The sequence below is a fragment of the Pecten maximus genome, chromosome 4 (assembly GCF_902652985.1).
Source record: "Pecten maximus chromosome 4, xPecMax1.1, whole genome shotgun sequence".
Lineage (NCBI taxonomy): Eukaryota > Metazoa > Mollusca > Bivalvia > Pectinida > Pectinidae > Pecten > Pecten maximus.
Window position 1 is genome coordinate 14820389 of NC_047018.1, and position 144179 is coordinate 14964567.

At 38.2% G+C, this 144179-nt stretch overlaps 3 protein-coding genes across 3 annotated transcripts; 1 reads left to right on the plus strand and 2 right to left on the minus strand.

Annotated features, from left to right (window-relative positions):
* Positions 1-9907: 9907 nt before the first annotated feature.
* Positions 9908-69253, minus strand: LOC117326399 (glutamate receptor ionotropic, NMDA 3A-like). The gene is made up of 8 exons (XM_033883146.1): positions 68670-69253; positions 44326-45364; positions 30680-30813; positions 20001-20151; positions 18995-19285; positions 18293-18412; positions 16883-16959; positions 9908-11725 (listed from the first exon to the last, which is right to left on the minus strand). Exons 1-8 carry the CDS (start codon positions 69251-69253, stop codon positions 10894-10896), a joined length of 3228 nt encoding a protein of 1075 aa, XP_033739037.1. The 3' UTR covers positions 9908-10893.
* Positions 69254-90549: 21296 nt separating this feature from the next.
* Positions 90550-90921, plus strand: LOC117326400 (variant surface antigen B-like). Its single transcript, XM_033883147.1, has one exon. It carries the CDS (start codon positions 90550-90552, stop codon positions 90919-90921), a length of 372 nt encoding a protein of 123 aa, XP_033739038.1.
* Positions 90922-91345: 424 nt separating this feature from the next.
* Positions 91346-104741, minus strand: LOC117326401. Its single transcript, XM_033883148.1, has 2 exons — positions 103744-104741; positions 91346-91441 (listed from the first exon to the last, which is right to left on the minus strand). Exons 1-2 carry the CDS (start codon positions 104122-104124, stop codon positions 91346-91348), a joined length of 477 nt encoding a protein of 158 aa, XP_033739039.1. The 5' UTR covers positions 104125-104741.
* Between the last annotated feature and the right edge of the window lie 39438 nt (positions 104742-144179).

Here is a 144179-nt window from a genome sequence, read left to right on the forward strand (position 1 = left end):
CCTTGACCTCTGGGTCTGTATCCAGCATTACTGGGCGGCCCCTCCTGAAATTTCTTCTCTAAACTCTTAATAGCTGCAGTGAGCTGATTTACCATTGTCTTCAGACCGGTAGCCTCATCTTCTTGAGCTGGTGCTGAGGTTGCTGATTTTGCTGTGGTTGGCTTGACCTTGACCCCATCTTTACTATGTCGTGATCTTTCTATGGACCTCACAGCAATACAAAGTTCTTCAAAATCTTCTATAGCGTCAGCCTTGTGTCCGGATACTTCCCGCAGATCTTGTCGAAGCCCAGACCAAAACTTGTTGTGAAGCCTCTTATTCCTGTCCACCGACGACAAAGACGGGTCAGCACGCGTCAACAACCCTTCAAGACGACAAGCCCAGTCTGTCACAGACTCCTCTGAAGACTGATGTGCCGAGTAAAAATCTTCCAACAGTGTCTCCTGTAAGTCGACAATACCATACAAACTACGCAGCTTTGCCAATATCTGGGAAGACGTTGCAGATGACCCCAACCTCATAACAGTTTCAGCTGCAGGACCACGCAGAGACCTTCTGATGGACTGACGAATAACCTCATCATTCTTCCTCGCATCTATTAGACACTGGACATCATATCGCCAAAGTTCAAATGATGATTCCCCTTTACCATGCTCACCAGAAAATGTAGGTAATTTATAAAAACGGGTATCCAAAACAGATGAGTTGACCTGTAATGGAACAGCATCTCCAGCATGTGCACTATCCTCTGACTGATCACTGGCCTCTGTCTTAACATCACCACTTGCCTCAGGTAAACCCTTGGTCGCTCTCAAAAAATCTATCATCTGCTTCTGTAGCATCTGTAAGTTCTCACTACCTGCCTTGCCCTCCTTAGTAGATATCCTATGAAACATCTCAGCCATCGCTCTAAATGGATCTTCGGAAACTGGTGCCTCAGGCTGTTGCTTCGGTAAGTTGAGTTTATCTTCCCCCGTTGCCATGGTTAAATGTGATACTGATTATATAATATTTGTATAATAATTCAAAAAATAGTACTGTACATCAGCAAAAATCACCAAATTCAAATAAATTGCAGTGATGAGTATTAAACAATAATATCTGTAAAGAATCACCACAATACAAAGTGTATATCAGATGGTAATACACATGGAAACCTCAAGTTCAATGTATCATATCATGAATACATGTATATGTATACAGATGAATAAATTGCAATTACTGATTAGAATAAGTTGACAAGATTCAAAATAAATACAGTGAAATACTATTTCAAATAGTTTTAAATGTGGTTAATTATCAACAAAATATTCACAGGTTGTATGATGAGATATTATACCACAATCAGCTTAAATGTACCACAATGACTAAAGCAAATATGAAATGTCTCTACACATAGGCTAAGGCTAACATATCATGACACTGGCCCCGTGCCTCAAATGTAAACAAATGTCACTGGACACACAGCATCCATGGCGAGGTAATTCACACGAAATGTGGAACAGACAAGCAAATCGCCAAATATAATCAACACATTGAGAGGCTATACAGTTAAACATAACACAGAATACCTCATGTTCATGTCAGTAGGATTTATCACTGCACTGCAAAGTTCAAGCTACGAAAACACACACCATGTCGTTGAAACATCATCACAGTCTTGTGTAAATAGACTTCCGTTAACATGGACTCCTCCAGCGAAGGGGTGTTGTGTAGAACACACATACATGGGCGCCAAATGTAACCGGTCGTTTTGAGCCGGGTCGGTTATTCAATTGTCTACACCATGACTCCAACGCTTAAGTTCCAATTCATAGTTTATTAGTCCATAAAACACCCTCTTCATTTGACGAAGAGGGCTCGACTCCCGGGGAGACAACCCGTACAATATTACAGCGCATATAAATGAGTGATGTAGATTGGTACAACACGGATGCGCTAAATATATAGACGCGACATATACACGTCCACTCACAACGGTGCCTAGTACGGGAGTGACGCTACCCTAAAAAGCGCGGGTGCGCATTGACCCATGGTCACTCTACTATAAAAATAACTCTGACCTCTGACCTGTTAAACAGGTTTACATATATATATAAATAGCATACGATACAACTGCGTACACATATACATATGATAAATACGGAGCCTGTACATACACAGTAGTACAAAAATGGATATATCTAAATAATACCCAAATGTCATTAAATAATGACACTGTTACATATATATACTTGGCCGTGAGACGGTCAGATGGTTCCACACTAGTGCATTGGTACACGGGGACAATGGTACTGTCCACTATCCCAACCTCAAGTCACAACATCTATTGTTCACTGTCGTAACATCGTAACTGAGCAGGAAAACATAGATAAAGAGAAACTTCATATCCAGCAGGCTATGGGAGTGGAAGATCGGAGACAAAGGGAAAATTCATATCCAGTAGGCTGTTAGAGTGAAAGACTGAGACAAAGAGAAACTTCATATCCAGCAGGCTATGGGAGTGAAAGACGGAGACAAAACGAAAAATAATATCAAGGAGACCCTTAGAGTGGAAGACGGAAACAAAGAGAAACACCATATCCAGCAGGCTGTTAGCGAGAAGACGAAGACAAAGAGAAACATCATATCCGGCAGGCACACCCATGCGACCACACAACACCATAAAACGAGTATTATTATGTACCTTAAGTGACTAATGAGGATTTAACGGCCATGGTCTACTTAATTCCTTGCCACACCTGCAATCACACTTACATCGATAAAACTTAGCAGAGATTTGGAACATGCCTCAAGGAACACCAAAAAGGCGTACATGAAGAAACAATGGGAAACGTACACAATAAACACCGGGAAGACAATAGGAACAATACAACAACTATCACAGAACCACGCATACATAAACAACTTAATCAGGCTGGGACAAAAGTACTGGAGAAGGAGGACAACTGATGGAAGGTGAGAGAATGAAGAGAAACTTTGGAATACCCATTTTAACATCCAGTATGGAATGGAATGGATAAAACATCGTGCCTCCCCAAGACTGACGTTAGTATTAGTGTTATTACGACAAAAGATGCGTCTTCACATTTTGGCAGCTGACTTTACTTATTCGTCTACTCAACTTTTCAAGTTTACATCGCTGTTTGTGTATAACATACACAACTCTCAATCTATCTAGCATAACATTGGATATTACATAAGTAAGTCCATGTCGAAAATGCAAAATAACTGATTTAAAAAAGCGTTCAACATTATAAATAATATAAATAACATTACGTTGATAAGATGATGGTGTTCGTTAGTGGGCGTCTTTGTCGGTTGAACTATTATGACCGCGTATGTGTTAAATGTACGTACTCTATAAGTTATAAACCGGCGCCAATAAAATCTGTATTGTGTATTCATTGTTGTTTTTTGTTTTAGATCAACTGACAAATTGCAACGAAAACATGACTTTTTACTTTTTGCGTTGTTGTAATGATCTTTCTACTGACACGTATATATCAGCGCACTGCAACACTCAGTCTATACCAAAGGGACGAAAGACGTTATGTTTATGGTGAGCTATTTCCTAGGAACACAGAAAACCTTTGATTCCTCGGACATAAATCATAAAGCTGATTACCAACGCAGTGGGAAGAGCCATATTAAAACATAGCATAGTGAGCTAGCTCCATTACATGTTACAAGGCCCCTGGTTAAGCTTATTTAACTCTTCCCTACAAATGGGACAGAGGTTGTATGTTACCATCACAATCACTTAATCAAGCAACAGGCATGCTTATGATAACAAAAACTAATTCGAGGAAATATAAAGACGGGAAGAGGGGAATGAGTTCTGTATTGTAGTCAATATTAATTCTGTAATCGAATGGCTATAGGGAGCCTGAAGTTGGTTCCGAGTTCCGAGTTCCGAGTTCCATGGCTATGAATGTGTATAACAATACCACCGTGTGGGAAGTAAAATACTAACGTACACTCGGACCGAACTGTACACTTCTACTGGGTTATGATTATGTATTTTTCAGCAGCTAAGGTCAGGTATGGCCAACTTATTTATTACACTTTTTTGGACTATCAATACATAGAGGTTACACAACGAGTGGTTGTTGAATATGGAATTTATTTCACACGAGTAAGTTATTTTTTAAAATTTACAAAAGACACGAGCTTTAGCGAGTGTCTTTTGCAACTTTTAAAAAATAACTTACGAGTGTGAAATAAATTCCATATCCAACAATTTCGAGTCGTGTGACCTGTTTCTACCACAATAATATCGGCTTGAATCAAGGGGAAACGTGGCCAAGTATAATTTCGCGTATGCAAATAAAGTGTACCGGTGACGTCCGGGACCCGATGATGTGACGTCATTAGATTATTGATGACGTCAATAACAATTGCAGCTTGGGTCAAAGTTCACCGTGTTAGCCAATCGAAATGCGTACAGAGTTTATACCACGTGTGGTATAAACAGATTGTTAATCAACAGCTGTAATGATTAACTGATGGTCTGAGAGTTGAATAACACGGGGTATTGTGGTAGAACAATGATTAAACCATCTTTATTATGATAGGCTTCCTGACTCTCAGAAAGAAACCTCAACTAAACTGTAATTGAAAAAGCTTTACCGTCACAAACATCTGAACAAATCTTAATGAAAAACGGGCGTGTACATTTATGAAGTTGATATTATATTGTAAGGACGAAGCAATGGGATGGCTGATTTTGACAGTTTTAAATTGTTATAAGGCATACTTTTAAACATATTGTCTTTATAATAATATACCATACATGATATAATACATTCTGTAGGTGGAGCATCTCTAACCGGAGGCGTATTATGATTTTATAGCTAGATCAACAAGTAACGTTACAACTTCACCGTGAGAATGATTCTGCCGAATCTTGTATCATCCTGATTACCTATATATACACATTAATCAGGTATAACTCTATATCCTGCAACTGCCACCGCATTGTCGGAATACACCCACCGTATATATTTTTGCTGTATACGGCAGTGACGGAAAACAGCTGTATTTTGGAATCCTAGCACGTGCGTCAGTTCGACTGACCTACTTCAAAGTGAAACTACGTTTAAAAGGCGAACATATTTCTGTCATTTTTGACACCGTTTCACTTAAAAATGATTATTTTTGATGATTATTTTTATGACTGTTGCAGGATAAATAGAATACATGGTCAGTGTCTTAAAATATAAGCTGTATTTTTGGCTCGGGACAGAAAGACAAAAGTGGCTCGCCAAGGCTCGCCACTTTTGTCTTTCTTTACCCTCGCCAAAATACAGCTTATATTTTAAGACACTGACCATGTATTCTCTATATACCTCTGGCTGGCTATGTGTCCCCATGTCCTAACAATAACATGTTTTTGTAACTGTAATTGTATTAACTCTTTTCATGATACTGTCTAAATCATAACTTCGTGGTTTCAGCAAATGATTCAATTATTCTGCGCATTGTATTTATGTTTAGATTTTACATCTCTATCAACTACAGTGTTTTTACTCGCACAGCTGTTTATCTTTCTTGCAAAGAAAGGTTAGCGAACAATGGCCTCAAAGCAGGAGGGTTGTATGGTACTGTATATAGTATAATGGTGAGGATTCTCCTGTCCTGTAGAACTCTAGGTTATCTAAGATTTATTTTCCACTGCTTTTCGACCATCGTCAGTAACCCATAGTCCTGACGCTCACGCGAAGTTCTCTGAGTAAGGACCATCGTCGGTGACCCACGGTCCTCAAGTTCACGTCTAAGGATAAGGACCATCGTCGGTTACCCACATTCCTGACGTTCTCGTCTTTGGATAAGGGCCATTGACGGTAACCCACAGTCCTGATGCTCACGCCTGGATAAGGACCATCGTCGGTTACCCACAGTCCTCTAGCTCGCGTCTTGGGATAAGGACCATCGTCAGTAACCCACAGTCCTCTAGCTCACGTCTTGGGATAAGGACCATCGTCGGCCACCCACAGTCCTCTAGCTCACGTCTTGGGATAAGGACCATCTTCGGTTACCCACAGTCCTCTAGCTCGCGTCTTGGGATAAGGACCATCGTCAGTAACCCACGGTCCTGACGTTCACGGACAGATATCGTGGGACGAATAATTCTATAGATTTCGTCTTAGTTGATAGTACAAAACATACGAGTAGATGGCCTACCACTCAATCAGTTACTGGGCATACATTTAATATCAACCAAGTGGCTATAAATGTGAAGTACACTGACAAGCCATTACTACAAGTTGTCTAATTATAACAAAACAGCTCAGTACATGTGATATATATATATATATTTATTTCATTCAGATTGTTGGAAAAGATGCAATGACATCTCAGATTATGACATATTAATCACGTATGCACGCGCTTACTCTCGTTCAATGAAGTTAAGAAAATCCGGTCACATCGAAAAATGAGGTGAAGGCTATTCTGTCCATAAGAACTTGCACCGCTTATCGCTTTGATAAAGGTAGAAAACAATGTTAAAAAGAACATCTCTGTACGAACTTGGTCGATTAAAATATTCTCCTGTGATTAAAATAAATTAGTATGATAAAAATGATGAAATATATACATGTATACTCTAATGGATAATGAATGCGATGATAAAATGAAACGATACAAGTTCTTGTGAATCTGATAGGGAGGCAAACAATGAAGATATGCATGCGGCCGGATGCTGCCATTTTTATACCTATATCATTCAGTTACACATGCGCAAAGAGTATGCTATCCATATCCGGTTTGTAAATGTCCATACTTGAAATCTGAGGTTTTAATTGCTAAACATGAGTCCAAGCCTGGTTAGAAGGTTGTAATGTTACAAAATTAAACACATTTCAACACGTTGGTAAAATATATCATGATGTGAATTGTGTGTGATATACGCTTTATGACAGGACATGGCAACATTTTCATATGATACTGCCTACAGACCGCTAGCTTGTCAGAACGAGGGAAGATGTGCGGTCTAACCAATTTTGATTGTAAAATAGATCGTCATAAATATCATAATTAAATCAATATTAAAACCAAGGTTAGGATGTGTTACGATTTACACATAGAAGTACATGCATAACAAGTATAGTGTTTACATGACTACAGGAGCCGATACACATTGCGGTTCATATTCGTTACACTAAGTATGTACAAAACGCAAAGCTATGCCAATGATATTTCTAATTGATAATATATATACAGCATGGTCTCGGGACAACAAGACCTAACCATGTAATGTTACAACATGTAAGATTACATACAACATTACAAAAAAAATTCATTTAAACAGGTTGACAACAAATAACTGTTATGTCATGTTTTAATTCCTTTAAGATAAAAGTGCCATCGTCCAATACTTAATGGGGTAAATGATTTGTATCTTTCGAACAATCACATCCGTGTGATACATTCGTAATAAATATTAACTTGAAAGTTCGAAATTCTGGTTAGAAATACACGGACCCTTTTGTGAGTACTAGATATGTCCCTTGATATCAATTAATGTTTATTTCAAACGAAAATAAACAATTAAATTTCATCGTGATGACATGCGACGAGTATGTCAATGCAAGGCGGATATTTGATTTACTAAAATGACTTAAATGGTTTATTACAAAATGGCTTTACAATTGAATACGAAATGGCTTTCCAATTTCATACAACTCGATTACAGATAATAAACATTAAACTACATGGATCACTAGGTGTCATATCCATGTTAACAAAGAAGTATGTAAGATGTTTCTAGAAGCACACTACAAAGGTCTCTAAACTCTATATTAGGCCACATTCTTCCGACATTTCAAACGACAACATCAAAGAAAATGCATAATTAATCATGTGAAATATACTCGCAGCTAAAGCAAGTGTTGTCCAAAAACTGATTTTGTATAGACAGGGTAACACTCCTTACATATAAATTCTTTCAATTAAGCAATTATTTTAACAAATTGGGATGTGTCTTAAACATCGTAAATATCATCAGATCTATGTTATTTAAGACAGTCTTATTTATATACAAATAGTACACCACTATCTGGATTTGTAATCTTCCATACAAAATGGCGATATAAACGCCGCGAAAATTGACCTTATCGGCAACAAGTATATACACACACACGAACACAAATCTATATACAGTATTTCGTTTCCAATGGACCAACCTTATTTTACTACTTCACACCAATAAGGTAGAGAAGTTAACAATGAATTTACAAGGATGATAATGATTTATACCTATATCTATGTACATGAAAGTATATGGTAATAAAGCTCGTTATGGTATATTTTAAACGAGGTGGACACGTTCCACTTGGTAAAATAGACACACTGGCAAATATCAAATTATTGTAGGATAAAGGTTTACTTTGCAAAATGTAAAGCATTAAGGGGGTTTTCCTGAATTTATAAAAGACAACAACATTCCGATAAGAACAATCTACTTTTACGTTGGTAACACAATGAGTGGTTGCTGCATTTACTCGGACGTCAGCGAGTCAGCAGGTTTACACCATAGTCCGAGAGTCCTATAACATAGCGTGTATAAGATAATTCCTATACTGACAGCTCCATACAGTAAAATACACCACTAACACCTCTAGCAACAAAACACTTACGTCATCAGTTCACTTTATGAAAACTTCTTATGTCAGTGAAATCCCTTGGATTGAATCGATTGCATTAAGATGGAATTAGCTGCATTCTGTAAATCTTATAATTATATACATTCTGTGATTGAAGGAGTGTTTCTGTCGACGTAATGTATCGTAATGTGTATCACGGCCTCTCTCTGTAGTTGTTACACAGTAACGTGTGTATCACAGCCTCTCTCTGTAGCTGTTACACAGTAACGTGTGTATCACAGCCTCTCTCCATAGCTGTAACACAGCAACATGTGTATCACAGCCTCACTTTGTAGCTGTTACACAGTAACATGTGTATCACAGTCTCTCTCTGTAGTTGTTACACAGTAATGTATCACGGCCTCTCTCTGTAGCTGTTACACAGTAACGTGTGTATCACAGCCTCCCTCTGTAGTTGTTACACAGTAACATGTGTATCACGGCCTCTCTCTGTAGTTGTTACACAGTAACGTGTGTATCACAGCCTCTCTCTGTAGTTGTTACACAGTAACATGTGTATCACGGCCTCTCTCTGTAGCTGTTACACAGTAACGTGTGTATCACAGTCTCTCTCTGTAGCTGTAACACAGTAACGTGTGTATCACAGCCTCACTTTGTAGCTGTAACACAGTAACGTGTGTATCACAGTCTCTCTCTGTAGCTGTAACACAGTAACGTGTGTATCACAGTCTCTCTCTGTAGCTGTAACACAGTAACGTGTGTATCACAGCCTCACTTTGTAGCTGTAACACAGTAACGTGTGTATCACAGTCTCTCTCTGTAGCTGTAACACAGTAACATGTGTATCACGGCCTCTCTCTGTAGCTGTAACACAGTAACGTGTGTATCACAGTCTCTCTCTGTAGCTGTAACACAGTAACGTGTGTATCACAGCCTCACTTTGTAGCTGTAACACAGTAACGTGTGTATCACAGCCTCACTTTGTAGCTGTAACACAGTAACGTGTGTATCACAGTCTCTCTCTGTAGCTGTAACACAGTAACGTGTGTATCACAGTCTCTCTCTGTAGCTGTAACACAGTAACGTGTGTATCACAGTCTCTCTCCATAGCTGTAACACAGTAACATGTGTATCACAGCCTCTCTCTGTAGCTGTTACACAGTAACATGTGTATCTATCACAGCCTCCCTCTGTAGTTGTTACACAGTAACATGTGTATCTATCACAGCCTCCCTCTGTAGCTGTTACACAGTAACATGTGTATCACGGCCTCTCCCTGTAGCTGTTACACATGTATCACAGCCTCCCTCTGTAGTTGTTACACAGTAACATGTGTATCACCTCCATACTCATCAAAACTGTGTTAATGATTAAATTTGAAAACGAAAGTAGAATCCAGTCTCAGCGGTAAGTAAATGTTTTGTGTAAATTGTAAAAGTGGAATATTATTTTACAGCACTATGCCTTTTATGCTTGCTATAAAGCGTGCCTTTGGGTCAATGTAGCCATAAAAGGATCATGTATGTACTTTAGTGGTTTTTAGGTTCTATTTATTATGTTCATCAGTTGTTAATTTTGGATAAATATTAACGCCACACCTTATCTTCTAAGTAACTGGAAGAGTGAATTATGAAACATACAGTACGTGAACGTTTGAATCAGGACATCATTACAGTTTAATGCAAAGGTCTTAGGATAGCTTATAGGGATAACAACTGTAGATATTTACCATAGTTTACAATGATATGGTATAACACAGAGATACTTTACATGAATAATAGTGTTTCGACAGGTAGTAACTTTAAGGATGTGGTGTTATTGGAATGCTATTGGTATATAAATATCAATGATAGCAAAACCTCGCCGTTAATAAAACCAGTTTTGTGTACCCATTACAACGAAATGTTACCATACCCTCTGACAACCTATAAAATCACTTATTTTAGCATTTACAACATAAATGTTATCACAAATATTAATTGTCCGAACGTCTACAGATTCAATTTTATGAATTATACATCACAAAAAAATTACGGAAGTTTCAAATTCAATCATTGAGGGAAATCACGGAAAGCGATGATGATATTTTACATAGAGTTATTTATACCTAAAACCATTAACTCCGCGACTAGCATATTTTGACTGTGTTAAGGTGTAGTAAATCGGTAGATGCCACAAACAATGATTTCTGTTGTCAAAATCGCAGGTAGCAACTCTTATGAGTATTCTGACCAGGTGAACGACCAACAAGGCATAGTGGGATGATGAGTGAACAGGATAACCCTCATATCACCGCTTCATGTCTGTCGTCTAGCTCGGCTATTTTCATTTCGAGTTTGTTCTTTTCCCTGAGTGCCCTATCAAGTCTGTCACCAAGGTCTATTTCTGACGCTTTCCACATTAACAATAAATCCTCTTTAGAAATTTCCTCATATTTTACAGGCAACACATCTGATTTCCGTCGGGCATTCAGTTCGTGCCATGTTTTCCGCTTCCTGTGATTTTGCTTTTTGTTTTCATTGAAAGAAGAAGCAGTTCGTTGGCTAAATGGGCGATACTCCCTATTTTCTGAATCAAGAGCCAGTTTGTCTGTTCTTGAGAAATTATCTACGGATTCGTTATCGTCCAATGACAATTTTCTAGGAACATGGCCGTTGGGAATAGGATGATGGTCAAGTTTTACTGGTAAATAGGGATTGGGCATGAGCAACTCAGTTTGTTCCGTTATCGAATCATCACAATCGGAACTTGTGTCTCCTTCCTCTGCAACATCCGGGCTTATTTCCGTCCGGTTAACTTCCGGTATGGAAATACACCGACTGAGGTTCTCAGAACTCTTTTGTTTTTCTAGATCACACGTTTTGTATAGACACAGGTCGTTTGGGTGAGGTGGTGATAAAAACCAATCACTTTCGTCGTTGCGGTTATCGTCACAAGACTCATCTATATCACCGTCATTGCCGCTTTGAACTTCGCTTTCATAGTTTTGACTTTTTAGTGCACTGAAGTCAATTTTTGTGCCGAGTTCTTTGAGGGATATTTCAGTAATACAGGGAGGTGCTGCTACGGGGGAATCTTCATCACCAAACAATTTATCTTCTCGCATCTGTTGCATCCTGTTAACATATTAAATACATAAGTTATACGATAGTATTTATCCCACAGTTAAGTAAGCTAGTAAGAAGAACTCATTTTTTAACTTTTTTCCTGTAAAATCATATAAGTAAGTGCTTAGTATTACAAATAATTTCAATATTGACAGCATAATGATGACATAAAATTAGGTGTTCCAATTTCTATCAGATCATACATACTGGTACGGTATAATTCTTATACGAGACAAAATAATGATTTCCACAGCATAGGATGTATCAGACATCCCTCCTTTGTGCTGTCTAGCTTTTTAGGAATCCCATTTGAAAATATTGATTTACTCTATATTAATGAGCATAACGCAAAACGATGTGTAGACAGTTATCTTCACATGAAGAATTAAAAAATAATAATCAAATTTAAAAAAATTAAGTTTGTCACCTCCATGTGTAAACGATTTCCAACATTGTCATCATTCAACCTAGCATTTGTTTCTATCAGCGATAAAGGTTTATATCTAAATGAGGTAGACATAGCATCTCTAGATCATAGAAGTCTGTCAACTCGTATGTAAATACAAAGTCTCTCGGGCTTGTGACGTTAATTAGGTACTGGTATTGACTAGTATGTTGCATGATAACACGCAGAAACCGTAGGTTACAGCGCTATGAGTTTTAGTCTACCAGTGCTCGCCATTGGCTGATTACATTATAGTTATTCCAACAAAACAAATCATGAACAGTTATCCAACGGGACGCTCTTCAGGACAAAAACGGATATTTTATGAAATAATGACATTTTCTTTAACCTTTAGGAGACACCTGTATTATCAATAATGTATTTCCCTTAATTGAAGAGACAGCTGATGACTAAGCTGAATAAGCCAAACCTGCGGCCAATATATGTATTACATGTACCAAAAATATTAACTTTTCAGAAAAGCAATTCATTACATATTTTAACGGGTCGTCAATCTGAAAGCGAAATGCTAATTTTTCCAATGACTGTTCACATGAAGAATTTGTTTACTTACTCCAAAACTAATAACATAACCGGCTATTAAAAAGTAGGTAGATTAGGCTACGTATACCATGTCTGTCCACATACTGTACATTTGTATCTATTGACATAGCCAGTCAGTAATACAAAAATCGGGTCAAAATAACACAAGAATATTTCCTACTATTTAAAATATATATATATTTAACCTTTAGGTCTGTTTTTTGTTATTTTTTATACATTCACCTTCGCAAGGACAGATTTCAATTTCTTATATATATATAATGATACAGAAGGGGTTGCAACCAAAAATGGCATAACTTTATAAATTGTCTTAACGTGTTTTTGGGATGTATAATAACAATAAGATCTCCATATAAATCATAAATACATGTATACAAATATGTGCATGTTAATCTCTCTTGTGTTAAAGAGAATCATCGTGGTCAGAATGTATATACATGTAAGCGTACATTTTTTTAATTGATAATTATTAGGCAAGTGATTTGTAATTAAAAAAAACGAGCATTATTGTTTTATTTTTCAACATTTACCCAGATAAATCAAAAAATTTATTGCAATGCAAATTAAGAATTCTCAGGAGAATGTCATTGTTCTACATCAAATCATCATCTCTCTCCCGTCGGGAATGAAATTGTTATACAATGTATCATTTAACTTCAGTCGTTAATGACATTGTTATACAACATATGACAATTCCACTTCTATCGGCAATGGTATTGTTTTTATTATATAAATCATCAATCCAATTTCACTGGATTGTCCTGTAGATAAAACATTACATCGTTGCACTTTTGTTAGAGAAGAGAGTGAAACATATTCTGTTTCTCAGTAGAAGACTTTTGTGCTGTACAGTATACTATTACAGCGTTTCTACTGTAAATGTTTACATGTAGACAGTTTGAAGTATTAAACTCTCCGATTTGTTCTAATATGTATCTTATATTGCAATACAAGTTCAAAACTATCGACTCTGGCGACAATAAGAAGTTGTGTTTATTCTGCAATAGACTTCAGTATGAGGGTTCACGACTTGCATCCGCTCGTAATATAGAACGGTCAAATAACGGTAAAGATAGGATGAGCAAATGTTAGTTGTCTGCCCGCCGTAATTGGTCGGTTACAGACAAATACAGCCTCATAAATCCGCGACCAAGGTTACAAATCGACATTTTATTTGCTGGAGCATGCGAAAGAGATTGAATGGCCAAAAACAAAATGACAAACCCTTCCACCATGCTTTGTAATGATCGAAATCGATATAAAATGTAGTTATCAGGTATACTGATCCTTCAGAGGGAAGGGTTTTGTGCACATAAAATTTTGACTTGAGTATCCCCCACTGCTTTGTATAGTGACCTTATCGCATGTTCTCTGTCTGAAGCCTATGGTCAGTGTTTATTATGCCACCGAGAACGACACAATAACGTACAACCAAAACTAATCACAAACCACGCGTCATTACTTACTACAGAGTGAACATAAAACGGTTACGTCATGGTTATATGACTGCAAGGATTGTCCAGTAACAAATTCTTTTATACATTTCGAATAAAATAAATCAGACGAATTCTAGTCAATCTGATGCTGCATGTGCCAAAAGGGGGAAATGGTTTAAAATTGTAGTATCAACAAGTGCATTCCATCCATCCTTCCCCTATAAAGATATGAAGATACTGTTAAGAATTCCATCCCTCCTTCCCCTATAAAGATATGAAGATACTGTTAAGAAATTCAGTTAAGGCATTGTCAACCAGACACTCTCATGGCATCCTTGGTATTTTTTCTATTGAACAACGTGTCCTTCAAACTTCATAGCTATATGTTATCAAAAGATAATGGATACGTCACCTCATTTGAGGGGGGGGGGGGGGGGGGGGGGGGGGGGGAGGGGGGGGGAGATTATTGCAAGAATTGTGGCAAAATCTGCTATGTGCATTTACTGTCATAACTTAAATGTGCACAGATCCAAAAATCTTCTATATGAATCGTTACCGATGTACCTATTCTATTAAACATAATGTCCGTAACACTATCTATTTAATGGCCGTTATAACACTGATATATGTAGGGACCACAGAACCAAATCAAAAATAGATTGTGGGTTTTCCCCGTTTGGGCAGAAGATTTAATAGGAAGGTGAATACTTCGTGGCCTACTAATTGGATATTTAGGTTAGAGAAGTTTCCAAAGTTTTATGTGTGGGCTGGGCAATACATGTAGATGTAAAATATATAGAAAAAAATGTCTAGCCCGGTTTTTGTCAGGGGGAGTTAATTAAATGTGTATTTTGTTGTAAATTTATGTGAAGTTTTGGTGCTGAATTCAATACAAGATGTTGGCCCCATATAAAAAAAAGTTCAAATTGGTTGAATTTTTAATTATCTTATTTACAGGTTTCCGAGATGACATTCTTAAAATTGTGGCTAGTGGACCCGTGTTGTAAAAATCCATTTAAGCAGGACAGTGGTAAACGTTAACATTATCGTCTATGGGAAATAATTTGGTTCCGTGGTTCCTGTAACAGGGTGCATGTAGTTGTGTGAATATCTTACATTGTGTACGGTAAAGTAAGTATAAGGATATACAGATGGTCTCCTCACAATACAGGGAGCTAATGCTATTTAAATATTTTGCTTAAAATATCAATTGCTGAAAATAAAAGATGTATATGCTAATCTCCATTAGTGACAAAATCACCGAAGACTGATCTTGAGTAAGACGACGATTTTCTTAAATTTATCGACAGAAAAACTTTATATATGGGATGGATCGAAAAGATTACTGATAGAAATAGGAGACATCACACTGTACGGACATACACATATATATTTACAATGAAGCAAGTATCTCGGGTGTGTGAATTAGCTGATGTTATTAATGCTCAATTATATTCCCAAGATGTGTACATTAGTTAGTGGTATAAGATAAATGCTCAGGTACATTTACCTGAGGTGAGGAATTTACCTGAACACTACTATCCGTTTTCGTCGGCTGAAAGTTGAGAAATAAAATCTGGATTGTAATTTTCAACACACTACATTAGATGTTTATATTACCGTCCTATCTACTTGCAAGTATTGAGACACTTTTATAATATAACACTATTGTTATGGTGCAGGGTGCATAAACAATACTGGGTGTTTCCCGCTATTGTTACGTTGTCTATAACTGTATAAAGTATTAACGGAGTCAGAAAACTTCCTGTGTAATGTGCTAATGATCTGCCGTAACCTTTGGTGATTTTAACTTAAAGCAGCACCGTTGGAGAATATAGCACATGATTTATTCCTTAATATCATCGCATATACAAAAATATTTTGTTGAATTATGTTTGTTTAAATTAAACAATTTGTACAGTTCCTCTTCATCATTCTAAAGTTCGGTTCTGTCTTTATATATTTAACAAATTAATCTTTTTGATGTCTGCACTTTTGGTCCCAAGCTACCGGACGAAACATTTTCCATCATATTCTCAAGATACGACCTAAAATTATCATAGCAATATGTATAGGTTATAGTGTATAATATATCACAATTGCGTTTATATGGTTATAAATGACACGGATAATCAGTCATAACGTATACAATTCTATATATTATGCAACACACGTCATTAAACAATATATAAGTACACAGATACACAACTGTCGTCAGATCATACATTCTAATGCACATCTAGTAAATACGTATATGATGAAGAGTTTACCTGGCGCCTAATTGTGTTGTCCATTGCTGAAATGTTTTGTAATACACGTGCATTAGATAACGTTGACTTTAGGTACTTTACGACTTATTAGAAAAGGTCATGGCCCTGAGGTTTGTAAACACAACGACGCTGACAACATTTTACATACAGATACACAGAGCCGTGTTCAGAATGGAATGTTTACATTTGTTTCTATTTATTGACAAACTTCTGGTAGAAGGTGCTATGATGTAATATGAAGAAAACCTAGGAAACAGCAGCGTTTCCAAACAGAAGAGGAAAGAAATAATTCTTGGATATCGGTGGATTTGACTCAGAGTTAAGGTAGTATGGTAGGTAATGAAGTGTTTCCTGGTCGCATTTATTTTTACATTGTTCATGTCATATGTTAACATTACTTGAACCATTTAAATAAAATATATTCAGCATAACAATCAATTATAAGACCCACCATTTAGCTTTTTCCACCACATCCAGGAAATTCCGGTTCAACCTTTTAGTCTTCGCCATATCAGCCAGTTTGTTCCGCTGTTTAAAAGACAAATCAATTAATTTCAGCAAGAAAAGATAACAAATCTACAGTGTTGGAGTTTGGTAATCACTTAGAGTGACAATATCAGAATTAATAGTATATCCCCTACCTTTGGGTGTCATAGAGACATTTACAACCTGACGGGTGATATTCTTGGTTGTCATAACCAAGGCTCTGTCGAGGGTTAGACAATCAACATCACCTCAAGGGTTGATATATCTTTGCTACGCCCTCAAGGTAGAAGATGGATATGATGTCCTGTTGTCCCTTAATTTTATTTTCACAGGGCCTAGTTGTTCAAATATTTGGATAGAAATATTGCAATGCAACACAATGTGGCCATGACAGGATTGAATTGTCGACGCGACATCATTCTATCCCATCCGTCAGGAAAAAATCAAAATAATACAGTCACCCAATACTGTCACCCGTAATAACAATATCAGAATAATTATGTCATAATAACAATATCAGGATAATACTGTCATCCATAATGGCGTTATCGGGATAATACTGCCACCAACGGTAACAACATTGGGACAATACTGCCACCCATAATGACAATATCAGGATAATCCTGACACTCATAATGAAAATATCAGAATATAGATGTCACCCATACTGACAATAATCCTAATCACAATGATATCTGTAATACATCACCTGTAGCTTGTATGATCTACAGGCAACGTTAATTTGGATTGATTCAGACAGGATTGTCTTATTTAGGAGACTTAACGATAATCAATGAAACGTCTTAACAACTTTTTCATTGAAACAACTTTGATGTGTCCACATGGACAAGCCCGAACCTGACTTTCATTCAGAGATAATTAACGAAAGGATTTCGAGATCTGTATATTGTGTGTCTTACGTGTAATCCTCTCACAATATCATACAAACCATCATTTACTTATATTAACTATGAATATGGTGAGTTAAATCTCTATATAACAATGTAGATAAGGTCACGTGATACATATTATCACCGTATAAATGTCAACATTTGTCACAGGATGCCTTGTTGTTATCCATTATTCCACCTGCTCTCATGTCCTATGTTTTTATTCGACAAATACACAAGCATTCCGGAAGATTAAGGTGAAGATTTTACAGTTTTCAGAAATTGGATTTTGTTGAAAAAGAGCTGTGCGTGCCTTGGCCACTAATAGTAAAGTGAGGTACGTTCATGCCTATTCATTAAACAATGAGAAATCATATTGCATCGCCGTCGTGTATGGATGATCGATTCATGAACGCGTCACTAGATGAACACTGTATGTTATTCACACTGACACAAAATGACTGTACAACAACAGGTATACTCACTCGAATGGTGCTTTTCATGAAAAGTTTAGAAAACTCTCTATTTTTCACTATCCCAATCATTTCTTTAGCTGATTCGTTAGCGTTCACCAATTCTGCACTCGTCAAAATGCGGTGAAGTCTCTGCAATAAATACATTGGAAAATATCATGTTAGGATGATTGAGAACGAATCTCCTCAGAAAGCTGCTTGCATATTAGCCATCAACAACATGACCTTGATAATGTTATTATACATACGTAACATTAATTGACAATGATAAAACTTATAATTATGGTCATATACAAAGCTCTCCTATCTCCGTAGATTAGTTCATACTTTTCCAAATAAACAGGCTATTTTAGTTCATTGCGACGCCTTTTAATGAGATCCTATGGGACAAAATATCATTTAATTTAAGCTTATATCGCCAGGCTATTTTACACAATGATGTGTTGTTTATTTTAACGAGTTTCACGTCATAAGCATTGAAATAAAACATTCAATAGAATTGATACACAAATATACAATTATATTGCTTTTTACCCGATCGATAACAATGCATTCATTTGTAATTAATTATTATCGCATAAACATAAAATTTTACTACTGTAACCAAAGAGGAAAACAGCATATACCTGACTAGAACAATCCATTTTACTACTATAAACAAAGAGATAAATATATACCTGACTAAAAAACATCAACAAAGAGATAAATATATACCTGACTAAAAAACATCAGATGGGAACTCTTAACGCAACTTTTCGGGGATTTTTTCCTAAAACGAGGAACAAGATATCTGTAGATGGCATGTTCCACAAAACACAGAATGATCCCGAATACAATCCCTACTGACAGCATGACAAACAGCCCAGCATGATGGAGTACTTCTAATCGGGACTCTTCTGATGTTATTCTCTGTTTGTAGCACTCCGCATCAGCAAAATGTACGTCAATCAGATCGTCGATGTAACCAATTTCATGGTACTCCTTTATTTTCTCTGACAAGGGGATCTACATGAAGGAAAAATTGTTTTGTAGAGAGCTGGATACATAGACAACTTACTCCATACGGTTACATAGATAGCTTATATCGGTTTGTAGACAGAATATTGGAATGGAAAGTAGAAGGTGATTGATTATGAGATTGATAACATTCCACTTACAATATTCATATTCTGAAAGAACGGAACAGAAAGCAGACTTATTCGATATATCTATTTTCCACACTGACACGTCTGTAAGGGGAATTATGTTGTCTTATAAAATAAATTCATTCAATATATCCATTTTACACATTGAGTCGTCTGGAGAAGAAATTATGTTTTCTTATCAATTGAATTATTCTACAGAAGGTCTTACAGGAGTTAGAATGAACTTGTTTAACCATTCGTTAATGCTCCCGCGCTGCCATAAAACATAGCGCAAATTCTAACTAACTTTTCGCTTTATTCACATGGGAAATTTCGGCAAAGACTTAATCGATTTTAAAATCTTGGCATGGAGTCATTCCTTCTTGGATTTAGTCTTAAATACGCTTAACAATGTTAAATGTCGAAAACACAGTACAAGACTAGATTAAGTGTAGCAACTACATCACTGCTGGATGTGTGTAATAACCTGTTTTAAATGTAGCTCAGGGTGTGAGTAACGTGAAGTAACATCCGTATTTGACTATCGTTTGCTGTTTGTGTTATATGTTGCATTCCTATAACCACATAGGGTATACCTTTAAAGGCGAATCTTTAGCGATGCCTATCCCGTACCCGTCCTCGCCAAATGTTTGTGACAAGAGTCGGAGCTGACACTTCGGGTCTAAATTTCCTCTAGCATACTCTAATATAGGGTAGTCCCCTAGGTAGGCGTCTAGTTTACCGGCTCTGTAAAACAACAATGTACACAATTATAACACAGACAGACGAGCATGTCATTGTCATCCGTTATTCTTACTACATAGATGAAGTGCAAGTTCATATTCAATACATGTTTTACCTACAGTAAATTATCGACACATTGAAAACATTAAAATCGCTGAAACAAGGAAGGTCTCTAAAAGGAACAAGGAAGGTCTCTAAAAGGAACATGGAAGGTCTCTAAAAGGAACATGGAAGGTCTCTAAAAGGAGAAAGGAAGGTCTCTAAAAGGAGCAAGGAAGGTCTCTAAAAGGGACAAGGAAGGTCTCTAAAAGGGACAAGGAAGGTCTCTAAAAGGAACAAGTAAGGTCTCTAAAAGGGACAAGGAAGGTCTCTAAAAGGGACAAGGAAGGTCTCTAAAAGGAACATGGACGGTCTCTAAAAGGAACAAGGAACGTCTCTAAAAGGAGCAAGGAAGGTCTCTAAAAGGAGCAAGGAAGGCCTCTAAAAATAGCAAGGAAGGTCTCTAAAAGGAGAAAGGAAGGTCTCTAAAAGGAACATGGAAGGTCTCTAAAAGGAGCAAGGAAGGTCTCTAAAAGGAGCAAGGAAGGTCTCTAAAAGGAACAAGAAAGGTCTCTAAAAGGAGAAAGGAATGTCTCTAAAAGGAACATGGAAGGTCTCTAAAAGGAGAAAGGAAGGTCTCTAAAAGGAACATTGAAGGTCTCTAAAAGGAGCAAGGAAGGTCTCTAAAAGGAGCAAGGAAGGTCTCTAAAAGGAGAAAGGAAGGTCTCTAAAAGGAACATGGAAGGTCTCTAAAAGGAGCAAGGAAGGTCTCTAAAAGGAGAAAGGAAGGTATCTAAAAGGAACATGGAAGGTCTCTAAAAGGAGCAAGGAAGGTCTCTAAAACAAACAAGAAAGAAAGGTCTCTAAAAGGAACGAGGAACGTCTCTAAAAGGAGAAAGGAAGGTCTCTAAAAGGAACATGGAAGGTCTCTAAAAGGAGAAAGGAAGGTCTCTAAAACAAATAAGAAAGAAAGGTCTCTAAAAGGAACGAGGAACGTCTCTAAAAGGAACATGGACGGTCTCTAAAAGGAACATGGACGGTCTCTAAAAGGAGCAAGGAAGGTCTCTAAAAGGAGAAAGGAAGGTCTCTAAAAGGAACATGGAAGGTCTCTAAAAGGAGCAAGGAAGGTCTCTAAAACAAACAAGAAAGAAAGGTCTCTAAAAGGAGAAAGGAAGGTCTCTAAAAGGAACATGGAAGGTCTCTAAAAGGAACATTGAAGGTCTCTAAAAGGAGCAAGGAAGGTCTCTAAAAGGAGCAAGGAAGGTCTCTAAAAGGAACATGGAAGGTCTCTAAAAGGAGCAAGGAAGGTCTCTTAAAGGAGCAAGGAAGGTCTCTAAAAGGAGAAAGGAAGGTCTCTAAAAGGAACATGGAAGGTCTCTAAAAGGAGCAAGGAAGGTCTCTAAAACAAACAAGAAAGAAAGGTCTCTAAAAGGAACGAGGAACGTCTCTAAAAGGAGAAAGGAAGGTCTCTAAAAGGAACATGGAAGGTCTCTAAAAGGAGCAAGGAAGGTCTCTAAAACAAACAAGAAAGAAAGGTCTCTAAAAGGAACGAGGAACGTCTCTAAAAGGAACATGGACGGTCTCTAAAAGGAACATGGACGGTCTCTAAAAGGAGCAAGGAAGGTCTCTAAAAGGAACAAGGAAGGTCTCTAAAAGGCCATAAACGACAAGTAGCCACATACAACAGTGTGGTTATATCAACTCTAGGAAACAACAAATGTATCCATATCCGTAAATAAAAATAGCCCAAAGTCATGAAACTGTAACGATATAAACATATTACAATGTACGGGGCGAAATGACGGTTCGTGTTCTTATTGTGCTTAATAATCGTAAAAAAAATCTGTCGTGTATTCAAGTTCCGTGATTTAAAACAATGAGCAAAACAACGCCTTTAACAAACCGATTAACTATGAAAAAACTAATTTATCACCAACGAAACTACCTATTTCGAAAATCGAGGGATTTATCATCATCGTATTATGGCGTTAATGTATTTCTGACTATAATGATGTATTGTATAAGGTTGAGTGTGTCTGCAAACACTATAGGGGTGTTCTCGTGGTGACATTACCATATCCATATTCCGACCCAAAGACATGTGTTTAATCACGCAAACCATCCCTACGTAATGGCCGTTAGTACTCCGTCATCCTAAAGCTATACTGATTGATGGACCTACCATCGCTATGGCAATTGCCATATTACGACCAACATGCACGTGAATCACATATTTGTTACCCATATAACGAACAAGTGCAACTGTACATCATCCCGGAACAATAGTAAAGATCGTTATTTACATAATCATTCCCATGTTAACACTATGTATTCAAACAATCTGTTATTACTGTTGTGATCCTACAGCACTGCATACTCACATGAGAATACCCGTAAACGAATTCAACTCGAAATCGATTAAAAAAGAGTTAACAAAATATACAGGTGCACCGAGACCCTTCCAAAGACCTGTGGCTGATATTTGGTCGTCAAGGTCAATAACCACTTCATCTGTATCACCCATAGGTGGAAGACCTCTACCAGGTTTAAAATATCTAGTCGGATAAATCATAAAGCTTATCCATACTTTACATTAACCACAGGTGCCTGACTCGTTTTATAAAATAATAACATATAGAGTACATATAAATGTGAAAGGTTCTGAACTCCCCCAGGCTTGAAATCTGATGTATTTATTTCTAAGTACCGTAGCTTCGGTTGTTTTGGGTGGATGTTTTCGAAGTAGGACTTAAATTGAAGAGAAATGGTCAATCTTTAAAATAAGCCATAACATGTTGTCGATTTCTCGATATTAGTTTACGAAATCGGGCGTGAAACTTCAAAATCCCCTCGATTTGGTTAGTCGGACAAGTTGACGTATCGGGGTCACCACACTTTGACTCTATTGGACATAGCTTTAAATACGAAGTCCACGGGTTAATCAAGAGGTACGCTTCTTCAGATCACCGAATACAACTATTACATACACTTGCTTTATGTATACGAGCACCCTATCGACGGCCCCGGGACTTTTTATGCATACTGATAGCAGATTTTCCCCTTGAGAAGCCATGTTGTGTCAGCCACGGTAAACTTGAAAAAGCATTCTGATTGGTTATAGAAAATGTGTTTAACCAATCAGAATGCTTGTTCAAATTTACCGCGGCTGACACAACATGGCTACTCAAGGGGAAAATCTGCTATCAGTATGCATAAAAAGTCCCGGGGCCGTCGATAGGGTGCTCGTATACATAAAGTAAGTGTATGTAATAGTTGTATTCGGTGATCTGATGAAGCGTACCTCTTGATTAACCCGTGGACTTCGTATTTAAAGCTATGTCCAATAGAGTCAAAGTGTGGTGACCCCGATACGTCAACTTGTCCGACTAAACAAAATCGAGGGGATTTTAAAGTTTCACGCCCGATTTCGTAAATTAATATCGAGAAATCGACAACATGTTCTGGCTTATTTTAAAGATTGACCATTTCTCTTCAATTTAAGTCCTACTTCGAAAAAATCCACCAATACAACCGAAGCTACGGTACTTAGAAATAAATACATCAGATTTCAAGCCTGGGGGAGTTCAGAACCTTTCTCATTTATATGTACTCTATATGTTATTATTTTATAAAACGAGTCAGGCACCTGTGCATTAACAAGAACCTCAGCATTCTCTTTGACGGAAATCATTACATTGACACATCTTTATATTTACTAATAGGAATTGGGACACTGCAGTCAAGTTTGGTTTTATCTATTTGTTATTAGATGATGTTTCATACTCATGAATGGTTATCAGATAATTTCTCACACTCATGTAGGGTTATTACATAATGTCTCACACTCATGTATGGTTATTACATGATGTCTAACACTAATGTAGGGTTATTACATGATGGCTCACACTCATGTAGGGTTATTACATGATGTCTCACTCTCATGTATGGTTATTACATGATGTATCACACTCATGTAGGGTTATTACATGATGTCTAACACTCATGTAGGGTTATTACATGATGTCTCACACACATGTAGGGTAATTGCCAGGGTAATGGTACGTAGCTGGGCTCATATACAATACAGAACTGCCAGAGAGGCTGGATTTATATATACAAATTGATTCTCTTCCCATTAGGCTGCCGCACATTAATAATTCATTCTTGTAAGGATTACCTATACATATCATATGTGATCTATATAGGTTTAGATGTGTAAAGCAGGACAGGTAATCTACATTTTATGTCAAGTAACTAGGGTTACTGTCTATGACTTTTTTTTTTATTTATGTCCTATTTAGGATCATAACGGATTGATAACCTGTGTAGGAGTATATAAGACTGATAACCGATGTAAGAGTATATAGGACTCATAATATGTGTACGAGTATATAGGACTGATAACTTGTGTAGGTGTATATAGGACTGATAACCTGTGTAGGAGTATATAGGACTGATAACTTGTGTAGGTGTATATAGGACTGATAACCTGTGTAGGAGTATATAGGACTGATAACTTGTGTAGGAGTATATAGGACTCATAATATGTGTAGGAGTATATAGGACTGATAACTTGTGTAGGTGTATATAGGACTGATAACCTGTGTAGGAGTATATAGGACTGATAACTTGTGTAGGTGTATATAGGACTGATAACCTGTGTAGGAGTATATAGGACTGATAACCGGTGTAGGAGTATATAGGACTGATAACTTGTGTAGGAGTATATAGGACTGATAACCTGTGTACGAGTATATAGGACTGATAACCTGTGTAGGAGTATATAGGACTGATAACCTGTGTAGAAGTATATAGGACTGATAACTTGTGTAGGAGTATATAGGACTGATAACTTGTGTAGGAGTATATAGGACTGATAACCTGTGTACGAGTATATAGGACTGATAACCTGTGTAGGTGTATATAGGACTGATAACCTGTGTAGGAGTATATAGGACTGATAACCTGTGTAGGAGTATATAGGACTGATAACCTGTGTAGGAGTATATAGGACTGATAACTTGTGTAGGAGTATATAGGACTGATAACCTGTGTAGAAGTATATAGGACTGATAACCTGTGTAGGAGTATATAGGACTGATAACTTGTGTAGGAGTATATAGGACTGATAACCTGTGTAGGAGTATATAGGACTGATAACCTGTGTAGGAGTATATAGGACTGATAACCTGTGTAGGAGTATATAGGACTGATAACTTGTGTAGGAGTATATAGGACTGATAACCTGTGTAGAAGTATATAGGACTGATAACCTGTGTAGGAGTATATAGGACTGATAACTTGTGTAGGAGTATATAGGACTGATAACTTGTGTAGGAGTATATGGGACTGATAACCTGTGTAGGAGTATATAGGACTGATAAGCTGTGTAGGAGTATATAGGACTGATAACTTGTGTAGGAATATATAGGACTGATAACCTGTGTAGGAGTATATAGGACTGATAACCTGTATAGGAGTATATAGGACTGATAACCTGTGTAGGAGTATATAGGACTGATAAAATTGTAGGTGTATATAGGACTCATGATATGTGTAGGAGTATATAGGACTCATAATTTGTGTAGGTGTACATTTTGTATATAGGATTGCTTATCTATGTAGGAGTATACACATCTAGATGGAGTAAACAATATTACGATGCTGTTTGATCCATTTAACTTCAGTCTACTGTATCTATCTGTGACTCTGAATTGAAATATGCTACAACAACTAGAATAGCTTGTGTATCCTGTACGTTCTTTGTTAGGGACTGTAGTCCCTTAGGTTTGCGCCACTGTTCATGTCACGGTTCTATCCATTCGGATAGTGACACGGTTTATAATGTACGCATGTACTTGACATTTCTTTGAAATACAATATTATATGCTATTGCAACTCCTTATTTATACCTTATATGTCTTTCGGGCTATGTTAGTTATCCCAATCACCTCTAAGATACCAACACTGTCGGCCATTACCATCAAAGGACAGAACAAATGTATGGAGATGATTCATAATGTTATACCATTACAGTAATTGATATTTTTAAATTAAAAGGTGTTATCCGTGATGATAAATCATAAAGCAACTCTTGTGTAGATAATGCTAATTGATAAATTCACAGTATTCAAGGTAAATTTGATATAATTAATAGTATAAATATTATCACGAATGATATTTCATGAATTGAGAATGACAAAACAAAAACAATGATAATTCATAAATCAAAATTACTATTAATAATGATTATTTAAAATATGAAAATACAACTGATAATTCATGAACTAGTGGATCTAAACTAGGTAGAATGATGACATGTCTACAGATCAATCTTTTTGATTCAAGTTACAAAAACTGTATTTATATTCGTGCCAAGGTCGTAGATTGTAAATATGACACCGGAACTTCCGTGAAAGGTGTTTGATTGGGTTATCAGGACAGTAATAAGAATGATGATATATTAAACGATACACAATCATATACATACTCTTTTGTACTACTGTAAAAGTCATTAAGTCTTTATGATTCTATCTTTCCATTACTTAATTGTACACGCAGCTACAATTTGATACCGGTATAGTATTTACAAAGATATAACCCATTCCAGTAAATTATATCCAACTTTTCAATTTAATTCTGGTCGTCAAAATAACAACTGGTATTATATACAGTATAGATAATGTCAGTATTGATTTGAGGAATATACTCTCGCCATATTACTTCCCTTAAAACATATTTGCTCTTCATTTTCAATTGAATCACAAATCATTTCAATCACCGCGTGGGGATGCCCTGGAGCTGCGCGAGCCAAGCTCTTGGATCTGTAATCACTTCCCGCGCTTTGTTGCGGAGGCTGTGTCGGATGCGGAAGCTGCCTGACGACTACGGACGTTTATGACTTCAGAAACGCAATTAAGGATCCGGTGCTTCAGCCCAGCACCCAATTTGCATGCTAGTTATAGGCTTTTGGACAATATTAGTATAAAATGATTTCAATATTTGACGTGTTTCATATCACGCATGATGTTACATATAAATTGTTTTCGTTTTTGTGTTTTTGTTTTTGTTTGGTTTTTTGTTTGTAAAAGAGGTACACGTTTCACTGGCATTGTTTTCTTTTCAATATTATATATATATAAACGAAATTAACCTATCACCGGCATCGTTGTAATATATATATATTTAAATCACTTTACCCTATCACTGGCATTGTTGTTTTTATATACCGTATATATCACGTTAACTTATCATAGGAAATGCTGTTGTTGTTGGGTTTTTTTTTATTTTATTTTATGTTTTTTTTTTTTATTTTATTGTTTTTTTTTTAAATCATGTTCACGTTCATGTTGGTCTATAAAAGCTCAAACAATTATATTGAATTTTATTTTAGGTTGATCTCTAAACATAGACAACTAAATATATCTCAGAAAGTTGCTGTTGCTGTGAATAGAACCGATGCCATAGAAACCTACATATACCCGATTAATCTACGTAGGACCAAAAACGTTAGAAGAATATGCAAAATTCCAAAATAATCTATTTTTGATCACACGTTAGTTTGAAGACATGAGAAACTGGTTTACAAGTCGGTGTATTTTATAATTAACACCACCTCAGATTAATTAGAACAACACCATGCTGTTTTAAAAATATTGGCGATGCTCCAGAATAAAATACAATTTGTATTTGCAGACTAAAAACTAATGATTGGTTTGGTTGTTACTAATGTCATATCAACACATTAGGGTCGCTTAAAGACAGGAAACTAATGAAAACTCTTTGGTTTTGTAATGAATTAAAGGTATGTGTTCCTCAATCATGGAATGCATTTGTTTTACATTTTGCATTATGTTAATTGGATATTCCGCACAAATTAGGGTTTCACTTTTATTTCTTTTATTTCTTTTTTGTTTGTTTGTTTGTTTGTTTTGTTGTTTTTTGTTTGTTCTTTTTTACAAAAAAAATGCATTTAAGGATCTACTTATGTTCTTATGGAAATGTCATGCCTCAATTTACCATACGTATAAATTCTATACAGATCTAGGTATATCGATTAACAAACGTTCGCGCGGTCCCGATTGCGTCACAACAAGTTAGTGCTTTTAAGCCCAACAGTGTATAGGTATGGTTAAAATCGACAAGAAATGCGCTAAATACGCTATATTTAGGTGGTATAATTTTATATTGGGCGGAGGTGTTCCCACCAATTTCCCTACGGATATTTTGATACTGACAATGTCTTTAAAGATTCAAATGTAATCAGAAAAGTTCAACCCAGAATTTGCGGATCATTTAAGTGAAGCATTCACCTGAGACCAAATATCATTTGATAGTAATGTAATATTGTAGCCTGGTAGGTCCAGAAACAGTCATAGTCATATGATGTGCCCTTAAGTACCTTAAATCTTATGACTTGAACATTCGAACAGAAATATTATACTCTCAATTGTTAGGCTATATGTTATTTTCTAGTTGCTGTCAGACAGTTCTGATCCGGTCTTACGCGAAATGGACACGTACTTACATGTATTACAGTAGATAATCTGGAGATAAACGTGATTTCACCTCTATAGCATTACTATTTTACACCTAATTTAAATCCGTAGCAATGCTGCGTTCTCAAATTAACACAAAACTATCGGAAAGTTAACATCTAGACAAAGCCAACTCTCCTCCCTAATGCCAGGCTTCATATTCAATATTTCAAATGAAACGGTACCCGTATTTTTAATTCAAACGTTGTCGTCTTTTTATCTCGGTATAAACGTCTATAACAAATACTGTCTCAATTGTTTCCCATATTCAATATATGTCACGATCCTACAGATGATCTCTTGTGTGGAGGAGAGTTCAACCAATATAGCAGTCGACATGTCACACAAAACAAAATAAATGCTTATCTGTTCATCACCACATAAACATCAAATATTGTCATTAATGTGTCGTTCGCAATAATTTAGTCGTCTGGACAGTGGTAATATATCTTTGATAAGTAGTTTATACGGTGACATGTACTCTCTGTAAAATTTGACAGAAGACTAAAAACATACACGTTATTTGTCAATAGACTTCCGTATACACAACCTGTAGATGTACTTAATGTTTGTGCGTGACATTTGGATGACTTCACTTTGTCACCTTCATCAGACAAATGCTCAGAAAATCTCATATAAATTAAGGTGGGAAAGCGTACAAAATTGTAATCAAATCTACATGAGGTTTTGATGATACTCTTATATGCGATTTGGCTTTATTTAAGATCTAATTAAATATGTGAGGGAGCCTATGTACCCCCTCGTCTAGGTTATAGCCGGTCTACTTCGGCTTATCCAAACGGCTTTCTTCAACTGCCTGAAAAGGTTGCTCTATTTTGGTTGTGCCACATGTTTTGTTATTGCAGTTATATTTCTACCATATACAAGGCGTCGCAGTTCATGAGTCCGATTGTGTATAAACATTGTATGATCTCCTTTTCAGTTGCTATCCTTAGAACGTAGTAGCAATTTTCACAGTCTCCTTCTCTGTTTTTCCGTTTTTCAGTATATTTAATTGTTAGTGAAGGGTACGGAAGAAGCGGATTGATTCAGTTGGTGCACTATCGGTACAATAAGCTTGCATTAGTTATCAGGTAGTAGTTTCTGTAAATATTCTATTGTCAGAGATCAACATGCTGTCTAGTGTACGAAAGTCCTTCTTTTCCTTTTAGCCGGACGCTTTACTCTTGTTAACGTTTACATGACCGATCATATGTATCTATGAAAGTTTCTTGTTGACATTGATACCTTTATATAATGGACACAATATTATATATCTATGAAATTGCAAGATTGACGCTGATACCCTCATATGGGCCTACTTTGAGCTTCAACCATTTACTATAGTCAGGCTGTTCAGTCTAATGTGATAACACATACGTATAAACAACAACTAATCACTGCTGTGCATCAAAACGATGACGCATGCGCAAACGACTCTTGTAGTAATTGTTGTTGACAAGATATTAGGCCTATACCTCGTTGGAAGTGTGATACAATGTATGTCAATTCATCAAATTTTATTTGCAAAGTTGTTATAAGTCAAGTTGAAAGCATAACAGGCAACGCTTATATAAGTTCTCTCCATGAAATGACCAAAGTTATATAAACAGTGAGAAAATATTTTAGACATACATATATTAGAAATGAACAAAATAACACTAAATATAACTCCTATTAGCACAAAAATACGGTAAATATTAAGTAACTTTTGAAAGAAACATCTCACACAAGTGTGTTATTGGTGTTGATACGACATTATACATTTATACTTTGATATGAAAATTCTAATCCGATTCAATCCATTAATAGAAAGTAACATCAATCGTGATATTTATTATGTATGTATTCATGACTAGAAATTACATGGAGGAAACAGTAAGGCGTTATATCGATAACGGAACTGTCTGCAAATCCAATAAAGGAGAGATGAGGAAAACAAAGGTGACACTTACATCAACATTTCTATAGCCTCGTCTGATTTAGGCACATGGTGTCTCTGACTGGTCAGGAACAAACGGTAGTTGATCTTCCTGACGATAGACTCGACAGCACTAGCCTCCAGCACACCCACACGGATATCAAGCATCTGAAATGAGATCCAACAATGTCTTTCTTTATAAAATACACCACTTTATTAATTCCATCGGCTTTATCTACAATAAATCAAGATAAACATGATGTTTGTTGGTATGAATTAGTTGCATGCAATCGTCACCTTGTTATGTGCCACACAAAATTAATCAAGGTAAGATTCGTTTTAAATATAATTTCAGTCTTACTAACGTCCCTAACCTTCACATACACCAGCATACATTGCCAATTAGTTAATACAGAGTAGATTATAAACACATATGACAGCACTGTACCACATTGAACTAAAATAGGTGCCATATTTGCATATGCTACAGTTTTCTCCCTTTATATGATTCTACAGATGGTACAGACATATAGCGACTATAATTTTTACACAGAAATGCTGTCATGACTAATGGTAAAAAATACTGTACTCAACGTGTCACACCACTAACATCAAGTGTTGGCAATTCTGCTATCTTTATTAACTATCTAAATTGATTTGTAACGACCATTTACGATATATATAGCCACGTCTCCTTATTGCATGGTAAATTATTATCAGAGCACGGCATGTACTTAACAAATGATATACAGCTAGGCTATTTCTGCCCGTAAGAAGAGTTGAAAATTGTCCAGAAGGAAGGTCTTATCTCGGGTATCATTATTATGGTTGCTTGCTAACGCTGATTGTCAAACGTTTGTTCTGACAATGGACTGAATAAAAGATAAACAAGATGTTAGCGCCTTAAAAACAAACTCGATACAACAGAGCCAAAATTGAATTAAACTATATCATACAGATATCTCGTTTGTGATGTTGGAGACATCATACAGCTGATCCGTTCTTCTAGTTCTCGTCAGTGATGTTAGAAACATTATACAGTTGTGTCGTACTTTCCCCCCTCAAAAGTGTGCTTCATTATGTTTCGCGATATAGATCACATGTTCAGATACAATGTACTAGTAATAAGGGGCAGAGAAATCTGTAAGCTTATACACGGTCTCCTGAAAGTGACACGCGTCATCTGCAGGAAAATGAGGCTGACAAAAAATAAAAATCATGCAAAAAACGGACTGAAACATTAATGGTTTTGAGACAAGATAAAGCATTAACCAAATATGAAAATGAAACCATTTTACCACACAAAACATTGATATTATAAGAGAATGTTCAAATTGTCTTCTGTTTCAGTTCGTGTTATCTTACTGCCGATATTGTGTAGTTACGTAACATTCCAGATATTTGATAATTACAATTTTAACATCTCAAATCAAAATTCATTCCTAAAATAAATAGATCACAGTTCAATGGTTTCAAATCGAAATCGCTTCTTCGTTTCGTTTGAAAAGTGTTTAATGACCTGGCAAGTAATTCAAAACCATTTTGGTATTAATTCTCGAAGAACTTAACAAAGATTCCAACTTAACTAAATCATCAGATGGCCTTTGTCAATTGTCTTCCTAGGTTGAAAACGTGGATGATCATAAAAGACAGGCCTGCATTGATAAAAAAAAATAAACCGATGGTTGTCTTGTCTTCAGAAAAGAATATAAATTCATAAACGTGTGACGTAACCAATAAAGGAATGCTTTAGATTTGTACAAAATAAGAACCTTTCGCATTAAATGTCATTCAAAGTGGTTATGGTACTGTCAATACAATGTTGCAGGAAGCTACTTTTATTTATACTATATGTCCCGAAATGTCCTGCATGTTAGACTTGTAATCGATAGCATACATTATTTTTGATATTAAAATTAACTTATTTATTATTTATTACGCATGTCAATATTTCCATATTGTTATATACCATTGTTAATGTATAATGTATGCATTCTACATTTAGCATTTGAGATTGAAAACAATTGACAACACAGGGCTTCGATATGACGTTAATGATGAATATGGTGAAGTAAGGGGAAAACATAAGATTAAAATGTTCTTTGTAAGGTACATGTATAAAGTTTGGTTAGGGTTACAGACGATTAGTGTTACAGTAGACTTGTTTCATGCTCATTATGATTTCGAGAGTATCGTTTGGTAAGGATTTAAGTAGAATTGTTCCAGCCTCGTTCTAATTTTGGGAGTATTGTTCGATAAGGGTTATAATAGACTTGTTCAATGCTTGTTCTAATTTTGTGTGTATTGTCCGGTTAGGGTTACAGTAGACTAGTTTCATGCTCATTATGCTTTTTAGAGTATTGTTCGGTAAAGGTTATAGTAGAATTGTTTCAAACTCGTTCTGATTTTGAGAGTATTTTTCGTTTAGGGTAGATTTGTTCCATGTTCGTTCTTATTTTGGAATATTGCACTGCCCGAAAATGACCTGGATTAACACGTTAAATTGCTCTTTTTCACATCAACGGTTCCCATGAGAAGTCGTCTTTTGTTAATATTTTCAGACTCAAAAACAAAACAGTCGATTTCAATGAAATGAAAGTTTTACCATAACTTGTTTTAAACAATAGGCTTGCTGCTTTGGTGATACTCTCCAGCATTCAACTCGTAGGAATGGCATGGATGTGTACTTCTATAAAAGGTGGTCATTATCGTCCTTTCAGTAATCAACATTTGTATTTTGTCGTGCTGAGATGTCCCTTCCCATTCCCACAATTTCGGATATTTAGGAGTACTACACCGCGAATGACTCCTCCATGTATTACACAATACCTTATCTATATTCCAGTGGGATTTCCCCATGTAATCAAGTCTTATTTAGTTCCCGTGCCAACGCGAATCCAAGATAAATGCCATGTTTGACAAATTAGGAGGGAGAAGTAAAGCCTATTCTTTGTCACAGGAACTCTTGTTTTTATGGTTTCTAATTACTAAATGACATGTAAAGTTGACTTAAAAATTTGACGGCTTGCATGACTCGATAACATTTGAGCTACGCTGAGGTTTTATTGAAATAATCGAATATGACCGTTTCTTGATCATTACTTCATGAGCGGAAGAGGTGAGGAGTTGAGTGGCGGTACTTTTAGCTAACGAGGAGGGCATCGACATGCGATTTCTTGGCGTGGTATGGCTGTAATACAAGGAACCAGTGACATTTAACGGGAGCCTATTGAACCCACCATAGCAATGGTATATATCCTTATTATACATGTAAATGGAGATCCTTCTCTTGGGAAATTAAATCCAAGTTCAGGCGTTTTTATCACTTTACATAAACATGCATCTGATTCTTGTCTGACTTCTTGAATTTGATGTTGTTCACGGACACATGCCTTTTGATACGCTGGCTAGGCAATATAGTGTCTCGTTGTTTAATTAAGAAAAAGCACAGCTGTGCATTCGTCATGTAATGTTTGTACGGTCATGTGTGGAACACATCGATGTTATTGCGCGTGATGAGATACAAAGACAACCTTTATACAATATTAAGTATTTACAATAGCCACTGACAGTCGAATAGATACCCATCACGACTATCAATTCAAATGTACAGTTCCAGACGCGCGGTCATTTGGGCAATTTTTTCTGATTCGGAATGCCAATCACAACGCACGTTAGTTTGTCTTGTTAATGCGGACAGACACTGGTACTCGTGAATCTAGATATAACAGTAGATTCTACGATGGTGCGTGACTGTTAACGGCTGTGGTAGGTTTGCAATCCGATATTAAAGTTGATGACCTGAGAATGAAATGCGGAGCTTGTAATCTTTAGATGTGGTGGCATCATTGATTTTTACCATTGGGCTATACAGAACATGTGAAATGGTGTTTAGAAATAATGTCAGCTCTTGCAAAGTTATTTTGACTATCATTGTTGTCTGTACTCGGTTCCAAGTTGCCAGTTTCTCGTTGTGATGAGGCGCTCTTTGACAAATTTGGCACTTGATATGTGGAAATGTATCATATTTCAACTGTTCATCACACTATGTTGACAACCTCACAAATAAGATAAATCTGAGAGTGATCTCTATCGAGCATTCGTGTCATATTAGAAATCAATAACATAATGATCAATATTAATTACGATTAATGATAAAGTATTAAAGTGAAAATATCAATAAAAGATTCTCGCCAACTACAATTATGAAGTAATCTCTTATAAATGATTATTTTCCATTAGGATCAAGGAATACGATTGGGATTATCCGATGGTAACATGTTGAGCTCAGGAAAACGGTTGCATCCTTGTATTAAGGAACATTTTACTTGTACTTCCACGGCTGTTGGAATGGCTGCCACCATTCTAAGGATGAATCATTGTTACGATGATCTGCTTTAACCTTACTGCCTGATGTATACAATGGCTTATTTACCAACCGTGTGTTGTTTTATAGTTATACATGACAAACATATCATCCCATTATTCGAGGCCCAATCAAATTAATGTAAATGCTCTGTACTTATCTAGGAGGTACAATTGTGGCAGTATTTAGGTGATGGGTACTATTAAACAACATGTTGATCTCCTCTTTTATGGGTTCATGTTTGCTCAAAGATTCCGTCCATTGTCGTTTGTTCAAAGTATTAATGAGTTCCCTCGGGAGGTCTCGTGCCTAACCTATGGCCGTATAACTTCCGAATGTGATGGAGACTATAGGGATGTACTTTATATTCTGTAGCGTTCCAATACTCGCTTTAAATTTACGTGGAAAAGAAAACATGCGATAAGTAGCATATTGTGCGTCGTTGTTAAAACAGATATTAATCACGGATTTGTTTTTATTAACAAATGTCGCTGTCATCCTTTAATATCATGATTGTTTATAGGTTGTGGAACTGCGAGGATTTCTTTAACTAAGAACAACACAATCGCATGAACTACCTTTTGAAGAAGGATAAACAATGTTACACCGATTGTTTAACACTAACCCTAAGAATCATAACATTTTAAAGCCAAGCCCATTGCATCTTGTGATATAAAAACCTATGAACAATGACATAATTAACAATAATCCTATGAACAATTACTTACTTAACACTAACCCTATGAATAATGACATAATTAACCAAAACCTGATGAATAATGACATAATTAACCAAAACCTGATGAATAATGACATAGTTAACCGTTACCCTATGAATAATGACAAAATTAACACTAACCTTATGGACAATGAATTAATGATTAACACTTACCCTATGAATAATGACATAATTAACAATAACCCTATGAAAAATGACATTATCAACACTAACCCTATGAACAATAACATAATTAACACTAACCTTATGGACAATGAATTAATAATTAACACTAACCCTATGAATAATGACATAATTAACCCTAACCTGATGAATAATGACAGAGTTAACCGTTACCCTATGCATAATGACATAATAAACACTAACCTGATGAATAATGACATAATTAGCACAAACCCGATGAATAACGACATTTTTTACCCTAAACTTAAAAATATTGAATATCTAACCCCTTCCATACGTATATTGAAACATCTAACTCTATGAAAATTAATTATATAATCCCTACCATTTGAATATTGAGATATCTAGCCCTAATCCTAAGAATAATGACATATTCAATACTAGCCCTGTGATAAATGACATATACCATAACCTTATAATCCTATGAATAATGATATTATTTAACCCTTACTCTAAGAATCGTATGATATACGAAATTCATTATATTATGATCATAAACGACTCGGTTGTATAGATTTTGTTTTTCGATAGTCAAAAATAACAAAGAATACCGACACATTACCGTAATACCGTCATTATATCTCAAAATCGATCAAACGAGAGAGATTACGAACAAAAGAATTACATGGAGTACAATAACAATAAGACCAGGTGTCCCGGAGGGAAAGCGTTTTCTGGCTCTAGGTCAAATCCCTGTCGCGTCACATTCTTAAAACGAATACCAAGATTGTGACAACGGAACCACTAGGTAAAGGCAAAAAAGATGTTTATTTTCAATTTTAGCCGGATAAAAATATGCTCTATTATACTTTTTTTCGAAAATAATACCTTGAAATGAACACCCTTTACATTAGTTGTACGTGTGGTTTTGTTTCTTAAATAACTATGTTATCATGAAATGAAGTCGTATAACCTTTCTTAGAGTGATATCTGATGATTTAAGGGCCATTCCGTCGTTGAAATGAGTTTATACTATAAAAAAAAGATAAGTAAACGGGAATCGGTTTTTTCTCTCTCGTTTTATAAAAGTTATAAACTTAACCGTGATACAACATTCAAAGTCTTAAGATAACCCAAGGTGTTATTTTTCAAATTAAAGTTTTTGGAAATGTGACTTCGACTCGAAGTGCAGAAATTAATCGCCGCCAACGACTTTCAATACCAGCATGCGCAGACAAGTTCATGAACTAAATCAAAAATGACGGACGCGGCTCCTCGAGCCGAGGTAGCGATAAGTTAATGGGTCACTGAAATCGAAATCTACGAAGAAAGAAAAGGACACGACAAAATAGGGTTCGCCATAAAAAGTCGTATGCATATCGGAAACCAAATGGAAAGATGGAAGAGAGCGAAGGAGTCCTGGTCGGTCCAGTCAAAATAAGAATTGGCATGGCTTCTGCAGGATACTCGACTCGACAGCCTGACAGGTTCGTAATGAAGTTTTGCTCTAATAAATTCGTTTTATCTTGGTACGTAATCTGTAGCCATTTCCTTCCTTTACATGTATGCCACACGCTTTGTTTTTATGCGACTCTATGCACGTGTTAGTTTTTGTGTGTAATATTTTTAATGTTTTGATATCCTTTACTTATTTTCTAGCTATGCACATACCATAACATCGGTAATTGAGGGAAAACGAACTATACTTTGGTTTGTTACCGGGTGTCTGTGGTGTAACGTGATATGTAAATGAAGTTGAGGAGGCGTTGAATATTTTATGAAATATGATATTTATTCCATCACAGTTAGTCACACATATGAGTGTAAGCTTCTTTCATTTGTAGATCTTATAAACTTCTGTACAACTCATATCTACCGTTCGAACGAAGGAATGCGCCTTTGATATTACATTATGCTAGAATAAAAACGTGACCTCACTATGTTGTTTTTATTTTTATCGCATGAAGAGAAGTTATCTTTCCTTTATTGTTATTCATTGCTTGGTTGTTTTTCTGGTGTCATTGACCAACGTTGCTCCCGACACAGGTAGATAATACAGAACGCCATGTTTATACAGAAAGCTATATTTATACTGAACGTTATGTTTATACAGAACGCTATGTTTATACAGAAAGCTATGTTTATACAGAACGCTATATTTATACAGAATGCTATATTCATACAGACCGCTATATTTATACAGAATGCTATATTCATACAGAAAGCTATATTAATACAGAATGCTTTATACATTTTAAAAGGTATATTTATACAAAACGCTATATTTATACAGATCGCTTTATACAGTTTAAACTGTGTATTTATAAAACATGGACACTATGATTATACAGAACGCTATGTTTATAAAGCATGAACGTTATAAACGCTATGTCTATACAGCTTGATTAGGCTATTTTAAATGACCTGATCAAGGAGTCAGAAATAACCTATAAGTGAACCATTGTCTTTTATGATGTAGGGTATATTACAATAGACACTTCCTTTGTCCAGTTTGTTACAGCAATGGAAAGTCCGCGATATTAAGCACTGATATTTGATTCGCGACCATCATCTAGGAAGTGGGTTTTGCGACCTTCATCTGTGAAGAGTGATTCGCGACCTTCATCTATGAAGTGGGTTTTGCGACCTTCATCTGTGAAGAGTGAATCGCGACCTTCATCTATGAAGTGGGTTTTGTGACCTTCATCTGTGAAAAGTGAATCGCGACCTTCATCTATGAAGTGGGTTTTGTGACCTTCATCTGTGAAGAGTGATTCGCGACCTTCATCTATGAAGTGGGTTTTGCGACCTTCATCTGTGAAGAGTGAATCGCGACCTTCATCTATGAAGTTGGTTTTGTGACCTTCATCTGTGAAGAGTGAATCGCGACCTTCATCTATGAAGTGGGTTTTGTGACCTTCATCCTTGAAGAGTGATTCGCGGCCATCACATGGATTACTGCCGATATCACTAAAGGCAGCCATTGAAACGTCATCATTTTTACAGCGTACCTGTAATTGTTCCACACTGAGGATTCGAGTAGGTTTCCAGTGTAGAAGGGACAATGCACCCAGTATGTCAAGCTTACTATGTTAGCTTTGTTTTGTAATGAACATGAAATTACATAATAAGGTGTTATAGGCGAGTAAGTTAATATTCATAACCAAGTTATGTTGGAATGTTCCATGTTTAGAAACAATTACCTTTTTTCAATTTTGAGAGGTCTCCTTTTAAACAGCAGGCGTGTTAAATATTTATGTGGATATATACGTATCGACCATACAACATAGGATGCTAGTCACATGAACTTCAATACTCGAAGGCCAAAAGTGTTAGAAGTCAGATATTGGAATCAGCTTTTTATGTAATTATGCTTACTTTATGCCTTTTCTACAGGTTTATTCTACTTTTAGAAAACAGACCAGTTTAGTCCTCACCTTTTCCACTATGCTGTGTATATAGTATATAGTATGGGAGTGGCTCTAGAAAGTGAACGTCATCTGTATGTTCAGTCCGGGAAAGATGTCTCCACACGTGAGACAATTTGGGTTTATAAATATGTTACTGAACTGATCTACCATGTGTATTAGAGGGGTATCTTGTGCTGTGATGGATAAGCATCAATGAACACATGTATGTCAAAACTGTGTTACTTTACATAAGCTCGTCCGATTAATCCTTTCATGATATCAATTTAATGTAGGCATATGTTTACACATTGTATTCGAAGACAGAAAGTGCAAGGTTTGCATGTCTTTTGAACACATCGAGGAGACAAATGTGTTTCGCTTGCAAAAAAAAGAGTCTATTTATGTAATGTTACTTGCTGTGTATGCTGTTAATTCCAGTGCAATTACACAGTCGATATAAATGTATTGCCGGTGTTTTGCAGAGAAGACTAGCAGGGAACACATCTTGTTAACGGTATTCAAGTTGTGAGCGCCTTTCCTTTTCGTATCCTAGCAACGTCTTTGTCTGGTGCCTCTATTTATGGTGTATCACCTCCACAATGCCTGTGAATATTTTGTTAAAACACATTTCTGGTTATGGCTGACATACACTTTATATGTCTCCAGGGGTGTGCCTGTACATTTGACATTTGTAGGGGAATCAGATAGACTGTGGACAAGTCCTCGGGAAAATGTCAACCTCATTGGATTCGACATTGCCACGTATTATGGCAAATCTGTCCCGCAATATACGACTGAGGCGTCATAACGTGATAAAGAGCGCGACACCTAGCTAGTCCCGTCGGCGCTTCCATCCCGATGCCATCTTCCTATGTCACATGTTGAGAGTTTTCCCTGATAAGATAATATGAAGGTTGAGTCAGCAGATGAAAGGGTCAGTCAAAGGTTAGTCTAAAGTGCCATCACACCGTCATTCTGACAGAGACAGCGATTATACAACCGATCACCCCGGGCAGTATAAAATGGTCTGCTCTCACAAACACAGAGTGACTTGGACTATTTTCAGATGTTTTGCAAAATTCTTATAGCCATTTTAATCGGATATAAGTTTTTCACCTTTTTATTTTTATTTCCCTGTACATAAGCTTTAAATTGCAGCCAGATATTGTATAAAACGATAAACACGTACTAGTATTAATTGACATTGGAATCAAAATCAAAATTTATAACTATACGGTTTATTTACGACGGATAAGGTCTGTTATTTGGTGTGGATAACTTTGATACAAAAGTTGCTTGATATTAGATACAACTAACCACGACCTTGCGGCCATATTTTGTACCATGGAACTATTAACCTGTCAAACAAAAGACAACCTACTGCGAAAAATACCTTAAAACAACTAAATCAATTACATCATCGATCATTCTCTATCTGTTTTATATCATTCTGGTTAAATGAAAATGTCAGATGATGACACGAGGCCGCAAAGATACGTATCGATATAGTTGCAGCTAGGAATGGAATCTATCGCTATATTACACAGGAATCGTCGCATTTCCAGCCATGTTAATTGCATTCGTTTATCGAACGCACTGCCGGTTAATCTTGACCCCTCCAAGCCATCCATCACTTCCGGTTAATACTGAATAGTGGCCTGTTGTCTATCCGCCATTATATGACATAACAACAAGAGTGATTTGTCATTAAAAATTACAGTGTCTTGTTTTAATGGCAAATGATAATGACATTACTGTGATGCTTTACTTTTTTTGTTCCATTCCTGTCTTTGATCATCAGTATTGGGCGTAGTATGCTTCGCAACAAGATGGTGTCATTTTGAAGGAGATTCTGAACACTATATTCCACTGTTATCTGTTGTAACCTGGTTGCAACACCGTTGTTGAATTGGTATTTGGTTACACTTAGTGGTGTACGCAGCAAACTTCCCTGCCTGGGGGTTTCTCGTTACCTTGCTGGTGGACAATTATCTAAAGGGTTTCAACGATACCCTGATGGTGAACTATTATCCTGGAGTTATCCGTTACCCTGCCGGGGGATCATTATCGCCGGAGTTGCCCGTTAATCTACTTGTAGACTATAACCCCTAGGGTTTCCCCATACCCTGCTGGTAGACTATCATCCCCCGGGGCTCCCGATACTCTGCTGGTGGACTTTCATCCCCCGGGGCTCCCGACACCCTCTCGGTGAACTATTTTTGCCATTAACATGACATTTATGAATTCTTTCGAACAGTGGTAACATATCTGAATATATGAAGGATGTGCTGTTCTTGTTGAATTTTCTATCGTCACAATTTACCACATTGTTTGAATTATCCTTTGTCCCGATTTACCACATTGATTGAATTATCCTTCATCCCAATTTACCACATTATTTGAATTATCCTTCGTCGAAATATACCACATTCTTTGAATTATCTATCGTCCTGAATTACCACATTGTTTGAAATATAAACTGTCCGTAATTACCTTCTTGGTTGAATTATAAAATCTCCCAAATTACCTTCTTGGTTGAATGATCCATTGTCCAAATTTACCACATTGTCTGAATTATAAACTGTCCCAAATTACCACATTGTCTGAATTATAAACTGTCCCAAATTACCACATTGTCTGAATTATAAACTGTCCCAAATTACCTTCTTGTTTGAATTATAAACTGTCCCAAATAACCTTTTAGGTTGAATTATCCACTTTTACAAATCACCATGTTGATTAAAAAATCGAATAGAATCACCCCCTTTGTATGTTTAAAAAAATGTTTAAAAAAATGTTTATGTCCATTTTGATTCCCCTGATTTCCCTAACGGACTTCCACACTATCGGCCCCTTGCATCACTGGCGTGTCTTGGAGAAACAGCTGTACCCTCTGTAGGAAGGAGTTCATTATTTGGTATTAACTGTAGAGGTATTGTATAATTGTGTGTATCTTGTTCATTTACATGGACTAAAAACCGACAGATTTCACAAACTATCGTTGCGAACTGTCAATCTAAAAAGAAGCAGTGATGATATGGTTTACTGACCAATAATACGATAGCAGATTAAATTGCGTGAGAATATCTTTCTACTCTGAAAAATAGAGTAACATCTATATATCGGTTGTTCTTGATAATAGAGCTACATGGAATTTTCGTTTTTCGTTGTTATGTTTTGTAGATATATTAAGATCTCGTTATTCAAGATAATATATCTATATTAAGATCTCGTTATTCGAGATGATGGAGCTACAGTAAGAGCTCATTTGTATGGCTGTTATTTCAATGTAAAGACCTCTTTACAATGTATGATAGATAGATATTATACCCTCCTAACTCCTGATAAAACTCGTGATGATTATATATTGTTATTCTCTGCACTGCCATGCCAGCCATAATTGAAGATAATAATTATGATTAATAATATATCTAGAGTTCGATGAGGAGAATCATATGAGTATTACCAGTGTCAGATATCGCAATAAAATTGTATGGTATCTCTGATTAACGGACCAGGGAATAGCCAGGCCCTAGATTTGAACTGTTGGTCTGATATACAGGTCGCTGACACTACTAACAATGATATATTGACTAGTCAGTCGTATACCGTTGAGTACATACAACTTTGTGGTAAGGTAGATGTGGGCGCCAATTATGGAAAGTTAGACTTTATCATCTTAACTTAAAACAGAGAATACATAATGAAGAAGTATAAGGAACGTTCGAGCGGATGTTTGGTAGGAACAATGATTTACCCTAGAGCCTTACATATCCTGGTGGCTAACATTCTGGTAATTAATCCTGCTTACTCTCCAATCATGAATATCCTTGTAGTAATGTTACTTACCCTCGAGTCATAAATAACCCGATAGTTAATATTACCTACCCTCGAGTCAAACATATCCTGATAGTTGATGTTACTTACCCTCGAGTCGAAAGGAGCTAAGAAGGCCGCCACCAAGGCAAAGGCCAACCGTGGTACTGACAAGAAAAGGAGGAGGAAGAGGACGGAATCCTACAGCATCTATATCTTCATAATCATCCTGATAGTTAATGTTACTTAGCCTCGAGTCATAAATATCCTGGTAGTTAATGTTACGTACCCTCGAGTCATAAATAACCCGGTAGTTAATGTTACCTACCCTCGACTCAAACATATCCTGGTAGTAATATTACTTACCCTCGAGTCATAAATAACCCGGTAGTTAATGTTACTTACCCTCGAGTCATAACATATCCTGGTAGTTAATGTTACTTACCCTCGAGTCATAAATATCCTGGTAGTTAATATTACCTACCCTCGAGTCATACATATCCTGGTAGGTAATATTACCTACCCTCGAGTCATAAATAACCCGGTCGTTAATGTTACCTACCCTCGAGTCATAAATAACCCGTTAGTTAATATTACTTACCCCCCAGTCATAGATATCCTGATAGTTAATGTTACGTACCCTCCAGTCATAGATATCCAGGTAGTTAATGTTACGTACCCTCCAGTCATACATATCCAGGATAGTTAATGTTACGTACCCTCCAGTCATAGATATCCAGGTAGTTAATATTACTTACCCTCCAGTCATAGATATCCAGGTAGTTAATATTACGTACCCTCCAGTCATAGATATCCAGGTAGTTAATGTTACGTACCCTCCAGTCATAGATATCCAGGTAGTTAATGTTACGTACCCTCCAGTCATAGATATCCAGGTAGTTAATATTACTTACCCTCCAGTCATAGATATCCTGATAGTTAATGTTACGTACCCTCCAGTCATACATATCCTGATAGTTAATGTTACGTACCCTCCAGTCATAAATATCCTGATAGTTAATATTACTTACCCTCCAGTCATAGATATCCTGATAGTTAATGTTACCTACCCTCGAGTCAAACATATCCTGATAGTTAATGTTACCTACCCTCGAGTCAAACATATCCTGGTAGTTAATGTTACCTACCCTCGAGTCATAAATAACCCGATAGTTAATGTTACCTACCCTCCAGTCATAGATATCCTGAAAGTTAATGTTACTTACCCTCGAATCATAGATATCCTGGTAGTTGATCCCCGCGTGTTTACCAGCTATGAAGGCTGCAAGATTGGCTGTATAACTGGCTATCACAAATATACAGGCGAATGCCCAGAAGTTCTGCATAACCTTGCTTGGCCACGATTTTGGAGACTTTGTTCGTACCGTGTGGCCAAATAGCACCGAATACACCATTGTTAATCCGGAAGCTAGTGTATAATTCTGTTTCCGTTTGCGACCCCATGGGTTTAATCCAAAGGGACTATTCCACTCGAAAAGTGCCATGGCACAAGCACCAATGGTAGCGCTTACAAAAATCGCAATCCACACTTCCACTGCAAATGGTTCTAGAAATGCATGCATACGAGTATGACGTTTCCTTTCCGAATAAAGAACTGAAAAACCTGAGAAGAAATAAGGGTGAGTGAAGTCGATGACCTTTAGTCTTCTGCGCGTAATACTGAAGGCAGCAACGGCCATATGAGCTGACCCCACCATCAGATCTTTGACCATTCCGTTCCAACTTCCATTTATCTCTTTCCCATACGTGACGTCACCAACAATATACAAAGTGTAGTCAAAGTCGAGATCTCGCGAGAGTCTGTTAAGCAGGTCTATCGCCAAACCTCGACAACACCGCACCTCGTAGGGATTACTCTTGTTTAATCTACCACTCTCGTAATCGCGAATAACTTTAATTGTCGCTTGCTTTTCCTTTGTGAATATCTTCAAGCAGACGGTATCTTGAGCACATCCATCATAATCTGGATTCGGTTTCTGCTCCATCACAAAAGGTTTCACAGGATTTGTGACAATGCGGTACCGCTTCTTACCATTGAAAATCTGATTGGAAATAGTTTCACTTGGCCATACAATGCCGAAAGGGTTGATGTTGTGGCCTCGAATAAACCCCATGTCCCGCCACACCTTATTACGACCACTTGTTACCAGGTTGCGGATGTCATAGTTAGAGATGTTGATGGAACCGTCCGCTTCAAATTCTAATGTTCCAGTAAGTCCATCGAAATGTGTCTTCGTTATTGCTCTGAAAACACACAAATACATATTTGTGCAGTATAAGTTAAAACATTAAATGCATGTATAAATTATCTATCAGCGAATTGGTATGCTACACTGTGTCAATTATGTAGCCTTTATTGCAAAACATATTAGTCACTATAGTCATAGGTAATTGGTAAATGCCTTTGGATACATCCTTAGACGACAAAGCCCGGATGTTTGTGCAGTGGTTGTGTTGAGATGTCTCTGGTATTATCCCGTAAACCATCTACATACCTTATGCTGTCTCTGGTGAATTTCAAAGGAACGGAAGTCGGATTTGTAATACTACCCTTCATCAAACGTCCGACAATGACGAAATAGTGCTATGCCACTGTACAGCATGATAAACAATACGTATACATTTATTTCTGTTAGGCTGGTGATGCATGTCTAGTTTTCTTGGGTATATTAGCGACGTTAAATGCTTTATATACAAAATATCAGCGGGTTACAGGTGTGGAGAGGGGCTACAGGTGTGGAGGGGGGTTACAGGTGTGGAGATGGGTTACAGGTGTAGAGAGGGGGTACAGGTATGGAGAGGGGGTACAGGTGTGGAGAGGGTTTACATGTGTGGGGAGGAGTTACAGGTATGGAGAGGGTTTACATGTGTGGGGAGGAGTTACAGGTGTGGAGAGGGGTTACAGATGTGGAGGGGGGTTACAGGTGTGGAGAGGGGGGTACAGGTTTGGAGAGGGGTTACAGGTGTGGAGAGGTAAAACAAATAAACATTGTCTAAATATAAACCCATCCATTATGTGACATTTTCTTAGTTGGATCAATACCAATCTGTTGAAGACTGTAAATATCCCTTATCGTTTCTGTGTGCCGGTGAATACCTACTGTATGCCGATGGTTTAGCTCGGTACGGTAAATTAACGACGACATCTTTAAGTGTTTCATCTCAATTTTACAGATAGCAATTTGTTTGAAGAAAAAGTTAGCATTCCTCCTACTTTGCTGTCTAAGCTGTTCTGTATATCTAGTGTATAGTCTGGGGGATCAATAGCCAGACCACCTCCGTACCGTGTATGTAACCCATTACATTCTACAATAGCTGATGGTTTAACAATTGCTGTGCATTTTAATATTCCTCGACCAGTATATTTTTTCAATTTATTTTTCAATTTAATTTAGAAAGCACTTTTAAGTGTTGAGTGATACCACTGTGGGTTGGTTTAATAGCATTGAATTGGTTAGAATGAAATTGAACACTAAAACAAACACCGAAATCATGAAAACATCAATCAGCGTGTTACAACCGATTTCACAAATTCATGTACTCTAGACCACACGCAACATCGCCACACCAAATCTGAGAACGATAGCAAACATTATTAATTCACTAGATCGAGGTGTTCTCACACAGTCAGTCTTTCTTCCATCCTGAGTGTACAATTACTACTCAACGAAAAATGAAGATTAGAAATAATTCAGTAACGATACGAGAGGCTCGATCCCGTTAATCGCACTTCCTTATTGCCATGTACATCCGCGATCCCACACAAAGACAATATTGTATTTGTCACAGATGGTAAAAACTCACAATCCTTTATAAAAAAAAATTTGTTTTTGTTTTTATCGTATTGCATGCTACATTTACAAAATTTAGATGTAATAAGTAAAACAAAACTGTTCGCATGCTGGTGCGTCAGAAAGAATATCGTTAAGAATACTTGTTTAGTGAAAATATGTGATTGTTTACAAGCAAATACAATACATGACATATACATTGCGAACATTAATTATAAAAATACAAAACTTAACAGAACATCACCTACCATTATATGATTATACGTCAAACTACTGTTTACAATGACATGGTAGGACCTTAGGACGTCAAACTACTATTTACAATGACAGGACATACCTTAGGACGCCTAACTACTATTTACAATGACCGGACAGGACCTTAGGACGCCAAATTACTATTTACAATGACATGACAGACCTTAGGACGTCAAACTACTATTTACAATGACATGACAGACCTTAGGACGCCAAACTACTATTTACAATGACATGACAGACCTTAGGACCCCAAACTACTATTTACAATGACATGACAGACCTTAGGACGCCAAACTACTATTTACAATGACATGACAGACCTTAGGACGCCAAACTACTATTTACAATGACATGGTAGGACCTTAGGACGTCAAACTACTATTTACAATGACATGACAGACCTTAGGACGCCAAACTACTATTTACAATGACATGGTAGGACCTTAGGACGCCGACCTACTATTTACAATGACATGACAGAACCTTAGGACGTCAAACTACTATTTACAATGACCGGACAGGACCTTAGGACGCCAAACTACTATTTACAATGACATGACAGAACCTTAGGACGTCAAACTACTATTTACAATGACATGGTAGGACCTTAGGACGTCAAACTACTATTTACAATGACCGGACAGAACCTTAGGACGTCAAACTACTATTTACAATGACATGGTAGGACCTTAGGACGCCGAACTACTATTTACAATGACATGACAGACCTTAGGACGCCTAACTTCTATTTACAATGACATGGTAGACCTTAGGACGCCAAACTATTATTTACAATGACATGGTAGGACCTTAGGACGTTGAACTGCTATTTACAATGACATGACAGAACCTTAGGACGTCAAACTACTATTTACAATGACATGGTAGGACCTTAGGACGTTGAACTGCTATTTACAATGACATGGTAGGACCTTTGGACGTCAAACTACTATTTACAATGACATGACAGAACCTTAGGACGCCAAACTACTATTTACAATGACCGGATAGGACCTTAGGACGTTAAACTACTATTTATAATGACATGAGATATACAGTACACACATGGACGTTTGTTTTCTTTTAATATTCTTACGGACATTTCACGTGGTATTAAATCATGAATCAGACACTTCCATAGCTATAACACTTAATAGAATCGTCTCGTGGCCATTTGCTTCCATGTTTATATCCCCGCTCCCAGATTTAACATGCGAAGCTGTATTGAAATCCCGTGTTGTACAAAAGTCGGTGTTCAGCCTCTTCGGTCCATTAATCAACGAGAATATATTCAATTCCAATGCATCTTTTTGTATGCAGTTGTCAGCACACCGCTTGTAATGCGCAATACATTTAAACTTTCCAATTAAACACAGAATAATCTTTTCCCTGGAAGTATCACGAACAACGTCTTTTTTTCTACCTTTTGAAATCTCAAAGCAATACGCATTATAACGTTCTTTATATTGATATTCATACTGGAATCCCGCCGTCCAATGCGGTTACCAATCTGCATCACATTGCGTACTAAATGCAATTCAACTTTTCTGTTGTTTTTTTAGTTTTGAATCTATCAGTCAAATATCAGTTTTCGGTAATATGTGGGAAAGGTTCCTCTGTGGCTTTGGTGTCTTCATTGACTTGTTACTGAGAAAGACGGATTGAGATATACTAGGTCAATCACCGATAGAGCCAACATTTACATAGTATATCAGAACAGACGCTATAATTGGTTTTGAACGACACCAGGGACCGATGCATTGTTTTAAGAATTGACACTCAATGTTGATTTAAATGAAAACGGGTTATATCTCTGTTGTGCTACACCAGGATTTGTTTACTCAGTATGTTCGACATCAATCATTAGTCATTAGAAAAAGTACATCTATAGAGATCGTGTTAGTTCGGCAATAACAAGGACAGGATTCTGGGACTATATTCCGACAGATAACAGAAGCTAATAGCTTTGGCCACGCCAAGATATTCTATTTTATGGAAACAGACATCAACGCCGACCGTTAATACATCTACACTGGGGTCATTTCCTGGTGGCAAATGCCAATGTATTTGTAAATTTGTTTTACCAGAGGGAAAAGCATGTCAATATGTATTGATCATAAATGGTGGTCACTGGTCAGATGTGGCCTGTTTACAGTGGCGACGAGATATATGTTTTGTAAATACGCATAACAAATTGGGGGAATTGCTTTTTAGCACATAATCAGTTGGAAATACTTAAAGCAAATAGAAACACTAACTGTCCTATAGGAATATGTCTAGAGAAAATATTTTATCAATATTCATTTACTGTATAATGACCGCCATCATCTCCCGTACCTTTCGTAGTACGAACACAATGGCTGGGTAATTATCTTGCATTGTTCTTTCCGATAGGCTAGGTAGGGGTGTTTCAAACGGTGTAATTGTCACAATTTGTCTTTAACATATTTGAAAATAACAAACACATATGCACTGTGTGATAGTAAGTTGGGGTAACATTTGTTGAGATGGACAATACACAAATACAGTTCAAAACTCATTCATTTGGCAGTCGCACAGTAATTGATGGGAGCCCATGCCCTGTGGGACTACATTTCAGATGCTCTACGTCACTAGAAGACGGATTATAAACAGAAATATCAAGAATGACATTAGAATGCGGACATCTTCTGTTAGTCAGACTAAGCCTTCTGTACGTGTTCAGGATTTTGATCAAATAATAATGAAGCTTTGTTAAACTGAGCATGGTAATAGCCCACCACTGCACCATGCTAACATAACGGAGTCAGAATGCCGCGCATGTCCTCACAGATTGTGTCGCGGAAGTATCATGATTGTTTTAACAAGGCCAGTAATCAAATAAAGTATTTTATTTCAAAACAATTTGTCAGAATTTTGTTTTTATCTGCTGCGATTAGCTATTGCCCTGAACGGTTCCGCGATTCCCATTACTGCGAGGAAAGGGTATGGGCAATACTTAATGTTCCCATCCGAAGGTTGTTTTCCTGTAGTTTATTCACAATAACAATAATCCAACCGGAATTGTAGTAGCATTAATAACATGCAAAATAACTATGGAATATTTGAATTTTACTGGTATTTCTTACATTACTATGAAAGTCACAGGTTGATGAATCTTGACATTGACTGATTGGTTCTTGCTGCTTTTTATCCGCGGCTAACATTAATAAAGCCTTTATGAATGGAAGATAGATTGTTTAACGTGCATGTTCAAATTGATTGCGACACGATTACGAAATCTGTCAATATCTTTATAGTCTTCAATGGTGAGTTTAAAACTTGGCGATTCCAATGTGAATTTTATGTCAAAGAAAGATGGAAACGACTTCCCTGATAGACCGGAATTGACTCAAATAATTGAGGGGTTTTTTTTTTGCGTTTTATTTGTAGCACTTAACGAAGCTACTTACATTCTAGTTAATTATATCTTTGTAATTCGTAAAGCATAAGGCAGTTGTCATATATGTACGTCATGCTCCATCTTAACATACAAACATATAGCGAGTATCTATGCTGACCGAAATGTTGTTTTAATTTTGGTTTTTGTCTTTATTTAGATACAATAACATAGTGTTCAAATGATTGGGTAAGTTACTGCAAATAATTCTTATGTAAGGGTGCTTTAATAAATTCTACGAATAACAAACCGTAAAATGACTCTCAACTCTGAAAATTTAATACACAATGGAGAACTATTTTATTGTCTTAGTTATCATTAAAAAGCATCACGGACATATATGGATACTACATTCTGATATTTTTAAATGACGCACAGGCAGCTGAACAATTAAGAGAGAGATTATTGTTCAGTGACACGTGCGTTTGTCACCGATATGGTAAATAATTTATGTTCTCATTCACATATTTAATTCTTACCTTACAATGATGTAAAACTTAAGCTTACACTTATACACATCTAACAATACAATGATGTAAATCTTACCATAAAATGATGCTAATCTTACCTTACCATGATGTAAATCATACCTTAAAATTGTGTTAACCCTTCTTGTAATGATGTGAATCTTACCATAAAATGATGTAAATCTTATCATACAATGATGTAAATCATACCTTAAAATAATATAAACCATTTCTTGTAATGATGTGAATCTTACCATAAAATGATGTTAATCTATTCTTACAATGATGTAAATCATACCTTAAAATGATGTAAACCTTATCTTGCAAAAATGTAGATCTTATAAAATATTGTCAATCTTTTCTTATAATGATGTGAATATAACCTTACAATGATTTTAATCTTATCTTACAATGATGTTGATCTTATCTTACAATGATGTGAATCTTACCTTCTATTGATTCATAATGTGAATATTATCTTACATTGATATGTATCGTATCTTACAATAATGTAAATCTTACCTTACTTTGATGTAAATCTTACCTTACTTTGATGTAAATCTTACCTTACTTTGATGTAAATCTTATCTTACAATGATGTAGATCTTATCTGACAACCATATAAATCTTATCTTACCTTACAATGATGTATGGTGTAAATCGTATCTTATAATGAGAATGTGTTAATTGGTTCATATCGGAATTAATGTCACAAGTGGAAACGGTAACAAATCGCATGTATTCAAGTATAAATTAAAGAGGAAGAAAAACAACAAATAGCTACAAACAAAAAATGCACACATAAACAGCACACCAAAGAAAATACTTTTATTATAAAGTTTTGGATTCGAATTCATTACACTGTACTCACACTACCATTTAGCCGTCACGAATATCGACTCGTCGCCAATCTAAGGCCAACATGACAGATCAATCTGAAGAGATTATGATCTTAGGTGTTATACAATATCATTACCAGGACAATATTTTCATTTGTTTTTGTTTATTTTACAGCTTGTATGCCGTAAGTACACTTTTGTGCACTTTTATGCATTTTTGTGACTGGCAGTGTATAGGCTGTCGGCACTGTAGCATCTTCAAAGATTTTATCATAAAGAAAACAATTAAGGATTTCATGAAATTATGCTTTTGTATGGGTAAATATTCATTAAGGATTAATGTAAATAGTCAGTTGTTGTTTTAATTGCTATTTACAGTATACGGTACTTTGCAGTAAACAATTTTTCGTCGGTCAAAATTGCTGACATCAATACCGTTGCCACATATTTTGCTTTACTGACAACAGCTGCGCACATAAACAATATATAGTTTTAAAAACAAACCACCAGATGTGACAATAATATTCAACTCTGTATAGTAACTGTATACCTATGATAGCAGTCCTCTTAGATAAAACATGTATTTGCCTACCAAATGTCGATTCATATGCAGATTGTTTTTTTGTTTTTTTTTCTATCAAATGCGGCAATCCTTGAATTCCCTTATATAATAAATTTGAAATAAAACAAATCCTGCTCTATGTACGCTTAATAATGGATTCGCCGGATCAACTATATCGTACAGATCAAACAATTCCTCATTTTGAATCAAAGGAATGTTCCGGGGATCTGATTATTTCAACCCGAGTTTAAAAGTAAGTCTGGTCATCACGTGGCTTGCCGAGTAGTACCAAGCCAAAATCTTTTACGAGTAATTCTTACATAATGATTATATCGATGTTCACGGAACTAGCCAGTGTTTGGTTAATTTTTTCGTATACTTCAAAACAGTAACAAATCGTAAGTGGTTGTGAAACCTAACCTATTTCATAAGAAGGAATGTGATTGGAAGAAAGTTCGTAAGAAACAATGTGATTGGAATGTAGTCCGTTAAAAACAATGTGATTGGAATGTAGTCCGTAAGAAACAATGTGATTGGAATGTAGTCCGTAAGAAACAATGTGATTGTAATGTAGTCCGTAAGAAACAATGTTATTGGAATGTAGTCCGTTAGAAACAATGTGATTGGAATGTAGTCCGTTAGAAACAATGTGATTGGAATGTAGTCCGTTAGAAACAATGTGATTGTAATGTAGTCCGTAAGAAACAATGTGATTGGAATGTAGTCCGTTAGAAACAATGTGATTGGAATGTTGTCCGAAAGAAACAATGTGATTGGAATGTTGTCCGAAAGAAACAATGTGATTGTAATGTAGTCCGTTAGAAACAATGTGATTGGAATGTTGTCCGAAAGAAACAATGTGATTGGAATGTTGTCCGAAAGAAACAATGTGATTGGAATGTTGTCCGAAAGAAACAATGTGATTGGAATGTTGTCCGAAAGAAACAATGTGATTGGAATGTAGTCCGTTAGAAACAATGTGATTGGAATGTTGTCCGAAAGAAACAATGTGATTGGAATGTTGTCCGAAAGAAACAATGTGATTGGAATGTTGTCCGAAAGAAACAATGTGATTGGAATGTTGTCCGAAAGAAACAATGTGATTGGAATGTAGTCCGTTAGAAACAATGTGATTGGAATGTTGTCCGAAAGAAACAATGTGATTGTAATGTTGTCCGAAAGAAACAATGTGATTGTAATGTAGTCCGTTAGAAACAATGTGATTGGAATGTAGTCCGTTAGAAACAATGTGATTGGAATGTTGTCCGAAAGAAACAATGTGATTGGAATGTTGTCCGAAAGAAACAATGTGATTGTAATGTAGTCCGTTAGAAACAATGTGATTGGAATGTTGTCCGAAAGAAACAATGTGATTGGAATGTTGTCCGAAAGAAACAATGTGATTGGAATGTTGTCCGAAAGAAACAATGTGATTGGAATGTTGTCCGAAAGAAACAATGTGATTGGAATGTAGTCCGTTAGAAACAATGTGATTGGAATGTAGTCCGTTAGAAACAATGTGATTGTAATGTAGTCCGTAAGAAACAATGTGATTGGAATGTAGTCCGTTAGAAACAATGTGATTGGAATGTTGTCCGAAAGAAACAATGTGATTGTAATGAAGTCCGTAAGAAACAATGTGATTGGAATCTAGTCCGTAACAAATAATGTAATTTAAAATAGTTTCCATAAAAAGTGAAGAAGTAATCTAATTTGAATCCAGTCCGCAACAAGCTTTGTGATCGGATGTAGTCCGCAGAAACAATCGTGAATATATCATAATGTAAGATATTATATACCAACGGAGCTTTTCATTGTATAATTCATTGGGGTTTTTGTTATGAATAATTTTGCTTACTGCTTCATCCTTGAATAATATTTGCTGTGATATCTCCACTCAAGGAATGCCCATGTCAATAGCATACCAGGCGAGCTAAAGTCTCGTTTATTTGACATTATCCTATCTCCCATTGGGTCTATATCAATGGAACTATGTCATTGCTACGTATGCATGCGTGTTGCTTCCACAACAGATATCCTGATTGACAAATGGACAGGATATATTTTATTCATCGTAGAAAATGTCATCAAAATATTTTTTTTTCCTAAAATAACTGCCACAACAATAAAAAAAAATGTACTGTTATCTAATGAGGGAGGGGTATTAGCTCAGGATGTTCAGAATACACCAAAACAAATTATTTGGCATGAACTGGATCTACAAATATATTCTACCCTTTTACATGTTGTTCAGACATTTAAAAAAGGGTAATATCACAATGTCAAAAAAAACAAAACAAGGAAATTGTAGGATATTCGTTGATGGTGTTGCCTTGAGAGAATTAGGCACGACCGTTATTATATTTTGTTTCCTTGAGATATTTTGGTACGACTGTTACATTTTGTTTCCTTGAGAGAATTAGGCACGACCGTTATTATATTTTGTTTCCTTGAGATATTTTGGTACGACTGTTACATTTTATTGCCTCGAGATATTTAGGTACGACTGTGTTTTTTTTATATTTTATTGCCTTGGGAGATTTAGCTACGATTGTTGTAATATTTTGTTGCCTTGAGAGATTTAGCCAAGACTGTTACATATTGTTGCCTTGAGTGATTTAGCTTCGACTGTTGTTATATTTTGTTGCCTTGAGTGATTTAGCTACGACTGTTGTTATATTTTGTTTACTTTGAGTGATTTAACTACGTCTGTTGTTATATTTTGTTGCCTTGAGATATTTAGCTACGTCTGTTGTTATATTTTGTTGCCTTGAGTGATTTAGCTACGACTGTTGTTATATTTTGTTGCATTGAGAGATTTAGCTACGATTGTTGTTATATTTTGTTTCCTTTGAGTGATTTAGCTACGACTGTTGTTACATATTGTGGCCTTGCGTGATTTAACTACATCTGTTGTTATATTTTGTTTCCTTGAGAGATTTAGCTACGACTGTTGTTATATTTTGTTGCCTTGAGTGATTTAACTACGACTGTTGCTATATTTTGTTGCCGTGAGAGATTTAGCTACGATTGTTGTTATATTTTGTTGCCTTGAGTGATTTAACTACGTCTGTTGTTATATTTTGTTTCCTTGAGAGATTTAGCTACGATTGTTGTTATATTTTGTTGCCTTGCGTGATTTAACTACGTCTGTTGTTATATTTTGTTTCCTTGAGAGATTTAGCTACGACTGTTGTTATATTTTGTTGCCTTGAGTGATTTAACTACGACTGTTGCTATATTTTGTTGCCTTGAGAGATTTAGCTACGATTGTTGTTATATTTTGTTGCCTTGAGAGATTTAGCTACGACTGTTGTTATATTTTGTTGCCTTGAGAGATTTAGCTACGTCTGTTGTTATTTTTTGTTGCCTTGAGGGATTTAGCCACGTCTGTTCTTATATTTTGTTGCCTTGAGAGATTTAGCTACGTCTGTTGTTATATTTTGTTGCCTTGAGGGCTTTAGCCACGTCTGTTGTTATATTTTGTTGCCTTGAGAGATTTAGCTACGATTGTTGTTATATTTTGTTGCCTTGAGGGATTTAGCCACGTCTGTTGTTATATTGTGTTGCCTTGAGAGATTTAGCTACGTCTGTTGTTATATTTTGTTGCCTTGAGAGATTTAGCTACGACTGTTGTTATATTTTGCTGCCTTGAGAGATTTAGCTACGACTGTTGTTTTATTTTGTTGCCTTGAGTGATTTAGCTACGACTGTTGTTTTATTTTGTTGCCTTGAGTGATTTAGCTACGACTTTTGTTATATTTTGTTGCCTTGAGAGATTTAACTACGTCTGTTGTTATATTTTGTTTCCTTGAGAGATTTAGCTACGACTGTTGTTATATTTTGTTGCCTTGAGTGATTTAGCCACGTCTGTTGTTATATTTTGTTGCCTTGAGGGATTTAGCGACGTCTGTTACATATTGTTGCCTTGATTGATTTAGCTTCGACTGTTGTTACATATTGTTGCCTTGATTGATTTAGCTTCGACTGTTGTTATATTTTGTTGCCTTAGGAGATTTAGCGACGTCTGTTACATATTGTTGCCTTGAGTGATTTAGCTTCGACTGTTGTTATATTTTGTTGCCTTGAGTGATTTAACTACGACTGTTGTTATATTTTGTTGCCTTGAGTGATTTAACTACGTCTGTTGTTATATTTTGTTGCCTTGAGAGATTTAGCTACGACTGTTGTTATATGTTGTTGCCTTGAGTGATTTAACTACGACTGTTGCTATATTTTGTTGCCTTGAGAGATTTAGCTACGATTGTTGTTCTATTTTGTTGCCTTGAGAGATTTAGGTACGACTGTTGTTATATTTTGTTGCCTTGAGTGATTTAACTACGACTGTTGCTATATTTTGTTGCCTTGAGAGATTTAGCTACGATTGTTGTTATATTTTTTCGCCTTGAGAGATTTAGCTACGACTGTTGTTATATTTTGTTGCCTTGAGAGATTTAGCCACGACTGTTGTTATATTTTGTTGCCTTGAGAGATTTAGCTACGTTTGTTGTTATATTTTGTTGCCTTGAGGGATTTAGCCACGTCTGTTCTTATATTTTGTTGCCTTGAGAGATTTAGCTACGATTGTTGTTTTATTTCGTTGCCTTGAGTGATTTAGCTACGACTGTTGTTATATTTTGTTGCCTTGAGGGATTTAGCCACGTCTGTTGTTATATTTTGTTGCCTTGAGAGATTTAGCTACGATTGTTGTTATATTTTTTTGCCTTGAGAGATTTAGCTACGACTGTTGTTTTATTTTGTTGTCTTGAGTGATTTAGCTACGATTGTTGTTATATTTTGTTGCCTTGAGGGATTAAGCCACGTCTGTTGTTATATTGTGTTGCCTTGAGAGATTTAGCTACGTCTGTTGTTATATTTTGTTGCCTTGAGAGATTTAGCTACGACTGTTGTTTTATTTTGTTGCCTTGAGTGATTTAGCTACGACTGTTGTTTTATTTTGTTGCCTTGAGTGATTTAGCTACGACTGTTGTTATATTTTGTTGCCTTGAGAGATTTAGCTACGACTGTTGTTATATTTTGTTGCCTTGAGTGATTTAACTACGTCTGTTGTAATATTTTGTTGCCTTGAGATATTTAGCTACCACTGTTATTATATTTTGTTGCCTTGAGAGATTTAGGTACGACTGTTGTTATATTTTGTTGCCTTGAGAGATTTAGCTACGACTGTTGTTATATTTTGTTGCCTTGAGTGATTAAGCTACGTCTGTTGTTATATTTTGTTTCCTTTGAGTGATTTAGCTACGACTGTTGTTATATTTTGTTGCCTTGCGTGATTAAACTACGTCTGTTGTTATATTTTGTTTCCTTGAGCGATTTAGCTACGACTGTTGTTATATTTTGTTGCCTTGAGTGATTTAGCTACGACTGATGTTATATTTTGTTGCCTTGAGGGATTTAGCGACGTCTGTTACATATTGTTGCCTTGATTGATTTAGCTTCGACTGTTGTTATATTTTGTTGCCTTGGGAGATTTAGCGACGTCTATTACATATTGTTGCCTTGAGTGATTTAGCTTCGACTGTTGTTATATTTTGTTGCCTTGAGAGATTTAGCTACGACTGTTGTTATATTTTGTTGCCTTGAGTGATTTAACTACGACTGTTGTTATATTTTGTTGCCTTGAGTGATTTAACTACGATTGTTGTTCTATTTTGTTGCCTTGAGTGATTTAACTACGACTGTTGCTATATTTTGTTGCATTGAGAGATTTAGCTACGATTGTTGTTCTATTTTGTTGCCTTGAGAGATTTAGGTACGACTGTTGTTATATTTTGTTGCCTTGAGTGATTTAACTACGACTGTTGCTATATTTTGTTGCCTTGAGAGATTTAGCTACGATTGTTGTTATATTTTTTTGCCTTGAGAGATTTAGCTACGACTGTTGTTATATTTTGTTGCCTTGAGAGATTTAGCTACGACTGTTGTTATATTTTGCTGCCTTGAGTGATTTAGCTACGTCTGTTGTTATATTTTGTTGCCTTGAGGGATTTAGCCACGTCTGTTGTTATATTTTGTTGCCTTGAGAGATTTAGCTACGACTGTTGTTATATTTTGTTGCCTTGAGTGATTTAACTACGTCTGTTGTTATATTTTGTTGCCTTGAGAGATTTAGCTACGACTGTTGTTATATGTTGTTGCCTTGAGTGATTTAACTACGACTGTTGCTATATTTTGTTGCCTTGAGAGATTTAGCTACGATTGTTGTTCTATTTTGTTGCCTTGAGTGATTTAACTACGACTGTTGCTATATTTTGTTGCCTTGAGAGATTTAGCTACGATTGTTGTTATATTTTTTCGCCTTGAGAGATTTAGCTACGACTGTTGTTATATTTTGTTGCCTTGAGAGATTTAGCCACGACTGTTGTTATATTTTGTTGCCTTGAGAGATTTAGCTACGTCTGTTGTTATATTTTGTTGCCTTGAGGGATTTAGCCACGTCTGTTCTTATATTTTGTTGCCTTGAGAGATTTAGCTACGATTGTTGTTTTATTTCGTTGCCTTGAGTGATTTGGCTACGACTGTTGTTATATTTTGTTGCCTTGAGGGATTTAGCCACGTCTGTTGTTATATTTTGTTGCCTTGAGAGATTTAGCTACGATTGTTGTTATATTTTTTTTCCTTGAGAGATTTAGCTACGACTGTTGTTTTATTTTGTTGCCTTGAGTGATTTAGCTACGATTGTTGTTATATTTTGTTGCCTTGAGGGATTAAGCCACGTCTGTTGTTATATTGTGTTGCCTTGAGAGATTTAGCTACGTCTGTTGTTATATTTTGTTGCCTTGAGAGATTTAGCTACGACTGTTGTTTTATTTTGTTGCCTTGAGTGATTTAGCTACGACTGTTGTTTTATTTTGTTGCCTTGAGTGATTTAGCTACGACTGTTGTTATATTTTGTTGCCTTGAGAGATTTAGCTACGACTGTTGTTATATTTTGTTGCCTTGAGTGATTTAACTACGTCTGTTGTTATATTTTGTTGCCTTGAGATATTTAGCTACCACTGTTATTATATTTTGTTGCCTTGAGAGATTTAGGTACGACTGTTGTTATATTTTGTTGCCTTGAGAGATTTAGCTACGACTGTTGTTATATTTTGTTGCCTTGAGTGATTAAGCTACGTCTGTTGTTATATTTTGTTTCCTTTGAGTGATTTAGCTACGACTGTTGTTATATTTTGTTGCCTTGCGTGATTAAACTACGTCTGTTGTTATATTTTGTTTCCTTGAGCGATTTAGCTACGACTGTTGTTATATTTTGTTGCCTTGAGTGATTTAGCTACGACTGATGTTATATTTTGTTGCCTTGAGGGATTTAGCGACGTCTGTTACATATTGTTGCCTTGATTGATTTAGCTTCGACTGTTGTTATATTTTGTTGCCTTGGGAGATTTAGCGACGTCTGTTACATATTGTTGCCTTGAGTGATTTAGCTTCGACTGTTGTTATATTTTGTTGCCTTGAGAGATTTAGCTACGACTGTTGTTATATTTTGTTGCCTTGAGTGATTTAACTACGACTGTTGTTATATGTTGTTGCCTTGAGTGATTTAACTACGATTGGTGTTCTATTTCGTTGCCTTGAGTGATTTAACTACGACTGTTGCTATATTTTGTTACCTTGAGAGATTTAGCTACGATTGTTGTTATATTTTTTTGCCTTGAGAGATTTAGCTACGACTGTTGTTATATTTTGTTGCCTTGAGAGATTTAGCTACGACTGTTGTTATATTTTGCTGCCTTGAGTGATTTAGCTACGTCTGTTGTTATATTTTGTTGCCTTGAGGGATTTAGCCACGTCTGTTGTTATATTTTGTTGCCTTGAGAGATTTAGCTACGACTGTTGTTATATTTTGTTGCCTTGAGTGATTTAACTACGTCTGTTGTTATATTTTGTTGCCTTTAGATATTTAGCTACGACTGTTGTTATATTTTGTTGCCTTGAGAGATTTAGGTACGACTGTTGTTATATTTTGTTGCCTTGATTGATTTAGCTACGACCGTTGTTATATTTTGTTGCCTTGAGTGATTTAGCTTCGATTTTTTTTTTTTTCAAACTTGATCCTCCTCGGATCGGGTCCCTTTACTACCAAGTGTTAGTGTGACACGTCAGGGACATTTGGACATATATATAACTATTCAGCGATTTAATTGTAGTTTAGTATAAAGCTGAGAAGGAATATATTATATTCACTCGAAAGTTTCTTCATTGTCTTACTGAAGTAAAAAAAACATTGAAGGAACTCAGAACTAAGCATTAAAAGATTTAAACGATATAAGGTAAAACACACTTTAACAGCTAGTATGAGAATGTGAAATGGGAGAGCTTGAGCTTACGTTGTAGAATGATTCATAATGGTAACTAATAGATAGATACCCGTCTGGGTTGTTTAAATGATAATGCCTTTGTTGTGATAATTTGTAATGTATATAATGTTCATGGTTTTGTTTTATTTTTGTTTCTATGGTTGTTGTTGTGAATCATGTTTTGCTCACGTTTTTTTTTTTTTTTTTGTTTAAGTCTTATTTTTTAATCTGTTTTATTAATACACATATATGTTTTGCACTTTTATTTTCTTTCAAATATAATTTGATATGTAAATACGCGGGATTTAATTATTGTTAATGTTATATATATACATAGTTATCTGTTCATGTTAAATGAAGTTTGCTCATATAGTTATATGAAGTATATGAAATTGTCTGTTCCTTATTGTAAACACTAAAACAACATAGCAATAATGCACAACCTCGCAGCTTATACAATTACCGAGAAATAAAATGGCAATGACTCCGGTAGCTACAGTTACAACGAAAGTGATCCTGGGACGCCATCATACCATATAAGTCTTTCAGACATTAATGACAGCACACCAGATCAGCCGGGCCATCCGTGCAACACTATATATATATATGGCATTTAGTACGATTGTCATTACTTATGTGTTGGTATTATATCGTACGGATTACTCCCCTCTGTGACCATGTGACTACTGTGTCGTCAGTAACATTGTTATTTCCTACGTCACACGTGCCTCTCAGAAGGCCGGATTTCCCCCGCTAGTTCCTAATTAGAACAAGACGCATGGTTACTTATGGGATAATATAGACATTCCCTTCCACAAGAGACTTCGGTAAGGTATTTGATGTTCTTCAGAATACAGCAATCTTGACAGGAAAGATTTTTTTTTTTTCAAATTTAATTTGTCTATTTCCGGTTGGCGTGTTGCGATGGAGAGGGTATCCATTTTATCCACGTGAAGAACTTATTAGATTAAGGCCACTCAAATGGGTCTGTGTTGGCAATTATAGCGGAATCGATACCCGAGTACAGTCTCCTCTGAATGGGGAGGTCGTGGGATGTGAGAGTTCTGACGATCTCTGACAGGATTAGAGGGGAAGTGACCCGTACACTGAATCATTTAAAATGGTATAACGGGGTAGACATCTGATATTTATTGTTCTGTGGTGTCGTATGCTTCATCCACGCAACATAACTCCCTTTTCTTTGTAGAAATAAAGCTATGGAAGATACAGAGGGTAACGAGTTATTAATGCCTCAGTCAATGTTTGAATTCCAGATTGAAATACTTTAATTTGCATTTGAAAATTGGGCACAGGTAATAATTTTATATTGTTTATGGACAGAAATATCTAGTAATACTTTACAAATTGCAGGTATTTGGTTCTTTCTGTCCGTATTTATAAGAAATGCTTAGCATATAGAGTATTTGTTTGTCTGTCAGCCGAGGTACTATATACCTACACGACCAAGTTCAATGAATACCAATCGGATTTCAAGTCCAACAAGTTTACATGAATTTGTTATCATTTTTTATGAACTGTTCCTATAACTTACATGCGTATAGATATTTTAATACGGTGAAATGTATATCAACACAGTGCTATATTAGCCTTTGATAAATCTGAATGGTCAGCTGTGCTGTTTGGCGTCAAATGCCGTTATCATCCATGTCCGTTCCTATGAATAGTGACGGAATATACAAACATTTCCACCACAACACTCTATGTTATTCCACTCTCAGGCCATTGTATAAATGTGCAAACTGTTGGATATATATATATATATCACATTCGACTAGTGGAATATAACCTTCCGCTATTTTAATTGGTCAATAATTCGAACTTTGACCCGAACTGTAATGGTTATCAACGGCATGCATTAATAATCAAATGACGTCACATCACCCTGTCTCGACCGCCATTTGTACACCTTATGTACATACGCAAATTTAGACTTGACCACGTTCCCTTATGATTTAAGCCGATATCATTGTGGTAGAAACGTGTCACAAGACTCGTGATTTATGCATATGGAATTTATTCACACTCGTTAGTTATTTTTCAAAAGTTACAAAAGACACTTGCTAAAGCCCGTATCTTTGGTAACTTTAAAAAAAAAACGCGTGTGAATTAAATTCCATATCCAACAACCACTCGTTGTGTAACCTCTATATATCCCGTATCTGTACAACAAATAGATAAAGTTGATGGGTTATATCTCCCCTCATTTTATACATCAACGTTTTTGTAGGGTCTTGATTTTCCCCAACAGCTATACGGTACAGTTTAACTCTCAACTTGAGATATGTTAATCACCTTTTTATGGACTGTGTGTCTGTGAGAATGAAACTGTTGCGACAGTGTCATTTTAATTTGTCACTGAATTTCATGTCGAAGGCACATTTTCATGCCATCTCTTTAGATCCATTTTACTGACACCGGAGTATGTCAGAAACCAAGTCCACTGTCGAGCGTGGAACATCAACCGTCTTTTAATGTCTTTTATATATCCTTGTCTGGGTTCAGACCAATAATAGTTCTCCTCACTTGGAGGAAAGCACAACTCATATTTTAAATGTAAGTTAGTGTCAAGAGAGACATTTGGATGAACACATTTATTTAGTAAGACAAAAATGTCTGAAATTGAGTGTTTTACAACTCATACAAAGGGGACAGTATGAACAATTCCAACTCCCCACACGGACAGCTAAATATAGAATCATTTGATCAACACAGGTTTAACCAATGCATTATAAGCAAACATTGGGTGATCGACTCCGGATGAATGGGATATCAGGGGATGTCGTAATGTAGCAATACTTCGTGGTAATTAATATACCTTGTCAGTTAGAGAACGCTAACCTAGAATATCTCACACTCTCTCACTTCGAATTTCATATCTTGATCTCATGATCGATTCTACACCTTACTCTAGTTGTGCGTTTTCCAGGATCTCCATTTTGATATAGATTTGTCTTCATATTGCTACCTCGTTTAATTGACTTTTAGTTACAATTCTAATTTTGTTATGATGGCGGTGTTCTGAGTTGTTTTGTTACACGAATATGCACTATAGCTTATGGAGTAATGTCAGCTATTGATTATCATTGATATAAAGAGTTATATTTGCCCGAAGGATGACTATATCAGTGTTTATATTTGGTTGAATAAAGTAGATCGTCAAGATTTGATATTTTAAAGAGGAGTGGCAATAAGATACGAATCCATTCGCTTGGCTCTAGGTGACATATTAAGGGACCATGTATGCAACCCATGTATAAGGCCTGTTGAATACAGTTAATTGGTATTTTCGGGAACTATCATAAAACTACATTGATTAAATTGAACCGATTCTGATGCATTTTAAATATCTGGTTTTTTTTGGATTTTATTAACAAATATATGTACTGCATTATCATTTAGGATTTTAAGCAACCATCGAAAGGACGCTGTAGCTAATAAAATACAAACAAAATGGCAAACACCGAAAGGAACTGTACCGAAGGACATACCGATATACCGCATACACCATATAACGTATATAGCAGTGTACCAAATATATAACGATATAACACACACGGGGGAGTATACCAAATATACAACGATATAACACACACAGGGGAGTACATCAAATATATAACGATATAACACACAAAGGAGAGTACACCAAATATATAACGATATCACACACACAGGGGAGTACACCAAATATACAACGATATAACACACACAGGGGAGTAAAACAAATATATAACGATATAACACACACAGGAGAGTACACCAAATATATAACGATATAACACACACATGAGAGTATACCAAATATATAACGATATAACACACACAGGGGAGTACACCAAATATATAATGATATAACACACACAGGAGAGTATACCAAATAGATAACGATATAACACACACAGGGGAGTACACCAAATAGATAACGATATAACACACACAGGGGAGTACACCAAATATATAACGATATAACACACACTGGGGAGTACACCAAATATATAACGATATAACACACACCGGGGAGTACACCAAATATATAACGATATAACACACACAGGGGAGTATACCAAATAGATAACGATATAACACACACAGGGGATTAACACCAAATATATAACGATATAACACACACAGGAGAGTATACCAAATATATAACGATATAACACACACTGGGGAGTACACCAAATATATAACGATATAATACAAACAGGAGAGTATACCAAATATATAACGATATAACACACACAGGGGAGTATACCAAATATATAACGATATAAAACACACTGGGGAGTACACCAAATATATAACGATATAACACACACTGGGGAGTATACCAAATATATAACGATATAACACACACAGGGGAGTATACCAAATATATAACGATATAACACACACAGGGGAGTATACCAATATATAATAAACAGGTGATGTACCAAATATAACGATATAACACACACAGGGGAGTACACCAAATATATAACGATATAACACACACAGGAGAGTACACCAAATATATAACGATATAACACACACTGGGGAGTATACCAAATATATAACGATATAAAACACACAGAGAGAGTACACCAAATATATAACGATATAACACACACAGGGGAGTATACCAAATATATAACGATATAATACACACAGGAGATTATACCAAATATATAACGATATAACACACACAGGGGAGTACACCAAATATATAACGATATAATACAAACAGGGGAGTATACCAAATATATAACGATATAACACACACAGGAGAGTATACCAAATATATAACGATATAATACAAACAGGGGAGTATACCAAATATATAACGATATAATACACACAGGAGATTATACCAAATATATAACGATATAACACACACAGGGGAGTACACCAAATATATAACGATATAATACAAACAGGGGAGTATACCAAATATATAACGATATAACACACACAGGAGAGTATACCAAATATATAACGATATAACACACACAGGAGAGTATACCAAATATATAACGATATAACACACACAGGAGAGTATACCAAATATATAACGATATAACACACACAGGGGAGTATATAACGATATAACACACACAGGAGAGTACACCAAATATATAACGATATAATACAAACAGGAGTACACACACAGAATGTTGCATGAAATATGGAACTGGCCGTGTAAATGGGATTTTACAAACGACACACAAGGCAGTAAGAGGAATAATTAATCATGGGAGGGGAAATCATCAGTGTCTACTACGCTGTACCAGGAAAAGGAAAATGGGCTGATATCGTGATTCATAACGCTCTCTTCAACAATACGTAATGTCATATATCCCGGAAGCGATACAGGGCGATGTACAGGCAATTACCACCACCCTATAAGATATACATAGCCGTTTGTGACTTCTTACACTCTCGATAAAGACATATCATGAAGCTACTTTGTTTGATACCGTATACTTTACACAACTCGAATGACAAAGCCCAAACAGCTGTTTTGTTGTGTCCTATATGAGGATCCACGTGCCTGATGACGTATTATGTAATCAATATGTTAATGTTCAAAAGAGAAAGAACTAGGGACGTACATAATTCAACATGTTCTTTGGGCAAAGACAACGGATGCTTGTCGATCGTTTGGGCAATGAAGCGTGTGTGGAGAATCTATGTTGATATAAACATTGAAACCTTCCAGATACTGACTACTGTATTGGATTGTCATAACTGGAAAGTTATCGCAGTATCATTATCGCCTATGTTGCCATCTATACATTATATACGTGCGATGCTTTGTAGTATAATACATTGAGATATATGGTCCAGGAAGCTGTTATTCATACGTATCTCCCGTCTAGGGACACATTGTATTCAAGGACATCAAAATTGCAGCAGTTAGACTGCATGTTTGGCGTCATTCATAGTGGTAAAATTAATACTACAGAGCCATATTTAATCATAGGGGTATATTGATACTACAGAGCCATATTTCATCATAGTGGTAAATTTAATACTACAGAGCCATATTTCATCATAGTGGTAAAATTAATACTATATAAACCATGAGGTGTCCATCACAGTGGTAGAATTAATACTGCAGAAACCATGAGGTGTCCATTATAGTGGTTAAATTAATACTGCAGAAATCAAAAGACGTCCATCACAGTGGTAAAATTAATACTGCAGCAACAATAATCTATCCGTCATTGTGGTAAAATTAATACTACAGAAACCATGAGGTGTCCATTATAGTGGTAAAACTAATACTGCAGAAACCAAAAGGTGTCTATCATAGTGGTAAAATTAATACTACAGCAACAATAATCCGCCCGTCATTGTGGTAAAATTAATAAATTTAATCAATGGTACTGAAACCGTTATGTGTATATAGCGTTTTAATCAATGGTACAGAAACCGTTATGTGTCTATAGCGTTTTAATCAATGGTACAGAAACTGTTGTGTCCCCATTATGTCCTAAAAAAAACACTATAGAAACCTTTGTCCGCCCATCGTATTCTAATTAGCATTATATAAACTGTTGTGTCCATGGTATCTTTTTAACACGAGTTCTAGATAACACTACAGAAAGATGTCCAGGCGCCTTCGATCCCCATCGTGTTCTTACGTACACTCAGTTCTCATCATTACCAGATGATTATGCTGAAACTGTTCCTGGCGACCTTTGACAAATCAGCTAAGGTATTAAGATAATATATAAAATTATTGGCTCTAAGTACTGGACTAATAAGACATTTAAGCGTTTCCGTGTGAATAGGTAAGAAGATTATTTCACAAGGAATTTGCTGAAAGTTGAATTTGTAGAGAAGGGATTAGTTGGTATAAATGCTGGTAATATTCTACATCACAGTTCAATAAATAATACAATGTCCTACCATAAATCCGATTAAAATCGCCACAATGATTTCATACTTTTAACGCCATCTCAGTGGTTATAATCAGCTCTAACATTAGAGACCTAATTAATTACTATATCTATACAAATAAGAACTAAATGGGAATGTCGATAGCAATATCGAACATAAATGAGACTTTGAGTATTAAGGAAAAATTGAAGGTTTACAAAATAACTAGAAAAAAACAATTCGAAATAATTTGCTAGCAATGTGAACACTTTTAAACAGAATTAGTATGAAGCTGGCAATTGAAAATTTTTTTTATTTAAAACACATTTGTACTTCTTTTAACTTATTATACGAGAGCTGCTCATTAGATATTGGTAATGTTGTTGCACAAAACATACTGTATATCATTATGTTATTGAAAACAACTCATATTCTAGGCCTGCAATAAAAAAAAAAGCAGAATGTTTTTGCAGGCAGAAAGAAATTATTCAATTTCGTTTTGACTTTCCTCAACCATCCGCACATTACTTTTCCTTTCTTGTTGCTACAACTCATAGTTAACTGGAGATTATATTCTATAAGCATGGTTATACTTAAGTTATTGTAAACTGAAGAATATATTCTATAAGCATTATTATGCTTTTACAATGTACTATTGTGAACTGAAGAATACATCTATAAGCATTATTATACTTAAGTTATTGTAAACTGACGAATATACTCTATAAGCATTATTATTCTGAAATTATTGTAAACTGAAGAGTACTAGAAGTATATCGTACAAAGATATTATATTATTGTGACATTTAAAGACGAAAGGATGCAAGTACTCAGGATGAAGTCATTGCAAGGGGTGATATTTCGAATGCTAGTGGTAATATTTCAGTTGGGTTGGATATGCCGTTTTTGTCTTGTATTTATACTATACTCTTTGCGCTTATGTCATTCTTATATACGACCACGAATTATGTGCGTTTAATAGAAATACTAATACATGCCGAGGATACTTACTTGTACAGCTTTTCCCCGAGACACACACTTATATCGGACAAATTATCGCAGTCGTATTTGACGTTTTCAAACAGTTGCCTGTCTTCCGAAGGCAAATCCCTAAATACTGTCGATACCAATGATATGACGTCTTGTAGAAGGTCAACAGTATTCACTGCGTCATTCATGAGCAGGGCAAGACTGCCCTCTGGGTAAATCCGTAGCACCGTTTTATTTCGAGTATACGCTCGCTCCGTTAGGAACCAAGCGATATGTACATCCTTGAAGAGATTAACGGATCCAACCACTTTGAATATCCTTTTGGCCATGGCAACACTAGAGTGAATCACTATGATCCGATCCTGTCTGTTAACAGAGGTGTTTAAACTGCGGTACATCTCTTTGTCTGTCATCTTTTTTGAAAATATTTCCTCGCTGATAATCCATTTGTCGTCATCAGTAATACTATGTAGTTCATCATAAAATCCATCAAACAGGAAGTCATCCTCAAGATACAAGAGAAACTCAAACCAGAAGTTGGCCTGGAAGAACTTGATGAGGCCCCTTGCCATGTACCTCCAGGAGGGCTCCAGTTTGATATACATTGAGCTAGGTATCTGTAAATAGGAAGAACATACCATGTACTGAGAATGTGTTATCTAGGTATAACCAATATCATATGTAAATATGTAATTTCTAAACACTTTTTCAAGCAGAGTACAATTTCGACAGGAAACTGAAATGTTTAACCTTCGGATCATCACCACATATTGCATACGACACATTGTGTTAATCACCAAGCCAGAAATACCCGCAACCCTTACCACTACACCACATCCACGTTATGTAATTTCTATACAGATGTATTTACGCAATTTTCTTCTAACTACAATTGTGCATTAACATAATATACAGAATGCATATTAAATCAGCATTTGGAGCTCATGAATGTATGGAGAACAATAGAGATGGTGCACTACACAAAAGAAATGTTCTTAGTTTTATTCCTTATACTTCCTTCTTAGATATTGAAATCCGTAGTCGTTTCTTATATAAGATCCAATGACATGTCTGTTACGTTCTACATATTGTTTTATTCCTACGATATTATATCACGTTTGCATAATATTTATGTAGAATTATCACTGATTTAAACACGAATCTTTGGCGCCATTTATGTGCATATGCATAGATACTTCGAGGACGATCCTGACCGCAAAATTCGGTGAATAATCATGAAAGCATTAATATTACCGAGTTTTATTTGCTACCCAATCCGTCACAGTAACCTTCCCCTAACACTTCACATTATTACAAAGAATTGTCAATAACATGGTACACGTCACCGACACTTCCAACGTGAGATCAGAGAATACACAGGATATCACGACTGCCTATCACATCAGAGACATTGATTATGTGTGTAATTTAAATACATGAAGCGATGCCACAGTAACTCCGAACCAGTGGGATTTATTTTTTCATAGACACAGCATGGTATTTTTGTACCGGCAGAAGGAGTTCTGGAGTCTGTTTTTCCCACTTTCTCAATTGTATTTCAGATGATTACAACATGAAAATAGCATCAAAAACTGGATTCTCGTTAGTGATTCAAGGAAAATATGTCCAGAGAGCCAATGCTGTAACGCGAACCATGGTAAACACGTCTAGAAGGCCAATGTTGGTATGACCTTATTAATGTTGAAAAAATAAATTCAATTCCTTAAATAAAACAGTTTACATTACACTTTGAATACTTTGAGCACGGGATATCTACACAGCCTGCACTGGACAAAGATCACTTATGATAGAACGTACGTTTTATTACAGAATCATTCCAGACAGTAATTTAATGTATCTAATGTTAAAGCGTGCGTATACCAAAAGGATTGTACATTGTAATATATCCTTGGACGTTCAGTAAACAATAACTGTGAAATCGCGGGTTTAATCAGTCTAGGTTACATGTGTAGATACTTCCCTACCGGAAAAGCCCATCCTCAATTCCACTGGTAAGTTATGTCTACGAAGCCGAACATTTTCCATTCTCCCAAAATACCGTCAATGCAGCAGAAAATGCTCATTAGTAACCCACGGCTTAAATCGGAATCGAATCTGGGGCGTCCGATTTATCTGTCGCACGGTTCGCCAAATAAAGTGGAGGAGTGGATTGGTAGGGTAGGGTATTTGATCAAAGTTACAATTGTTTCCTACAAGTATATAATACGACGCCATATGTTGTGTCAAATTGGGTACTTGGTAGTGCCTAATATTATATTATTCGTTTTCTCATAAAAGAAAGATTTTTTCCTAAATTTCAATTGATTGGCAAGTAATTAAGGGTCATATTCTTATTTCAATTGTTAGATACTGTCCAGACCAATCCACTTTTAGTTGTTCCTTGGAATCCTATGTCCAGAGACCATGTATCAATCTACTGACAGAAAATCATATCCCTATGTGCTCCGGCGCTCCTGTTCTAAAATCCATTTATCAAATAGAAGAAAAATCAAATAAATGAATTGAAAACGTTCTACTGCAGTCTTCTGGAGACTATCAAATGACCATTAATCAAACATACAATTAGTGCAATAGATTTGAATTTGCGTCAGAGGAGTCTATGAAATAACCACAGATAAATAGCGTTTTCGTCCAGACGAGAGAGCCAATTTACTGGAGTGTTCGGCCAGCTCACACAAGGTGTGGTTAGTTCTTCTGTAAATCTCTCTGGACAGACGCAGTTATAGAACATGACAAGACAATTTTATAGTTGATCATCATCATTTTGTCACACTCAGTTGCCTCTTTTATCTTAAAACAGAAAAATAATGGTTGTCTGCAAAGAAAATTATCAGTTTTGTAGCATCTGTATTTCCTCCAGGCCTTCTGTTAATTTACTCAGTATCGTTGCCAGAGCTCGAACGCATACATTTCCAAAGCTAACGTATTATTTTCTGTATTTCATAAAATGTTGTAATGTGTAGCCTCTTTGTAAATTTAAACGTCAATTTTAGAATCGAGATTGGTCTCCCTTCTGGCGAATATTACTTTTTATATTTTTTTAAGTATTCATATTCTTGTTATAAGAGCCAACCGCTTCCATTATTGCAGGAACACACTATCTCGTTTGGTGCACACAGAAAATGATGTGTCTGATCTACAGATGATATATCGTTTCTAAGACCAGTTGTACTTCAGTGGCTGGAAACAAGTCACCATCCAGACTGTTCAGCCAATCACCAGCCTTACATGTAATTGGAAACTGTTGAAAGGACACGTGATGACTTAGTATACACCCTATAATTCACAACGATATTAATGATACAGTGACAGTAGCAATATACATATCTTATCTTAAAATGATTGAACAAGGAAAAGTTGGGGATCCCAGATCTCAATTTAATACTGTTATTATATATGGGGAAAGAGTTAATCAGAGTAAACCTAAGTATAATCACTTTTGATTTTAGAATTTATTTTTAATGTTAATGATACATAACCATCTATAACATAGAATGAAACACTATGTATTTACTATTATTATATGCTTCAATTTAAAACCAAAACATGAAATGAAACACTACAGCGTATATGTGCGTCCTTTTTAAAAGTACTAAAGACGCTGAGTTCAAATTGTTACCATACCCGACCCAACATGGAGGATTACCTGCTAATAAACTTCTAAACCCGATATGAGTAGTAAATAATTGGTTATATAATTAATATAAAGATTAAGTGTGTAGAAGTTAAAGAACATACATGTATGTTATGGTTATATCTTGAGGCTAAGGACATTTTGGGTTATTTTCGGTTTACCAAAAAACTTACAAGACTATAATGTTTGATAGAAAATTGTCATGTTTGGAGAAACAATAATTATTTCAAAATCACTACAATTAAGATACATTCTCCTAGCTTCTTCTTCTCAGAAACTTTTATGCTGATCTTTTAGCCACTTCAAGTCACGTTACAAACATCATTGCTATTTATTTTGGTATTTGGTGATAACAAACTCTAATAAAAATAGTCTTGTCCTGAAGGATTGCACTTTCATAAATTAGAACACCAACTTTACAAAATAACCTTTTTTGTCCTTATTTCTATTACAGCAATATAATTGGCATTTTCCAAGTTAATGTTTAAAAGACAGCCTTTATTAGAGAGAAAGATGAAACAGGAGTGATCACGAAGAGGAACCGAGTCTTCTGTAGAAGATATTGTGTAGAGACCAATTTCTCTGATCAAGCCATATTCGTTTGTTGGATTGTTTTTGTTTTAGCGTCCTATTATCAGCAAGGGTAATTTAAGACGTGCCAGGTTTTGAAGGTGGAGGAAAACCGGAGTACCCGGAGAAATTCCACCAGCCTACGGTCAGTACCTGGCAACTGCCCCACGTAGGTTTTGAACTCGCAACCCAGAGGTGGAGGACTGGCGATAAAGTGTTGAGACACCTAAACCACTCGACCACCGCGGCTCCCAAAAGCAATCTTTGCCCAAGCTAGATACCGACTAAGTTTAACAGTCTCCAACACTTACACAGTACATGTACCACAGCTAACATAATTCCCCTAGTAATGAAAGGAACTGGAAATATTTTGATCAGTACATGTATTTGCTGTTTAGGAATACTCACAATCAACCGTTGTTACTATTTTAGGGAGGAGTGATTTATCATTAATTGTTAACAGGGAGAGAATAATGGGATCGATGGCATAGTAAGTATGTCAATTACTGAAACACAACGAGTATAACATACTGATACAACAGGCATAAAGTCAAGGTCTACATTCAAACGTACGTTAGACATCTACACGATAAACAGGTCCCTGTCAATTGTATTGTGATCAAAAGAGGTAAGAGGTGGAGAAACAGAGAACATTGACGTGTCAAAAACTACACAAAAATTTAAATCGATAATACAGATCAAATATATACATCTTTATTAGTTCTTTGCAAAGTCGTGCATTTGGTTAATGAAATGTATCAACCATGAAGTTATGAGTGAGTTATCGTAATATAAATAAGTCGTACATAAAACAACGTTGATTTTATGTGTAGAAATAATTATCTTATAAAAAAAATCGTATTTGGTTTTAAATCTAATCGAAAACCGAGAATAAATATTCTGCCGTTGCTAAATTGATTAACATGTGCCACTTGATATTAGCTGTCAATGTGCGCTATTTCGGTCCGTAATCGAAAGCACACTACAATTACTGCAGGCGACATATAAAGCGGAAACAACCTGTAAGACAATGTTGTAAATAAGGCCACACGTGAACGGAATTGTTACCGATAGACAAGGAAGTGTCTAGGAAAGCTGTTTATCACGTAGTTTCGTTCCATTCCTGTACTGTCTCGTTACTCTGATGGAGTTCGATTAGAAATTAAAATAATGAAATAACATGTTTATTACCTCAGATTAAAAACGCCAAAACCAGATAATATGTGAGAATATCAGTGTTACTTTATAGCTCAGAGTCTGTGTGTGGTATCAGCAGTAATGTAAAACTTATCTATTACCAGTATGGTATCAATCAAATCGACATATTGAAGTCAATTAATGTCTGGCATAACGACATCTTTCACTTCACGGAATTATATTGCTTTTGTTATTTTTCCATTATGATTTTATGAATTCCAACCACGCTTAAATATCCAATCTTGTCCTCTAAATATCCTTAACTTTATGCTCTAAAAATTGTTTCAGTGATTCTTTTCTCCTCTTGTTTTCAAAGACTATACGTTGACTTCGCTAATTAGTACAGAAAGGCTGGTGACCACACTTAGGGGCATATTATTACTTAGTATAATACATAAGTGACAAATACCATGTGAACAATATGAAGTGGGGAGAAGAAAGATGGAGACAGAGAAAAACGAATATACGTACTAAATAACCTGCAATATGTGAAAACTATGAAGGAAGGAGGGAAGAAGAGGAAGACAGAATGAAATTTCTGAATTCTTAAGGAAATGATACTGAATTAGTATACAAGAGTTTTGTAAACCCGAGATGTTAAAATAGGGATGTTACATTGTGACAAGATAAGCAAACAGTATCTCATCTAGGTTAGCAAATTAACTGTTCACTCAAAGTGTTTGATTTGAGTAATGGAAGTATGTACACAACGGAAAATGTATTCATTATCAGCAATTGACAAGTTGGGATCTCCGTATAAAAGAGTGTCCAGGGTGTAGCCCTCGGGTATTTACGAAATAAGTAAGTCTGGTATCACTATAATTAGAACAATATAGAGGAAAGTGGTCAGTTGTTTCATCTGCCTGTAATCAGGAGCACTGGGAACTGTCTACATGATGACCAAGATAACGGTTGAAAAGGCGAGAATTTAAATTGCATCAGTTCATCCTTAGTCTGACATGTACGAGTTGGTCAATTAATTGTAAAAAGGAGGGACTGTTCGGAAGTGTCTGTGTAAGAATTTTTTCAGGTTGCTATATTTATTTCGGAAGGAAGAGAATTGCACAAGTCAATGAAAGATGAGAGGAATTATCTTATGTAGAAATTTGTTTTTCAAAACAACATTAAGGTGGTCAGCATCACGTTTATTATATTGCTGTGAGTCGTTCCTGCGTTGTTGAAGTAGATCAGATAGATAAGAAGGTGGTGGTTTATTTATCTCTCTACTGCGCTCGAATTAGTGTCGTAACAACTATCTGTAGTCATCAGACCACGTGACCACGTGACCTTGACAGGTTATGTGTTTGTTTTATGTATTTATACACTGTATATGTTTTAATTACATAATGCGTTTGATTGTCCTTAACTATACACATCAGCTATATCTTCGGCCTCGTGCAATAGAACATCGGTCGATTACCAGTACCTCGTGTCAAATATTCTGGACTATTGCACAGACATCCATGCTATATTTGTATAGTATGGCTTCTCTTTTGCTGGAAATTCGTAGTTCTTGGAAATTGATTTTAAATAATATCCAACAAAGCAAAAGGGATTTACGATCCACTCAAAAACAAACGCCATGATATTGGTTTTGTGGTGGCTTGTACAGACATATTTTGGAAATATTGTTGAGCGTAAACAAGTCGGTTAAATGTTTAAGAGCTAGCGGCAGTATCGTGCGGTCTTGAATGTTCATATAATTGGAAGGGATGTATTGATACGAGAAATATGGCCGATGAATTTAAATTAAAAATATCGATCAGCGGTAATAAAGTTGTAGTTAACTGTGGTACACAGATGTATCAGTATCTTGCTATCTCGAGTCGTCCTATCTATGTCCACGATACACCTCGACCCCCGGGCCCTCAAGATGGTGTAGGTCATCCCATACGTCAGACAGGGGATTTAGTGCAATCTTCTGAACAGATCACACTACACTTGGGATGCCATTTATTACACCGTCAGCTGATATGAGCTAAAATACTCAGAAAATCTTAATTATTATTCCAAGGAAAATCCATAAATTAATGTATGGACTGATTGTAACCTAAATACAGTCACAATCCCATTAACTTGCTCCTCGCCACCAACACTACAGACAGCGTAAGTAGAGCAATCATACCTAACTGATGATTACATAATTAATGTTGTTACGATATCTGGTAATGCACTGCCAGCAGGAAATTGAAACCATATGATCAAATAACAAAGATTTACAAGAGAAATAGAACATCTGTAAAATACGAGACTAAGACCAAGCGTTCTAGAGGGGTAAGCGTCTTTTGTTTCAACGTCACATGATCTTGGCGGTTACAAATGAACCACATGGTATACTAACTAGTATGGGTTACATTTTACTTAACGTAGTACAACAAAGCGTGATTAATTTATGTCGGTCTTCTACAAAAGTTCATGGTCGAAATGTTTCTTTTACATTGTATACAACCTCCAACACAAACACGCATAAAAGTATACTTTAATACAGCAAGATGCAATTTTTGTATTTTACTTTACGTGCAGTGTATTGGTGTTTCATTACATTAAAACAGGCAAGTACAGTCATATGCATACTATACATAGCTGTTGTACTTTCCCCCCGCTACCTGCCTCTGATGTTACAAGAGAAGTTATGGAAGACCGCGAAACAGGTGTTGTAATTTGTTGTATTAAAACTATACGAATATTTACGTCAATAATATATAGTGCAAAAACACGCTAGCTTTATCGATAATGTATGATCGATTCATCTTTATCAAGTATTAACAGTATTTTCATAAGTGCAACATCTGTAGACACATGTCCGGATGCTACATGTACCGCTTTATGTTTCTCAGTCTAAGTGATCGCGTGGAGAACGATACGGAAACTACCGATGTCGTCGTCGGAACTCAATCTAGGTGATCGTTTTGGGACCAATACGGAAACTACCGATGTCGTCGCCGAAACTCAATCTAGGTGAACGTTTTGGGACCGATACGGAAACTACCGATGTCGTCGCCGAAACTCAATCTAGGTGAACGTTTTGGGACCAATACGGAAACTACCGATGTCGTCGCCGAAACTCAATCTAGGTGAACGTTCTGGGACCGATACGGAAACTACATTTGTACCAATATCCTCGCCGAAATTAAGTCTAGTAATCTTGTAGGGACCGATACGGAAACTACCGATGTTCTTGTGGAGTCGATACGGAAACTTGCGATGTCCTCACCGAAACCCAGTCTAGGTGCGATCACTTAAATCCCCAAACAAGTCACGTGGGAATATATCGACGAATCTCTTCGCGTCCTTTACAAACAGAAACAAAAATAACGTGACAAATTTGTGGTTAAAACAGAAGTTTCCGTACTACAATAAAAGTGGGTAGTCACATCGCTAGGATGATAGTTAGACACACAGTGTGATGCTGGCTACTATCACAGACTTAATCTGAGGCGTGTGCCACTGTGTTCTGTGTGACATACATCTGTTCATGTCAACCCTACATAGGGTTGAACATTATATGTAATCAGGTCTTTTTAACGATCGGCGCTAGCGTTTGACCTATACATAATTAACTCTGTGAATCAATCTCAGGGCGACGTCAGATCAAACTCGTTACAATTCAGGCTAGCAGAATGTTCAATATATTTTCATTAAAAAGGCTAGTCCAAAACGTCTCTCTGTAACTAGGGTTCGATTTTCTGTCCGCTGTGATTGAGACAATAGTACAGGCGTCCACAAATTACGTATTATCCCATGAAAAATATGTGTGAACCCAAGAGAATTACAAAATGTTCCAGGGATTATAAGGAATGTGTACACATCAAAGGGTTCATTTCACGGCCGGTGTTAAAGGTGATACATCTATATACAAAAGCTTGTCTACATTCGTTTCACGTTTCTGATTGGTTTTCTAATCATTTTCACGACACTTGTTGATTTCGCCCTTTGGACAATGGTGCAAATAAGTGTTATATTCTCTGGGGAATTCAACTAGATTAGTTTATGGTCGACTTCATTGTTGATTAAAGATTTTCTTTACTAGGATTAATACTTTATGGTTACGCATTTACGTTTAACAGTAATTTTTACAAGCATTAAAATGTATCCGTTATGCTGTATACTATTAATATAGATTATTAACGATAACCGATAAGTCCAAGCACTAAAAGTAATATTGATCTGTAAGTCCAGTCGTTCCAGGCTATCGCCAGAAACGTCACTGTTAATCCCCTTGAATAAAGTGAAGGGGAACCCTACACCAATAAATTCAGATACATACTGAATCAGACGATAGCTGTGTGTTTTACTTGTGCCACGTAAACCAAAAAAAAAAAACGTGCACATGTTCACACCATATCAGCAAGTGATGTTGACAATGTTTTCTATTTTTGCTTCCTGTATTTCATTATCACCGCCTCTGTTTCTCCTTCACACGTCCCCAAAACAATAACACACGCGCTGTGGCAGTGTTACTCGTCATACAGTCGCGTGGTTGTCACGTCAGCGTAGAAACACCTTGCAACCAATTATTGCTTTCAGGAGCGTTTTAAGGTTCAGTAAATTTCCCGGAGAATAATACGTATGCTATTTCGGCATAGGAAATAAAAGTCGCTTCTGAATACTTCTGTAATCAATTCAACAAGCAGCAGCGTGACATCATGGACACATCTGTAGCAGATTCAATTACCTCGGTGAACGGTTTAATCAAAAGTAACAATTCAGCAATATGGCGAAATTACATGATTTTCCAATTCTATTGGATTTATATCCTTTGTCTAAAATGCCAATACTCTCTAAATGTCTAATTTCCTATCTAAACCTATTTTTACTTCATTGCACAACATTATGCAACTTGGTTTAAAGACGGCCTTACGATATTGATACAGCGACGTGAACATACTCCGTGACATTTGGCCATCAGGCGATTATCATTACTTAGCTAGAATATCGTAAGATGAATTGTTTGAGTCGGGTATGGAAATAGGACTGTTTTTATGAAAGATCAATGTGATTCGTAGTTGTAACTGGCGTTTCGAATTTCAGTAGAGTTAGCGCACTGTTACTCTGACACGACGGATAACGTGTATGTTCGCGCCTTCTGTTTGTAGTTACCATTAATAGTATCAGTCATCTATATTTTCATCCCAACATAGTCGCGTGTTACTCTGTCTTTAGGACATGTAGATCAGTTCAAAAGACATGTTGTTCATGTGTTTCCATCAGATCAGACCTACAGGACTCTCCAAGGACTCAGTGTCTCTGGGAGACTAAGTGTCTCTGGGGGACTCAGTGTCTCTGGGGGACAGTGTCTCCGGGGGACTAAGTGTCTCTTGGGGACAGTGTCTCCGGGGGAATTAGTGTCTCTGGGGGACTAAGTGTCTCTGGGAGACTAAGTGTCTCTGGGGGACAGTGTCTCCGGGGGAATTAGTGTTTCTGGGGGACTAAGTGTCTCTGGGGGACAGTGTCTCTGGGGGACAGTGTCTCCGGGGGACTAAATGTCTCTGGGGGAATAAGTGTCTCTGGGGGACAGTGTCTCCGGGGGACTAAGTGTCTCTGGGGGAATTAGTGTCTCTGGGGGACTCAGTGTCTCTGGGGGACTAAGTGTCTCTGGGAGACTAAATGTCTCTGGGGGACTCAGTGTCTCTGGGGGACAGTGTCTCCGGGGGACTAAGTGTCTCTGGGGGAATTAGTGTCTCTGGGGGACTTAGTGTATCCGAGAGAATTAGTGTATCCGAGAGAATTAGTGTATCCGAGGGATTTCGTGTCACCAGGGAACTTAGTGTATCCGAGGGAATTAGTGTATCCGAGGGATTTCGTGTCACCAGGGAACTTAGTGTACATAATGTATCTTGGGAAATTAGTGTATCCGAGGGAATTAGTGTATCCGAGGGAATTAGTGTATCCGAGGGATTTCGTGTCACCAGGGAACTTAGTGTATCTGGGGAAATTAGTGTATCCGAGGGACATAGTATCTCTGGGGGAGAGTGTCTCCGGGGGACTTAGTGTAACCGGGGTACTTAGTGTCCAGTTAGATCAAATAGAGGGAACAATTGTTCAATCACGTTACTGTTAGGGTATCTTCGAGGGTCTTAGTAATGGCGGTTTGTCCTATAAGACCGAGTGGTGGGGACAGTTGTTGAATCCCCTAAGGCTCTCTCCATGGACATGTCCTCTTTGATGTCAAACCTTGTTACGTGGAAATCTGACGAAGTCCGATTTAATCAAGGCCCTGTTGACCAATTAATAACTTGCATATCATATTTTCCTGTCTTTGATGCGTGGAATATCAAAAATAAAATTTTAAAAATCTTCAGCTTTTAAGATTTCATTTTTTATAAGTTTACAAACAAATTATACATACGCTTCCTGAAATAATTTTTTTGTTGGGATCTACATTAGTGCTTGGCCGCTACTATTTTAACTTCGTTTGCCCCTCTATTCGACAGCCCTCGTGAGCGTACAAATTATATTTTATGCGGAGTCTTAATTTCGGCAGCATACATTTGATTGGTTGGTGAATAATTTAGAACATCCGCACGGCGATTCCGGCGGGACTCCTTCATAACTCTTAATTAATTTTAATCAGACTGGCAGGCTGTTTGTTTTTGACCTTCCTCAGTCGTGGATGGCATTTCTCCCGATATCATTGGTATCCTATAACATTATTGAACTTTCCTTCTTTCCACAGAAACACTGGTCAAGACTCTTAATGATACCATATTTTGCATGACGAATACCAAAAGCTCAGTAGCTATGTTTTATGGCTAGATATAGTACATTGTACATCGCGATAGAGTAAAATATTAAACCTTGATTATCCGCAAAATGAGTAAGCGACGCCTGAGAGCAGGATCACACCATGTTTTCTCCTGGTGCCAAATTTAACACGTTGCTGGTATAAACGGCCTTTGACTTTGTGTTACCTCGTCGTTTTGAGTCTACGCTATGAGCACTGTGCCTAAATGATGGATTTGTTTGTGTAATGGGCATTAACAAGTTGCTCTAGAGTGTCGACATATATTCACTGGGGAAGTCAAATGTCAAGGTACCACTGATAACATTACATAGATCAGCCATTCCACGCTAACATAGACCCATCGTCTTCAATTATCAACGGTGTTCTGTCTTCTACAAAACCACAAACACACAACAACTCCGAGGTCGCTCTATCAACCCTGGCAGGATATACTAATGTCAGTATATTAATTTTAATAAAGGTCAATGATGTCAAGTAAAGGAATGTATTCTTATATCGTTATTATTTGCAACGCTACTCGAGTACACACAGAGTAATTAAACAATGATATTCGAGTACACACAATAACTGACCAACGTATTCGAGCATAACACATTCATTGACCAGCGTATTCGAGTACACACAGTCATTGACCAACGTATTCGAGTACACACAGTAATTGACCAGCGTATTCGAGTATAACACAGTAATTGACCAGCGTATTCGAGTACACACAGTAATTGACCAACGTATTCGAGTACACACAGTCATTGACCAGTGTATTCGGGTACACACAGTCGTTGACCAGCGTAATAGGGTACACACAGTCGTTGACCAGCATATTCGGGTACACACAGTCGTTGACCAGCGTATTCGAGTACACACAGTCGTTGACCAGCGTATTCGGGTACACACAGTCGTTGACCAGCGTATTCGAGTACACACAGTCGTTGACCAGCGCATTCGAGTACACACAGTCGTTGACCAGCGTATTCGAGTACACACAGTCGTTGACCAGCGTATTCGAGTACACACGTAGTCAACAGTTGTAGAGATGTAATCGGTGTACATAAAACCGCTGTTCGTGGTGTCACTTTATAATCCATGTTCAATGTAAATAAAAGGGTTTGCAAAAGTAAACACGCAAAGCATTTTAAACAACATAATAGTGCTCACAACAGTATCCTTATTCTACTTCAAAAAAAATGTTTGCTCCCAAATGTATCATTATTATCTTTTTTAAAACACATTATTTGCTCACAACAGTATCTTTATCAACTTTTAAAACACAATATTTGACTCAATAAAATAGCCACACCATTAATTACAATAAAATAGTGCCTACAACAGTACCGATAACTACCTTAAATAGAGCAACATGATCTACAAAGGACTATTGGGCAAACAATAGTTAATAGAACAGAGATTGAGTGAATGAGAGAGAAACACAATATCTGGTAAAGGAGAAAGGAAATGGAGTGGAAGATTGGTTTATATAGGAAGAAGGATATCATAGTGTGACGATAAAAGGTAGGATAGGCATTAAGGTTATATCCCAGGGGGACAACATTACTGACATGTCAAGGAAGTTCTAACTCAAAACCAAGGGCAAAATATCGACATTATAGAAGGTTATATGGAGACCCTAGAAAAGTAAAACAAGATCATATGCTCATGAAAAGTTAATATGGCAACGACAAATCAAGGACAAGTCAAGGGCAAATCATTGGACAAATCAAGGATAAATCAAGGACAACTCTAGGACAAATCAAGGACACATTAAGCACAATTCAAGAAAAGTCAAGAACAAATTAAAGACGAATCAAGGACAAATCAAGGGCAAATCAAGGCATATCAAGGGCAGATAGAGTCCATTTCAACGAACGTTGAGTATGTCTAATATTGAATAACACAGAAAAAAGACTATTGTCCAACGCGAGCAGGATGTTTACCAACAAGAAGATATACGAGAGTAAAAAAAGGCAGATTGAAGAAAAACGAAAATTGGCTACATGTGACCAACTAGTATATCCGAAAGTCACGCAAGAGAAAGCACTGAGTTGATGCGATAGATGGCCCACTGCAACAAACATTTATAGATCTACTAGTACGGTCAGGCGGAATACACAAGTATCACTTTTCTGGATATTTTGAGATGGTCCCATGACGTTATATCTGAGTGAACATTAACAAACATTACCCTGGGATACTCTCATCTTTTAAACCTGCTCCTGCTGTATCTTTGTTTTGTTGATTTCGAATTTCCATATTGTCAACTGCAAATTATATTTCGAAATTAAATGTTCGTTCCAGTCCTTTGGGTTTTATATCTTTAAGATTTGAAAATAATATAATAGAATTATTTAAACTAAGAGAATATTGATTTTAGAGTTTTGATTGATTTCCTGTCGGATACATAGTGACATTACGTTGTGTAGATGGATTATTTCCACAACGTTTGACATTTTTCATACTAGCTTTGACGTAGACCATTATACACATTAGGTAAGGTACAAAAGAAGACACGTTGACAACCTGTCGGGTGTACAGACTGGACAGGAGGGGGGATACAGTCCAGAAGCTACGTCACATGATATGTCTAGGACATTGAACTGCCACTGAGTGTCAGCCGAGATAACAGCATTCCCTTTCTCACCTCCCTATTATCTTACAATTACCGGGTTACCTATCTCACCTCCCTATAATCCTACAATTACCGGGTCCCCTATCTCACCTCCCTATAATCTTACAATTACCGGGTCCCCTATCTCACCTCCCTATAATCTTACAATTACCGGGTCCCCTATCTCACCTCCCTATAATCTTACAATTACCGGGTCCCCTATCTCACCTCCCTATAATCTTACAATTACCGGGTCCCCTATCTCACCTCCCTATAATCTTACAATTACCGCGTCCTCTATCTCACCTCCCTATTATCTTACAATTACCGGGTTCCCTATCTCACCTCCCTATTATCTTACAATTACCGGGTCCCCTATCTCACCTCCCTATAATCCTACAATTACCGGGTCCCCTATCTCACCTCCCTATTATCTTACAATTACCGGGTCCTCTATCTCACCTCCCTATAATCTTACAATTACCGGGTCCCCTATCTCACCTCCCTATTATCTTACAATTACCGGGTCCCCTATCTCACCTCCCTATTATCTTACAATTACCGGGTCCCCTATCTCACCTCCCTTTTATCTTACAATTACCGGGTCCCCTATCTCACCTCCCTATTATCTTACAATTACCGGGTCCCCTATCTCACCTCCCTATTATCTTACAATTACCGGGTCCCCTATCTCACCTCCCTATAATCTTACAATTACCGGGTCCCCTATCTCACCTCCCTATTATCTTATAATTACCGGGTTACCTATCTCACCTCCCTATAATCCTACAATTACCGGGTTACCTATCTCACCTCCCTATAATCCTACAATTACCGGGTCCCCTATCTCACCTCCCTATTATCTTACAATTACCGGGTTCCCTATCTCACCTCCCTATAATCTTACAATTACCGGGTCCCCTATCTCACCTCCCTATAATCCTACAATTACCGGGTCCCCTATCTCACCTCCCTATAATCTTACAATTACCGGGTTACCTATCTCACCTCCCTATAATCTTACAATTACCGGGTTACCTATCTCACCTCCCTATAATCTTACAATTACCGGGTTACCTATCTCACCTCCCTAGTATCTTACAATTACCGGGTCCCCTATCTCACCTCCCTATTATCTTACAATTACCGGGTCCCCTATCTCACCTCCCTATAATCCTACAATTACCGGGTCCCCTATCTCACCTCCTTATTATCTTACAATTACCGGGTTACCTATCTCACCTCCCTATATTCTTACAATTACCGGGTCCCCTATCTCACCTCCCTATAATCTTACAATTACCGGGTCCGCTATCTCACCACCGGTTTCCCTATCTGCCCTCCTCCCTCTAATCCTACAATTACAGGGTACCCTATGCCCTCTTCTACAAAAACCAGTTCCCTATCTGCCCTTCTCTCTCTAATTCTACAATTACCAGATCCCCTTTCCCACCTCTTCCTTCTAATCCTACAATAAACTGATCCCCCATCTCCACTCCTATTCTAATCCTAAAATTATCGGGTCCCCTATCTGACCTCCTCCCTCTTATCCTACAATTACCAGATATCAACCTCGACCTTCCCTCCTTCCTCTTGGGGCCGCGGTAGCCGAGTCGTTAAGGTGTCACGACACTTTATCACTAGCCATCCACCTCTGGGTTACGAGTTCGAAACCTACGTGGACCAGTTTCCAGGTACTGGCTGTTAATAGGACGTTGAACAAAAAACAAACCAAACCAAATCATCCCTCTTATTCTACAGCTACCTTATTACTCCCGATCTCCCCTCCACCCTCTAATCGTGTATTGACCTGGACAACCCCGATCTGCCCTCCTTCGTCTACCCTCTTTATTACCTCCCTACTATTGCATTCACATGATATATATTCGCTAGGATGGCTTTCATGAATGGTTAGAAAATTAAAAGAATATACATTAGAAAGCGGAGGGCATTTAACAATAGAGAGAATTAGAACAGAACAAGGTGACATTCATGTAAACATCTGAATAACAGAGAAACAACAACATTACATAAATGAGAGAACAAAAAAGAAGACAGTAACAGAACTAGAGCATATTTAACCAATGAAAAAACAGAATTCACATCTTTCATTGAGAACAACTGTTACCTTGGCAACAGTAAATAAGAAAGCAAGACAAAGACAACAAAGAAACCCGAGGACGCTCAAAACGACAGCTACGAAATTTGAATCTCCTGGAGAAAGTCTGTGATCTGGATGGTTGTGAGTCAAAGGGGAGTTGTCCATATACTACATTAGTGGGTCATGGAATCGCTTGCCTTTTGTGGAAATGTTTAGGGTATAATTCTCATGAATATGTCTGGTAGAGTATATTGATTATGCAGATATTATATCACAAATGATCGTTAGATCCGTAATATAAGCTAATTTAACCAATCTTTATCAGAAACATCAAAAATATATAATACCCTACCGCTGAACTTAACGTTGATACATTGGATGTATACAGGTTAGTGACTCTGATCACCATATATCGATTTCCGAGGAAAATCATCTGTACTTTGTCATTTACATTGCACAGGTGTCAGATGGATATGTATCATAAACATATCGGTATTGGTGATTAATTTCTATAATTAAGTGTACCAGCTGTAAAGATATGTCACCAATATTTTATATCATCTCCATATTACTGAATAGACGGATACAAAACACGAGTTGGGTAAATATGTGCAACTGTATATACGGGTATGTGACTGTATCCTACAATTTACAGTGATTCGGTCAGTGTAGGAATACAACTCCAGATGTTCTAAGCTAGGTTAAAAAATAATGGCTGCAAGTTGCTTTCGGCCTAGAGAGCTTTCAAATGTTAGCATTTAGTCACATAAGCCATCAAAAAGAAAAAGCTACTTTATGAGTTATAACACTAGAATTTTATTATGCCACAAAATTATCATATCACAGGGGCTCGTTTCAGAATTTTGTGAGATGCAAGACACGACAACATTAAAAGTACATTCCTCCCGTACTTACATTGTTCGCTGTACACTCCACCCGTACCTACATTGTACGCCGTACACTCCACCCGTACCTACATTGTACAGTACTCCACCCGTACCTACATTTTACGCTGTACACTCCACCCGTACCTACATTGTACGCCGTACACTCCACCCATACCTACATTGTACACTCTACCCGAACCTACATTGTACGCCGTACACTCCACCCGTACCTACATTGTACAGTACTCCACCCGTACCTACATTTTACGCTGTACACTCCACCCGTACCTACATTGTACGCCGTACACTCCACCCATACCTACATTGTACACTCCACCCGTACCTACATTTTACGCTGTACACTCCACCCGTACCTACATTGTACGCCGTACACTCCATCCGTACCTACATTGTACAGCACTCCACCCGTACCTACATTGTACGCCGTACACTCCACCCGTACCTACATTGTACGCCGTACACTCCACCCATACCTACATTGTACACTCTACCCGAACCTACATTGTACGCTGTACACTCCGCCCGTACCTACATTGTACGCTGTACACTCCACCCATACCTACATTGTACACTCTACCCGAACCTACATTGTACGCTGTACACTCCGCCCGTACCTACATTGTACGCCGTACACTCCACCCATACCTACATTGTACACTCTACCCGAACCTACATTGTACGCTGTACACTCCGCCCGTACCTACATTGTACGCCGTACACTCCAGTCGTACCTACATTGTACGCTGTACACTCCACCCGTAACTACATTGTACACTCCACCAGTCCGTACATTGTATACTCCACCTGTACCTACATTGATATCAATTTGCGTAATCTCGAACTACATATGTAGGTGGATCGATTGTGAAAGTTATCCTCACGCATAAAGTGGATCGATTGTGAAAGTTATCCTCACGCATAAAGTTTACATTTCGAAAATAATGTTTACAGTATGTTCTAGATAAGAACATTCTACAGTGGTGGTAAAACTTTTTTTTATCATGCTAATATTTAGTGGTTCGTATTTTAGCGTTTCAAAACGAGTCGCTAAATTATCTGATATAACCCGCTATATTATATTCATCCCCGAACCAAGATACACGTGACCATTCTGTACTAAATCTGTCTGTACTAATGAATGGAAACAGAATCTCTTATTTCAAAACAATGAATGAATAATTGAAAACATAAAAATGCAATGGTCACCTGTAGTAACAGTTAAACAGATAAGATGTAATATGTCCTGTGTTATTGTTATGCAGAAATTGCGTCTGTTATCATGTCATCATATGGTTTACTGGTAAATAATTAATTTTTCTTTGTTTTCATAGTAAATACTCAAATGTGATTGGTCGAAAAATTCTTTTCATTCTTCTATGAAAGAAATTCAGAGAATGGCGCGAAAAATGTGACGTCACAATACGACAATTGACGTTGCGTATTGATTTGAGAAAAAGAATCCCATTTAAAACCAGTAAAATTGTACATAAAACATGTTTTAAATTTTAATTTAGTCGACACTGGTTGTTATTTTTCGTATTGTCTTAGGAAAGATTAAGTATTCTCCTCTCCTTAAGGAAATCGGCTAAACAACACATTCTACTGGTAATACTTGTATATACTAGAATCGGTTATGTAAGATCTACCAGCACACTTCTGCTTGGTGTTTTCTTTGAACTTTCGATGGTAATTGGTAAAATGGGATATCACAGCATTTTCTGTGTTTTTGTCGCGTGATAAAACAATATGCTTCTTGATTGTCACAATTTGAACAGATCTGTTGAGTACCTGGTAATCTGCTGTTTACGGAGGCGTTTACGTGATACGCCGGGACTGGTGATGTACTCTGATCATTTTATGGCTTCACGAAATTGACTTTGTGGCACCTACGCATGCTCTAACCTTGTGATGAGAACTTAGGAGATTTAATCTTATTCTGATGTATTAACAACTAGCTGCACCCTGATTTCCTACTTAAACACTAGTTCCTAGAGGCTCATAGTTATTTGTGGATGCGTGTTCTTACCGTTATATACTCTGCATATTTACAGAAAAATAAGTAAAATGACATTTAAAACACCAGGTCATGCCTATCTCGTAGTGACGTTATTTATGTAGCAGTGGGCTAAGATCACGCTCTCACAGTCACTCAAACATTCGATCTTAGTTAATGCATTTGGGACTCTTCAGACCCAACTATTGTATTCCCGGAAATGTATTTCAGGAGAAGAAATAAATGAGAGGCTTGTAAAGAATACAACCTCTGCCAACAAATGGTAAAGCCTTATCTGAAATGGTGACAATTTGCTGAACCACTAGTTTGGCGTTGCTAAGTAACGCGCAGTGACGTGTAGAGTTATACCAGACATGACAACGTTTTGCAGTGTGGAGCTAATAGCAACGGAATACAGGCAGTGCCATCAAACCTCGGCTCTTACTTACTTAATGCACTTCATAGGTGACCGACAGCCATTTTGTTCCTGCGGTGTATAATACACAGGGTGTTTATCACGGCAACTCAAGGTTGCTCATGATGCGCAAGACAAACCAATATACCATGGCGATTGGTTTAAATTAATAACATAATGTTTAATATTTAAATATCAATATTAGCGATATCTTCAAAGTTCAAATGTATTAAATACAGAACAATATAATACTGTCAATGTTAGCCCCATATAACATTCTTCTTTTTGGAGGAATTCAACATATTGTAAGAGCGTATAGACAACGAACCGATAGAGGCGAGCATGTTTGAAAACTCTAAATCATAAACATACTCCTCCTTTTATTTCTACCTTGATTCGAATGTATAAACGACGCGTATTGCAAATGTTATTACAAATGTGTCGGTCGGAGAATTCATTTAATAGCCTTAAGTGTATCGAAAAATAGTTTCCTTTACAAACTTACCTCAGACAAATTGTCAGATTAAGTAATATAAACAACGATATTTTATTATTTTATTTCATTTCGATTTTAAAAATCCTCAAATTCGGTTTCCAAGCATTTGCACGAGGACTGGTCAATGAAATGCTCTACTTGTTTGGAAATTCTCTGACCTGTGAAATTTGAATCGTTTGATGACTTCTGAAGGTTTTTTTTTAGATATGAGTATCATGATAGATTGTGGCTACCAGAACGGTCAACTTCTCTTCCTCACCATGCAAGACAAATATCTGTAGAGGTATTTATTATATATTTTACCAATGAGTTGGAAACAAAAAAAATGATTAAGACTTCCCGAAACTTTTCTGTCCTGATAGGCACTGTGCTACCTTAGTGTAGTAGAATAATTACGCGTGTGTTTAGATATGTATAACATTCATTTTAATTGCCATTTACAAATTCCTAGTTCTAATTTATCAGTTATACATCAGACGATGTCTACGCGTGGTTATTATTTTATCAATGATGGGAAATAACAGAAATTTGCATTATTTAATGAAATCATTTAATATTGAACTACAGTACACATTATTGTTATTTCTTAAATTGTAAAAAAAACTCGACAACAAAATAAATGACAGTTTTCATTGACTTTTTAGCACAACGAAGATACAGAGCTGATATAGTTTATTCTCAACTTCACATCCCTGTTGGTGTTTACGAATATTAAATATGAAAAACCAATAAATGTAGTAGCATGTACTTACGTTGTACCTTTTTAATGACTTACTTAAATGCATCACCCTTCTATAAATGTGTGTGCAAGATCTTCGTAAAAAGACGAAAGCACACAGGTAGCATCTCGGGGTAGTATTATCACTGGACATAAAAAAAATAAGGCTAATTCCAACACTTAAAATTTTGTGATGACTTAAGCAGTCGTGTCTAAATTCAAATATCTACTTCAGCTATGAACATATTTGGCCATACCCAGTGTTCTCATCCTTAGTCTTGAACAATACTGGAATAGAAAACGTGAAACGTGCAGTTTAAATGACACCAAGATGTGCAGAGAAGAAACAGGTGATGTGCATGTGGGAAGAGACGAACGAATAATGAATTCTTGGGGTGAGATAGGTCAACACACATGGAGAGGTATGAACATACACACGTAAAGGATAAACGAAACAGTGATCTGCATTAACATACGTGTGCGAGTAAGAAAGGAACAGGTATGGGTCAGAAAGGAACAGGTATGGGTAAGAAAGGAACAGGTATGGGTCAGATAGGAACAGGTATGGGTCAGAAAGGAACAGGTATGGGTAAGAAAGGAACAGGTATGGGTCAGAAAGGAACAGGTATGGGTAAGATAGGAACAGGTATGGGTAAGATAGGAACAGGTATGGGTAAGATAGGAACAGGTATGGGTAAGATAGGAACAGGTATGGGTAAGAAAGGAACAGGTATGGGTCAGAAAGGAACAGGTATGGGTAAGATAGGAACAGGTATGGGTAAGATAGGAACAGGTATGGGTCAGAAAGGAACAGGTATGGGTAAGATAGGAACAGGTATGGGTAAGAAAAGAACGTGCACGTGTTTGGAGTGAAATATCTAACCACATTTGAGAGGAGTATGGGCGGTACTTACATACAGATGTACATAGAAAGATTTGTATGTTCAAGTAAATAGATGAAAGGGAATATGTACGCATAATGTTAAAGATGAAGGAAAAGGAAATTAATTGAATAATTCATATTAAAAAGTAGAATTGAAGGGTTCAGATGTTCGTACATACATGTCTAAGTGAAAACGAGTAAGACAGAACAGGCTTATACACATGAATGAGGAAAAGAAGAATAGGTGTGTAAGAGAAAATGCATGTGTATGAATAAAAGAGGAAAGTGCACGTGGATGGGCAAGACAGGGATATGAACAAGTATGGGTCAAACAGGAAAAGTACGTGTATTGGAAAATAGGAATATGTACGTATAGAAGTAAAAGAGGAGTTTGTAAGTGTAGGAGTATGAACTTCAGGGGAGAGATGAGCTAAAAATAGAAATCCAGGTGAAAAACTTTAAAATGAATAAAATACTTGCGTTAGATGATCTTGATGATGTAGGCGTTATCTGCATAAATAAAAAGCCAAATATTAAAGCAATGGCAGTCACGTCTTCTGTAAAATAAATTGCAAAGGAATAAAACATAATTAGACATTTCTTTTCAAAACACCAAAACATACACGAAGCCAACAGATGCATTGCAATCCCTCCATAACCATTGTATCTTGTGATGTCATAATTGCAAAAACAGTTTTAATATATTAAACGGACAGTTTTGCATTTAAAATTGTTTAAAAAGACATGTTATCAAAGTTGAAGAAAATAGGGCTTAGATTATGTTAACGACGAAAATGCAACCGAAAGTTCAGCATACCTAATTATGCAAGTCGAACCACAGTCAATTCCACGTAATTTGTAGCATTACATATTCTTACTTGGATTCAGAAGGAATTTACCCAATATTTCACAATTCCTACATCTCTTTTATTGTGGACGAGCCGTCTCAGGAAATGTAACACATTTGTTGTAAATACGCAAACGACACTGTGCTACATTCACCGATCCGTTTCAGCAAATAGACTCACAATTCTCATTCCGTTGTGTTGTGAATCCGACAAAACATTAACTCTTTAAAAGGTCACCCCATCATTCAAAACTCGTCGAGTTCTCGTACAAAATCTATCTCAATAGTTTAGTAAGTTTTACCTTCCCACCAAAACCCTATAACAATGCTTACCACATTATAGTTTATTTCTTACCACCTTGTAATATGTTCACCCATTCGTTCCAAAAATATCTCGCGTTTATCATCACATAGTACTACATTTGTCGAGTTGTCCATTGAACTGTCGTAGTACATAGACGATTTCAGTATGTACTTGAGTCACTCGAGTAACAAGTGATCGTCCAGGGTTTTAACTCGAGTGACGATTTACGACCTATAACCCCAAATCTCGTCAAACCTATCCCACATGCGGGGTTAGTTGAGTCCAGAGATGGTGGTCGTGGGAGTGAAAGTAGCCATGTGAGCAAACCAGATAGCAGTACCTAGACATCAATACCTTGATATATTTTGTAATATGTAAATAAATTGATAACAAGTATTATTAATTTAACAGCCAATATGTTGTGTACAGACATTCCCGACAATCTATGGTGACCACTTGTGAGAGGCGGCTAAATCAGGTTAAGTATGATGTGAATTATATCCTTAGTCAGACGAAGATAATATCGATAATCATGGTAAGTAAAGTAGACGATCGCGAGCTCTGCATAGTGGGATAGATCGTAGATTTTCTATAATAACAAACATTACATCCTACTCTGTCAACAACACTAGTACGAACCGAAGATAAATAGAAATAGAAATGGTTACTGTTACTTTGCGACTTCAACAAAATTAAAACGCATATAATTTGAAGAATTTGTGGTCGTCAATTCCTACATATTTATAAAGGACAAAATACATTAATAACCAAGGGAAATACTTTGATCTAGATTTTCATGACGGGTGTCGTCGTTAAAACAGAACACGCTTGATCCTTCTGGACTTATTTTCATGGTACTTTTTCAATGGATTCCATACACATCTATATTTTGCTCTTTGTTTGCGCTCGTTGTATCTACTTTAAGTCATATTTACGGTTTCATTTGTATGTTGATATTCTCTGGTACTTTTATTGTTTCGCTCAGGATTTTAAAAACTCGAAAAGTGGTGTCAATTTTAGGTAAACTCTGTACTTTGTGAACCAGAATCACACGGAAGTAATTGGTACCACTCAGTTCTAGCAACAACGTAATAAAATATGTACTCCTCAAGCTATCCATTACGCGTCTCTGTCCCAATGTACTTTGATGCACTCAATTCCTCTGACACGTTTATTGTATCAGACGCCAATATTCTGACCAGTTACATCAAATTCGTATATATCTAAGTTTACGTCAAGCATGATAAAATGTCCGATAACGTTCCTCTGTTCGCGAACCGATATAGTACTGTATTGCGCTCAGTAAATTTGAATCATGTGATTGATATATATATCAATAAAAGTACTTCATTAACTTATTGCCAAGACGGCAACAGGATACAAGAACAATTCGAGGATATTACTGTTTTACTACCCGCGTATTTGAGGGTAATTAAAAAGCTTCCTTATAACAAAGGTATAATGTTATTTGTTGTAATAGTACTTTTCCGAACTACCAATGTTAAATGATTAGGGATCTCCTATACAATATACCTAGTCCACCATGTAAACCAATACATTGAGACCAATCCTAGCGCCCAGAAATAATCGACGCCAGTTTGTTATTTTGTGTTTTACCGTCTGTGGGGTATATAATCATATCGTTCGTTGCAGACACAGATATATCATAAGCAATGACTAGTTATGAATGGTCTCCTGAAAAAGTACATCTCTATACTCTGCAGCATACAAATACTTAATGTATGAATAGGCCTGAATAAAATAGATAAAACCGATATGTAAAAGATAATTATAATTCAATTTTATAATCGATACAATGGTAGTAAAAAGACCATTGAAGAATAACAAAGAGAAAAGGACCGTCTTGGAAAGATTAGCCTTGTCCACGACATTTTCTATGTAGGTCAACTCCAACACATGTTAGGTGTGTAAAATGATGACAATGACAACGTGATTCAATCAACAACGTCCAAAAGTTGATCTTCCTAGCTACCAAACGAAGAAATAGAATGATAATTAAATAACCAAGCCTACCATAATGTTTTATCAAGCTTCATCAAAACATCGCGTAATATTTGGAGCGAGGCATTTAATATCAAATTAACTTCAACATAATGATACAGCTGTTGAGGTCTGCAGTGTTTGAAGCAAGAAACTGACAATTCACGATATGATAATTGCAATCGCCACACCAATAACAGAGTTGTATATCGTTCCTGTTCGGATACGTCACTGCCATTATAGTTCACTCTTGGGTTTAACATTTCAATTATGTCAGTGCTTGGTTCTCATATCACATCATCTCCTCATTCCTGAAATAAACCTGTTACCCAGAAACTGGCCAGGAAATGTTTGTGAATATTTTCTGATTAAAATTATAAATAAAATAATGAGGAATTGTTTTCTGCCATCAATTATTGTAACCTTGTCATCTATTTCATGAAAGTCTTATTGTCATCTTTTCCTTTCTAACCATGTTCTAACTTAGCGCGATCAATCAGCCATACCTTAGGAGATTAAGCTATTCAAAGCTTATTATTTAGCATTCATAGCTTTGTTTACTGACCCTTATAAGTGTTATTGTGTTTCTGAAATTTGTTTACTCGCGTGTATCATATTATGTCTGTTTTTTTCACTAAAACTTCATTATAAAGACAAGGTAAAAAGGGTCACGCGCTAGACTATAGTCAATGATCTAATGACGAGCTATCGTTAACTCGGCGGCTCATCAAATCTTTTTACGTCATCAGGCATGAATAAAACATCAAACGGCTGCCTGCTCAGACGTGTATACAGTTTGGGGCCAACCTTCATAAATTATAACTGAAAAGTAATTATAATCGCCTTCAGGAATACAAAAACAAACAACTCAGGTTTGAAAAATTACTGTGTTTACTGACATGATTTCTGTTGTAAACAATTATCAATCAATTGCGTTTTACATAGGATTTGTTAAAGTACATACTTCAAACTTCGATATTTCGAAAGAATCGTATATATAGCGGGACAATAATTAGTTCCATGATTATTAATCACGTTGTTAAAATCGCACCAACAATCAATCTACAGATCGAGATCTACCTGCGGACAACACAATTGATCCTAGTAACGGCCTTCAGGTAGTTACACTTTACCGATGTGTTTAAATATTTGAGAAGATATAACGTTTGAAGCGAAGACGTATACAGTGATTGTGGGTATCTTACCCCTGATGGCATTGAACACATTTTGAAACAAGATAATTTTGCAAGAAGTATGATAAGCCAGAAACTGATTGATATAAACTTTTAGTTTCACCGGTGATGGTTATTGTATTTCATATCGGTTGAATTTTGCTGACCAACAACGGCCGTACTTTTTCTTTGTGTCCATTATAATTACAGTTACCGCCATGTAGATATTTTACAATAGCATGGAAACTTATATTCAAATATTTCAAAAAATAAATATATCACAATGTAGATTATGATCATATGTTACAATATAAGAAGGAACATTGCAATAGTGAGCCTCATTAATGACCATGGAGGCATTACATGCTACAATATAATCACAATAGAAGCATTTCACATGAACATATCAGCGATACACAAGAGGGTTAAATAGTTGGAATATGAAAAGGTATTAAATAGCTAAAGAACAGGATCATCCGATTGAACAAAATCCAGCATATGCAGTTGTTAGTTATCTAAACACCAGTCGCCTGATCATGTCGATATATGGCCTCGTCTGGGAACATTGTCAATATCGGAACTGATGAACCTTTCCAAATCCATATCTCTATATTGATATCAAACACCTCATGTGTCCTCAGTGCTATCGTCTCCCGTGCAGCTGCCGCCGACAAACACCCGGAGACATATAGCACTAGGATGAGGGATAGACTCGCTACGGTCATCAGACTGATGGAGGCTCTTTCTACAAGTGTTTACCCAGTCTTACGCTAATACGTTTTAGTTTCTCTTTTATTTGTTCAGCAAAAAAAACGCCTCGAAGCGCTATGATTTAGGCCACGTCTATTAAACATTACATTCACTTGGAAGATCTGGAACGCAAAATGATGTTTGCCTGTTGAGCTGTCATATATAACGACTTTGAAATGTCCAAACAATATAATAGAACACATCTGTTTATATTTAGTGTTTTTAAGGTTATTTTTCGATTTAAACAAAAACAAGAAGGAGCAAGTTTCCTGACGTAGACCACTAACCGTCCATACAGGCACAGTTATGACGTCATAATGAACGCTCAATGACGTCCAATGTATGCTAGTTCGTTAATACAGTGATATTGTTGTGTAGACATTCTTGTGCTTGAGTAGTAAATGTATGTTTTATCAGTGTTGTGATCTACACGTGTACAGTAAATACTTTAATAATATGCACGTAAATACTTGATGTAATAATATGCACGTATGTATCATGTAAGTGTTGTGATATGCACGTGCATTATTGTATAAGTATTGTTGATATATACGTTCATATCACATCAGTGTTGCAATAAATAAGTTTACATATTTTAAGTGTTATGATCGACACGTGTGTGTTAGTGATGGGATTAACATGTGTGTAATAAGTCAATGTCGTTATTTGTACGTGAATATTATCAAAGTAATTTGATATTATGAAAGTGTCGTAATAAACACGTGATTATCATCGAAGTGTTGTGATTGGTTTAGTTTTGTTTTACGTCCTCTCAATATTCATTTAAGGGACACCCCAACCGACCATATTTTACTGATAACGGGCGAACGAGTTGCTCAACTCCTAAAACGTTTAGCGGTAAGCAGCAATACAAACTACCATATAGAGAACTCAAACACTTCCTCACAAGGAAGAACGCTCAAATAAAGGTCATAAGTGAGGTGACATTAAGAAGAAGAACATTGTTAAGAACGGACAGATAGTAGATCCAAAATTTAATCGCCACTTCGGACGCATGCAATATGATTGAAAGGGGGGATTCTCACGTCCTATCAGCAGGGAAGGAAGCGATGAAATCTTCAGTTGTTTATGATAAGGGTGGTGAGATTTGCACGTCTTTATGATTTAAATGGCGATATCTGCACGTGTTTATGATAAGGGTGGTGAGATTTGTACATATTTAGGATATGAATGGTGATATTTACACGTGTTTATGATTTGAGTTGTGAGATCTGCACGTGTTTATTATATGAGTGGTGGGATCTGCACGTGTTTATGATTGGAGTGGTAAGATCTGCACGTGTTTATTATTTGAGTGTTGAGATCTGCACGTGTTTATGATTTGAGTGGTGATATCCGCACGTGCTTATGATATGAGTGGTGAGATATGAACGTGTTTATGATATGAATGGTGATATCCGCATGTGCTTATGATATGAGTGGTGAAATTTGCACGTGTTTATGATTTGATTGGTGATATCTGCACGTGGTTAGGATATGGGTGGTGATATTGTACGTGGTTAGGATATTGGTGGTGATATTGTACGTGTTTAGGATATGATTGGTGATATCTACACGTGGTTAGGATATGGGTGGTGATATTGTACGTGTTTAGGATATGGGTAGTGATATTGTACGTGTTTAGGATATGATAACCAGTACCTCTTGTCAAATATTCTGGACTATTGCCCATACACCTATGCTTTATTTGTATAATGTATATAAAAGAAAAAAGAATCTGTCCTCGCGAGGATTAACGTATCAAAAATATCAAAGAACAAGACTTTGCCGCTAGGCCTTTCTGCCCTCTCGGGCTTATTTGATCATTATTTTGAGATGCATGACGTCAACAATTGTGATGACGTCATAAGTTTATAATAACGTGACGTTATAAACAAAGTCATACATTATTTAATCTGTCCCGACTTTGCTTATTACGTCACGTTATTGTAACAGAGAGCAGGATTAATTAAATTTAAACCACTGCCTCCGCTAGGGATCGAACCCGGGACCTCTGGCTTACTAGTCTTACACTCAACCGATCGAGCTAAAGAGAAGATCTCTCTAGCCGAGCGGTCTAGTGCGGCTAGTATTTACCAGGGTTACATTTTTATAAACTGATGACGTCATAACAATTCTTCACATCATGCAACGTTCAAATAAGCCTGAGAGGGCAGAAAGACATAGCGGGAAAGTCTTTCTTTTTGTTATCTATATTTTATATATATATATATATGTTTCTTCATGTTCTCATACGTGATAATATATGTAAGTATAGTGAGTTAGTGTATCATCTCTTAGTACGACCAGAATTTCAGTTAATGGTATCTATAGATCAATCAAACTAAACGCAGTAACAAAAACATTACAGTTAACGGACTAGGTTTTATTGTAAAGTAATTGTATTTCCTTGTAAGTGCTGATAATTGATTATGATAGTCCAGATCAATTCTCGACCATTCATACTTTTAATCAAATAGTTTGCATTAGTAATAATATCATAAAGAATCCAATGTGGATTTGAAGTGCACTAATCAAACACATCTCTGCTTTTGACAATATACGAGATTACTCTTCTCTTTGCACTGACTTAATTATGTTGCGCACACTGCTTCCTGCAGATGACAGAGCCTGTAGTAGGGTGTGAATCAGCGCCATCTACCGGCGATGCTGCCACATATAACAATTCGTAATAACACCTATCTTTTGTTATCAGGCTCTAAACTTTCTATCGACGTGTTTTCTGAAAACCAAACAAGGAAAACGCACTGTTAAATGTGCGGCCTACACCATCACTCCCGGTAATCAGCAAGTTACCGGAAGCAATATTGGTGGGCTGCTCTGTGATAACGGTGCTGGCATTTCTGCTGTAATAAATTGCTCTGTCTGTGTCGTACGTAATCGCGAATACCTTTTTGTTTTACAGAGAGACAGCAAAACACTTCATTGTACTAGGAGTTTAACAAATGGTTGTTTATTCAGTAAATGAAAACCACTAGTTTATCGTAAATCAGAAAGTGATAGCATGTTCATGAATCGGTAATAATTACAATAGCTGCAGACATGACGGGAAAACATCAGTTGTTTGGTGGCTGGCAAATCATTATATCATAAGACGGTGTTATTCAACTAAAATATTTACAGTTGATCTATTTTCTTAATTAGTTTAATTTTTAAACAAAGGAATTATACCAAATAACGTCCAGTGTGTTGGTACATGTCAGGAGCGGAAACGATTAGAACTGACGAGATGTTCTATGATTCTTTTCTTAGTAGAAATCGTCGCGATGCAATTGACATTAACCACTGTTTGCTGTTTTTGAAACACCTGTTTTACACAAGCTTTCACATTGGATCACAGGTCAGACTCGTGGCCAACCACACTCCATAGAGCAATGGTCTTTGATTTGCTGCAATTAGTGTTTCTTTAGGGCCAACGGAAATCCAATTAAAACATTTAATGATTCATTTATTATTAAGTATTTTGTCAGGTTTTACTCGCGGTGTTGTAAGCTGAATTTGTGTTCACAGTATTAGCGCGCGCGGCTACGTTCTGTACTAGAAGGATGACAAAGAAGTAACGTACAGTACTATATATAAGTGGTACTGAGTCATATACTTGAAGAGTAACATGTGGATAGTAACAAAACCTAACATGACCCCAAACTAATCGGTGAGGAACTAGTTGATTATCTCAGTTTAATTCCGCGAAACCATCCGATATAACATCAAAGAGCTCAGCAGTTAATCTCTTATGACAATTTTTTTTGTTCAGGAAACTAAATCGCCACTCTAATAGAGAACAATTGTAGCACATGCCTTTGTTTCAATTATTCATGGCAAATCAAGATTCACATTCCATCACAAAAGGAAGTGAGTGACTAACTCGAAAAATGGAAACGTAATTGAAAGGTCTGTAAGACAAGATAATAACACCATCGGAAGAGTTCCCGCTGTCTGGCAGATAGGCCCGTAAGTTTTGTGAATGACGTAATATTGGCAAAATCATTTGTGTATTTACTGTTTTATAATTCAATGTCACTATCACATACATGAGCTGAAGAAATGCAAAGATGCGCATCAATCAGAAAGAAATTGGGATGGAATCCATTCATAGCATGAAGGTCGGATTTCAGCAAAAAAAAAAATTAAAAAGAGGGTAGGATTGACGACTTTATATGTATCAAAGATCTGCTGACACCGTTAAGGGACAAAGGAGATATAACTGATTGTCGTTGCTTGTCTTAATATAAGCATATGGAGCAGATATATTGTCAATGTCCTTGAGGACTGGACGTTGTGGTATTAAACATATTTCAAAATATGGTATATATTCTTAACTGGTTGTTGTTTTTATTTATTTGTATGAAATTTCATAACTAAAATGTTTCTTGACATCGATGCAATACATACACGGTACAAGCTACGATGTTCCCCAGACACGATAGCTACACAGGGTGTTCGGACTGACATTCGTATACGTGTGCTCATCCTCTTGGCAAATGTTTTTCCTTTTTTAACTGTAACATACAGTCAATGTCCCCTAATAGTGTCAGTAGACCTACTTTGATATCTCCAATGTCCCTTAATGATGTAAACAGATCTCCTTTGATATCGTCAATGTCCCCTCATTGGTTCAGAAGACCTACTTTGATATCTAAAATGTCCCTTTATATATATTAACATCTTAAAGTTACACTAGAAACTAAAAACTGTTCATCAATATCAAAATACAAAACACTATTTCAAGATCTGGAAACTTTACTTACAGTAAAAACAATTTGTTGCTATAAACCGGAAGTAAACAATAGGTGTCTAAATTACGTAGCAAAGAAAAGCGGACTACTTTTTCCGGAATTTTTGTTTGAACAGTACAATACATAAGATAGTGAAACCTGCATACTATAATTATGATTACGATTGAACTCCATGTATTATATTTGTATACAATGTAATATAGAAAATAATATGATGCATGCTGAAACGTATTAATTTATTTCACAAGCGGTTTTACATTACATTTGAAGTGTTACAGTCGTAATGGGGGGGGGGGGGGGGGGGGGTGATTGGGAATAATTGACGTAAAAGCATTGTATGTTTGTGGTTGAATTGAAACTATGGAGCCTGACGTTATAGTTAATAGATGACAAACAGTATTAATTACCTCTCAGTACAGGACGAGGAAGACAATATGGTTAGGCAACCTCGTCAGCCAAACAAAATTGACTGATACCGTTCTTGTTGCTGAGAGGTTTCATGTATGTCAATCTCCTATGATTCATCAATTATAAAAAAAAATGAAAAAAAAAAAATAACGTATGAATGAATATGAATGAAAGTGGTATGTCGAATAAATCCCCTCCTGCGCGAGGACACCAATTACATGTATATGTACTTTCATGTTTTGATCAATTAAAAAAAAAAAAAAATGTCCCTTTATTGTGCCGGTAGATCTGCTTTGTTATATCTAATATCCCTTAACGGGGTCGACATATCTACTTTTTGATATATCCAATGTCCCTTAATGGGGTCAACATATCTACTTTTTGATATATCCAATGTCCCTTAATGGGGTCAACATATCTACTTTGATATATCCAATGTCCTTTAATTGTGCCAGCAGATGTTCTCTGATATATCCAATATCCCTTAATGGGGTCAGCAGATCGACTTTGATATATCCAATGTCCCTTAATGGTTTCCGCAGATCAACTTTGATATATTCAATGCCCCTTAATGGGGTCAAAATATCTACTTTGATACATCCAATGTCCTTTAATTGTGCCAGCAGATGTTCTCTGATATATCCAATATCCCTTAATGGGGTCAGCAGATCGACTTTGATATATCCAATATCCCTTAATGGTTTCCGCAGATATATTTTATATCTCCAATATCCCTTAATGGGGTCAGCAGATCGACTTTGATATATCCAATGCCCCTTAATGGTTTCCGCAGATCTACTTTTATATTTCCAATGTCCCTTAATGGGGTCAGCAGATGTACTTTTTGGTATATCCAATATCCCTTAATGGGGTCAACATATCTACTTTGTGTTAAATCCAATGTCTCTTACTGGTGTAAGCAGATATATCTGATATCTCCAATGTCCCTTAATGGGGTCAACATATCTACTTTGTTAAAGTCAATGTCCCTTAATGGTTTCCGCAGATCTATTTTTATAACTCCAATGTCTCTTAATGGGGTCAGTAGATCTACTTTGATATATACAATGTCCCTTAATGGTTTCCGCAGATCTACTTTGATATATCCAATGCCCTTTAATGCTAAGATCATTCAGACGAAAGCTTACCACTAGATATAATAAAGAATAGATAAGGTTAAGCATGTATGGAACAGCATATATATCGTCCCTTAATTAATTTATTAATGCGGATCAAAATAGCCATTTATCTATTTAATTGTGCTTTTCATTTTAGAAATTTGACAGCATCTGGTAACTTCCACGCCTAGAAGACAAACACTACCGATATCTGTTCACCTTGGGTTGACCTTAGAACTGTAATGTGTCACTTGTCACCAGCACGTATAAAAATAAATAAAATAGCACCACAGAGCTATAGTGTGTTAACAATACTACTACTGCAGTCTTCATCCGAACATTTGAGTATGGTTCTGGTGTTTTTGATACCGAGATGTGTTCTATTATTCAGACAGACAGTCTGCGACAGACATAGCGTGAAGAGGCTGTTCACGCTGTATAACCTGCTGAAACACATACTCTGAAAATAAACATAATGTGGACTAACGAACATTTATCTCAATAGTGTTAGTTTTAGACTATAAATTATTCATCAAGTAGATCTTTCAGGTGGAATTATTCATCGTCGTGGGTCATCAGAGCAGAACATGAAACCATGGTAATAGGTTAAGCGTCAACAGATGGAAGGATAAAAAAATAAAGGTAATACAAACGTATATATATAATCTAGCAGTGTATCTGTGAGTCTGCTTACTATTGTAGGAAGGGGGGAAAACTAGTGAGCCATGCCGCAATGACGATTAACAGTGTGATATTGTATCAATGGTTTGATCTACTCTAATTACGGTTTATAAAATGTCCACCTGGCTTGGACGCACACACACGTGCTTGGACGCACACATACGTGCTTGGACACACACACACATACACAAGTAAGACAATTAAGATAATTCACTTTCAAATTGGAAAACAACGAAACAAGATATAGCATAAATCAAGAAGGGAAACGTAAAGAAAATGTCGGAATATTTATTTTCTATTTCAACAAGATTATTATTATATACATGTACTCACAGCATAAAAACATTGCAGCCAGGAAATATACAAGGAAGGATTGTACTGCAGGGCATGTAGAGGGGGCGTAGCCACAGTACAACCCTCTCCCGGCATAACATTGACCTAATGACATTTTAAGTCAGATTATGAGAGCAAACCATTTCTATGACCGATCCTGATGATAGAATTCTTTCTTAATTTCCCTAAATTGCATAATGTATTTTGTAATGAAGACATATAAAAGCTGTTTTGTAATCTGTCCCAATTATAGACCTACGGACCACGTCAAGTTATTTCAAATCATGTACATGCGCCTTTAGACTTGGAATTTGAAATAATATTAAATTTCATAGGTGTTATTAACAATACCAATAATTTTCAGAGAAATAGTATTTAAAATATGTTCAATGTTTACGTTATTTCTGTTTGTAAATTTCTGCTCAAAAGCAATGCTCTTACCTTAGAATCAGTATGAATATCGTTTTTTATATATCCCAGCACTGGAATCCCTAGAGGTTCCGTCAAAAGAGTTAGGGCGTTGACGGTCTCCTTAGATCCCACCACAATGAAAGCTATGGTATTATTGGTTTTTAAAACAGAACAAATCCCCTTCAAACTGTCGTAGAGATTGTTCATAGACGGGATTGACACACCCTGTAGGATACCGCCGTCCGCTAGGTCCTGTTGTTCCTTTAATGCGGTGTAAAATATGTTACTGAAATGTTGGAAGTCTGGTTCCTCAAAAACTGCTCCAATACTTACATTGTGTTGCATGATGGACGCGCCAGGAAATGTAACAAGTAGGCTCACAAGTCCATGCAAAATTAAATAAATCTTCATTTTAACTTATCCATTGGTCGAAATACGGCGCATTCTGCAAAAAAGCATGATCTCATTTGTCTGATATGGACTAAACATTTACATCAAAATGTAACAATCATTTAAACCAAAACCATACCTAATCATATTAATCCGATGTCTAGCCCATCTTTATGTGAAACTTTCCTACTTGTTTGAATAATTTTCTTTTTAACGCCTCGTTTTAAAATCACTAACATATATATTCCGCAATCCCTGATGGAGCACGCCTTCCTTTGAATCACAGTGCATTAACCGTATTGCTTGGCCGCTTAAACTGATTAATGGAAGTGAGCACATTTTTCTGTTCTCTTTCAGACACCTTTATGTTTGAAGATAAGAACACACAACACATCTGCTACTGGCGACGTGGCGGTGACAAACGTGCGCTTCTCGATCAGTCACAGTATCTCCCATCATGGTCAAAGACGCCTAGGCCGTATTCGTTTGTCATCATTTGGCGGTAATTCCATTTTCTTTCAGTTACACATTGTTCCTATGGGAATAGGTAATATTTGTGATCCTGTGATAAAGTTACATCCAAGAATTGGACTAGCACGGTGTGATGGATTGGCCACGCTCTCCTCACTCTGCCCGAACCTTTCGTGAGAGTGGAGCGATGGAAAATCAATCCTGTGATAGCTAGGCTAGGGATCCGTGTTCGTCAAATCAAAGTCACGTATCTAATGAAGTGTCCCCAACTACACCTCAAACATAGCTGACAAAATAATAATAATTAAACTGACTTCTCAAAGTAAGCCTTACATTTCCTATGAGTCGGATATGTTTACATAGAGTGTGAATAGCTGACAAATCAAGGTATCATGTATTAATAGTGTTGTTTGATCGACATACACATTAGCTTGTTAGTGAGGTAATATCCACCCGCCGCGCCTGTATGTGTATCACTTTAGTGTAATCGACGAGGGAAATTGCTTCAAACATCAAGCGAAACCTGTAAGACAATAACTTCAAACACCAAACAAGACCTGTAGGGCTATAACATCTACCATCAAATAAGACCCGTATGGCAATTCTTGAAAACATCATGCTTTACATGTAGGGCAATAACTTCATTACTCAAACAAAACGTGAAGGGTCATTACTTCAAAACATCAAAGAAGACATTTTCAAACATGAAGCTAGACTTGTTGGACAATACTTTTAACCATGAAGCTAGACATATAGGGTAAAAACTTTAAACATCAAACAAGACCTGTATGGCAATAACTGAGAACATCAAGCTAGATATGTAGAGCAATAACTGAAAACATCAAGCTAGATCTGTAGGGCAATAACTGAAAACATCAAGCTAGATCTGTAGGGAAATAACTGAAAACATCAAATAAGACATGTAGGGAAATAATTTCAAACATCAAGCTAGATTTGTACGGCAATAACTGAAAACATCAAGCTAGATCTGTAGGACAATAACTGAAAACATCAAATAAGACCATAGGGAAATAACTTCAAACATCAAGATAGGCCAGTATGTTAATAATTTCAAACATCAAACAAGACCTGTCGAGTAATTACTTCAAACATCAAGCTAGACCTGGTTGGCAATAACTTCAAACATCAAGCTAGACCTGGTTGGCAATAACTTCAAACATCAAGCTAGACCTGGTTGGCAATAACTTCAAACATCAAGCTAAACCTGTATTGCAATAACTTCAAACATCAAACTAGACCTGTATTGCAATAACATCAAACATCAAGCTAGACCTGTATTGCAATAACGAAAATAAGAGTAACTACTCTTGGAGAATGAATATCCTGGACGTCTTTGACGACCCGAGTCATAATCATCTTGCCTGAGTCTATATAATATTTACGTTTTCGAATTGAGAATTACTTGTGACAATAAAACCGTTAGGCAGATCAGCAACGTCAAACTTGATATAAAACATGGTGTGATTGTTAATGTGATCAGGATGGCACTGTAAAACCTCCCCGCATCTCTGGAAAGCCGGCCATCGACATCAATCATCTCAAACGTCGCATTCCGATTTAATCCTTGAATAGCAAATCAATTGTGACATGTAAATAAGGCAGGTTCATAGCTGTTTCTAAACTGAAGTTACCTATTTCATTCTTAACAGCAAATCTACAATGCAAACGTCAAACAAATCAACAAACAACAACAAACAAGCAAATTTAGGGAGAACTTGATTCTGACGTGCCGGTATGCCGACGGCAAGGGGCGGGGGGGGGGGGGGGGGGCAAAATTCTTGATTGTGTCCTGAATATACGCGCGCAATTACGACACGTGCCGATCGGTGTAGGTTCTCGCCGGTTTGGATACGTTGGCACATCGGTAAACAATGTGACGACGTGTTCAACCGAAAGATTAGATTAAGTGGAAAGTTAGAGAATTCAAATTGTTTTGAACTGTCAGGCTATTTTAGTCATACATGTTGCAAAATAAGTTTAATGTTCTGCAGCGTTCGATGTTTACAATGCTTTTGAAATATGTTCATTCCTATATAAAACAAATAAAACCAATATGTTTTGGGTCTATGCCGGCCATCGCTTCGCTTGAATGTACATGCCTGCAGCAAGCTCAAAACCTGCAAACGGCAAGCTAGAATCAAGTTCGCCCATATATTATATACGTTACGTATTGTTAGTCTTGTGATACAGAACAACAGCTTTAAGATAGTTAGAAATATGGAAATATTCACGCCTTCCGTACAGCTAAGTGGTAACCGCCCAGGTTTGTTTAAATGATGAGTAAAGCGACTGCTGTAAAAGAATGAACTTAAATAAATGTCTTGAATGTCATTATTGTAATGTATCAATTGAAATAGGATCAACAAGGATAATAAACTGATTGTCACATTAAAATGAACTTATCAACATAAATAAAAAATGAATGAATTTTAAACAAAAACAACAGAAGAATACCCACATTAAAGCAAATCAGCAGTATGTCTGATTTTTTTGATTTTTTTTTCATAAGTTTGCATTTGTATTGATTGGAAGAAAAAGCTCCAATGAGATGAAAATCCTTTTTTTTCCTTTCAAAAATGGGATGTATACAGAGTGGAGTAATATGACATATGTCAAAAATGTGCCTTACTGTAGATGTTAACGTCATGTTCAGCATATCCTCAAGATTTGGTATGTTACTTCTATTTAACATCTGATTAGTGTAGAAATATAAGTGCTTGTTACCGGGGTCTATATTCTTATTTGGCTAACGTTTATTCAGGAATGGCTTTACATTTGGGGAAATGCACCATTCATATTATCAAATAAACGATTTATATAAGTTGTGGGTACAATGTATTTCTGGCTAGTCGAATACGTGCCGCAGATCAAGTTTGAGTTCGAGGCTCAGTCAGTCAACGAGTCATAAAATTGTCTTCTTTCGTAATTTGTGTTACTATATATATATATATATAAAATGTGTCCACTTTGTTTTCATATTTGGTGGAAGTTTTGAAGAATCTATCGGGCTATGTAACAAAAACATATTCAAAATCTCTATAACAGAGGATTTGTTGCGAAAATAGGTCTGGAAATAACATAATGTCGTCGATCGTTTCTTTCGACTTTAAATTCAAGGACACTACGTGATTTCCGTATCAGTACGTTATTGGCATTGATTTCCTAAATGTTAACGTTCTGATTCGGTAGTTAGAGCCCTTCTATTATTTTTATATGTCTCAAACGACTTCATATTCAATTATTTTCTCTGAACATCGTGTTTTCTGTAATAAATGCTGATTGATTGAAGACAGCGCAGTGTTTTAAGATATATGAATTTATATATTTGTGATTTTTTCATATTCGTCCTCATGGTATTAAAACTCATTACCGTCGATATTGGTTTGGTTTGCTGTTTTCCAGTGTAAAAAAGTGACGTTGGTTATATTTGCATTGTTGTTGTAGCCAATCAACCAAAACATGCTTTTCTTTTCGAAACACAATGTTACGTTCCTTTAAATTCGCCTTCGTTTCTGCTGTTAAATTCGTGTTTGATATATATAGCGATCTCATGGTTATTGTTCTGCTACCTTTATGTCTCTTTACATCTCATGACATTTGTCATTCGAGATTCCACTGTTAAACAATAAAACAACTTAAAATATACACTATTGTTCTGTTCATTACCTATCCCTCAAATACTTTGTAAGCCTGTTGCTAACTTATAAATATTCTCAGTTGAAAGGTTAATATTTACAATGAAATAACCGTTTTCATCACCGCCCTACAAACTATCCGGGGTTGAATTATAAACCATGGTACGTATTTAAACACAAGTTTAACTACATACACGTGTACCCAATGAGAAATTACGTACATGACTTATCAATAAAAGGCTCTGGTGTCAACTGCCTGCAGCCATCTTACATGAAACATATTACGTCATGTTAAGTGACATTTAATGTATCCCCTATTGGATATTTTTTTCATGAAAATCCTCCATCCGTGATCTCTACACGTGTAGTGAGTCGTGCACGTCCCCATGTCAGCGATACTTACCGCAGGCTGTAACAGTCGTTCGCGAATCAATAGCCGTCATCTGTTTTACTCAGTTTTATCTCGTACTCCTGTCACACCAATACCGGCGCTCAGCCTCCAAGACATTCCACAATATATGCTCTTATCAATAATGTACAGTGTATGACGCCTGTCAGCTTACTGTACCTCCTCCAAGGTTTGTGTGTGCTCTTTGTGAATGGTGTACCGTCTATAGGGTGGTATTTTTGTAATATCAGTTTGTGTTGATGTAAATCCCTCGATGTGTACGGAATATTCACTCACTGGCTACGTATTTTTCTAAATCCACCAATCTTTCATTTAGTCTTTACATCTCCTTTAGCTTAAATCAAGTGACAAAAATAGTCCCAATTTTAGAATGTTTTCGTCTGTTCAAAACTGTTATATGAAGTGACACAATACTACCCATTTATACCAATCAATTAATCAATTTTATTACATTCTTTCATCCCAAAAAAGGATAGATAACAAAGAATTTTGAATCAAACAATATCATTGTAACTCATCCTTGTATTATGCACATGCTTATTTTTTTTTCTTCACCTACAGTACGAAATTGGAGGTAATCATTTTGGCCTACACGAACAGTAAGAGAACATGGACTTCATATAACATCCATCTGAATTTCTTTCCTGTTCTCTGGACAAACATAGCAGCGTCATGTTCGTGGGGGGAGAGGGGGTGTCTCTTTTCTGCGTATGTGTTATGTATAGTGTTTGTAGGGAGTGTTTCCTGTCTCATTCTGTTCGGGGATTGTAGGGAGTGTTTCCTGTCTCATTCTGTTCAGGGTTTGTAGGGAGTGTTTCCTGTCTCATTCTGTTCAGTGTGTGTAGGGAGTGTTTCCTGTCTAATTCTGTTCAGGGTTTGTAGGGAGTGTTTCCTGTCTCATTTTGTTCAGTGTGTGTAGGGAGTGTTTCCTGTCTAATTCTGTTCGGGGATTGTAGGGAGTGTTTCCTGTCTAGTTCTGTTCAGGGTTTGTAGGGAGTGTTTCCTGTCTCATTCTGTTCAGGGTTTGTAGTGGTGTATCTTGTCTCTCCTGTCTGACTTGGTGTAAGGTTTGTTGGCCTCCTCTCCTCTCTGACTCGGTGTAGGGTTTGTTGGCCTCCTCTCCTGTCTGACTCGGTGTAGGGTTTGTTGGCCTCCTCTCCTGTCTGACTCGGTGTATGGTTTGTTGGCCTCCTCTCCTGTCTGACTCGGTGTGGAGTTTGTTGGCCTCCTCCCCTGTCTGACTCGGTGTAGGGTTTGTTGGCCTCCTCTCCTGTCTGACTCGGTGTAGGGTTGGTTGGCCTCCTCTCCTGTCTGACTCGGTGTAAGGTTTGTTGACCTTCTCTCCAGTCTGACTCGGTGTAGGGTTTGTTGGCCTCCTCTCCTGACTGACTCGGTGTAGGGTTTGTTGGCCTCCTCTCCTGTCTGACTCGGTGTATATTTTGTTGGCCTCCTCTCCTGTCTGACTCGGTGTAGGGTTTGTTGGCCTCCTCTCCTGTCAGACTCGGTGTAGGGTGTGTTGGCCTTCTCTCCTGTCTGACTCGGTGTAGGGTTTGTTGGCCTCCTTTCCAGTCTGACTCGGTGTAGGGTTTGTTGGCCTCCTCCCCTGTCTGACTCGGTGTATGGTTTGTTGGCCTCCTCTCCTGTCTGACTCGGTGTAGGGTTTGTTGGCCTCCTCTCCTGTCTGACTCGGTGTAGAATTTGTTGGCCCCCTCTCCTGTCTGACTCGGTGTAGGGTTTGTTGACCTCCTCTCCTGTCTGACTCGGTGTAAGGTTTGTTGGCCTCCTCTCCTGTCTGACTCGGTGTAGGGTTTGTTTGCCTCCTCTCCAGTCTGACTCGGTGTATGGTTTGTTGGCCTCCTCTCCTGTTTGACTCGGTGTAGGGTTTGTTGGCCTCCTCTCCTCTCTGACTCGGTGTAGGGTTTGTTGGCCTCCTCTCCTGTCTGACTCGGTGTAGGATTTGTTGGCCTCCTCTCCTGTCTGACTCGGTGTAGGGTTTGTTGGCCTCCTCTCCTGTTTGACTCGGTGTAGGGTTTGTTGGCCTCCTCTCCTGTCTGACTCGGTGTAGGGTTTGTTGGCCTCCTCTCCTGTTTGACTCGGTGTAAGGTTTGTTGGCCTCCTCCCCTGTCTGACTCGGTGTATGGTTGGTTGGCCTCATCTCCTGTCTGACTCGGTGTAGGGTTTGTTGACCTTCTCTCCAGTCTGACTCGGTGTAGGGTTTGTTGGCCTCCTCTCCTGTCTGACTCGGTGTAGGGTTTGTTGGCCTCCTCTCCTGTCTGACTCGGTGTAGGGTTTGTTGGCCTCCTCTCCTGTTTGACTCGGTGTAAGGTTTGTTGGCCCCCTCTCCTGTCTGACTCGGTGTAGGGTTTGTTGGCCTCCTCTCCTGTCTGACTCGGTGTAGGGTTTGTTGGCCTCCTCTCCTCTCTGACTCGGTGTAGGGTTTGTTGGCCTCCTCTCCTGTCTGACTCGGTGTAGGGTTTGTTGGCCCCTCTCCTGTCTGACTCGGTGTATGGTTTGTTGGCCTCCTCTCCTGTTTGACTCGGTGTAGGGTTTGTTGGCCTCCTCTCCTGTCTGACTCGGTGTAGGGTTTGTTGACCTCCTCTCCTGTCTGACTTGGTGTAGGGTTTGTTGGCCTCCTCTCCTGTTTGACTCGGTGTAGAGTTTGTTGGCCTCCTCTCCTGTCTGACTCGGTGTAGAGTTTGTTGGCCTCCTCTGCTGTCTGACTCGGTGTAGGGTTGGTTGGCCTCCTCTCCTGTCTGACTCGGTGTAAGGTTTGTTGACCTTCTCTCCAGTCTGACTCGGTATAGGGTTTGTTGGCCTCCTCTCCTGTCTGACTCGGTGTAGAGTTTGTTGGTGCCTCCTCTCCTGTCAGACGCGGTGTAGTGTTTTAGTTTGTTGACCTTCTCTCCAGTCTGAATCGGTGTAGGGTTTGTTGGCCTCCTCTCCTGTCTGAATCGGTGTAGGGTTTGTTGGCCTCCTCTCCTGTCTGAATCGGTGTAGGGTTTGTTGGCCTCCTCTCCTGTCTGAATCGGTGTAGGGTTTGTTGGCCTCCTCTCCTGTCTGAATCGGTGTAGGGTTTGTTGGCCTCCTCTCCAGTTTGACTCGGTGTAGGGTTTGTTGGCCTCCTCTCCTGTCTGACTCGGTGTAGGGTTTGTTGGCCTCCTCTGCTGTCTGACTCGGTGTAGGGTTTGTTGGCCTCATCTCCTGTCTGACTCGGTGTATGGTTTGTTTGCCTCCTCTCCTGTCTGACTCGGTGTATGGTTTGTTGGCCTCCTCTCCTGTCTGACTCGGTGTATGGTTTGTTGGCCTCCTCTCCTGTCTGACTCGGTGTAGGGTTTGTTGGCCTCCTCTGCTGTCTGACTCGGTGTAGGGTTTGTTGGCCTCCTCTCCAGTCTGACTCGGTGTAGGGTTTGTTGGCCTCCTCCCCTGTCTGACTCGGTGTATGGTTTGTTGGCCTCCTCTCCTGTCTGACTCGGTGTAGGGTTTGTTGGCCTCCTCTCCTGTCTGACTCGGTGTAGGGTTTGTTGGCCTCCTCTCCTGTCTGACTCGGTGTAGGGTTTGTTGGCCCCCTCTCCTGTCTGACTCGGTGTAGGGTTTGTTGACCTCCTCTCCTGTCTGACTCGGTGTAAGGTTTGTTGGCCTCCTCTCCTGTCTGACTCGGTGTAGGGTTTGTTTGCCTCCTCTCCAGTCTGACTCGGTGTAGGGTTTGTTGGCCTCCTCTCCTGTTTGACTCGGTGTAGGGTTTGTTGGCCTCCTCTCCTCTCTGACTCGGTGTAGGGTTTGTTGGCCTCCTCTCCTGTCTGACTCGGTGTAGGGTTTGTTGGCCTCCTCTCCTGTCTGACTCGGTGTAGGGTTGGTTGGCCTCATCTCCTGTCTGACTCGGTGTAGGGTTTGTTGACCTTCTCTCCAGTCTGACTCGGTGTAGGGTTTGTTGGCCTCCTCTCCTGTCTGACTCGGTGTAGGGTTTGTTGGCCTCCTCTCCTGTCTGACTCGGTGTAGGGTTTGTTGGCCTCCTCTCCTGTTTGACTCGGTGTAAGGTTTGTTGGCCCCCTCTCCTGTCTGACTCGGTGTAGGGTTTGTTGGCCCCCTCTCCTGTCTGACTCGGTGTAGGGTTTGTTGGCCTCCTCTCCTCTCTGACTCGGTGTAGGGTTTGTTGGCCTCCTCTCCTGTCTGACTCGGTGTAGGGTTTGTTGGCCCCTCTCCTGTCTGACTCGGTGTATGGTTTGTTGGCCTCCTCTCCTGTCTGAATCGGTGTAGGGTTTGTTGGCCTCCTCTCCTGTCTGAATCGGTGTAGGGTTTGTTGGCCTCCTCTCCAGTCTGACTCGGTGTAGGGTTTGTTGGCCTCCTCTCCTGTCTGACTCGGTGTAGGGTTTGTTGGCCTCCTCCGCTGTCTGACTCGGTGTAGGGTTTGTTGGCCTCCTCTCCTGTCTGACTCGGTGTAGGGTTTGTTGGCCTCCTCTCCTGTCTGACTCGGTGTAGGGTTTGGTTGTTGGCCCCCTCTCCTGTCTGACTCGGTGTAGGGTTTGTTGGCCTCCTCTCCTGTCTGACTCGGTGTAAGGTTTGTTGGCCTCCTCTCCTGTCTGACTCGGTGTAGGGTTTGTTTGCCTCCTCTCCAGTCTGACTCGGTGTATGGTTTGTTGGCCTCCTCTCCTGTTTGACTCGGTGTAGGGTTTGTTGGCCTCCTCTCCTCTCTGACTCGGTGTAGGGTTTGTTGGCCTCCTCTCCTGTCTGACTCGGTGTAGGGTTTGTTGGCCTCCTCTCCTGTCTGACTCGGTGTAGGGTTTGTTGGCCTCCTCTCCTGTTTGACTCGGTGTAGGGTTTGTTGGCCTCCTCTCCTGTCTGACTCGGTGTAGGGTTTGTTGGCCTCCTCTCCTGTTTGACTCGGTGTAAGGTTTGTTGGCCTCCTCCCCTGTCTGACTCGGTGTATGGTTGGTTGGCCTCATCTCCTGTCTGACTCGGTGTAGGGTTTGTTGACCTTCTCTCCAGTCTGACTCGGTGTAGGGTTTGTTGGCCTCCTCTCCTGTCTGACTCGGTGTAGGGTTTGTTGGCCTCCTCTCCTGTCTGACTCGGTGTAGGGTTTGTTGGCCTCCTCTCCTGTTTGACTCGGTGTAAGGTTTGTTGGCCTCCTCTCCTGTCTGACTCGGTGTAGGGTTTGTTGGCCTCCTCTCCTGTCTGACTCGGTGTAGGGTTTGTTGGCCTCCTCTCCTCTCTGACTCGGTGTAGGGTTTGTTGGCCTCCTCTCCTGTCTGACTCGGTGTAGGGTTTGTTGGCCCCTCTCCTGTCTGACTCGGTGTATGGTTTGTTGGCCTCCTCTCCTGTTTGACTCGGTATAAGGTTTGTTGGCCTCCTCTCCTGTCTGACTCGGTGTAGGGTTTGTTGACCTCCTCTCCTGTCTGACTCGGTGTAGGGTATGTTGGCCTCCTCTCCTGTCTGACTCGGTGTAGGGTTTGTTGGCCTCCTCTCCTGTTTGACTCGGTGTAGGGTTTGTTGACCTTCTCTCCTGTCTAGACTCGGTGTAGGGTTTGTTGGCCTCCTCTCCTGTCTGACTTGGTGTAGGGTTTGTTGGCCTCCTCTCCTGTTTGACTCGGTGTAGAGTTTGTTGGCCTCCTCTCCTGTCTGACTCGGTGTAGAGTTTGTTGGCCTCCTCTGCTGTCTGACTCGGTGTAGGGTTGGTTGGCCTCCTCTCCTGTCTGACTCGGTGTAAGGTTTGTTGACCTTCTCTCCAGTCTGACTCGGTGTAGGGTTTGTTGGCCTCCTCTCCTGTCTGACTCGGTGTAGAGTTTGTTGGTGCCTCCTCTCCTGTCAGACGCGGTGTAGTGTTTTAGTTTGTTGACCTTCTCTCCAGTCTGAATCGGTGTAGGGTTTGTTGGCCTCCTCTCCTGTCTGAATCGGTGTAGGGTTTGTTGGCCTCCTCTCCTGTCTGAATCGGTGTAGGGTTTGTTGGCCTCCTCTCCAGTCTGACTCGGTGTAGGGTTTGTTGGCCTCCTCTCCTGTCTGACTCGGTGTAGGGTTTGTTGGCCTCCTCTGCTGTCTGACTCGGTGTAGGGTTTGTTGGCCTCATCTCCTGTCTGACTCGGTGTATGGTTTGTTTGCCTCCTCTCCTGTCTGACTCGGTGTATGGTTTGTTGGCCTCCTCTCCTGTCTGACTCGGTGTATGGTTTGTTGGCCTCCTCTCCTGTCTGACTCGGTGTAGGGTTTGTTGGCCTCCTCTGCTGTCTGACTCGGTGTAGGGTTTGTTGGCCTCATCTCCTGTCTGACTCGGTGTATGGTTTGTTTGCCTCCTCTCCTGTCTGACTCGGTGTATGGTTTGTTGGCCTCCTCTCCTGTCTGACTCGGTGTATGGTTTGTTGGCCTCCTCTCCTGTCTGACTCGGTGTAGGGTTTGTTGGCCTCCTCTGCTGTCTGACTCGGTGTAGGGTTTGTTGGCCTCATCTCCTGTCTGACTCGGTGTATGGTTTGTTTGCCTCCTCTCCTCTCTGACTCGGTGTAGGGTTTGTTGGCCTCCTCTCCTGTCTGACTCGGTGTAGGGTTTGTTGGCCTCCTCTGCTGTCTGACTCGGTGTAGGGTTTGTTGGCCTCCTCTCCTGTCTGACTCGGTGTAGGATATGTTGGCCTCCTCTCCTGTCTGACTCGGTGTAAGGTTTGTTGGCCTCCTCTCCTGTCTGACTCGGTGTATGGTTTGTTGGCCTCCTCTCCTGTCTGACTCGGTGTAGGGTTGGTTGGCCTCCTCTCCTGTCTGACTCGGTGTAGGGTTTGTTGGCCTCCTCTCCAGTCTGACTCGTTGTAGGGTTTGTTGACCTCCTCTCCAGTCTGACTCGGTGTAGAGTTTGTTGGCCTCCTCTCCTGTTTGACTCGGTGTAAGGTATGTTGGCCTCCTCTCCTGTCTGACTCGGTGTAGGGTTTGTTGGCCTCCTCTCCTGTTTGACTCGGTGTAGGGTTTGTTGGCCTCCTCTCCTGTCTGACTCGGTGTAGGGTTTGTTGGCCTCCTCTCCTGTCAGACTCGGTGTAGGGTTTGTTGGCCTCCTCTCCAGTCTGACTCGGTGTAGGGTTTGTTGGCCTCCTCTCCTGTCTGACTCGGTGTAGGGTTTGTTGGCCTCCTCTGCTGTCTGACTCGGTGTAGGGTTTGTTGGCCTCCTCTCCAGTCTGACTCGGTGTAGGGTTTGTTGGCCTCCTCTCCTGTCTGACTCGGTGTAGGGTTTGTTGGCCTCCTCTCCTGTCTGACTCGGTGTAGGGTTTGTTGGCCTCCTCTCCAGTCTGACTCGGTGTAGGGTTTGTTGGCCTCCTCTCCTGTCTGACTCGGTGTAGGGTTTGTTGGCCTCCTCTCCTGTCTGACTCGGTGTAGGGTTTGTTGGCCTCCTCTCCTGTCTGACTCGGTGTAGAAATTGTTGGCCTCCTCTCCTATCTGACTCGGTGTAGGGTTTGTTGGCCTCCTCTCCTGTCTGACTCGGTGTAGAAATTTTGTGCCTCCTCTCCTGTCTGGACTCGGTGTAGGGTGTGTTGCCTCCCTCTCCTGTCTGACTCGGTGTAGGGTTTGTTGGCCTCCCTCTCCTGTGTGAGCTTCGGTGTAGAAAGGTTTGTTTGGCCTCCTCTCCTATCTGACTCGTGTGTTACGGGTTTGTTTGGCCTCCTCTCCATGTCTGACCTCGGTGTAGGAATTTGTTGGCCTCCTCTCCTTACTGACTCGGGTGTAGGGTTTGTTGGGCCTCCCTCTTCCCTGTCTGACTCGGTGTAGATTATTGTTGGTGCCTCCTCTCCTGTCGACTACGTGTCGTGTTTTAGGTGTGTTGACCTCTCTCCAGTCCTGAATCGGTGGAGGGTTTGGTTGTGGCCTCCTCTCCTGTCCTGACTCGGTGTAGGTGTTTGCCTCCTCCCCCTGTCTGACTCATTAGGGTTTGTGTCCTCATCTCCTGTCCTGACTCGGGTATAGTTTTGTTGCCTCCTCTCCTGTCTGACTCGGTGTATGGTTTGTTGGCCTCCTCTCCTGTCTGACTCGGTGTAGGGTTTGTTGGCCTCCTCTCCTGTCTGACTCGGTGTAAGGTTTGTTGGCCTCCTCCCCTGTCTGACTCGGTGTAGGGTTTGTTGGCCTCCTCTCCTGTTTGACTCAGTGTAGGGTGTGTTGGCCTCCTCTCCTATCTGAATCGGTGAAGGGTTTGTTGACCTCCTCTCCTGTCTGACTCGGTGTAGGGTTTGTTGACCTCCTCTCCTGTCTGACTCGGTGTATGGTTTGTTTGCCTCCTCTCCTGTCTGACTCGGTGTAGGGTTTGTTGACCTCCTCTCCTGTCTGACTCGGTGTAGGGTTTGTTGACCTCCTCTCCTGTCTGACTCGGTGTAAGGTTTGTTGGCCTCCTCTCCTGTCTGACTCGGTGTAGGGTTTGTTGGCCCCCTCTCCTGTCTGACTCGGTGTAGGGTTTGTTGGCCTCCTCTCCTGTCTGACTCGGTGTAGGGTTTGTTGACCTCCTCTCCTGTTTGAATCGGTGTGGAGTTTGTTGGCCTTCTCTCCTGTCTGACTCGGTGTAAGGTTTGTTGGCCTCCTCTCCTGTCTGACTCGGTGTAGGGTTTGTTGGCCCCCTCTCCTGTCTGACTCGGTGTAGGGTTTGTTGGCCTCCTCTCCTGTCTGACTCGGTGTAAGGTTTGTTGGCCTCCTCTCCTGTCTGACTCGGTGTAGGGTTTGTTGGCCTCCTCTCCTGTCTGACTCGGTGTAAGGTTTGTTGGCCTCCTCCCCTGTCTGACTCGGTGTAGGGTTTGTTGGCCTCCTCTCCTGTTTGACTCAGTGTAGGGTGTGTTGGCCTCCTCTCCTATCTGACTCGGTGTAAGGTTTGTTGGCCTCCTCCCCTGTCTGACTCGGTGTAGGGTTTGTTGGCCTCCTCTCCTGTTTGACTCAGTGTAGGGTGTGTTGGCCTCCTCTCCTATCTGAATCGGTGAAGGGTTTGTTGACCTCCTCTCCTGTCTGACTCGGTGTAGGGTTTGTTGACCTCCTCTCCTGTCTGACTCGGTGTATGGTTTGTTTGCCTCCTCTCCTGTCTGACTCGGTGTAGGGTTTGTTGACCTCCTCTCCTGTCTGACTCGGTGTAGGGTTTGTTGACCTCCTCTCCTGTCTGACTCGGTGTATGGTTTGTTTGCCTCCTCTCCTGTCTGACTCGGTGTAGGGTTTGTTGACCTCCTCTCCTGTCTGACTCGGTGTAGGGTTTGTTGACCTCCTCTCCTGTCTGACTCGGTGTAGGTTTGTTGGCCTCCTCTCCTGTCTGACTCGGTGTAGGGTTTGTTGGCCTCCTCTCCTGTCTGACTCGGTGTAGGGTTTGTTGGCCTCCTCTCCTGTCTGACTCGGTGTAGGGTTTGTTGACCTCCTCTCCTGTCTGAATCGGTGTAGGAGTTTGTTGGCCTCCTCTCCTGTCTGACTCGGTGTAGGTTTGTTGGCCTCCTCTCCTGTCTGACTCGGTGTAGGGTTTGTTGGCCTCCTCTCCTGTCTGACTCGGTGTATAGTTTGTTGGCCTCCTCTCATGTCAGACTCGGTGTAGAGTTTGTTGGCCTCGTCTCCTGACTGACTCGGTGTAGGGTTTGTTGGCCTCCTCTCCAGTCTGACTCGGTGTAGGGTTTGTTGACCTCCTCTCCTGTCTGACTCGGTGTAGGGTTTGTTGACCTCCTCTCCTGTCTGACTCGGTGTAGGGTTTGTTAACCTCCTCTCCTGTCTGACTCGGTGTATGGTTTGTTTGCCTCCTCTCCTGTCTGACTCGGTGTAAGGTTTGTTGGCCTCCTCTCCTGTCTGACTCGGTGTAGAGTTTGTTGGCCTCCTCTCCTGTCTGACTCGGTGTAGGGTTGGTTGGCCTCCTCTCCTGTCTGACTCGGTGTAGGGTTTGTTGGCCTCCTCTCCTGTCTGACTCGGTGTATGGTTTGTTGGCCTCCTCTCCTGTCTGACTCGGTGTATGGTTTGTTGGCCTCCTCCCCTGTCTGACTCGGTGTATGGTTTGTTGGCCTCATCTCCTGTCTGACTCGGTGTATGGTTTGTTGGCCTCCTCTCCAGTCTGACTCGGTGTATAGTTTGTTGGCCTCCTCTCATGTCAGACTCGGTGTAGGGTTTGTTGGCCTCCTCTCATGTCAGACTCGGTGTAGGGTTTGTTGGCCTCCTCTCCTGTTTGACTCGATGTAAGGTTTGTTGGTCTCCTCTCCTGTCTGACTCGGTGTAGAAATTGTTGGCCTCCTCTCCTGTCTGACTCGGTGTAGGGTTTGTTGGCCTCCTCTCCTCTCTGACTCGGTGTATAGTTTGTTGGCCTCCTCTCATGTCAGACTCGGTGTAGGGTTTGTTGGCCTCCTCTCCCGTCTGACTCGGTGTAGGGTTTGTTGGCCTCCTCCCCTGTCTGACTCCTTGTAGGGTTTGTTGGCCTCATCTCCTGTCTGACTCGGTGTATAGTTTGTTGGCCTCCTCTCCAGTCTGACTCGGTGTAAGGTTTGTTGGCCTCCTCTCCTGTCTGACTCGGTGTAGAGTTTGTTGGCCTCCTCTCCTGTCTGACTCGGTGTAGGGTTGGTTGGCCTCCTCTCCTGTCTGACTCGGTGTAGGGTTTGTTGACCTTCTCTCCTGTTTGACTCAGTGTAGGATGTGTTGGCCTCCTCTCCTATCTGAATCGGTGAAGGGTTTGTTGACCTCCTCTCCTGTCTGACTCGGTGTAGGGTTTGTTGACCTCCTCTCCTGTCTGACTCGGTGTATGGTTTGTTTGCCTCCTCTCCTGTCTGACTCGGTGTAGGGTTTGTTGACCTCCTCTCCTGTCTGACTCGGTGTATGGTTTGTTTGCCTCCTCTCCTGTCTGACTCGGTGTAGGGTTTGTTGACCTTCTCTCCAGTATGACTCGGTGTAGGGTTTGTTGGCCTCCTCCCCTGTCCGACTCGGTGTATGGTTTGTTGGCCTCCTCCCCTGTCTGACTCGGTGTATGGTTTGTTGGCCTCCTCTCCTGTCTGACTTGGTGTAGGGTTTGTTGGCCTCCTCTCCTGTCTGACTCGGTGTATAGTTTGTTGGCCTCCTCTCATGTCAGACTCGGTGTAGGGTTTGTTGGCCTCCTCTCATGTCAGACTCGGTGTAGGGTTTGTTGGCCTCCTCTCCTGTTTGACTCGATGTAAGGTTTGTTGGCCTCCTCTCCTGTCTGACTCGGTGTATAGTTTGTTGGCCTCCTCTCATGTCAGACTCGGTGTAGGGTTTGTTGGCCTCCTCTCCCGTCAGACTCGGTGTAGAGTTTGTTGGCCTCGTCTCCTGACTGACTCGGTGTAGGGTTTGTTGGCCTCCTCTCCAGTCTGACTCGGTGTAGGGTTTGTTGACCTCCTCTCCTGTCTGACTCGGTGTAGGGTTTGTTGGCCTCCTCTCCTGTTTGACTCAGTGTAGGGTGTGTTGGCCTCCTCTCCTATCTGAATCGGTGAAGGGTTTGTTGACCTCCTCTCCTGTCTGACTCGGTGTAGGGTTTGTTGACCTCCTCTCCTGTCTGACTCGGTGTATGGTTTGTTTGCCTCCTCTCCTGTCTGACTCGGTGTAGGGTTTGTTGACCTCCTCTCCTGTCTGACTCGGTGTATGGTTTGTTTGCCTCCTCTCCTGTCTGACTCGGTGTAGAGTTTGTTGGCCTCCTCTCCTGTCTGACTCGGTGTAGGGTTGGTTGGCCTCCTCTCCTGTCTGACTCGGTGTAGGGTTTGTTGGCCTCCTCTCATGTCAGACTCGGTGTAGGGTTTGTTGGCCTCCTCTCATGTCTGACTCGGTGTAGGGTTTGTTGACCTCCTCTCCTGTCTGACTCGGTGTAGGGTTTGTTGGCCTCCTCTCATGTCAGACTCGGTGTAGGGTTTGTTGGCCTCCTCTCATGTCAGACTCGGTGTAGGGTTTGTTGACCTCCTCTCCTGTCTGACTCGGTGTAGGGTTTGTTGGCCTCCTCTCCTGTCTGACTCGGTGTATGGTTTGTTTGTCTCCTCTCCTGTCTGACTCGGTGTAGGGTTTGTTATCCTCCTCTCCAGTCTGACTCGGTGTAGGGTTTGTTATCCTCCTCTGCTGTCTGACTCGGTGTATAGTTTGTTGGCCTCCTCTTCTGTCAGACTCGGTGTAGAGTTTGTTGGCCTCGTCTCCTGACTGACTCGGTGTAGGGTTTGTTGGCCTCCTCTCCTGTCTGACTCGGTGTAAGGTTTGTTGGCCTCCTCCCCTGTTTGACTCGGTGTAGGGTTTGTTATCCTCCTCTCCAGTCTGACTCGGTGTAGGGTTTGTTGGCCTCCTCTGCTGTCTGACTCGGTGTAGGGTTTGTTGACCTCCTCTCCTGTCTGACTCGGTGTAGGGTTTGTTGGCCTCCTCTCCTGTTTGACTCGGTGTAAGGTATGTTGGCCTCCTCTCCTGTCTGACTCGGTGTAGGGTTTGTTGGCCTCCTCTCCTGTTTGACTCGGTGTAGGGTTTGTTGGCCTCCTCTCCTGTCTGACTCGGTGTAGGGTTTGTTGGCCTCCTCTCCTGTCTGACTCGGTGTAGGGTTTGTTGGCCTCCTCTCCTGTCTGACTCGGTGTAGGGTTTGTTGGCCTCCTCTCCTGTCAGACTCGGTGTAGGGTTTGTTGGCCTCCTCTCCTGTCTGACTCGGTGTAGGGTTTGTTGACCTTCTCTCCAGTCTGACTCGGTGTAGGGTTTGTTGGCCTCCTCTCCTGTTTGACTCGATGTAAGGTTTGTTGGCCTCCTCTCCTGTTTGACTCGGTGTAGGGTTTGTTGGCCTCCTCTCCTGTCTGACTCGGTGTATGGTTTGTTTGTCTCCTCTCCTGTCTGACTCGGTGTAAGGTTTGTTGGCCTCCTCTCCTGTTTGACTCGGTGTAGGGTTTGTTGGCCTCCTCTCCTGTTTGACTCGGTGTAGGGTTTGTTGGCCTCCTCTCCTGTCTGACTCGGTGTATGGTTTGTTGGCCTCCTCTCCTGTCTGACTCGGTGTAAGGTTTGTTGGCCTCCTCTCCTGTCTGACTCGGTGTAGGGTTTGTTGGCCTCCTCTCCTGTCTGACTCGGTGTATGGTTTGTTTGTCTCCTCTCCTGTCTGACTCGGTGTAAGGTTTGTTGGCCTCCTCTCCTGTTTGACTCGGTGTAGGGTTTGTTGGCCTCCTCTCCTGTCTGACTCGTTGTAGGGTTATTGCCTCCTCTCCTGTCTGACCTCGGTGTATTGTTTTCCTCCTCTCCTGTCTGACTCGGTAAGGTTTGTGGCCTCCTCTCCTGTGACTCGGTGTAGGGTTTGTTGGCCTCTCTCCTGTCTGACTCGGGTGTGTAAGGTTTGTTGGCCTCTCCTGTCTGACTCGGTGTAGGTTTGTTGGCCTCCTCTCCTGTTTGACTCGGTGTAGGGTTTGTTGGCCTCCTCTCCTGTCTGACTCGGTGTGTAGGTAGTTTGTTGGCCTCCTCTCCTGTCTGACTCGTTGTAGTGTTTGTTGGCCTCTCTCCTGTCTGACTCGGTGTAGGTTTGTTGGCCTCCTTCTGTCTGACTCGGTGTAGGGTTTGTTGGCCTCCTCTCCTGTCTGACTCGGTGTAGGGTTTGTTGGCCTCCTCTCCTGTTTGACTCGGTGTAGGGTTTGTTGGCCTCCTCTCCTGTCTGACTCGGTTTAAGGTTTGTTGGCCTCCTCTCCTGTCTGACTCGGTGTAGGGTTTGTTGGCCTCCTCTCCTGTTTGACTCGGTGTAGGGTTTGTTGACCTTCTCTCCTGTCTGACTCGGTGTAGGGTTTGTTGGCCTCCTCTCCTCTCTGACTCGTTGTAGGGTTTGTTGGCCTCCTCTCCTGTCTGACTCGGTGTAGGGTTTGTTGGCCTCCTCTCCTGTCTGACTCGGTGTAGGGTTTGTTGGCCTCCTCTCCTGTTTGACTCGGTGTAAGGTTTGTTGGCCTCCTCTCCTGTCTGACTCGTTGTACGGTTTGTTGGCCTCCTCTCCAGTCTGACTCGGTGTAGGGTTTGTTGGCCTCCTCTCCTGTCTGACTCGGTGTAAGGTTTGTTGGCCTCCTCTCCTGTCTGACTCGGTGTAGAGTTTGTTGGTGCCTCCTCTCCTGTCAGACACGGTGTAGTGTTTTAGTTTGTTGACCTTCTCTCCTGTCTGACTCGATGTAGGGTTTATTGGCCTCCTCTCCTGTCTGACTCGGTAGAGTTCCAATGTTTGGAGTGATAAGCGACAGGACGTGACCATTTTCCTTAGTCTACACTTGGTCAAGCTCGTTTACGGACGAATTTGCGTGTTGTGTTGCTTTATCGTAGACTACACATATTATATATTCCATTTCTGACTTTCAATGGATCACATTGACAATAACTACCCTAATTGTTACCTTTTCAATTCAATTCAAATGTATTCCTTAAGTTGTACAACTTATTGGATAACATAATATAATGTGTACATACATTTAAGGACAAAGGCACCCACTTAATTCATCATTCATTCTACAAAATTCTTCTTTCTCTCTTCACATACATCTACAGTCAACAACACTATATCTTACATCAATTTTAAAGAACAAAACAAAAATATATCATTAATCAAATAAGTTGAAAATAAACATATTTTAATTAAGATTTGATAACAAATCTGTCCTGCGTTTATTTGCTAGTGATAGGTATTTTCCTAAATTGTTTAGTTCTTTTGTATTTTCTACTTTGAGTAATTGAATAAATTAAAACATACTAGGGTTTTTGAAATAATATGGTTTAATCAAATTAAGACGAATGTCTGCGTAACAGTTGCATTTAAAAATAAAATAGTATTCATCTTCTCTATCATTTTCATCACATAAAATGCATTTTCTTTCATGCCTTGGAATATTAATATATCTTCCACGTTCAATAGCTAGATCATGTGCAGACAAAGGAATCTTTGAAATAAGTTTTTGGTAATTAGAATTAACTGGTTTATAAAGATACGACTGAAGTTTAATATCAACAACTAGATTTTGGTATAAAATTCCTTTTGACGACAAATTTACTTTCATCAAACATTCTTGCTGGAAATTATCGAAGATACGCTGTTTAAATACATTACTATAAAATTGATCTGAACTGTTACTGGTTTCTTCAAACATATACCCAAGACCGACAGAGAAAAGTTCCTGTTTTAAATTAAGAATCCATGGGTCATTATTTTCCAACATCTCATCATAACATGCTTTGAGTACACAATTATCTGAACGCTTTAATTTCAACCAATATTTAAAAATTCTTATTTTTCTTAATATATACAAGAGAAATCTTCCAAGTTCAATGTACAAAAAAACATTATTTATTGATTTTCTGAGTCCAAGTAATGACTTGAGAAATGAAATATGAAGTTTCTCAATAGCAAGGGCTTTATGATGTCCACAGATTTCAGAACCAAACATCAAAATACTATTTACATAAGTGTCAAGAACAGAAAGGCGAGATTCAACATTAGAAAAGTTTTTTTCTGCAAATATTATTAACGGCATATAAAGCTTTTCGTCCTTGTTCTGCAAGTTTATTTTGAGCTTTTGTAAATTTACCGTTGAAATTTAATGTAAGACCAAGGTAATTAAATTCATCACTAGTGAAAAACATCACTTTTATAGAATGAATAATTTTTGATATTTCACTGGTAAAAATGTAATAAACCCTGCTATTGACAACTAAATAATCAACACTAGATTAATTCAATCTTGGTATTGATAAATGGTAGTAACTAACACCAAAGTCAGATAAATTAACCTTGGTACTCTTAAATGACAGTAACTAACACTAATGTTAGATAAATTAACCTTGGTACTCTTAAATGACAGCAACTAACACCAATGTTAGATACATTAACCTTGGTACTCTTAAATGACAGTAACTAACACCAATGTTAGATAAATTAACCTTGGTACTCTTAAATCACAGTAACTAACACCAATGTTAGATAAATTAACCTTGGTACTCTTAAATGACAGTAACTAACACCAATTTTAGATAAATTAACCTTAACTAATAAATAATAGTAACTACATTTAATACAAATGCTACATACGTTAACGAAACTGATAAATGATGGTAACTAACACCAATATTAGATGTATCGTCCTTAGTATTGATAATTTTGGTGTGCCTTTAGATACAACATAAGACTTGTTGGTTGGCTTATTAATGGAAAATTTATTCAGATGTAAGCTGCGTCCGAGACTAATAAGGAACATTCAAGAGCAAGGTATTTATATAAAGTCGGGCTTACCATGATAGTACGCCACTCCAATTGTCTTAGACGGACAATGGTTATAACGTCTACTTCATAAACACTATAAATTAGGTATCTCTTGGTGAATCACATATACAAAGGTAAGTAGGAAAGTAGATATCTTAGACAGATTACTGTATTTTCAATTATCTGTAGGTGATTGAGTATGCTTGGGCGTTCACGTTGGACCACGGATAGCACGTGAATGACTAAGAGTAGGGTTTGCCCTATGCAATGTGTAAATAAGTTAGTGTAATTCAATATTTTGAAACCAGGCGGTGCGCTCGTGGTCTTCACTATCTCCTCTGCCTACCTCATAGCATTCCCTATGCCGATTTGTTAGCTCACAGTGGACTGTTGAACTGCTTTGGTGTGCCAAATTTATAAGTGTTGTTGTACAGCTTACAGCGACAAGAACTGATCCCTAGGGACTCCGATCATCATGATGACCCTTCATTTCAGAGAGTTTCATGAGGAACAATCACCCTCAGTACATTTTATTGCTTTGTTGTTTCATGTAGGTTTAACGCATTAAAGCGCAAGCTGCGGGTTAGAATCTTATTTTATTGCGTTAATGAAGCAAACAGATTGAGCACGTTATCTCAATAGTGCAAAGACTTTCGCCACAATACATATGATGACAATGTATATCAGTCTTTCATACAATAAATACAATAATATAACCGATACAAGATGATAGGCGTAAATTTAATATCACATAAGCAAATCCTTTGTTTGGAGTTAATGTAATTTGGAACATTTCTAAAAAATAGTCAACTGTATCAAGTCCAAGCTGAAACTAGCTCTACTCTAAATTACAGGGTTGAGTTGTAGGTAGCAAATGATTTATGAACCGGTGAATAAGTACATAAACGTACATATATTAGCGGTTATATTATTTTACCGCTTTTTGCGATGGACGCATTGAACTGAATTATGAAAGCGTTTATTGCCCTTTTGATACACTATATCTATAGAAAGTTATGTGGGTGCACCAACTCATCATTTCCTCAACCTTTTTAAAATTTGAAAACGCGCTAAATTTATAGCATTTAAACAGCTACTCTGTGCTAAGCACCCGGTGGATTATATATACATATGTATGTTAGTGGAAAAGGTTCATGCTTAGATAAATGATGAAACAGACATCTACACTATAAACACTGAATACTAAGTGTTCGATAGATTACACAGTATGTCATTGGTAAACATAGAAGTCGTTTAGATAGCATTACAATATACTTAAAGTTAATGCATTTTCTCAGGTTTTCTTCATTTCGTTCTGAAAGGGACATTCCCAAAAGGGAATTCAATGAGAAACCGATTTATGGCAGAAAATGATTACGTATTCCGTTTGAAAGAGCCGGTTTGATTAGATATTCACAACACATGGAACCCACAAGACAGACCAATGATTGATATAGAGCTGGGTGTGCCAAACGGATTGTACAATGTTATATTTCAACGAAATTAATGTTTTTGTGCAAATTATCCTTACACGATATACCTAGTAGGTGTTCTTGATAGACATTTAAATTGCTCTTGATCTCGTTAATGATAAATAACTAAATTAGACCATACTTTGTGACCGGAATAACAGCCTTTTTATGTTCAATGTACAAATTAACAACACAATTTCTTTTCAGAAGTAAAAATATACGCCAATCATAAAAGACACGGAAGAAAATCCCCAATTCTTCAGGTTTGGGGAGGGGACACTTTTGATAGCCTTCTATGATCAACAACGAATAAATGAATGTATGAATGAATGGATTTGGTAATAGAATTGAAAAATCCAGCAAAGGGTAAATACCGACATTAAAACGAAACAATTATTCCAAATCAAAATCAACATAGAAATAGAGACAATTGTAAGGAGACCATGGGACAAATATAAAGGGAGATAGAGACAAATGTAAGGAGACCATGGGACAGCTCTAAAGGGAGATAGAGACAGATGTAAGGAGACCATGGGACAATTATAAAAAGAAATAGAGACAAATGTAAGGAGACCATGGGACAATTATAAAGGGAGATAGAGACAAATGTAAGGAAACCATGGGGCAATTATAAAGAGATTGAACCCATGTGTTCAGGAAAAGTAAGCGTCTTTTGCTCCATCGAAGACACCCTCAATGTAATGCTAGTTTCTTTTCGTCAACATCGTGCTATATGGAACCAGCTCTTAAAACTAAATAAAAACACCATAGATAGAGTAGACAGTGCTGGTATATCACAAAAATCAAAAAACAAAAATGGGAATTAAAGTGTTATCTTTATCATTGAGCTTAGCTAAAACTAGTATCTTCTTGTTAAGTTGTAAGTAAAGATCGAGGTAGACACCTGATGTTGAGTGTTTGTAGTGTCCTTGATTTTAAGTTATTCATGGTATAACTGATTGATATAGTCTATAAAGTTTTGGTTATTTAAAAATAACACATCAGTTTTGAAATTTAAAGGACTTTTTAAAGTCCCTGTTGCCTGTTCTGATAAGATCTTAAGTATAACCAGCCTCGCAAAAACAAAAAAGAAAGAAAGAAAAATGAAGTCGGTCAAGAAAATGTAGAAAGATTTTTTACACTTAACTCAATATACATGTTGCCAACCAGAAATTCTATCCTTTCACTTTTGTTTCTTCATATCACTTTCTCTGATCGTATTGTTAACAAACTACGTTCCATACATCAGACGTCAGTACAGAATATATCTATGTAGAATATGTACCGCCACTAATCCATCATTGAGTATTTTAAATTGATCGATATACTCGCCCTCATTAATATGTTAACATTTAATAGCAATAGGGCCGGTATATATTGGGATGTAAACACGGCTGTGCTTAACCAACCACAAAGGGAAAACAAGACGATTTCTACGTAAAGGAAGGTTGACAGTATTGTTTTACGGTCCATCGACATCTTGAGTCATTTAGGGCTAAACAGCACTAGATTGAAGGTATAAAATTATGATTATATTATTACAAAGCCCAGCTTTGTAAAGGATCACCAATGTCATTGCAAGTATCTCCTTTGAGTAAACATGTGTACTTCAATCAATGATTGCTCTGCAGTCCCATGTAATATCTAGGCTGAAGAGAGCTTTGAGCGTATTACGAGAGGGTATTGCATCATGGCAGATGATTGAGTTTTATGGCGTTTCATATGATTCTAATGAAAAAGGCCTCGTTCAACAACCATTTAAGGCTACTCTCGTTTACATGACATTGATATCAAAATCCTTTCAAAATGTTCATGGTCCTCGGATTGCTCTCCCTCTTCGACAGAGATTAAATGTCGGTTCATACCATACATTTTTCTGTAGTCCGTATGGGGTATTTACATCAAACAATATCGTTATCTTGCTGGCGAATGATTGGGATCCACTTTTCCAAAATTCATCTTTTCTAAATCCGTCGCAACAGCCGAAGAGACATTGTTACTATTGTTAAAATGTGTGTTCTTTTGTAAATCGATTAAGAAAATTGTAATATCCCCCGGGTTACAAGGGAGTGGTCAGCCATCCAAGAGCAGACCACGCTCGACGTTGTTTAATTTTGGTATAAAGACACGACGCTGAAGCGCACAGCCACAAAAGCTAGCCAATGAGACTATGGAGCGGAAATGTTCATATCCTTGAATCGTCAAATTACCCCCTTCGCCATTAAGCTTCGTTCCGAAGCTCTTGTGGGTTCAACCTGGTATCCTCAGCATATATATATGTCCCTCTTGTTTAACGGTGCCGCCTCATGACTAGAACCCAGAGCCGCCAACAAGTATATAGGAAAACTGCTTCCATGTTGTCAGAGGGCACCCTGCATGATACCAGACCCGTTCACTGCCACCAAATGTAACGTGCACCAGGGGTACACCCGAGCGGTCGTCCATCCAGGAGCTAATCGGACTATCACGTTGGCAGATACAATTGTGAAAAATCACACACGTACACATACAAAAGCTAGGAAAGGTACAAAAACTTGTACTGAACGTTTACTCATTTGAACATTATTATGATGGCGTACATATACAAAAGCTTGAGAAACCTGTGACTGATATTCCTATTGAGAAGGCTGGTGGAAAGTCCAAATAAATACTGACGATAGAAGTTGGAAGAGATTGAAACGATAATTTGTTGTTGCGTGTTTGGTAATCTGTTGTCGCCGTCTCCCTTCCGAAATGACTCGTATTAACTCTTCTGTGTCCTTGCTAGAGGCACTAGGCATTTGGGAGTGCCTGGCAGACAAGATTATGTCATCCATGAGAATTAAGGGAACCAGTAAATATCCCAGGTATGATTTGTAGAAGAAGGGTTTATAAGTCCACAAAATTCCCCGAATATGGCCAGACGTTATGCACAGACAGACCGACGTGCTAATAACCAAGCGATTACAAAAGGGACCCTGCTCTCCGAGGCCCAGCTGAGTAGCCTTCACGGAAGGGGCCCTACTACACGTGGTCGAGTCAGAGATCAACATGAACAACATGAATTGCTTTGTCAGTATGTACTACAAGATATGATTAGCCGTAGCTATATTTATCTTTTTGTTTTTATATGCGAGTGAACCAATGAATTTGTACATGTTTTATATATTTCGTTTGTTTCGTTCAATATCCATTTTTCTTCGTGAGGTTTTTGCTCTAATGACCTTGATGGTGTTGGTGGTGAATGGAGAATGTAATAACTAACCTAGCGGATAACAGAGAAATCTTAAATAGGAAAAATGAAAGATCTGTTAATGACGGGAGAATATATTATGACCATATTACAGGTAGTAGACAATGCTAGTGGGCGTTTCACAGGTTAATCGTAACCTACTTGTCACGTTGTACACACATGTATTGTACACGTACTTAACTTTATTCCTAACCTATATCCAATATTGTAGATTATCGACTTGTTCACGTCACCAATGTTTTGGCCTTTCAGCTTTCAGCCTTTTCTTGGTGGAGGGGGTGGGGGGGGGGGGGGGGGGGGGTCCTTCATTTAGCATTACTGATGAGTTCTATAGGGACGAAACAGCTGTATGGTGCAGTTTAATTCAGTTTGGCTCTACATGTAACTTCTCTCAATTTGATTTGAAAGGTGCTTATATCATGCGTTTTGTTTATTTTTTGGAGTCCTCGCAATAGCCAGGGAATATGAGGATGGGTGTCAACGAGATACCTAGAGTACGGAAACAAAGCACAGAAAGACAGGAGATGAGAAAAAAGGAAAGATCTAATATCCAATGTGTTGTAATTAGGATAAAAGATCTATTTTAGTCTCTTCGATGTCCCTTGATAGACAATGAAGAAAATCTCCCGAGTCTTCAGGGAACCCACTTATAGTCGCTTCTAACGAATTGTGATACATCAAAGCAGGCGTATATCTTTCCCCGCCGCTGCACAGTTGGTTTATCACGTATGCCCTTACTACAATCCATACGTGTAATAATGACGTCGTCAGAGGAGTATGAGAAGATTATATTATCAAGGTTATTTATACCTACGTTAATCCACTCATCAATTCAGAAACCGGGATAAAGGCAAACACCACAAATCACAGAAGACAAAAATAGACATCCAACTGAAACAACCAAATGCGGTCCTGAAATCCGAAATGTAACGGATATACCTTCATTAATCTTCTTTGCCCCATGTCGTTGATGACCAGAAAACCGTTATACTTGTCTGTACCAGGTCTTACCTTCTTTAGTCTTCGGTTTTGCATATTTTACAATAAGGAAAATTGTGAGAAGATTGTACTATTTTAGTTTGTAGAATAATTTTTGCATGTTGTATATTGTTTGAGTCGTGCGTTTGTCAAATTAATTGTACTAATGGAAAAGAGAGTTATTTCACGGTGGAACATATTTGCGAGGTATTTTAAGCAAATTGACGACATACTCGGGTAAGATACAAAGCCTTCGGAAAAATAATTTTCTACATCGTGAACACAATTTGTAATATAACTTCTTAGTGCTTAAAGTAAGGTCAGTTTTAACTAATGATGTACTAATAAATCCGTTGCATAGTAATACAAGCTAACATTCGCAAACGGCTATGTGAGAAATAAATAATAACCAATTGGTCACTACGCGAGTGTATCCCTACACCAAGCCTCGGTTTGATTCTGGTTAGTCCTGACACCTCTTATCGACCGTGATGGACAGTTTTAGAGACTGCTGAGCATTTCTCGACCTGCATTATTTCTGTGGCCGTATCTGAAGTAGGTGTCGCTATTCTTACACAGGTTTCTCCTTCACCGACTAGGAAGAGAGACAACCATAAGTCATTGCCAAAGCACGTCCTAATTGACTATTTAAGAAACGTAATGGAATGTCCCCTATCCAAACATTCTCTCTTTGGTGCCTGACTTTAAGGTTCAAATGCCGCCCTGACTAGTTTCGTATGTTAAGTAACTTATTTTACATTCCACTCGGCCCAAGAGCTCGTTTGACATTTAATGACAAACTCAATTACGTGTTGTTACCCAGCAACAAGAAAGAACGGCAACACCAGAAGGACGCAGAATTACAAAGGCCAACAGTAACTCTAATTAATCGGTATTCACCAGCCCTGCGCGTGCCGTTAATTACCATATAAAAACTCGTGCATACAGAATTTCTTCTGAGTTCTAAAAGAATCCTGAAATATAGGATAACTTTAAATTATTTTTTAAGAAGAAAAGAAGAAACAATTGCTAGTTTCTGCAGTAAAACTAGATCCCATATTAAATTAACTGTATTCCATGCAGCAAGGAATGCATCCTGACGATAACTTCCAATCGCTGATATAGATGTTCTGTATATATTTGTCCCGGAAAACCTTATCTTCGTCTCAGTGTTTGTACATGTCACCTTAAGTCTTTTGTTTATTTGATAATGCGTTTGTTTCATTACATGCGATGTCATTTCGTTGTTTCTATCCCACCAATGAAAGAAACATATACTGTATGTAGCTTGATATTTAACCGTTCGGATATTGATGCATTCTGTACATATGATTACGTACTTACTGGAGATCAATATATCCTTAGTACATCGGACTCACTTGGCAATCGGAAATATAATTATTGGATCTCACAATCTAACATCCGGAATTATAATTCTCCGAACATGATGTCAGTTACTAACGGAAGGGATCACTATATCGAATTCACATTTAATGCTAACTGTCATTACAAAATCCTAGCCGTTGGTCAGATTGTCCTTCATTTGACGATCACTACATAATTTGTCTTCATAAAATCAATATATCTATACGTTATATCCACTATACCGACGTCCTGATTGGTATATAGTTCGTTAAGGAATATCATCATTACATATCCTGATTGTCGATAGAGGAGATAATTAGTCGATAGAGGAGATAATTGGCCTAATTGTCACATTTATCTATCGGAGGTGTAGTATTAGATCACCAGGGTAATTATTCAGAACGCCTACACGAGGCATCGGATAGTAAACAGTCCAGGACCTACTGTAAGAATGCGTCTTGCAGATAGGATCATTCAGCAAAGGTGATATATATATGATAAATCAATAATTTATGTTGTCATAGTAGTAACGGTCAAGACGCTAGCCCTGCGGGTAGGACTCGAAAAATGTAAATGCGGCCCCGCATTGCAGGATCGTAATAAGAGGCGACAAATATTGGCATCTTATCTTATATTATATTTTTGGTAACTTTCTAATACATTCCAGTGATTTTACAGGAAAACTAGTGTAAATACCACAAAACTAATTGCAACAAAATTTAATTTGGTGGGTTTTTTTTTTTATTTGTTCTGGAATACATGCAGATCATCATGGCGAAAAATGGAGATACGAAAATTCTCTTACATGATGAACAATAATCCGTCAAAAATTCGAGCAAATCGGAACTTATCAGCACGTTTCTGAAACACAAAATGAAAATGTTCTCGAAGCTTGTAATCCCTATCATATTTTACTTCATATTTCAGATAGAAATTATTCAAAAAATCAATTTACGTATAAAAACAAATGCATATAGAAACAACTGAAAATAGCTCAAATATGCATGTTTTGAACACTAGTTAGTTGAACTATTACAGCTAAAACGCCAAGCATGACGTTCCGATTTCTACTTAACATACACTTTGTATGCATACAACGTTTAATGCATTGGACGTCGACTTTGTTTCAATAGTATAATTCATGACGTCGTCTCTTTGTGACGTTACTCCACGTCAACTTGAAGGCGCCGTTTCGAAAGGGGTGATCAGCCTAATTTAAATGTTTTCCGCTGTTATCGGAGAATCTGTGCATGAATAGCTAACGTCAAGTGAGTATTTTGTCAAAAACTAGTCTGAATATTTCAATGAGGTGAATATAAAGGTTCGCTCTGATTGGTCAAAAAGGAAAAAATTACATTTTCACTGCTAATCGCTGGAGAGAATATATAAGTTTTATCATAATCAAGCAACAGAGACACTGAATCAATCAATTATCTTAAATAAACATATCTCTTTTGTCATATGTGGTTGTTTTATTAATATTAGGCACTTCTCAGCAATAATATCGCCTTAAATACGCATGATAAATCTTGCATTTTAATGTAAGAATATCACTCAACAAAAAATGACACAGTGTGATTCCGTATTCAACAACGATGTATGATTGCAATGATGATCATTCTTAGTTGAAACTATTTACATTATGAGATCATTTGATCGATGCTTTTTCCCTCAATATCGGTATATTTTATCCAGAATTGACATTTAGGTATGCGCGAAGACTGTAATAATTTGACAGCCTCGTAAGTGTGAAGTTAAACGTGTATCGTTGACGTCATGACGTTAGTGCAGTTCCGGGGCATATTTCGTGTTTCATTGGGCATTCCCCCATATAAAAAAATAAATCACTTCTTCTCCAGTCCTCGTCACGTCATTTGGACTCGGGGTTCCTTCAAAAACACTTCATTATGTTCTTTTAGATATTCTGATGCTTTTTGAGAGCAACATTTGTCGATTCCAAACGGTCCAGACGTCGTGTCACAGCCTAATATAATGCTTCTTGTCTCCCTTGACAATACCTCACTTTTGACCTATTGTTGAGCGTTCTCCCCTATAAGGTAGGCTTTGAGTTTAGTCCCCTAGCCGAAACATACCAGAGTCTTTTTTTAGAGTGGGACGACTGGTTTGCCCATTATCAGAGTAATGTGTCCGGGTTGGGTATCCTCTGTAGTATGCCTCAGTGAGGTAACACTATAAATTGGCAAAACTTCCGGACTACCACACGGAGACTTAACACAAGTATACTGCAGCCTCCCATAAGCACATGTACGCATTCACCACAGGTGGCACTGGAGGCTGTCCTTAATTGATCTTAGCTGTTGATAGGACGTTAAACAAGAATAAACCAAATTGAACAATAAAACCACTGGAATATCTTCCTAATATCTTCCTTAACACTGCCTTGAGTTAAGCGTTCGGCCCTCTCATGAAGGATTTGAGTTCTGTTTCCTGGCCAACATGCTGCATTGGATTCACTGTCGGAGTGGAATATATCTATAATGTACATAATTCATAAAAGAAATTTAAAAAAAAAGGTTAAAATCCAAAATTTTAAACGAAACAAGTCTGTATTTTTCATCCCGATGTCAAAACAACATTTAAGGTATGTTACTTTGCCTGCAAATAAGGCATTTAATAATTTGACTATCAGGACATACTCTCCTTTTCTAACTTCTAACTTCCATTCTTAGTAAAATTAAGAATTAATAAGCAAACTCACAGAATCCTCTTGTAATTAAAAACATTCAATCCTCAGGAACCTTTCTGTCATCAAAACGTTTGAATTTTCTACTTTTTATATAGCAATTCCCCGTTCCAAACTGAAGCAGCACCTTCTTTCTCTTGAAATGAAAACGTTCTTTCAAAGAAAAGGCTTTATAAGTACATCATTATGAACTATACGGGAACCTGTCTCGTAAAGAATACGACTAAGGCTTATGGAAAATACAACGAAGATAAAATCGTGAAAATGATAGAATTTTTGATCGACAGCATCTTTGTTGAGTTTGGTCTTCCAACAGACTATTGGCATACCAATGGGAACAAACTGTGTCCCTCTGTCTGCACTGTGAACTCCAGTGCATTGTAGCTCACTTTTCACCCTAGTTCGTTCGAATGTAGTTTGTTCCCAACTGCATGTTGTATGTCCAGCGGTTCCCATGTCACCCCCCCCCCCCCCCCCCCCCCCCCCACTGTGACTCACATTTGTATGCTGGGTGTCAATGATGAAGCAGAAGACGCTCACTCTTCCTGAGCATTTTACTCTCTTTGTACTTAATCAAGACTCTGTATGCAAATCTATATTTTTGTTTGTGTTTTGAACTAATTTAATAGATTTTGAGTTTCCATTATGGTTACGTTATTTACGTTATTGTTTACATACCAATCTATAAGATTTGTTGGTATCTCTGCTGAACACACAGCTTTTTAGTAGCGAGACGTCCGGTTTACCAGCATATTATGACAAGGTGGAGTGTCCTGCTGGACGTACTCGACAGTATGTACCTTGAATGGTAGCATTATAAGGTCGGGGAGGCTAGGTGACCATAGACGTGTAACAAAATCAAACCAAACCAAACATCCAACAGCATGTGTCATCAGATATTGTCGTTAATCACTATAGAGCAAAAGCATAAAAAACAAAGACTATTATGTCATGGACTTATTTACACATTTAGATTTGCTAAAACTTCTCGAGTGTTCAGTATGAGAGGTGAACTCTTTTAAATTTGTAATTTGATTTCTCATTGCTTGTCGGCTAGATAATAATTAGTTTAATCAGTTTTGACCATTTGCGATAGCGTTTAATCATATTCAATAATCAGCGATTCTTAAGATGACCTTTTTGCATATATACACCTTACGAAGCCTTTGTTGTTATACTTTAAATTGGAAACATGCATGGCAGCCGCACTTTAAAATTCAAATACATGTATAATCAAATGAAATGTGTGATTAGAGACTGACACCATAGACAACCTGTTTTGGGATGAGACTTTAGGATTAATGAACTATTAAAATCCTGAAGAACTGTTTGCCGTGGCCCCTAGATTGTGCTGATGATAGGTTATTCATGCCTGCAAGGAAAACGCGTATTTGTGGAACAGTGTGATACATATCACATCTAACACAGCACAGTCGCATTAAATATTCAAATGCTCTGGTGAAAACGTGTTCAGTACGCTATCCTGAAGCCAACTCTATGAATTCATTGCAACCCAAATACTGAATGTGAGATTTAAAACCACTGGGAAACACGCTCTGTCGGGATGAATAGGTAAATAAAATCGTGATATAACTTGATTACCACTGAAATCCAATAAAGACGATCGAGTGAATTTTATGGTTTTGTATCAAAGACAACATTAATCATTCGATCTAACGGTAGCGTAATTAGCTATACGGTATAGCGTTTGCCACATCAGTGTAAAGCATGATAGTGATTGGTCCTTTAAAGCTAGTGTTACCTTACGCCTTGACAACTTTACCTTCTAAATTGGTGTATATCAGATTTAATACCTATAAAGGGTAAAAGTGTCAGTTATCGATATACCACAGTACTCCATACTAAAACTGCGCATGTGATCTGATTTTTTTCTCTCTGACCTGCAAAGAGAGTGCTACTTTCTCGATATAAGTCCATCCTTGATGTATGTGTGTACATCTCAACTTACCGCTTACCTGAGCGGGTCGTCAAGGAATATCACAGCTGGGATTCTTGTCATATCATTAAGATTTGTAGCCGGACTTTGATCACGGTTTGTATATGCTGGTGAATAAACATAATGAATAGTGCGTGATGGTTCTGTATGGTTCCGGTACAATATTGTACTTGTTTGTCGTGGTAATTCGGTTGGACACTGAATTGCCATGTCTATCGCTTCTTATCTACATCCGATATTGCTGCAGCACTCCTCCACGAAAACAACTGTCCTGCACCAACTTCATAATGTTACCATCAAAAGAACCAAAATACCAGGGAGTAAACAAATGCTATTTACGAATATAAATAGCATTGCCTTGGAACTGAGCATATTTGGGTAGCCATAAGTAACTTTTGTTTTGATATCTGTGGCAAAACGTCAATATGTTGACAAAAAAATCACACTTAATTAAAATCACTATCGGTAAATGGATTCCTTCCTATAAAGAAAGTTACCAAGACGAGGCTGTCTTTTCCCGTTTTAGCGTGGGCCATGCATATATACGACATTATTACCGTTAAACACGTTTTATTGGATTGCACTGATCTAAGACCTACATATTTGTATATTTATACTTGTGTATCTGAACATGGACTTACTTAATTTCTAGCCAATATATTTGCATTTGTTTATTTTATCCTGTGTTTTTTTTCCTTTCTTTTTTTTCAGAGAACCTTTTTGCTATTTATCATTTATTTATAGACTGGATGAAGAGGAGTGTAGGTTGTTTGTGTTATTGTTATTGTTATGTGGTAATGTTTATGTGAGAGACAATGAGATGTGTAACATGTGTCAGTGGTGTGACGAGTGAGAGCCCCTGTGTGGGGACATTGTAAATATTTTGAAGGCTGACCCAAAGGCCCCAACCCTGGCAGCCTTCCAATGTATTTATGTTCTGGAAGATTAAAATGTTTTTGTAAAAAAAAAATCAAAGACCTACAAGAGATAGTTTATATAACAAGTTATAAGCTTCGAAACTGTTATCCGCGGATATATTGGGAAATGAGTACATGACTCTGAGGAGAATCTCGTATGTATCGAATCTCGTTCTTGTAATAGTCCGTTAAATTATAAACAGATACATTATCAATAGAATAGGGTAAATGACCGTTAATTCAAAACCATGTAACTGCATGTATGTTCTTTGTGGGTAGGTTATAGAGGTCAGATACCCGAAATATAAACCGAACTGTAATGATTGGTCTTAACCGATTAATCGAGGGTAAACTGTAAATGAAGGTTTCAAAATATTTGCAAGCCATGTTAATATGAGGGGTCTTCGAAAAGGTAAATGAATCTTGTGACTCCTGTCGCCATCCTGTAAAAACCATCAATGTGTAGCTTGTCGGGTAGCATCACCATATTCACAGTAAATATGTAAAAAAAAAAAAAAAAAAAAAACCCGATTAGCTTCCAGTCATTAGATTTTTTGAAGTTGTACACTCCCAATACAAATAAAAATATTTGATTATTCATTCGATATAATACTATTCATAGTGTACATAATGGTGCCTGGGCTAAAACAAATATTCGTAAATATCCGGGTGATAGGAGCTCGGATGTGCTGACTATATGTTGAGTGCCCGCAATGACCGTTTTCCTGGTACTGAGGCTGTAGTACATACAGACAAAACACGAGTTAATGCCGACAAGGTAAGAACGAAGCCCCTGCAGGTTATGTGCCAGAGCCTATTTGGACCAATTAAACTGTCAACGTAGTGTAGAATAATTGGATTTCGACACACTGCCTAGCCCTGGAACATGGTCGTAAATCTCGGAGTTTGTGTCACCTCCCTTGGTGAGGTCTCTCCTGTTCCCGACTTATGGACAAATGTGCCACTACAAATCCATTAAATTACGTCTATATTTAAAACCAAATTAGGAAAAACCCGCTTAAACCCTATTCAAAATGCATAGACAGAGGTAAAATTTGGTTCAGTCTAAACCATACACACAATTTCAAATCACTGTCATACAAAACTGTTTCCCTCATTATTATTCCACAATATATAAGTTGTGTGACTAAGTGCATAAATGCCAGATATTTAATCATTGATGTTTAGTGAATGATCACTTATGATTACAGAATGTTTATCAATGGTTGAAATCGATGGATATACTTTAAATAAGTTTTAGTCCCAGAAAATCTGTTTCTATTATAACTGATGTTCTACTTGATGTAGACTTTACCATAAGGTCGTCGTTTCATTTCTCTTGAAGCAAGGTAGAGGATTTGCTGCAAGGTGATTCTTTACTTGCAGTCTGCTGCTCTTTTCACTTAAATCGGTAGTGAACTATGCTGCAAGTTTTCTGTTGCATTTTTGCGACCTTTTTGAACCCGTGCAGGAGTCGGGAAAGAATGTGACTGCTGTATTTTACTGCATGTCGTAAGATGCGACTTAGCTTGCCTTATTGCACCTAAACAGTTATCATGCCAACAATGGAGGTGTGAGAACGATGTTTTCTTCGTTCGGAGAAGCATTGCTAATATCGCAGCATGGCGAGAAAATGCCATGTAGAATGTGACTAATTATAAAGACACATGCAGGATCGGGAATGGTTTTTCCGATACCTTTTAACAATATGACACTGGAGAGCCCAGGATGGTCTACCGAATCCCCATGCATGTTGATGATTTGAGGGGACAAACCGTGGGCCCTTGAAGAATAGATCCATTGACATCGAAGACACCAAAACCGACCATCTACCCTCATCACAACATATTTAAACAATGCTTTCATTGCTACATGCTTTCACTGTGTGTTTTGTTTCGCTTTGTTCTAGACAGGTAGTGGCCATCTTGTGGAAGTGAAAAAGCTTCAATTCATATTTCAGAATTGCAGTTTGTTTTGAGGAGTTTAACGTCCTCGCAAAGGGGCCATACGAGAAAAGGTATCATGACCCCTAACGTAAGAAAATACAGTGTTTCAGTTTGTATGTCATCACTTTTGACATTATGTATATGTGCGTACAAAAATACTACTCAAGCCCATGCTGGATACAGGATAGTATACAAGTATTAATCCATAAATGAAAACATACTATAAGACAATCCATATTATTGAAATCATTTCAACAATGCCACTAGCATATGTGGTGGAATACGCTGGATGCTTATTAGGGCTACCATTGAGCAGAATGTAAGTGAAATGTGATTGTCCTATGCTTTCTATTTTAGCCTAGTGCTACTTGTCGAATAGGCCTTGGTAAGCCGCACTGGTTATATTCGGTATCATAACATCCTTGGCATTAGACACACATGTCCTTCGGGACTAGGTCGCTTACAACAGTCACGTCATACAGCTGCAGTTACCTAGGCGTCAGCTAAATCGTGCAATATCAAATATAATGCCATTAAAAGGGGAAAAGATGTTCCATTTATTTACCGCTAAATGGGAATGGTAAAATAAAACACTAGCCCTGCAGAATGCTTTGCTTTCTTTTCTCATTTGTTTGCCTCCTTGTCATTTAGACAAGTGTGACACAACGTGTACATTGTCTCACTTCGGCTAGGGGCAATAGAAGAGCTTGAGCAGGCGGGCGTGAAAACAGCGCACTGATTCGATAAAAAGGAAACATTAGCTGAATTATCGGCAGGCTTCAGAGCAGAAGTAAGTACAGAGATGACGTCAGTGGCTGTATACTTTAGCAATGAACTCTCAGCCAATCAATAGCTTTTCTCAGATTGTCACATCCTCGTGTTGTGGAACAACCATATCATCTCGACAGCATTCCAGTTTAACTCATTAGCTATCCTGTACAATATCGCATTGTTTTGTAGGATAGATACTTTACAATAAGGACCGCTAATGATAACCTCATCAACGGTGACAATGCTCAAAACATCTGGCAGACCAGTGGTCAGTATAGAGGGTACTGTCTACGTATTGATTTGTCATACATAATTTACCAGGCACCACCTGTGTCGTACATGTAGGCGTACAGCTGTGGAGTTGGGTTTAAATCTGAATTAATTTGAGCCGATTTTTGTGTTCTTTTCAATCCACTTTTAGTGAAAGATAAGTACGCTACACCCCGTAAAAACGACAAGATTTTGCCTATACAATGCACAATTTTGAAGCAAAACAAGTTAATTTTCGCCGACAAATTGAAAGTAACAAGGCTCTTTCTATTGGCTTTAATTTGCAGTATCCGTTTGGAATATTGGGATACAAAATAGCTGCAAGGCTTGATAACGTCACTATTCTCTCGACCAGTTTAATAATGATCATTTAGTTTGTATGTCAGTTTCAATTGCTTGTGTAAATATATTCGGTTTGTTGTTTACCAAATTTGAACTTGCTTAGTAATATTTTCGGTAATATTTTAACTCACTCTGAATAGCATACAAGAGAAATACAAATTGCACTGTACAAAGAGGACAGATACTTCAAACAAATAATGAGTTGACTAGACAGCCATTTGTGATCATCTATCTTAACAAGAAAAGACGAAAATGAAAGATGTGTCTTGGGGTTAGAAATACCACCATTCCTGGCCTAAATACAAACAGTCACGTAACGTCTTTTGTTTAACCTTTTTCTCCGAGCCTTTAGTAGATCATTAACGTTGAGGGTCAAATAACATTTCCAAGATGTTTTGAGGGTAATTTTTTTTTTTTTGGTTTTTTTGGTTTTTTTCATATGTTGAATGTCCTATCAACTGCTAGTGTTACTACAACTGCATGTTAAATGAGAATTGAGACAATGCCTCACTTGTAGTTGAGCGTTCGCCCTTGTTAGGAATGCTTTGGGTTCTGTCCTCAGATCGAGATATACCAGAGTTTTCATAAATGGTAGTTGCAACTCCTCCTTAGCGTAGCGCTCAACATTTTGTGTAACGATTGGTTTGCCCATTGTCAGTATAATGTGACCGGTGAAGTGTTCTGCTGGGTGTCTTCGTCAGCATGCTTCAGTGAGGTAGCACTATAAAGTCGGCATCAGTTCCGCGCTATCACAAGGAGACAAACATAAACATTACACAGCCTCCCAAAATACACATCACTAAATCACAGAATCACTGGATGACATCGATATCAGTCTTACTGGACTTCTTTGATGTATCTTGGCGTTTTCCCACAAGTAAATTTTATCCTTCGCGACTTCCTTCCGGTTGCACACACACTTAATTATAATAAAATTGTATATACACTTTAAAAGTTCTGAAAAGCATAATGTATACTCAGAGTATAATTTCGAAGTTGGTCATAAAAACTAGAGTATGTCCTAAAGTGGAAAGGTAGACATTACGACTACCCCTCACACATGCATTTCGCACACAGCGGAGGCCGTCCCTAATTAAACAAAGCTGTTGATAGGACGTTAAACAATACTTAACTAAACCAATACTAAACTCAACCAAATATACGTTTAGACATTTGAATGGATGTAACCTCGGGCAGGAGACAAAGGTCGAAGGTAGTTAAACACAAGCAAGAGAACGATCCGGTCGACAAACCTGGCCTTAAAGTAACAAATAGCGCGGGGATCTTCGTGGTAAATCGACAAACCGGATCTCAGCGTGCATTTATTTCTTTTGTTGGGACAAGGAATAAAAAGTCGAACCAACATACTAAGAACTCAGTGAGGAAAAAGTGACATGCTTTTTTTTCCAATTTGAAAAGGAATTTCCTATAACCTTCATTTGATAAACTACATCCCGTTGTTTTTCATCATTAATCATTTGTATTTGTGTGTAAATGTGCAAAACACAAAACACGCGTACGTTAAAACATTTCAAAGCGTGTGTTAATGCCCAAAATAATTACTTGTTGTTTGCTGTAGAAAATCGAAGCTGTATAGAACCAGCATTGGTTCAAATGGCACGTATTATGCTTTGTCACTTATTGTGAATACAGTGAAACAAGACGTAATATAGCTTGTGAAAGGTCTGCAGTAAAAGACGCCGAATGGTCGAGTTCCCTAACCGAGGCTGATATTAAGTTATTTAGGATTCTAATATGGACGCGGGCGAAATCAACAAAGCCGCTCTACCGATACCCAATTCATCAGACGACATATAGAAGACTGGCTATCAGGCCATATTTTAGCGGACCTATTGACAGGTCATTTTCGCAGTGACAGGATGAGCGTACGTGTCCTGAATACATGTGGTTACTGATGATGTTAAGTGTTTGTGATAATAGGGTAAGCGACATCTTCACCAATATACTATAGTCAAGTAATGTGATCAAACCTGAGGGCGCCGCGCGGGCTTTACTTGTACAGTATTTGATAACTGTATCCTTTGGTAATGTAAAAGAGGAAATGTTTAGGGCTTATTTCGCGGTCATCAAATGTCAGCAAATTATTAACACGTGAAAATTATGAAACGCGAATATGTTCACCAAATAAACGAAACAAATAAAATCTAAGACGAAAGTTCCTGGTGGTAAACCATGTCGGCATTCAAGCGGGACTGTTACATATACCCCAGCGATATGTACTCAACGGTACCGTGCTCCACGTAACCATGTCGCCCGTTACGAATAATTCCATATTTACTTTTCAATAGATTATAATGACACTAGTCTAATAAAGTACTATGTAGTGGAGTACTAGTTTACACAATTTAATTGTTGTGTTTATAGACATTCTCTTTATTTCATTCAAAGGGCTCAATTATTAATTACACAAAGTTAATGTACTACGATTTATATTTCGTCATACTATACACTAGTAAATAACAGAGACATGGCAGCGCGATAGTGTATTTCAGCATGACTGACAGCTCGAAAATATCCACACCACAAACAGTTTTTGGAAGCTGACTAAGCGAAAATATGCACTTTTATAGTAAGTCGGTTTTAGACTGGTTATATTAATGAGAAATTTAACTTGTGGAATTCTTTTGATTTTTGTTACTCTAATTGTCCTGTTATAATGGTATGCTACACAAAACGTCCGATCTATTCACGAATAGTACTAACTGACAGTGCCGGTTAAAGAGACAGTATCATTTACTAAGATTATTTACTAAAACCCACATTACCTCAATATCAGTCAAGATATTGTCTCAAACCATCAGAACTGATGAAAGTTCACGATGGTCACTAATGACCATAATTACCAAAACATGGACTTTTCGTCAAAATGACCCTGACATAACCCCTCGAAATATGTAGATCGCGTGAGAATAAGACCAATTACATTACTTAATTGCTTAATCATGTGACTGGGTTTATCCAATCACCGGCATCACCTGTATGTTTGTGTACAAGAGGTCAATGAGTCCCATTGTACTCGTTGCATGATATGAAGCTAATTCAAGGACAACACAAGCTATAGCATAGACTTAGAACCTCCAACATACGATACAACGATAGAACATATCATCGTTGGATTATTTAAGCCTTTTTGATGTATACGATATGTAAGTGTTGATAACTATCATATGTTTAAAGTAAGCCCACAGCATAATGGTTACCTATTTCCCTGCTATCTTATTTTTCAGTCGGCTACAATAATCAACATCATGTGACACTTTTGTTTAGAAAACTTATCACATTTTTTACTCATTTTTTTTTTCCAAAACCTGTTATATACCGTAAACTGTGTAGTTGTCTGTAGGTGGAGAGTAAGGGGGTTCTCAGAGGTGTACAATCTTTGGTGCTCCAAAGCCAAATTGCATCGGAGTGATCCGTTAGATACAAATGTATATCTT

Bases quoted from the DNA above. Each gene is read 5' to 3' on its own strand.
- LOC117326401 (XM_033883148.1), bottom strand. From the start codon at position 104,124: ATGAAGATTTATTTAATTTTGCATGGACTTGTGAGCCTACTTGTTACA. The intron at 91,442-103,743 runs GTAAGAGCATTG...TTATTTATGCAG, and splicing joins ATATTCATACTGATTCTAAG to ATAACGCCTACATCATCAAG.
- LOC117326399 (XM_033883146.1), bottom strand. From the start codon at position 69,253: ATGTATATCAAACTGGAGCCCTCCTGGAGGTACATGGCAAGGGGCCTC. The intron at 20,152-30,679 runs GTAAGTGTCACC...GTTGTTTTACAG, and splicing joins GAGGCTATAGAAATGTTGAT to AGCCGGTAAACTAGACGCCT. The intron at 16,960-18,292 runs GTGAGTATACCT...TCTTTTAAACAG, and splicing joins TCATGAAAAGCACCATTCGA to CGGAACAAACTGGCTGATAT.
- LOC117326400 (XM_033883147.1), top strand. From the start codon at position 90,550: ATGGGTCAGAAAGGAACAGGTATGGGTAAGAAAGGAACAGGTATGGGT.